Source organism: Saccopteryx leptura, chromosome 2, assembly GCF_036850995.1.
Source record: "Saccopteryx leptura isolate mSacLep1 chromosome 2, mSacLep1_pri_phased_curated, whole genome shotgun sequence".
NCBI lineage: Eukaryota > Metazoa > Chordata > Mammalia > Chiroptera > Emballonuridae > Saccopteryx > Saccopteryx leptura.
In genome coordinates, this window is record NC_089504.1 from 252,257,216 (window position 1) to 252,375,317 (window position 118,102).

The 118,102-nt window shown below is 47.3% G+C and overlaps 2 protein-coding genes across 3 annotated transcripts; both read left to right on the top strand.

The window, feature by feature from the left end:
• The first annotated feature begins 279 nt into the window (after nucleotides 1–279).
• On the top strand, nucleotides 280–4,794 carry DUSP12 (dual specificity phosphatase 12). Its single transcript, XM_066366002.1, has 6 exons — nucleotides 280–587; nucleotides 2,321–2,434; nucleotides 2,524–2,642; nucleotides 3,036–3,132; nucleotides 3,504–3,690; nucleotides 4,397–4,794. The coding sequence occupies exons 1-6, from the start codon at nucleotides 334–336 to the stop codon at nucleotides 4,559–4,561; spliced, it is 936 nt and encodes a 311-aa protein (XP_066222099.1). The 5' UTR covers nucleotides 280–333; the 3' UTR covers nucleotides 4,562–4,794.
• Nucleotides 4,795–8,120: 3,326 nt separating this feature from the next.
• Nucleotides 8,121–116,927, top strand: ATF6 (activating transcription factor 6). Of its 2 annotated transcripts, XM_066371351.1 has the most exons (17): nucleotides 8,121–8,245; nucleotides 9,100–9,377; nucleotides 12,742–12,818; nucleotides 14,017–14,104; nucleotides 15,267–15,370; nucleotides 19,132–19,261; nucleotides 20,430–20,633; nucleotides 26,491–26,711; nucleotides 37,998–38,183; nucleotides 38,796–38,887; nucleotides 46,505–46,627; nucleotides 51,595–51,708; nucleotides 53,254–53,353; nucleotides 56,835–56,902; nucleotides 58,758–58,872; nucleotides 87,858–87,942; nucleotides 112,928–116,927. In XM_066371351.1, the coding sequence occupies exons 2-17, from the start codon at nucleotides 9,326–9,328 to the stop codon at nucleotides 113,134–113,136; spliced, it is 1,968 nt and encodes a 655-aa protein (XP_066227448.1). In that variant the 5' UTR covers nucleotides 8,121–8,245; nucleotides 9,100–9,325; the 3' UTR covers nucleotides 113,137–116,927. The 2 variants fall into 2 exon arrangements, with proteins under 2 accessions (XP_066227448.1, XP_066227447.1); XM_066371350.1 differs by lacking the exon at nucleotides 8,121–8,245 and having other exon boundaries at nucleotides 9,197–9,377; nucleotides 58,761–58,872.
• The last annotated feature ends 1,175 nt before the right edge of the window (nucleotides 116,928–118,102 follow it).

A 118,102-nucleotide genomic window follows, 5' to 3' on the forward strand; every position in this document is an offset into this window, starting at 1 on the left:
TTCGGCTTCGGCTGCTCGTGCAGAAAGCCTAGTAAATGCCAGTGCTAAAAGGCTGAGAAACTTTGTGTTTAGGGAGGGTCATTCTCCAGCAGAACTTAGGGGACCGGGGGCGGGACACGGGTGGAATGGGGCTCCGCGGCCGAAACGACCTTTTCCCAGGGAGCGCACCTTCCGCGGTCGCCCGGGTCCTTCGAGGGCGCTGCTGCCCAGCTCGGACGGCGGATCTGGGGGAGGCCGCTCTAGCCAACCCACTCGGTGGCAGACGCGGCTGGAGCGCCCTGGGCGCCGCCATGTTGGACGTTGGCGCTGTGCGCGCGGAAGCCGCGGCTGGAGATGCTGCAGGTGCGGCCCGGGCTGTACCTGGGCGGAGCCGAGGCCGTGGCGGAGCTGGGCCGCCTGAGGGAGGCGGGCATCACGGCTTTGCTGACGGTGGACACCGAGGAGCCCGACTTCCAGGTGGAGGGCGTTTGGAAGCTCTTCGTGCGCGCGCTCGACAAGCCCGAGACCGACCTACTGAGCCACCTGGGCCGTTGCGTGGACTTCATCGGCCAGGCTCGCGCGGAGGGCCGCGCAGTGCTGGTGCACTGGTGAGTGGCCCCGCCCGGCGAGGAGCACGGAGGGGACTGACCCAGCCTCACTCCATTCATTCATTCATTCATTCATTCATTCATTCATTCATGCATGCATGCATGCATGCATGCATGCATGCATACACGCACGGTTGGGTGGGTTCGTTTTGCAGCTTTTATTGGGCATGATGGGGCGTGGGAGTCAGATAAGTGCCTGGTGACTGTAACGCAGGCGAGGGGTGCACTTGGTAAGGGTCCCACATCCCAAGGAGGAGATTGTGTTCGGTGTGTTTGTCGGGGACGCGGTGGTTGGTGAGGCGTAATTGGGGAGAGAAATATCGATTAGGACGTCTGGGATCCCCAAGCCTGGCCCAGAGAAAAGACCAGGCTGTAGCGATCAATGGCAGGCAGACTGGAAAACCGTAATGGGTATTTGGGAATTCCTAAGTGGTCCTGGTTGGCTGGATTGCAGTGTAGTCACCACAGTTTAAATTCATTGAGTCAGTACAGCGGGTAGGGATGGGAAAAAAAAGTCTGAGACTAGACCAATACGGCCCTTTATGCTAAGAGCAAAGGAGTTTGGAGTTGTTCCGAATTCCACTTTAAAATGATAGCGTTTAAAAGATTACTGTAGGCCCTGGCCGGTTGGCTCAGTGGTAGAGCGTTGGCCTGGCGTGCAGAAGTCCCGGGTTCGATTCCCGGCCAGGGCACACAGGAGAAGCGCCCATCTGCTTCTCCACCCCTCCCCCTCTCCTTCCTCTCTTTCTTCCCCTCCCGCAGCAAGGCTCCATTGGAGCAAGGATGGCCCGGGCACTGGGGATGGCTCCTTGGCCTCTGCCCCAGGCGCTAGAGTGGCTCTTGTCGCAACAGAGCGACGCCCCCCGGAGGAGCAGTGCATCGCCCCCTGGTGGGCACAGCGTCGCCCCCTGGTGGGCGTGCCGGGTGGATCCCGGTCGGGCGCATGCGGGAGTCTGTCTGACTGTCTCTCCCCGTTTCCAGCTTCAGAAAAATACAAAAAAAAAAAAAAAAAAAAGATTACTGTAATCATGTTTGGATATGTAATACCTTCATATGGGTCAGACTTCAAAAGAAATAAGAAATGGATAATTCTTTTGCATATGAGCCGTATATCAGAGTCATAGAGTTTGCAGCAGAAGAGTTGACCTGAGCTTTACCATTCATAGGGGACTGGGGTTTTTGTTTGTGTGTGAGGTTTTTGTTTTTTTTTTCTGTTGTTATGAGTCGGGGGTGCAGAGAGAGAGATCAGCAGACGAAATCATCAAGGACTAGCAAAGGACCACTGCTCGCTCAGGCAAATGGCCACGAGTTCGCGCTGTGTCCTATTTTTATTCACAAGACTTCAAAAAGCTTATTTACTGAGAAATTGGCATAACATCAAGCATAACTTTTACTTAAAGATACATGGAGTACACCTGCATGATAGGTTAATAACAATATAATATCCAAAGGCACTAATTGCTATTGCTTCTAAGGTTCCCACATCATTCCTCTCTTTATCTCAAGGGATAACCTTGGAAGGTACAGAAATCTTATGAGAATGTTTTACTGAGAAAAAAGCCCAGCAACTGCCTTCAGTCACATAGACCTGTTTCAGTGACCCGCCTTCAAGTCACAAAACAATTCTCTTGGCAAAACATTCTTTTCTTGTTGGCTGTGTTCCCATCCAAGGCCATGCAATGGGTTATTCCACTACATTTTTCATTGTTGCTATTTGCTGTTTTATTTTTAAGTCATGCAGGAGTCAGTCGAAGTGTAGCTGTCCTGACTGCTTTTCTGATGAAGACCGACCAACTTACCTTTGACAAAGCCTATGAAAACCTCCAGACTATGAAACCAGAGGCTAAGTGAGTGCTTTGTTAGAGTAATCACTGTGCTTTTGTGGTGTGATTTTTATTTATTTAAAGAAAACTTAACTTTGTATTTGTCTTGACAGGATGAATGAGGGGTTTGAGTGGCAACTGAAATTATACCAGGCCATGGGATGCGAAGTAGATACCTCGAGTGCAATTTATAAGCAGTATCGTTTACAAAAGGTCACAGAGAAGTATCCCGGTAAATAATAATTGCTACTGTGTATTGGAACATTTCTAGATGCTGTTGACTCTGACACTAAACAGTTAAGGTACACAATCTCATTTTTCCAGCAATCCCTTGAGACATCTCCTATTATTTCCTTTCGAAACTGTGGTGTAGCCAGAAATACCTTGTTCAAGGTCACATGGCTTTTGAGTGGTGGGCTGAGATTTGAACTCGGGCAGTCTGTGACCAGAACCTAAGGGCTCCACTGCCTCATCCTGCTTTCTCAATACTGGAGGCTTTTCTGTTTGTTTGTTTGTTTGTTTTAATTTCTGAAGTTAGCACTAGCCTCAATTTGACATTAACTGTATTTTGTCTGAAAATGCAGAATTGATTTCAACCAATGGATACATTTTCATTGTCATATAGAACTGCAGAACTTACCTCAAGAACTCTTTGCTGTTGACCCAACCACAGTTTTACAAGGATTGAAAGATGAGGTTCTCTACAAATGTAGAAAGTGCAGGTAAAATACTTGGTATTTCCTGGAGATTTTGTCTTGTCTCAGCAGCTGAAACGTCGTGAAAGTTTCAGTTTCTTCAATCTCTGTGGAAAGAATCTGTTTAGTTGAATACTACAGAAATTTTGGGTTCAATTAAAATCTGCTTACAAGAATGTAAATTCTGAGCAGAAAATTTGAATTTAATTGAAATCTGCTTACAAGAATGTAAATTCTGAACAGTAAAAGTTATCAATTACTTGTAGAGAGTATGGAAAATTCAAGCAGCACAATCAAGGTTATATTGTTTTGTCCTGTAAGAAATATTGCACATTTCATCTATTTAAAAAAATTCTTTTGGAGGTCATTAATATTCTTGTTTATTTGGGGGATTGCAGGCGGTCTTTATTTAGAAGTTCTAGCATTTTGGATCATAATGAAGGAAGTGGTCCTGTAGCCTTTGCCCACAAGAGACTGGCACCATCTCTCATGCCTGTCACAGGGAGTCGGGCTCAGTGCACATCGTATTTCATTGAACCTGTGCAGTGGATGGAGCCCGCCTTGCTGGGAGTGATGGATGGGCAGGTGAGGACACATCATAGTTTCCAGTTTCATTAAATCACCTATGTTTTGTTCCTTTTTGTACTTTAAACCCTGTTTCAACTAGTGTTTTACTCCATCTTTACCAATTTTCTGAAAATTGTATCTTTCTAGTGTATGTAGACAAGTATCTCAAAAATTAAACAAAAAACTACTGATCTAAAATTGTGAATCCCTTTTAGTTGAGAGGTTTTGGTCTAAGTTAATTCTTTTTAGTGCTATAAATAGATTAGAAGACTATACAATAGACTTGGATTTATCTATTTTACTAGCATATCAGTGTTTTTATTTGTTTTTAAATAGGCAGGAATCTGAAGCCTCACTTATAGGCTGTTAATATCAGTTAGTAATAGAACATGAGAATCCTAACATGCTTTCCTACCCTTTCACCATGGTGATTTTAGTTTGAAATCTTAAATTGCCAACTGGTTTTAAAGCCAACATCTAGGCCACATTCATGAGACGTCTGTTTCATGTCTCATCTCCCCTCATGCTGGAACTAGTTTGTTTCTCCTCCAACCTCCGAGGGCACAACGTTCCTCTTAAACAGCTATTGTAGTAAATTTCCGTCCCATTTAATCTCATTGACTAGAAGGTAGGGGAGCATGTCTTGTTTTACATCCTATGTTGTTCAAGATAATTGTTTTGTACAGAAGCAAACGAATGAAGTAACATGTTTGCTTTATTTCAGCTTCTGTGCCCCAAATGCAGTGCCAAGTTGGGTTCCTTCAATTGGTATGGTGAACAGTGCTCCTGTGGTAGATGGATAACGCCTGCTTTTCAAATCCATAAGAATAGGGTGGACGAAATGAAAATGCTGCCGGTTCTGGGATCACAAACAATAAAACTGACCTAGTGACGTTTGATAGCTGGGGAAGAAACTGGCCGGTTGATTTGTCCAACTTGCTTCTTGTCATTCACATGGTGTCTGGGGTTTAGACCTACAGCATTTCATTTGAAATGTGAGAAGAGGAAGTCACTTAATGTGACTTAAACACTGTGTTTGAGTAGCATATTTCATATGGAAATTAAAGCTTTAAAATTATGTAAATTATACTTTATTTGATATTAAAATTTCTTTAACCCAGATACTGTCTTTGTTTCATGTATTTTAAAGAGTTCTAATTTTTGGAATGTTAGTTATGTGATCTTAAAAGGTCTGAATGAACAAAAATATGTACAAAAATTGGAAACATAGCTATTTTTTTATTTCTAGAAATGTAAAGCAGATTTGTTGGGACATATTTTGACATTTGTTTTTTTCTTTAAAGAGACATTAGTAAATCTACATATGTCTGGATTTTTCTTGGAAATGTAGATGGAAAGACCATGAGGAAAACACTTGACAACAGTGTGGTTTTTCTGTTGCTTCAGAAAACCTAGTTATCGAAAGTTTTTAGAAAAGTGTGTTTAAGACACCTTTTAAAATAATCTACTTAAAGAAATGTCTTGATGTTAGGTGTGTTTCTAATGATAGAAAATAAATGTGAAATAACTACAAATCAATTAACTTTTCAGGAAGAGAGAGAGAGGAAGGGAGAGAGTTGAGAAGCATCAAGTGGTAGTTTCATCACTTTAGTTCATTGATTGCTTCTCATACATGCCTTGCCCAGGGGGCTCCAGTCAAGCCAGTGACCTCTTGCTCAAACCAGTGACTGGGCTCAAGCCATTAACCGTGGGATCCTGTTGATCCCATGCTCAAGCTGGCTAGCCTGCGCTGAAACCATTGACCTTGGAGGTTTTGAACCTGGGACAACTCTCTTTCCACTGCACCACTTCAGGCTATGAATCAACTAACTTAAGCTTGATATATTAGCAGGGGTAGTCAACCTTTTTATACCTACCGCCCACTTTTGTACCTTTGTTAGTAGTAAAATTTTCTAACTGCCCACTGGTTCCACAGTAATGGTGATTTATAAAGTAGGGAAGTAACTTTATTAAATTTATAAAGCAGAGTTACAGCAAGTTAAAGCATATAATAATAATTACTTATCAAGTACTTTATGTTGGATTTTTGCTAAGTTTGGCAGAATAAATCTTTATAAAACAACTGACTATAGTTAAATCTATCTTTTTATTTATACAGTGTGTCCGTAAAGTCATGGTGCACTTTTGACCGGTCATAGGAAAGCAACAAAAGACGATAGAAATGTGAAATCTGCACCAAATAAAAGGAAAACTCTCCCAGTTTCATACCTATTCAGTGCAGTTCGATGTGGGCTCACGCACAGATTTTTTAGGGCTCCTTAGGTAGCTATCCCGTATAGCCTCTACAGACTCGTCACTGACTGATGGCCTACCAGAACGGGGTTTCTCCACCAAACTGTCGGTTTCCTTCAACTGCTTATCCCACCGAGTAATGTTATTCCTATGTGGTGGCGCTTCGTTATAAACGCGGTGATATTCATGTTGCACTTTGGTCACGGATTCGAATTTAGCGAGCCACAGAACACACTGAACTTTCCTCTGTACCATCCACATCTCGACTGGCATGGCCATGGGCTGCTCCACTGTATACACGGTGTTACGTCATCATCTGTGCAAGCGCACATGCTGCCACATCATCCTACAGAAACTGGGAGGGCTTTCCTTTTATTTGGTGCAGATTTCACATTTCTATCGTCTTTTGTTGCTTTCCTGTGACCGGTCAAAAGTGCACCATGACTTTACAGACACACTGTACTTTGGTTGCTCCGCTACCGCCCACCATGAAAGCTGGAACGCCCACTAGTGGGCGGTAGGGACCAGGTTGACTACCACTGTGTTAGAGTATTAGAAGGTAATGTGTCCAGATTAGCTTGTTAACATGATCTTTGGAAAATGGAATTCATTTTACTCATTACAAACAGAATTGGACCTAATTAGATATTTGAACACTAGATGAAATTAGAATTAGGCAATAAAGACAAATAGAGTCCATGTTCTTAAGGCGTTGTGCATATTTACACGTGTGTTTATGTATATAAACATCAAAATAGGCATTATTTTAAATGCAAAAAAAATTTTGTAAAACGATCCTGAGTTTAATTTTTGAAATGTGTTTGGAGTGTTATAGATGATTGATGAGAATATCTCAACATATGACCTGAAGCCTTTGACAATTCTCATATAATTTTTCTTACAAGAAAAAAAGGTCTCCATTTCTGTCTTAGTTTTTACACTATCTGTTTACTTTGTTTCATAATATTGCACTCTGGAAAGTTTTTTCATTTTTTTTTTTTTTTCAATTGGATTGAACCATATGAAATTGCCACCTTTGTAGGTAAAGTTGTAGTTGAATTGCAGCTGTTTCATATGGCTCAAGTTCATACTTGTCACACACTAGCATCCCCACAGAGAAAATTACATAGATTTTATTTGAATTTATAATTGTCAATTCAGTAAATACAGGATGGGGCAAAAGGAGATTTACAGCTGTTCATATGGAAAATAATACAATAATTAATAAACAATATAAGAATAAACTGTTTCACATACTCACAACTGTAAACCTGCTTTTGCCCCATCCTGTATTTACTAAGCACCTATTATGTGCACAATTCTAGATGACATAATGAGCAAACCAAATAAAGCCCCTGCCTTCTTGTAATTTATAATCTAGCCAGCAAAAATAGACAAAATAATACAGTTCTTGAAAGATATTTTGTATTTGCTAGTGAGGAATGATTTTGTGAAACCATAGAAATTTTGTGAAACGTTTGCTAAACAAAATTTTTAAGATTTCAAGTCTTTGGAGGGGGTAGATAGAAAAAGCCTCTGTTCTAAAAAACAATCAGAACCGTTTCTTTCTGAATATTTAACAAGTTCACTTAGAATATGGAGGCTTACACATTGGTCCAAAGGTACGTAGCAACATGAACCACTTCAGAGGAACACTTGCCATGAAAACAAGACATCAGACAACGGGCTCTAAGAATTCTGGCTCCGCTGATGAACCTCTTTCTAGACGTGAGCAGTTCTTTTGAATAAAAGATAAATATTTTGAAAATTAAAAAAAAACAACCCCAAATAGAAACTGGCTGGTGATTAACCAAAACAAAACTGAAGTGCCTGGTGGTGACAGAAGAGAGAATTCGTGCTGGTTTTACTTTAGTTTTTATGTCAATTTTTGAATTCGCAGTTGGGTGACAGTGAACGTGTTCATGAACGTCACCCTAAAGAAGGCGGGTCGCTTGACCGAGGACAGCAGGCACCTATCTGGTTGCGGGCGAGGGGACCCCGGAGCGCGTCTGCTGCGCGGTGCCCAGCGTCGTTTCCAGGCTGCGGGTGATGTAACGCGCGGTAACCACGCCGCTGGGCGCGCGGAGGCTTCTGGGAAGCGGTGTTTTTCGGGGCCGTGGGAACCAACTGCGCTTGGCCAGCCGTAAGGGATACGTGTTCTTACGGGTGTTTTAAGGATTCCCCGCTGAGCCGGCGTGAGAAGCACACTCTCTTCAGGCGCGTTCTCGAAACTGTTTTTATGGAACTCAGTTCAGTGCTGGGTTAGGCAGTCGGTGACTTTTTTTCCTGCACGGAACCGAGTTTCTTCTGTCCTGGAAAGGTAGGTTTGGAATGCCCCTCGTCCTGGTGGCGCGCAGGGGATTCGCCCTTCCGTCCTGGGCCTGGGGGCTGTCCCGTGCGCTCGTTCGCCCCGTGTCACCGAGCTCCCTCCCCGCGGTCGGCGCGGGCTCCGTGCGGGGGGCGTTTCTTTCACGCGCGCCTGCGGGGAGCTCGCACTGGTACCGCGAGTTGCTGGGAAACCCCGCACCAGCCCCGGGCGTGGTCCTGAGGTCTTAGGAAGAGGGTGTGCGGAGAACCAGCCAGTGTGTTCAGAAGGGGGTGTGCCTTTTTCTTTTCGACTAAAAAAAAAAAAAAAAATTAATTAAAAAAATTCAACCTGACCAGGCGGTGGCGCAGTGTATAGAGCGTCGGATGGGAATGCAGAGGACCGAGGTTCGAGACCCCAAGGATGCCAGCTTGAGCGCGGGCTTATGTAGTTTAAGCAAAGCTCACCAGCTAGGACCCAAGGTCGCTGGCTCGAGCAAGGGGTTACTTGGTCTGCTGTAGCCCTGGGGTCAAGGCACATATGAGAAAGCAATCAATGAACAACTAAGTGCCATAACGAAAAACTGATGATTGATACTTCTCATCTCTCTCCGTTCCGGTCTGTCTGTCCCTATCTATTACTCTCTCTGACTCTCGTTCTGCCTCTGAAAAAAAAAAATTTCAGGTGTGCTGCATAGTGATCAGACAATTATTTAATTTACGAAGTTGGTCCTCGGGTCATTCTAGCACCCACCTGGCACCGTACTTAGCTATTACAACAGGGGCTTTACTTTTCAGTCTTAACGTCAGCAATACCTTCTTTTTCACGGACGCACTATTTACGTGTCATGTTTTTTTCCCTCTCCTTAGACACAGTGGGATCGAAAATCTGTCCAGCTCAGAAAGGGAGCCACCAAGAATCGCCTCGGTCTGGGACGCGCGGGACCCACGCGCACTGAGCGGTTTGTCCGCCTGCGGCCACCGTAGCGACCTCGTTGCGCAGTATTTTGTCCGCTCGCTGCCGCCGTCCCGGCGTCAGTCACCGAGTTCAGGGCCGAAGCGTGTGTTTGGGAGCGCGGGTGGCGCTGCCGGCACCATGGAGTCGCCCTTTAGCCCTGGGCTCCCTCCGCGGCTGGACGAGGACTGGGGTGAGTGGGACCCAAGGAAGGACTGGTTTCTTACCCCCCCACCCCCGCCCGCGGCGGGGACAGGTGGGGGCCGTCTGCCGGAGCGAGGGCCGCGCGGGCTCCGTCCGTGGTGCTGAGGGTCTGGCCGCGCTGTCGCTCGCTGCCTGGCTTCTGAGGGCACTGGCTGTCGGTTGTCACTGTCCTGGGGGCGTGCCGGGCGCAGATTTTGTGGGGCGAGGACTACTTCGTTCGGCGGCATAGGGCAGGAGGGCGGTGGCGGAGCGTGGGATGGGTGACGGCCGCGGAGTGTGCGCGCACCTGTGGTGTACTACGTGTGTGCCCGTGTACGCATGTGCGTGTCTGTACGTGTGCTCATCGCGTGTGCACGTGAGTGCTCACCTGTGTATGTGCGTGTCTTGTGTATGTGTGTGCGTGTATGTACCTGTGTGCGCGCGTACGCATGTGTGTGTCTGTACACATCTGTGTACATACGTGTTTACCTGAGTACGTGTGTATACGTGTTTGTGTGTGGTGTCCATACCTGTGTGTGTGCGCGTGCGTGTACGTGAATGTGTGCCTATGTATACACACATACGTGTGTGTATGTGTATGTGAGTGCGTGTCTGTACGAGTGTGTATGTGTGCTGGTGCACCTGTGTTTACGTGTTTGTGTGTGGTGTCTATTCCTGTGTGTGCGCGTGTACGTGTGTGTGTGCCCGTGTATACACACATACGTGTGTATATGTATATGTGGGTGCGTGTCTGTACGAGTGTGTATCTGTGCTGGTGTATGTGAGTGTGTAGGTGTGTGTGCACATCTGTATGTGTGCGTGCGCACCTGTGTATGTACATGTGGGTATGAGAATGAGCGTGCAACAGATGCTAGTCTCGCTGTGTACATTGTTGCTCTGGACTGATGTCTGTCTGTTCTAGCAGAGAAGCAGGGCACCAGGCACTTGCCCTCTGGTCCATCACGGGGATAGACCTAGGAGCCTCCCTAGTTCTAACTGCTCTGCAGATGGGGCTCTGGGTTTCCTTGCGATCAGATAGTTCATTAAGTTTTGTTGTCAGGAGGGTGGGAATGAGAGTGGAGAAGTGTTGTCATCTGTGTGTTCAGAGGGACTGTATCTTGCTGGGGATTGCCAGGCCAAATGCTGATTCTCTTCTTGGGTTTCACTGGGAATTTGGGATTGTGTAGGTCTGGAGTAGCCCTGTGCTGTGCCTACACCATTCACCACCAGCTTTGGAATGTGGAGGGAACCCAGACTGGTCTTCTTTCCCCTTGGACCATCATTTTCAGGAGGAGCACAGTGTGATCATAATTCATTTGTTCAACTGAAGTCCTCACTTGATTTTCCAAAGGCAGAACTTTTAAATTATGTATTGTTAGAAACTAATTTCAGGCCTTCGGTAGATTTTTTATGAGTGCTGGAAGAACTTTAGACTATTCCAACAGGAGTTTCCCAAGCCAAAGATAGTAAAAATAGGAACAATGGCCACTTATTTGGCATTTCGTGTCAGGCGCCCTGCTGAATTCTTGCATGCATTATCTTATTTAACCTTCCAACAGTCCAGTGAGGTCCTGTTATTTTACAGATGAGTAAACTGAGGCTGAGAGAGAATGAATGCTTGGTCTTAGAGCTAGTGAGTGGCAGAAGCTGGATCAGAACTAGGTTTGTCTACCTCCAAAGCCTGTGCTGTCATCACTTCTGCACTACTTCCCTAAATTACTTGTACAGATTCTTACCAAGCCCCTCCCCCACCCCCAGTTATATTAGGTAGTTAGGATTGTTTTCTCAGGTAGTAAACTATACATTATTCATGATACTCTTAAGCTAGAACTATGGACACTTCCTGATAGCATTATATTACATTTTATCTACTGATACGCAGTCTGCATTTTCCTGACTAATCTGAATAGTTGACTCTTGCTCTTACTGTTCTTTAACAGAGTATTCAGATCATGTAGTCAGTCTGCCTCTCCCTGAATGTGCCCATTCCCAGGCTTTCTTTTCATACTGTTAACGATCTTCTCTTAGTTGAACATTTTAATTCTGATTCCTTAGGTGTTCAGTAAATCAGGTAGATTTTGTAGGTATTAGAGTGAAACATTTCTGTCCGCTAGTGTTTCTCAGTAGAATATGTCTTTTTTTATTTCTGGGAAGTACTTCACTGATTTGATTTGATTTTTTTTTTTTTTAATTAGAAGCTAACCAGTGAAATTTAGAGTCAGATTATGTATTTAGTGACCACAACAACTGAGTAAGTCAACTAAATTGATTAGTTCAGAACAGCTTGTGATGAAGAGTCCTTTCCCTATTTAACTTCAGTAATGGAATTTAGAGCAGGATTTCGCAAATTTTCTGTGAAGATCCGGATAGTAAATATTTTAGGCCATGTGGTCTCTGTTGCAGTTTCTGGACTCCACCATTACAACTTCCTTGTGGACAGTGGAATTGGAATTTCACATACTTAATAGACTCTTTTTAGTACAGTTTTAGATTTACAGAATAATGGAGCAGATAGTACCTCTTTAGATGTTACTTCCCTTCTGGCTGCCGCCACACTTCTTTATTTTACAGCAGAATTCTTTTTTTCTTTCTTCTTCTTTTCCAAGTGAGAGGAAGGGAGATGGAGAGACAGGCTCCCGCATGTGCCTCGACCGGGATCCCACCCAGCAACCTCCATCTGGGGCCGAACTCACACAGAGCTAGCAGAGGCTCCAAGGAGCCATCCTCAGTGCCTGGGGCTGATGCGCTGGAACCAGTCAAGCCATGGCTGTAGAAGGAGGGGCGGGGAGGCAGTGGAGAGAGAGAGAAGGGGGAGAGGAAGAAGTGGATAAGCAGATAGTTGCTTCTCCTGTGTGCCCTGACTGGGAATTGAACCTGGGACATTCACATGACATGCCTGGCCAACGCTCCACCACTGAGCCAACCGGTCAGGGCCAAGAATCCTTTAAAAAAAAAAAGCCCGTGTTCGCTGACTCTAATGTTTCCTCTCATTGTCTCTTGAACCCACTCTAGTCAGGCTCTGCCACTCCACCCAGACTGTTCTTTCTAAAGTCACCGCTGACTTCCAGTGGCTGTTTCTCATATTATCAGAAGTAAGTGAGTGAATTAAGTGAATGGTTAAGGTGGAGGTCAGGCGGGAAAGCTTTCTGAGCAAACTAAAAATAATTGCTACCCCAGCTGACTACTGTTAAGGGAAGTCTAGATAGTCATAGGGCGGGACCAGCATAGACATGCAGGGTGCTGGTGAGGTAACCAGGGCCACCACTTTCTGTGGATCCTCGTGAGATCTTCTGACAGAGCTGGCGTCGGAATGTAGTGCTGATTCTTGTGCCAGACACTGAAGTGACAGCTCATCTCTACTCCTCTGTCCTCAGACTCTGCTCTGTTTGCTGAACTTGGTTACCTCACAGACCCGGAGGACCTGCGCTTGGATGCGGCAAATGAAACTTATGTAAGTATTTACTAGAGGAGAAATACTGAATCGTGTGATATGTCCCTGTTACTCTAAGGTTTCAGGATAACTGGTTTAGGCTAGTTATTGAAGTTTAAAAACTGAGTATGGAAGTTAGTAACCATTTTGTAGCTAGTAAATTAAAGATTGTAGAAATTGCATTGGTTGGGCCCTGGCCGGTTGGCTCAGCAGTAGAGCGTCGGCCTGGCGTGCGGGGGACCCGGGTTCGATTCCCGGCCAGGGCACATAGGAGAAGCGCCCATTTGCTTCTCCACCCCCCCCTCCTTCCTCTCTGTCTCTCTCTTCCCCTCCCGCAGCCAAGGCTCCATTGGAGCAAAGATGGCCCGGGCGCTGGGGATGGCTCCTTGGCCTCTGCCCCAGGCTCTAGAGTGGCTCTGCTCGCGGCAGAGCAACGCCCCAGAGGGGCAGAGCATCGCCCCCTGGTGGGCAGAGCATCGCCCCTGGTGGGCGTGCCGGGTGGATCCCGGTCGGGCGCATGCGGGAGTCTGTCTGACTGTCTCTCCCCGTTTCCAGCTTCAGAAAAATAAAAATAAAAAAAATAAATAAATAAAATAAAGAAATTGCATTGGTTGTATTCTAAGTCCACCTTTGCTTGGAGGGAGGGGGGACCTTGGAAAAGTCACTTAACTGCCTATTTCTTCGTTTTTGTGGATATTGCTGCATAAGAGAAACAGTGATGTTAAGGGGTTTATATGAGCCACAGATCCACTCAAGTGGAACTTACGGACCTTTTAAAAGTTACGATCTATAGTGTAGAATGCTCTGAAACTTAGCTATGTTCTTACTCGGTCTTTCCTCTGTCTCTAGGGCTGGTGTAAGTGGGAATTTGCTTTGAGTCGTTTTCTTTCATGGCAGTGGAAAACTTATTTTTATTTTGCTGCAGCTCCCTTACGACTGACATATTTTGTGACCGTTATAATGGTCCATTCCCACTGATAAGAATGGGACCAGCGGCTCTCCCCTAGCTGTTGCCACTGTGCTTCCGTAACCACATTGGTCTCTCAATGGGCTCTCCAAGGTCAGGACTCGCTCAGGGTGAACCGATTGACTCAGGAAATTATTTTTACTAAGTTGGGTAATAGCAGTTATGTTATTTATGGCAAATTGCATCTGAGAGTTTGACTTCTAGATATATATTTTTTATTCTCATCTTCTTTTGCTGGTTTGAAACCTACAGGAAAGCAATTTTGATAACCTTGATTTTGATTTGGACTTGATGGCATGGGAGACAGGCCTTTGGGACATCAACAACCAGTTCTGTACAGGTAACGATGTATTTCATTGGTAAAAACTTTAAGTGGATCCACTTCATTTTGTAGTTTGGTAATAGTCACATAGATGGGTTATTGGGCTGCTTTGATGGGTTAAAGACCCTAGGGACTGTGTATTTTACCTCTGGTATGGCACTGCATATGTGAAATTCTTCCATAACAGAGATAAGAATTTCATAGTTTTGTTTTGGTCATGTACATGAGTAAAGAATTCATATCAGAAATACTGATTTTGACTGACATGTAAAATCTCTACAAGAGTTTACCCCAAGAACCAGACAGACCTAGGGAACCAAAGGGAAAAGCCTGGGGTTACCGGAATGCAGGAACTTGGTGTAGGGCCTGTGCCTGTGGTTCCGTCACCTGAGGAGGTGCTCTCCTTGCCTGTGGAGAGGGGCCCGGTGTGCAGACAGGAGCTGGGACCTGTGGCAAGCTGTCACTTGCAGTAAAGTTGATGGAGGATGGAAAATCTTTCTCCCCTTCTCCTACCTGTCAGCGTCCTTCTAGGGTCCTATCAAGAGGCCCTAATGGTACCTAATGGTAGCCAGCTCAGCTGGGCCTGCACTGATGATTGTATGTCACACAACAGGGTACATAAGCCACTTGGCATCTTGGGGGCTAGATGTCTCTTCAGGTGTCTTTACTCACATGTCAGTGCCAGGTCTGGGGTGACTTGGGGGCGAGAACTGCCCACTGGGGAACCTGCATATGGCCTTTCCCTACGGCCTGGCTTCCCCACAGCATGGTGTCCATGGTCATTTCACTTCAGAGGCTCAAGTGGGGGTGTTCCGGGACACAAACAGTAATTCACACAGCATTGTAGATGAAGGAGTCATAAGCCCACCTAGATTCAGATGGAGGGGGACAACACTCCCCTCCTGGGTGGGAGGAGGTAGGTTTCTCGTGTGTCTCCCAGAGAACTAGAGTGAGTGTGAGTGGGTGCATGAGCATGCTCACGCTCATGCTCACGCACAAGGTGCACACAGACAGAGCACGCAGGTGGACTGCTTTCTCATCTTGAGTTTTCACTTGATGACAAACTGGTGACCTTAGCTTCCCCATGATTGTATTTTACGAGTGGATTTTGCCTTCTTTCTTGTTCACTTGACTCAATGTAAACTGTCCAGTGGGAAGACTTTTCCTCTGTGTTTTTCAGTTAAAGGTATCAAGGCAGAACCTCAGCCACTTTCTCCAGCCTCCCCCAGCTGCTCAGTGTCGTCTCCACAGTCAGTGGACTCCTCTTCAACTCAGCACGTCCCTGTAAGTAGCCAGCTTCTGTGGCGGCTTCGGCTGTGGTGCTGCTGGATAGTACGTGCACGGGGAGGCCGTCCGCGTTTACCAAGCATGCTCTGAGCCTCACTTGTTCTTCTGACCCTGAGGACTCCGAGTCTCGAGTAAGGGCCCTGGGGGTCTAGAAGGCCGTGTACCCCTGGTTTCGTCCTCTCTCTGTTCATTTGTGCATTGCACTTTCCCAGGATTCAGGGCACTCTGTTTATAGCTTGTCTTCTCTCCCTGCCCCCTCTCTCCTCCCTGTTGGAATAGACATTGTTTAAGGGCACAGAAGGCTGTGAGACGGTTGTTTGTGTGAGCCCTCAACCGTGAACCTGGAACAGTCTTGCCTAGCCCGCGTTTCGAATGGCCAAGATTTTTACACAAGTCTGGTAGCTCCATAAAATGATTCTGCTCTCCATCCAGATAAAAGCTCTGAGGCCAGGAAAAGACGTATCAAAGGACTTAGGTTCTTTCTGGAATGAAGAAAGGGAAAACATAAGAAGAAAAATTCAAATTAGTGTTTCCATACATGCTCTCTGGCAGACTCTATATCTTGTCATTTTCAGAACCCTGACGATGCCACGGACTTAATGTCTCTGGGGCCCATCTTCTCGGCCCTCCAGGTCATCGTCTCTCCTGTGTTAGGCAATAGGATTGGAACTGCTCTCTGTCTCCCACTCCTCAAACCTTTTTTATTAGCAGAGGAATCTTCAAAATCTTCACATTTTTTAAAAATTTGATTATGTCAATCCTTTGCTTAAAACCTTTGAGTGACTTCCCAACCCTCCCGTGGGTGAAATACACACCCCCAGGGTGCTGGGCTCTCAGTGCCGGGCCCTCCATGCCGGGTCCTTCTTCCTTCCAGCCATGTGTCTCACTGTTTCTTCCTAGCCACAAGCCCTGTGCTCTGACCCTGCGAGAGTTCCTGCCCGACAGTGAGCTCCTTCATCCACCAGGTGCTGGTTCTGCCGGCCTCCCTCTGCAGGGTCCTGCCGTCTGGCCTTCTGAGCAGCGTCTGCAAGAGCCGGTTTCCCGGCATCACCACACAGAATGTCTGGTTGTTTCTGCTGCAGAGTGCTTGGGCATCTTCTACCTGTGTCATAGGCACTCCTTATGGTTCCTTAATGAACTGTCGTTCCCATGTTTGTCTTCTTCCCATCGGATTGTGTTGGTCTTTTTCTCCTCAGTTTTTAAAGTGTTTAATTACATATTAGGATTATTAGGTTTTGGTTTCGTGAAGTAAGTTACAGGTATTTGTTCTCCAACTTGTCATTTGTCTTTAAACTTTATTTTTTGTGTTTGTTTTCTCCAGACATACTTTTTTTTTATTGCTTTCTTTTTCACTCATAGGAGAGTTTTTTCACCAGTCAGGGGCTGTAATGGTTTTATTCTTGTATTGCTTCTATTTTATTTTTATTTTAGAGAGAGGCAGGGAGAGAGAGACAAGAATATCGAGCTGTTCCTGTATGTGCCCTGACCAGGAATTGAACTGGCAACCTCAGTGCTTCCAGATGACACTCTAGCCAATTGAATTCTCCAGTCAGGGCTTGATTTTTTTTATTGATTTATTTTTAATTTTTTATTTTTCTGAAGTGAGAAGCGGGGAGGCAGAAAGACAGACTCCCACATGCACCTGGCTGGGATCCACCCGGCATGCCCACCAGGGGGTGATGCTCTGTCCATCTGGGGTGTTGCACTGTTGCAACCGGAGCCATTCTAGCACCTGAATCGGAGGCCATGGAGCTGTCCTCAGCACCAAGGCCAACTTTGCTCCAATGGAGCCTTGGCTGCGGGAGGGGAAGAGAGAGATAGAGAGGAAGGAGAGCGGGAAGGTTGGAGAAGCAAATGGGCACTTTTCCTGTGTGCCCTGGCCAGGAATTGAACCCGGGACTTCTACACGCTGGGCCGACGCTCTACCGCTGAGCCAGCTGGCCAGGGCCTGATTTTTTAGAGAGACAGAGGACGGGGAAGAGAAACATTTATTTGTTGTTCCACTCAGTTGTGCATTCATTTGTTGCTCCCTTTGTCTGCCCTGACCAGGAATCGAACCCACAACCTTGTTGTTTCAGGATGATGCTCTCGGCTAACTGGTCAGGGCCATGTTTTTTCTTTTGAAACAATCTCAGATTTACAGAAATGGTACAAATACATTAAAGAGCTTATTTTTCTGGAACCATTTGGCACTAAGTTGCCAGCCGGGTGTCCTGCCACGCCCAAATACTTCAGTGTCTGCTTCCTGCAAGCAAGGACATGTCTTATGTAGCCACAGTCTAGTCTGGCTATCAAAATCAGGAAACAAGTATTAATAGATTACTGTCATCTAACCCTCAGCTCCACCTCATTGTGCCGGTGGTCCAGAGATGTCCCCAGACAGCGAAGGGGTACAGTGTGGAGTCATACAGGGCATGTGCTGGTCTTGTCCCTTAACCTCCTTTATCTGAAATGGTTCATTCTTCCTCGACTTACATGACCTGGAGATTATAGACGAGTTATTGTCGGAATGGCCCTCAGCTGGATTTGTCAGATGTTTCTCAGGATTCGAGTCAGGGTTTGTGTTTGCGGCAGGGACATCACAGATGAGATGCTTTGTCATTTGCTTTGGTGAGGTGGCGCACCGTGTCAGTCTGTCCTGTTACTGAAGGTGTCGCTTTGTCCACTGGGCTCCGTTGGGATCTGCCAGGCTCTTCCCACCATGAAGTTCTCTTTCTCCCTTTGCCATAAAGAAGTGTTTTGTGAGCAGGTATTTTTTAGGACTATGTAAAAATGTCCTGTTCTCATCAGATTTTATTCATTTCTTTGTTTATATCAGTATGAACTGGAGTCATGGTTTCCTATTTAATAACAGGTTGTAATCCATCTAAGGACTTAACTCTGTATCTTTTAACTATTTATGCTCTATATTTTATTATAAAGTATTTTAATTGTTGCTTGTTCGAATCTGTTTCTTCCCTTTATGGCTTCTGGGTATTTTTTATTTTTTTAATTTTTTTTACTTGAGAGGACCTGTGTCCTGCTGAGAGTAAACAAGAATTCTCTTAAACTCTCTTTTCATAATCTTACAGATTATTTTGAAGATGTAAGATGTAGGGTTATTTTTATTCCATGATTATACATAGCATTTTTTTTTTCTCTGAATAGAAATGCTACTTGTATTCTATGTTAACTTTCTTTATTGTATCAGAATGAGACAAGTCCACTGAAGATTAAAAGTCTCTTGGGAACTATTAATATCTTTACACTCTCTTTTTGTCTGTTCACTCACTAAAGGAAAGAGAATAGCCCTGCACCCTTCAGTGTTCAGCCTTCTTTCAAACCATTTGGGACAAAGCTGTTGATGGACAGAAAAGGATAAAAATAGTAAAAATTATTGCATTTTAGAGTCTTGTATGACTGAATGAGAGATTGGGGGAAAGGGTAGTGGTGTTGTACTGTTGTAGCCTCACAAGGTACCAAATGTCTTTATGATGGGGACCAAGTGAAGTAGAAAGTTTGTGGGGGGGGATGTAGGAGCAGAGCAGCGATTCATGGATAGATTCTGCATGTTGAGTTATTTTTCTTTCAGGATTGATGGGCAATGTTGGTATATCTGCAGTGTCTTAGTACCTACTGTGTAAAGTTTCTGATACATCACACCTTCGCCATGGTGCTGTCTCGCAGTGTTTCTCTGTGCATCTTGCCTCTCTTTCTGAGAGATTTCCTGCTCAGGGATTGTGCTCTTCTGTGTAAGTTTGTGTTTGATTTTGCTGCAGGAGGAACTGGATTTGTCTTCTGCCTCCCAGATGTCTCCCCTTTCTCTCTATGGAGAAAGTGCCAGCGGTCCCTGCGCAGCTGAACCACCGAAGGAGGACAAGCCTGTCGCCAGTCCCAGGAGCAAAGCTGGTATTATTCCCTGTCTGACGGGGTCACCTGTGCCGTAGCTGAGCTCAGGCTGCATTCCCAGGAGAAGGCTGGGTTGCGTGCACGTGCCTTATCTGGCGTGCTGTTTGTCCTGGAGGGCTGGCGTGCAGAGGAGGAGGAGGAGGAGGAGGAGGAGGAGGCCCTTTTCTGGTCCCCTCCGTCTTTAGAGATGAAAGAGGCTTTATAGTAGATTCAGGCCCTCGTCTTCAAGGTGCAGTGCTGGATGTGAGAGGGCTGTGACGCTTGTCACTCATCGTCTCCAGGCTGTAGTCAGTGGTGTCACTGTGCTCCACAGTTCACATCCCTTTGCCAGAGCTGCAGCTCAGCCAGGTGAGCCAGAGCTGGGTGTCATGGACAGCAGGGCGACTGCCCTTCATGACATTGTCCTGCATAATTGAAAGGTGCTAGGAGAGGAGGTTTTAAAAGTTCTCATTGCGCCTGACCAGGCGGTGGCGCAGTGGATAGAGCGTTGGACTGGGATGCAGAGGACCCAGGTTCGAGACCCTGAGGTCGCCAACTTGAGTGCGGGCTCATCTGGTTTGAGCAAAATTCCACCAACTTGACCCCAGGGTTGCTGGCTCCAGCAAAGGGTTACTCGGTCTGCTGAAGGCCCGCAGTCAAGGCACATATGAGAAAGCAATCAATGAACAACTAAGGTGTTGCAATGTGCAATGAAAAACTAATGATCGATGCTTCTCATCTCTCTCCGTTCCTGTCTGTCTGTCCCTGTCTATCCCTCTCTCTGACTCACTCTCTGTCTCTGTAAAAAAAAATAAATTAAAAAAAAAGTTCTCATTGCAAGAAAAAGTAATTTTGTAATCGTATGTTGAGAGATGTTAACTAGCCGTATTGTGGTAATCATTTTGAGATACAGATTCTGAATTGTGGCATTGTACACTTAAAACCAATATAATGCTATATGTTGATTATACCTCACTAAAAAGAAAGGAAGTCCTCAGATTAAGGACTTTTCTTCACACCATTTAAGGTATGGAGTAGCTATGCTTAAACTTCAGTTAAAGATAGTTACTCAGAGGTCAGGATAGCCTACTTCTTAGGTCAGAGTGTGGAGAAAGGTGCATAATAGAATCTGTTTTCTATGATTACCTTCATCATCTTCAGATTGATTTATGGTTTGGCTTTTCTTCAGAAAATGGGCTGACTCCAAAGAAAAAACTTCAGATGAACTCAAAGCCTTCACTGCAGCCCAAGCCCTTACTGCTTCCGGCAGCGCCCAAGACTCAGACGAGCTCCAGTGTTCCCGCCAAAACCATCATTATTCAGGCTCTGCCAACCCTCGTGCCACTGGCCAAGCAGCAGCCGGTTATCAGCATACACCCGGCCCCCATGAAAGGTACCTGAGTGGCAGGCTGGGTGGGGTAGCGGGGTCCGCCCAGGCTGTGCTGACAAGGTGTGTTAGTTCCGCTTGCACTCTCTGGGCTCATGCTGTGTGTCACGACTCATCCTGGGTTCTGGAGGTTGCGGGGGACTGATCTGTGGCTCCTGTCCCAATAGGGAGGCCGCTGTCCAGGTCACTTATGCCCGACACGTCTTTTTCCTAACAGCTTTAGTGATGAAAGGCTTGTAACTACAACCGCTTGCAGTGAAGAAGAAAATCTGGGGAGCTTCCTGGGTGATGTTTCATCCTGCGGGTGTTGTGTCTGTGGACTTTTGGTGTATGAGGATATGAGGGGAGGCAGTCTTTCAGCAGCCCGGCCTGTCCTAGGTCTAGTAGGTGTGTTTGGCAGTAGGGCCAGGATGTCACTCGTGAGGCGTGAGCATGGCTGCTTTGGGAGGCATAACTGTTTGTGCATTTCTGCCTTTTGTCCACCAGATGGCCGCACAGACCTGACTCTGCAAGAGTCCATGGGGGTCAGCATTGATGCTGTTGAGACTGAGGGACTGACTGGCACGTGTGCTGATGTGCCTTCACGAGCACAGGCCTGTGCGGCGTCTCTACCTGGGCTCTGCTGCTGGCCCAGGAGGATGCAGTGTTTGTGGGTCCGGGCTGCCAGGCTGTCAGTCAGCAGAAGGCTGCATTTGCTTTATGGCTCTTTCTAGCTACGACTGTGAGCTCGTTTTTGTGGACTGGTTTCAATGAGCACAAGGTCCTAGGTCTGATTTCCAGGTAGCTTTGTTCTATTCCTCGGTCATAGACAATATGACACGAATAAAAAGAACTAGGAGACAGACTGGATGGATGCAGACAGACCCAAATCCCTGCCCTCTCAGTGTGGGGCCGGCACTGCTGCCTCTTTCCTGTGGACAGTGGCACTCCTGTGGGACGGGAGCCTGTGGTCTCTACACAGAGGTGAAGTGTTCGTGAACTCCTGACACAGGATGCAAGATCTGGTATATGTCTATGTGTGGTTTTTTCCTAGGGATGGTCTCCAGAACCATCATTAGGGTCTCAAAAGGATCTGTGTTTTCCCCAAAAGCTAAGAGTTTAAACTTAGGAAGAACCTCATTCTACTTCCCATAAGCTACTAAAAACACATACAAAAAGTGGAATCTAGCCGGTTAGCTCAGTTGGTTAAAGTACTGTCCTGATACACAAAGGTTGCAGGTTTGATCTGCAGTCAGGGCACATGCAGGAATGAATTGGTATTTGTCTCTCTCCCTTCCTCTCTCTAAAATCGATAAATAAAAAATTTTTTAAAATAGTAAATGTCTAACATTAGCGTGACTTGTATACTAAGCAAGGGGTATTCTGAGGGTTTGCTCTTAGCAGCCCATTGACTGTTAGAGTGTTTGGAGGTCTCACTGGTGTTGAAAAGATCAACTGTTCTTTTCTGAGCAGTTTTGGTGTCAGAAGCCGGAACCCTGCGTCACTAAGGACTGGAGTGCTTCTGCATCTGTCCAGCATCTGCACACAGTGCTTGTTTTAGGGAACCTGTGCTAATCACACCTGCTCTCACAGTCCAGTCTAGAGAGGTGATGTGACCACAGTGACAGATGGACATGTGTCTCTGTTTGAGAACGGGACGAGGGAGGAGAGGCATTTTATGGTTGCAATGTCAGCTTTCGCAGTCAGCATTTCACCCCTGGAAACGAGAAGCAGCTCTCAGAGGGGCAAGTCGGAACCCCTGCCCAGAGTGTAAGCCGTCCTGGTGTGGCCCCAGTTCAGTTCCCTCACTTTGCAGTGTAGCATCACCCTTTTCTGCATGCCCTCTTTCTAGCACCAGTGGTCCAGCCGAGGTCCCTAAATTGTCTCGTGTTTCCTGGTTTCTTGGTTTATGCTGTTCTCTGCCTGGAGCAGCTTCTGCCCTTTCCACACTTGAGTCCTGTGCAGGCGGTTCAGGGGAGAGGCGGGGCGCCCTGCCATGATCGTGGGAATGGCGAGCTGAGGCTCGGGAATTGGATGGCGTGGGAGGGGACGGGGACAGAGAGGACGATATCCTGTCACAGGTTTCTGGGTGGAAGACAGTGCACCTCACTGGAACGGAGGGTGGAGGTAGCTATGTGCTCAGGTCTCTGTGGTGACACACAGGCAGAACTGAGCCCAGTGGTCTGGCTCTGAGTCTGGCACTGTATTGTCTCTGGAAGAATGCTGAGCTGTGTCACTGAGTGCAGGGGAGGGTTGGGGGTCAGCAAGTCTGTAAACAGTTAAGTAACAGCTGTGAGAACTAACAAATTAGTGATACACAGTTATTGATTATGTATTAACAACACATATCATATAGTACCCTTACGGAAGCTCTTATTAGGTGGGTAATAATAATGATAGCAATAATAATGGCTAATATTTACATTCCTGCTCTGTGCCGACCCTGAAGTGTGCAGCTTATTTACTCCTTCCACCAGCTCTGAGGGGAGGTGCTGCTGTCATCTCCATGTTGTGAAAAGTCAAAACACAGAGAGATTACTTCCCCAAGTCACACAGCTGTCCTGGGCCTTCTGTAGATGGTCCTACATCATCTGAGAGCTTTGAAGACAGTGGGAAGGAAGACCTGTCACCGTGCTGAGTCATCCTTAGTCAGCTGCGTCCGGCAGGCGTCCAACTGCGTCCATCGGGGGTTTGTGTGTAATGCCCGAGAGGATGTTGAGCTGCCAAAACGGATGCACAGCCTGTGCTGTGTCCCTTATGACTGTTTCCACATTAGGGACAGTAGTGACTAAGTGTAGCTGCTAACTGGTAGGGCCCCAGCAGCCCTTTGCTTTGCAGTTTGGGATCTAGTGAGCAGGTCTGTGAATAGCCAGTCACTGTGAGAGTTTGTAGGTTTTTTTCATAGAAATTCAGCTTTTCTCCCTGTTCTGTATTGACCCTTGATCTAGGGGTCTCAAACTCGTGGCCCGCGGGCCGCATGCGGCCCGCCAAACAATTTTGTGCAGCCCACAGACTAATCCACGAAGTTCAAAATATTTTGGATAAAATTAAGTAAGCCCGTGGATTACTCAAAACTCAGAGAACAGCTTTTCATTTTTTTGGAGATCTTTTCATCACAGTTTTTTAAATCAGAAGATGTGGAACACTGCTTCTGATACGCCCTTGCCGAAGTCCTGGTGGCAGTCTACGGGTCTCTCTGCAGACCAGGACCCTGGGATGGGTGGTGGGGGAGAGGTCACGGCGCCTGCACCTGCGTGTGCAGCCTATGCTGGAGACGCCTCAGTACTCATTTCCTGAGTCTGTTCTGCTGGCTTCAGACTTCGTGGTTACACTGTTGGTTAATGGACTACGGATTTATTTAAAACCCTTACTAAGTTCTTCCATAGCCTTTTCTCACCATGTATTTCCCAATCCAAAAAACTGAAAGGACAGTCACGGTCATTGGATGACGTGGTGTTTGTGGTTTGAAAATAGAGCGCCAGACTTCAGGGCGAAATCCTGGGTGTGAGTTTTGCATCCTGATGAGTGTGTCCTTTTGTAGTGCCAGATTGACTGTAATTTCATAGTGTTATTAAAAGACCTAACATTTTGTCATTTGCTGTTTATTTTATTTGCTTATGATTTTTATTTGCATATTTGGCCTGTGTATTTGTATCAGTTTGTGAGTCATTTTCTCATTTTATGTTTTTATTTCATAAAACATATTTCAAGGGAAAATGAGAAGATAAAAATGTTCAGTGATTATTTATGCCCAAGTAAATATTACAAATCTATCAAATTATGCTTATCTCTTTCTCACTAATTTACTAATTTATCTGAGACAAAATACTATTGTGCTAGGTTTAGCATGATTTTGGGGGCCATCTGAAACTATACTTTGATTTTGTAGACGTGATTTTCTTCTTTTTTAAGCTAAGACAGATGGTTTTAACAAACAGGTGTCCTGAGGCATTTTGATTTTTAGTTTTCCTTGATCCTTTGAAATACAGAGCTGAGCGTCGGCCTAGCGTGCGGAGGACCAGGGTTCGATTCCCGGCCAGGGCACATAGGAGAAGCGCCCATTTGCTTCTCCACCCCTCTGCCGCGCCTTCCTTTCTGTCTCTCTCTTCCCCTCCCGCAGCCAAGGCTCCATTGGAGCAAAGATGGCCCGGGCGCTGGGGATGGCTCTGTGGCCTCTGCCCCAGGCACTAGAGTGGCTCTGGTCGCAACATGGCGACGCCCAGGATGGGCAGAGCATCGCCCCCTGGTGGGCAGAGCTTCGCCCCATGGTGGGCGTGCCGGGTGGATCCCGGTCGGGCGCATGCGGGAGTCTGTCTGACTGTCTCTCCCTGTTTCCAGCTTCAGAAAAATGCAAAATAAATAAATAAATAAAATAAAAAAAATAAAAAATAAAAAAAAGAAATACAGAGCTGAGTTTTACATGGCCCACGTTACACCGTCTGAAACTCTAAGCCTTTCCCCGTGAAGACAAGTTATGCATATGTGTGATGTCCAAGTGTGGTCACGGCAGTGCCTGCCTGCCCTTTGCTCTGGGGGCTCCAGCACCTGTGCTGGTCGGCGAGGCTCTCAGCGCCCGATGGGATGGGCGTGGGCTGAGAATGGGCTCAACAGGCCAGTATGGTCTCTAATGGACCAGGGTTATGAGTTATATGAGTCTTTTGTAGGTTTTGATGCTAGTTCTGTTCAGATTAGCATAATTTTTAAATCATGTTAAATGTGGAGATTAAGAAAAGACTTGTAGCCTGATCAGGCGGTGGCGCAGTGGATAGAGCGTTGGACTGGGATGCAGAGGACCCAGGTTCGAGACCCCGAGGTCGTCAACTTGAGCATGGGCTCATCTGGTTTGAGCAAAAAGCCCACCAGCTTGAACCCAAGGTCGCTGGCTCTAGCAAGGGGTTACTCAGTCTGCTGAAGGCCCGCGGTCAAGGCACATATGAGGGGCAATCAATGAACAACTAAGGTCTTGCAACACGCAACGAAAAACTAATGATTGCCTGACACCAGGTGGTGGTGCAGGTTCAAGACCCCAAGGTTGCCAGCTTGAGTGTGGGCTCATCTGGTTTGAGCAAAAATTCACTAGCTTGGACCCAAGGTCGCTGGCTCGAGCAAGGGGTTGTTTGGTCTGCTGAAGGCCCATGGTCAAGGCACATATGAGAAAGCAATCAATGAACAACTAAGGTGTCGCAATGCGCAACGAAAAATGAATGATTGATGCTTCTCATCTCTCCGTTCCTGTCTATCTGTCCCTGTCTATCCCTCACTCTGACTCTCTCTCTCTGTCTCTGTAAAAAAAAAAAAAAAAAAAAAAAAAGACTTGTAGGTTGATTTTTGGGGTAAGGGAATTGTTATTATCTACAGACCATTCTAGATTACAGGTTTATGTTTCCTGTGCATGATAGCTGAGAATTCATCTCAGAGTTTTAACACTTGATATTTGTAGCCCTCTGTTTTTCCAAGCATTGAATTAGTGAAGCTGTGTTTTTGGTGATGTGTTTCTAAATCCCATTTATTTGAAATATATGGTTCTCTGTGTCACTGTAAAATGTTATTTGTAATATGAAAAGTTCTTTTAGCACTAATACATTTCAGAGGTTAATACTTAGAGAAATCTATGTATAACTTAGCAAATTTGATGTGTGTGTAGTTGAGAAAAAATATATGGAAATATACTGCTAATAACTTGAAAAGGAACGAACTGGGTTTGTTAAAGCAGGACAAGGAAGGTCACCATGGGCGTGTGCTGCTGCTGACTGCGCTGAGGCGGTGGGTACATCCCTCCATGGGATCTAACCCGCACCCCAGCTGCAGACCAGCCCGCCGTGTGGGACAGCTCTTCCTGTCCAGAGCTGTGCACCCTCTGACCCCTGTCTCTTCTCTCCACCAGGTCAGACCATGGTGCTGTCTCAGCCGGCCGTGGTACAACTGCAGGCGCCCGGGGTCCTGCCCTCTGTCCAGCCCATCTTGGCGGTTGCTGGGGGAGCCGCACAGCTCCCTAATCATGTGCTCAGTTTGGTACCAGCCCCTGTGGCCAGCAGCCCAGTGAATGGGAAATTTTCTGTGACTAAGCCTGTCCTCCAAAGTACCGTGAGGAGTGTGGGTTCAGATGTAAGTTTCGATAGTGCTTTTTAATGCCTGACTTAAAAACAAGAACAAAACACACTTCTGTTTTAGTTGCCGTGTGTGTGTGTGTGTGTGTGTGTGTGTGTGTGTGTGTGTGTTTTAAGTTTGTTTCAGTGTGTCGAATGTGCTGAAATTGCGTATCCAATCTTTGGTGGGAAATAGGGTAGGGGTTATGTTGTTAGAATCTACTGAAAGGTTTCCTCAGGTTGGTAGTGGTCTGATAAGAAGTGTGCCTCCCTCCCTCCCCTTAGCTCCTAAACCAGTGGTTCTCAAACTTTTTGAAGTCAGGGCGCATTTAAAATCCTACAGATAATTGTAGGAGCACTATATCCAAATTTCTGAGAAATATGTTGTAATAATTAAGTCAAATATTAAAGAAAAAAATATAAAGTCCAGGCATGCTTTTATGGTAATTAAATGAAATAAATATGATAAAATTAAATTTATTTTGACATTAAAAAACATTTTATGTTACTTTTTTTAGTTATGCTTTTTAGAATTCGTAAAAAAGGGGTTAAAAAATAAAAAGACAACAAAAAAGTTATCTTTTTGTATATATAGATACAGTCTCAGTAAGATTTAGTAAATTCGGCAGGTCCTGGTGTGAATGTGTTAAGTTTTTTCATTCTTATGTTTATAAGAAACATGAGCCTGATGTGTCCTAGTGATTTCTTCAATGTTTGGGCATATATTTGAAAGGCAAACTCTCATTTCCTCATCAATACATTAAGAATTCCTCTCTTTTTACTCTTAATTGTGTTGAGTGCAGAAAACCCCCACCATACATATCATCTTAACTTGACACCAAACAAAGGATAGAAGAAACTTGCCTCCAGTCTTTCTGGGGAACATGGGGGGTAGTGTAAACAATCCAGCACCACAGCTGAATAGCCTTTTGCAACCTATATAGGCAAGTGAGGTGGGGGCTTGGGCAGACTGTCAGCTTACAGCCAATTCCCCACACCTCTGTCCCCCAAAAATCTAGGCTCCAAAAACCCTGTGGTTCTTTGGTCCCCAGCAGGCACATATTTCTCTGGAATACCATAGGGCACACCTGGAAATCTTCTAGGGCGCACCAGTGTGTCCTGGCACACACTTTGAGAACCACTGTCCTAAACCTTTGGGCACATTCCCGTAGTCCTTCACTAGTGTTTACACAGTTCTCTGATATTCCGTGACTGACGTGTTTCAGCACCTCACCAGATACAAGTCTGTAGACTACTTCTTAGGGTTTACATTTAGTATAGCTCTTGACTTACAGAAGGGCTTTTGGTACTGCCTGAAGATGGCTTGTTGCTCTGGGGATAGTCACTTAATGATTATTTGGTACTTTCCTATCTTTGCAAACCTTCAAATTCCTAGTATATTGTAGGGATTTTTTTAGAGTTTATAAATCACAGAAAGTTTCCCAAGATCTGCCACTCCCTAAAACCAGTTACAGCACTTGCCAGCTAATTCTTTTATTTTTTATTTTTTTTATTCAATGAGAGGAGGGGAGGCAGAGAGATAGACTCCCACATGCGCCCGACCAGGATCAACCCGGCATGTCCACCAGGAGGCGATGCTCTGCCCATCTGGGGCGTTGCTTCGTTGCGGCCAGAGCCATTCTAGCGCCTGAGGCAGAGGCCATGGAACCATCCTCAGCATCCAGGCCAACTTGGCTCCAATGGAGCCTTGACTGTGGGAGGGGAAGAGAGAGGCAGAGAGAAAGGAGAGGGGGAAGGGTGGAGAAGCAGATGAGCGCTTCTCCTGTGTGCCCTGACTGAGAATTGAACCTGGGATGTCCACACAGAGGGCCAACACTCTACCTCTGAGCCATCTGGCCAGGGTTGCTAATTCTTGCTTTCTTTAAATGTAAATAAAATACTTCCTGTTATGTATTAAACAGTAGTTGGACACCAGGGGCCTAAAGTTTAATGACAGTTAAGGTCAAATGATCAGTCTAATGGTGGATTCTCTAAATTTGGGATTAGTAAAGCAAACCCATATGTTTTTCAAAATAAAAGTGGGTGTCACTGGTAGCTAATATTGCCACTCCACCTTTCTTAGGTGTTGCAAAGATATTTAAAATCCTGTGTGTTATGTAAGGTTGTTTATCAGACTACTGGTGATCTGTGTACCAGAATTTAGCTAATGTGTCAGTGGCCCATTTAGCTGTGAGTTGCTCACTGTTGCAAAGACCAGCGTAATCGTGGTCAGCAGTGTTGTGCAGACCCACTGAAAGACAGGAACGTACAGAAGGGGAGGTCCAAGTCATCCAGCCATTCCCACCCTCCATCTGGGCGCTGTGATGTGCATGCCTCAGGGAGCAGCGTTGTCGTTTGGAGCAGACACGGGTGGTACAGAGTTGGGCTTGATCTATGTTAGTTCATTGTGAGGAGAGGAGCAGGCACAGTGCAGTGTTGCGGCACAGTGGGCAGAAGTGATGCTGTGCATTTTGCTGGAAGATGGAATGATCAGATGCTGGGATTTGCTTTAAGATCTCTATGGGGAGCTGGTGAGCACAGGAGGGAGGAGAGAAGATAGGCACGTGGTGAAGTCATCAAATGTGGGGGTGTGGCCTCTCTTTCCTCTTGTGTTTGGGGAAATTGCTATAATAAGTGAATAAACAGTAATAGAAATCTAAAAATATCTGATGTTTTAATTAAACAGCTGTACAACCAATAAAAAAAACGAATGTGCTTTTCACAGGAGACTGAGGAGGGTGAGAATGATGGAGAAGATTTAGAAAAATGACCTCTTAAAACCTCCTTTCCATTATGAATTTGAACGTTTCCCCTGTGATACTACCAGATAGAACCAGCAACAGGAAATGTCCAAAGTTGTCTTCCTGTACTGTGTTAGGGCATTAAAAATATTTATTATGAAATATTAAAAAAAATAGCCTGTGCATGAAAAAAAAAATCTTAGACATGAGGAAAGGTCATGAGTAATTAGAACTTTAAAAACCACAGGTCAACATTAACGTAATCTTAGTCTGTACTCATAGAAATCTAACAGCCGATCGTGGGGCCATCCAGAGCAGCTCAGCGAGGTGGGGAGCGTGTCTGGAAACCGAGTCACAGGTGGAGGAGTGGTGAGGGTCGGCGTGGCTGGCACACTGAGGAAGAGGTTGCAAGTATGGCCACAGCCTAGGAAGTGAAGGCTGTTGTGTGCAAAGAGGGTTCACTGTGTGACTCCAGCAATGGTTGTGGTTTGGTTCCCCCAACGTTGTCCCTCTGCTCCCGAGAGTCTTTGGTCCAGTCCTTGTGTTGACTGTCTGAACAAGGGACATCTCAAAGTGGGCATTGCTGTGTCTGCGCTGTCCCATCTGTCACCCCCAAACATGTCGGCATTACTGCTGGTCTGTTGGCCCAATGTCCTTTATAGGTTCCTGGCGTGGAGAGCACGTTGGCTCTCCTGTTGTGCTGAGTGACTGTGAACTTGGCAGATGGTTGACTGGTGAGGTCAGCGCAGAGGAGCTGGGGACGTGGCAGATGAGGAAGTGCAGAACCAGCAGGCCTCGTCTCCTCAGCAGGATCAGTGGTTGGCGTTCCCAGTGCTGTTCACAATCCAGAGCTGGCAGCATATGAGATGGACACTTCGTGTGCTGCTTCTAGCGCAGGATCATTCGAGTGAATTTTCTCGTCACCCACGTCGACGAGCCTTTTGTGCTTATTTTTTCTGGCCACCACGTCCGCACATGAGCCAAGCCTCTTCAGGGTGATTTTCTGGTAGAGGTTCTCACTTAATGTTTATTTCAAGCAAAGAAACATCAGTCTGGCCTATCAGCTGGCCAAGCCACTCGGGAACCAGATGCAGTCCACCTGTCCCAGACACAGCTGCAGATACATTGATCTGCTCGGAGGCTCTGTGCCCGGGTGCAGGAGCCTGTGCGTGTCTGTGTCTGCCACACTCAGTCCTGCTCGGTTAGGACAAGCTGGCTCAGTGGACATTCCTGATGCAAATGGCCAAAAATAAAAGAGCTTCATTATGTGCTTTTTAAACAAAAAGTGTGGTGGAAAAGTTGTAATTTAGAAAGAGAGAGAGAGAGAAAGAAAAGAGGACCTGTATCCGTCTGTAGCTTTGTAGTGCTAACTTGGCTCTTTCTCTCCTGCCTCTTTGTTCTCTGTTGGCTGGCTCCGCGTGGGCCGGGCGCGGTGTGTCGTGCTTGGCATTCCACTCCTGCAGGCTGCAGTGACTGCCACATTCTCTTCCGAAGCAGTGTGCCTGGTTCAAATTATAATCCTGCTCTTCTGACTTGTGCTGGGAAATCTGTTCTGTTTAAGTCTTGGAAGCCTCACCTAAATTTTCAAGAAATATGGTTTGCTTTTGGCTCTGGTCCTGATGGAAAAGGGGAGTGTGGCCTCTTGTGTCAGAGTGGAAGCCCTCGTACGTTGCAGTGCATGGTGGAGGTGCTTCACCTGAGCTTGCTCCTCTGGCTTCCAGGGGCTGGTGAATGTTGCCAGACCTCGGACCATGGCTTGCGAACAAGCGTCTGCACCTGCATGGCACCTGCTACTCCCCCCACCCCCTCCTGTCCCTCAGAACTCCTGGTTTATGGTCATAGAGTTACATTGTCCTGTTTATTGGGGCAAAAGACCATGAAAAAGGCAATGATATTATACTGTACATTTTCCACAGTGGGCCAGGCTGGAGCAAAGACCCTTCATGGGAATCAGTAGGTGGGAACGATGGAAAGAAAATGATAAGTAACCTCAGTGGGTCAGGGATGGAGGGTCACGGCTACACTGACAGGAGCCCAGGTCTTCCTCTCAGCCCATCTTCCAGACCTTTACTTACCTTGTGCCTCTTTTTAATTCTTTACTCTGTGACCTTGACCCTTGCCACCCCAGCCCCTACCTTGGTAGTCCCTGTGCCAGGTCCCCATGGCGGGGGTCCTAGTCATCATGGGAAGCAGAGTGCCTGCGGGTATTGGAAATGGTGAGGAGGACTCCCCTGGCATATCAGATTGGAGCTCTGTTTTTTTTCCTGGAGACGCTGTTGTGCTGTGAGGTTCTCACGCACATTGGTGTTGTGCGTGTGGAGGGCCAGCAGACGGTGCTCACTGTTCTTAACTGTGGGGGGAGTGCTGAGCTCAGGAATCGCTGCCTTCACGGGAAGCAGGAACCAGCCTCCTCATTGTCCGCAGGGAGACGTTACCTCATCTCCCAAGGTTCTCGCTGGAAACACGACCCTGAGAAATGGCCTGAGTGGGGGGGCCAGGGCCTGTCTTCTTTGTTTACCCAGGGAGACCTATCGTAGCGTGGCTCGCCAGAGACCCACAGGAGTATCTTTCAAGAAAAATGCAGATGTAAAATAATCTGCTTACAGTGCAGAGCAATGCAGAGAAGCGCCTAGAAACACGGAGAGTGCTGTGTTCTGTTTCAGAAACAAAGCCTGACTCTGCTGATACTTAAGCTGTAGGACCTAGAATAGGCCTTTGTGAGGTCAGCCTGTAGGGCGGAGTACCCTTGGATCCTGTAGCTAGTTTAGATCTGAGGAGATAAATAATGAATGCTACTTCTTAGTAAGTAAATTTTTTTAACAGAAAGACATTGAAGTCATGATATTTCTTTAGGCTGTAAGGTAGAGGAATCCATCAGAACAAATTCAGCAGGAAGTGTAGAGGGATCTGAAAAGCCATCCAGGTTTTAGCAAAAAGCTACGTCTAAGCCCATGACTTTTTTGGCTCTCCTGCTACCACGGACTCTTTGCAAATAAAAGAAAAACAAGCTGCCTGACCAGGCAGTGGCGCAGTGGATAGAGCGTCGGACTGGAACGCGGAGGACCCAGGTTCGAAATCCTGAGGTCGCCGCTTGAGCGCGGGGTCATCTGGTTTGAGCAAGGCTCACCAGCTTGAGCCCAAGTTCGCTGGCTTGAGCAAGGGGTGACTCGCTCTGCTGTAGTCACCCCCCCCCCCAACGCACATATGAGAAAGCAATCAATGAACAATTAAGGAGCCACAACGAAGAACTGATGCTTATATATCTCCCTTCCTGTCTGTCCCTCTCTGTTGTGAAAAAAATAACATGCTTTGTTAAAATGTTTGCAGTTTCTCTTTAGGTGGAAGTTTGGGGGCTTCTGAAAATTTATCTTGAGTAAACATTTTGGCAAGCAGTTTCATTTGTGGCTATAGTCGCTTTGAAACAGGAAGGGGATAGAGGTATCTTTTCCCCACACAGTGCAGTCAGGTTAGATTTAGGTTGTGGCAACTTCATTCTGTAGATTTCAGTCTGACATCTTGATAAGGTTAAAAAATAACTTTTTAAGAGACATGCTGATTAATATCTTAATAAGTAAACACCTCTCTCTCTGGTCTCTGATTCTCTTCTGTAGCCAGCCCTGCAGACTCACTCTCGGGACACAGGCCCGGGTGCTTTCCAGCTACGTGGCCCTCTCAGGGGCCGCCTGTGTCCTGTGTGCGTCCCTCCTGAGGCCGTTCTGCAGCTGGAGTGCATTGGGCTTTACCTGCGCACCTGCTGCTCCTCTGCCTGCCCAGGCCTTTCTCATGGAATGTCCCCTAGTGAGCATTCTGTGTCAATACATAGAACGTTCTGATTCCTTTGTTTGCTGGATTGTCACCGTCGTGTAGGATGCCACAATTATGTAAGACGTTTGCAGTCTTTTTCATTATAAACATTCCTCCCTTGAATGACTTACTGCTTGTTTTATTCTCATACAAGGACGTTTGCAGGAACTCCTAGGGTTGGAGTAGGAGTTCTTGGGTTTTGGTAGACATTCATGGTGGCTCTCCACAGGGTGGTGCTAGCTAGCCTCTTCCGTGTTGAGCTTCAGTCCCTGGGTTGCTGGGTGGAGTCCTCGTGGGTCTTAGTGTTTCCACAAGCAGCCCTCTCCTGCTGTACCCCTTTCCTCACGTGACGCTTGATTGGCTGTTGTGCTCTGTGTGCATGTGTGTGGGGGGCTGAAATTCTCTAAGTCTTCTTATTTTTTAATGTTTCCATTGATATGAGGGGAGGGTAAAGGGGGGAGAGAGAAACATCAGCTTGCAACTTGCTGTTCCACTTAGTTCCATTTTACTTGTGCAGTCACTACCTGCTTCTCGTATGTGCCGACTGGGGATTGAACCCCTGACCTTGGCGCCCCCAGATGACGCTATATTCACTGAGCCACCCAGCCAGGGCTGCTTCCCCTAAGTCTCTTGTTGTTTTTAACAGGTTCATTGAGATAAAGTTTGCACACCGCAGAGCTCCCCCTTTGGAAGTGTGCCGTTGAGTAGTGGTTTTGGTGTATTCAGAGTTGTGTTCCCTCAAATCACTTCAGTCAGTTCCAGAATGTATTCATCACCCTAAAGGAAAGCCCTACCCATCCACAGTGACTCCTCCCCCACCGCCTCCCCATCCCCTGGCAGCCGCGGACCTGCTTTCTGTGCTTGTGGGTCTGCCTCTTCTGGACATTGCTGTCAGGTTACATAGGACAGACTTCTGTGTCTGACTTCTTTCACTCACCGTGTTTTCGTGGTCCATGTGTGTTGTAACATGTATCAGCACTTAGTCCTTGTTATGGCCAAACAACCCTCCAGTGTTTGTTTAGGATGAACCACATTTTGAATTATCCAGTCATCGGTCAGTGGACATTTGGGGGACTTCCACATTTTGGTTATTATGAATAATGCTGCTTTGAGCTTTCATGTACAAGTTTTCATAGTTCAAAACCATTTTTAACATATAAAGAGTTTTTAAAATCATTGAGAGAAATGCAAGTTAATCCAGCAATCAGGTGGACAAACTGTTATATGAATGATAGTTGACATAAGCGAATGGCAGGTTTTTTCTGTTTTATTTATTTATCATTTTTTTAAATTTTTTATTTTTCTGAAGTTGGAAACGGGGAGGCAGTCAGACAGACTCCTGCATGCGCCCGACCGGGATCCACCTGGCATGCCCACCAGGGGGTGATGCTCTGTTGCAACCAGAGCTGTTCTAGCACCTGAGGCAGAGGCCACAGAGCCATCCTCAGCGCCCGGGCCAACTTTGCTCCAATGGAGCCTCGGCTGCTGGAGGGGAAGAGAGAAACAGAGAGGAAGGAGAGGGGGAGGGGTGGAGAAGCAGATGGGCGTTTCTCCTGTGTGCCCTGGCTGGGAATCGAACCCGAACTCCTGCACACCAGGCCAACGCTCTACCACTGAGCCAACCGGCCAGGGCCATGGCAGGTTTTTTCAATGAGAGTCAATGACTAAGTCCCAGAAGGGCAAACCCCTGAAAGAGGAGTGTTGTACAAGTGTGTGGGAAAACACTGATTGTTACAGAAGAGACATTTGATTGGTTACAGCAGGTTAGAGTGGTATTCAAGGAGTACTGCTCTTACGCTTGGAGTTTCTGTGGCTCAAGAGACTAGTCTTTGTGCCTTTTTACAGCTCCTGGGGTCACGTGTACCTGTGGCTGACCATGAGTGTTTGTTCAGTCTGAACATTTTTTTTTTTGTCCTAGAAAACAATAATTTAAATATTATATATTCTGATAGCTAAAGGTAGCTTGCTGAGAGTCAGGCTGGAGCTCTGTGTTTCAGATTCCTGTGGGCTTCATTTATTTTTACTGTCTCCGTCCTTTGTATTTATTGATAGCTTTGAGCATTGACTTTTTTTTATGGTGCCAGAATGTGTACATTTTTTATGGGAGGAAGTGTCTGTTAGGCCACAGATGGTTTCCAGTTTTTAGCATGAGGCGTGTGCTCCAGCAGCCTCTGAATCTTGAATGGTGCATGATACGCAGGTGCTTCCATTGTTTATAGAAATCTCCTATCCTTGTTTGAAATCATGAAGTGGTATGGAAGCCTCCCCAAATTCCATACATTAATTAGCTGGTAAAGGAAGGTTCCCTTTTACCCAACTTGTAGTGTAAACTCTTCCACCGGGGAACCGCCTGTGTGTCCTGTCCAGTGTGCTGTCATGGGAGCTCCAGATCAGGTGCTAATGCTGCACATTCTCATGGCTGAGAAGGTCACAGCAGATGGAGCAGAATGGCCCCGTCCAGAGAAGAGTGTGGCCTCGGGAGCTGTCGTGTATCCTGGCTTTGCCCCGCAGGGCCTATTGTGGGCAGCATTGCTGAGGAGAGTGGGTGGGTTAGTACTGCACAGGGAAACCTTAGCAATGATGGCTACATATGGCAGTGTTCTTGTGACCTTTCTGTTAGAAACGGAGAAAATATGGGAAAGCACCCTTTCTGATGCCTCCTATAGTGATACCTCTCCTTTGGACGCTGGCTGAGCAGCGTTGGCAGTGTGTGGTACCAGGTCCTCGGTGGCTTCGGGGTTGCTCTGTTTCTAGGAAACGTGGTGTGGGGCAGGGATTTTTAAAAATAATCAATATTAAATTGTTTAATTTTATTTACTGGTCTGAAGAGTTATTGAACACCCCATAGGAGTCCTGGCCAGTTTGCTCAGCGGTAGAGTGTCGGCCCAGTGTTGAGGGGTCCCAGGTTCGATTCTCGGACAGGGCACACAGGAGAAGCGCCCATCTGCTTCTCCACTGCTCTCCTTCTCCTTTCTATCTCTCTCCTCCCCTCAAGGCTCCATTGGAGCAAAGTTGGCTCAGGTGCTGAGGACGGCTCCATGGCCTCCGCCTCAGGTGCTAGAATGGTTCCGGTCGCAATGGAGCAACGCCCCAGATGGGCAGAGCATCACCTTCTGGTGGGCATGTTGGGTGGATCCTGGTCGGGCGCATGCAGGAGTCTGTCTCTCTGCCTCCCCGCTTCTCACTTTAGAAAAATACAAAAAAAAAAAAAAAAAAAGGTTATTTAATACTCCATAGTAGAATGTTTATTTTATTTTTTAAATTTTTTAAAAAATTTACTCATTTTAGAGAGGAGAGAGGGAGAATGAGAGAGAAGGGAGATAGATGAGGGGAGGAGCAGGAAGCATTAACTTTTACCTGTTCTTTGACCAGGCAAGCCCAGGGTTTCAAACTGGCGACCTCAGCGTTCTAGTTCATCTCTTTATCCACTGCATCACCACAGGCCAGGCAGAATGTTTATTTTTTAAAGTTATTACATATAAAAGCTAGTATTTCAGTTATCTGTGTACTTATAATAATCAGTATTATTTAGTGCTTTTATGGGATTAATTTTACTGCCTCACTCTCTCCTCCAGATAAATTAGACTAATACTACGACAAATAGGTTCCTTAGTTTAGAAGACATGACAAAACAAATTTTGCTCAGTAAGTTTTTATAGTGGTAGGTGTTGTGAATAAAGGAAAAAGTAGTACAAAATCTAGGTGGAGAGAGAGTTAACCTTTCATGAAACAGTTGAGACCATGAGAACGTTCGGGAGTACCTCCCAGATTACACGGGCACAAGAAATTCAGACACCCGGTGATTTTAGCAGCTGGTGTTGGAGAGTCCTTAGATTAGATGAGTGAAGGAGACAGCATTCAAAATTTAAATAAATGGTGTGGACAATGGAATGAGTGAGCGTGTGTGCAGATCATGGGGTGGCCTTGTGGTACGATAGAGGGTGTGGGGTTAGGGTGAAAGGTTTCAGTACGTGAGAGGTGGTCACATTCCGGAAGGCCGTGAGAGCTAAGGAGGTAGCTGGGATGCACGGCTAGCTTTTTTTTTTCCAATACAGTAGCAACATAGAAATGATTTTTTGGTGGGGAGTGTCTTAGCGGTGGTGGACAGGAATAGACTCCCAATAATTAAAATGGTTAGGAGGCTGCTGCAGGAGTTTAGGGTGGGCTCATGAGCCTGCTGTGGGGGGGGGGGGGGCAGCAGCAGTGGACAGGGAAGAGCTTACCCCCAGTTCCTGATTTATTAGTGGGGAGGTGGAGGGCATCAGTACAGAGAGCAACGAGGGGTAGGTCAGTGCTGGCTGCCCTTCTACCCGGGAGGCCTTGTCTCTGACAAGATGGAGAGAGAACCATCCAGGAAGGGGACGCAAGTGTGGTTTTCACACCGTGGATCTGAAGTGGCGGTGACTCCACAGTAGAGTGGCCTTATGCGTGGTTGGGTGTATGGTTCTGGGAAAGTCAGCTGATTCAGGGCCTGCTGTGTGCGACATGCAGGTTGCATCAGACCCTTTATGAGAGAGCGCCCTACTGGGACATTGGAGGGTAGTGAAGAACCCTAGAAAACAGGAGAGAAGGTCAGGTGACAGGTTTTAGAAACCTGTTTAATCATTCGACTTCAATTTGAGTAATACTTTTAAAAACCTATCTTGGAACAACCAGTAACATCCTTTGCACAGTTGTTTAACGACAGTTGTAGAAGCTGGTGTGCTCTGGCCTGATTGGGCTCCGGAACCGGCCAGTCTGATGCGTTGTCCTTCTCGTAGATTGCTGTGCTGAGGAGGCAGCAGCGCATGATCAAGAACCGGGAGTCGGCATGCCAGTCCCGGAGGAAGAAGAAGGAGTACCTGCAGGGGCTGGAGGCCCGGCTGCGGGCAGCTCTGTCCGAGAACGAGAAGCTGCGGAAGGAGAACGGGTCGCTGAAGCGGCAGCTAGACCAGGTTGTGTCTGAGGTGAGTGCTGGTGGCAGAGTGGCTCCGGGTCAGGTGCCCTTTCTTCCTGAAAATCAGTGAAGAATGGTGCATTTCAGAAGAACTGGTGGGAGATACTCGTGTTGGGAGGGGCACGGTGAGCCCTGGCCTGCCTGGGGAGGTACAGAGCTCCGGGAGGAGGACTCGGAATGTCTCTGTCCTTGTCACAGGCTGTATGTAGCTTTCCCTCTTCCCTGGGGTTTAGCAGTCCACCGGGACCTCCTCCTTGAAAAAGAAAACAATACAGATAAAAGTGCTTGCTCTCCTCTCAGCCCACCTGAGCCCTGTGGTGTTTGCCTGTGGCTGTGCTGGTCCCAGCCGGTGGGTCTCAGTTCCGTCCATGCATGTGCTCTCAGGACCCCATAGAACTGTCCTGGAGGGGGGCTGTAGGGACGGGACAGCCAGGTCTCCTGACTCCATGGGACGGGACAGGAGGTTCTGCTCTGTTCTGGAAAATACTATTTGCTCACCTTTGAGTTTTGTTGACCTGTTTAAGCATTCAGATAACTGGTGAGGAAGAGTGTTCTTTTCCGAGATGTTGCTTTTTGTAAGGTTGATATAGTTTAATCTTATCTCCTGTGGTCATTTCCGTAGAACCAGAGGCTTAAAGTTCCTAGTCCGAAGCGGAGAGCCATCTGCGTGATGATACTGGTGGCCTTTGTGATCCTGAACTATGGCCCCTTCAGGTGAGTGTCTAGATGTTTGTTTTGATACCAATGCTAAACACTTAAATTTTCATCACTTGTTATTTTAGCTCTAGTTGTAAGCTAGAGAAGAACAGATTTGTTTTGGTCTCGGAAACCAGGAGAGGGAAGACTGGTTCCTCGTCCCGTTCGTCACCCCGGTCTGCGGAAAGTTCACGTCTGTTAATAAAGGAACGTTGTTGTCAAACAGATCACGGGTGAAGCAGGAAGATGAACTAAGATCCAGGGCCTTGAAATCAGACTGCCTGAGTTCACATCCTAGCTCCTCTTTCACTTTGTGACTTTGTCGTCTTAGGCAAATAACGTAACGTCTCTGCCTCAGTTCCTTAGCTTTTAAATGGGTGCTATCATAGTGTCCCCACTGACCTCAGTGCTGTACTTGAGCCGAGGGACATGAGGCCCTTGGCTGGCTCCCTAGCTAGAAAACCAGCAGCCAGGCCAGCGATGCCGTTGCTGATAGCCAGGTGTGGAAGGGGCCCAAGCATCTGTGTGCTGTGACCGTGGCCGCTGGTTGTGCTTCAGGTTTGTAGCTCATCCCATGAGAAGCACTGTTTTTAGGTCAGAGTCCCAGAAGTCTTCAGTTCAAAGGGATCCCAGAGATCATCTTTTTAGATTCCTACTTGCTGTGATACATTGGACACAATCACGGTCAGCACCCTGGACATTGGGGTCCAAGAGAAGTCAAGCAGAGGTCATACCTTCCTTCTGAGATTCACGACTCCCTGGGAGAAGAGCCGTGTACAATGTGCTTGCAGTCTGGTGTGATGTCCGTGGTCCTGCCAGCATAGACAGAGTGTCTGTGTGCATGCGTGTGCATGGACCCCTGGAGGAGGCCCACGTGTGATGGTAGGTGCCTGTGGTTGCATGCAGGGGTAAGGGAAACCCCCTGGAGGAAGCTGCATCTGAAGTGTGGTAGCAGTTTGCCAGGCCAAGGGATGAAGTGGCCGCATACTTTCAGCAAAAAGGGACAGATATGCTTGCTGTGCCAGGGAAATCCAGCTGCTGGGAGCAGGGGTGGGCAGTAATGAAGGCCTTGGCCACTACTGTGCAGGGCGAGGCTGGCACGGTCAGCATGTGCAGTGAGGACTGGGCCACACTGAGAGAGACTGCACGGAGCAGAGCAGTGCTATCTCCATGCCTGCATGCCTGCAGTGCTGGCCCAAGGCTCAGCACGCTGAGTCCTGGGCCTCATCTTCGATGCCACTGCCACCTCTGTCCACAGTGCCCTCCCATCCCCCAGGCTGCAGGCGGCGCCCATGCCCTCCTCTGCTCAGACCTGGCCTGCCAGGCCTGCCTGGGGACTGGGACGGGGGCGGGGAGGTGCATTGCACAGGACCAGCACAGGGAGGGTGGGGGATCGCGCCGAAGTCAAGTAAAGGGTGGGCGTGTCTGTGAAGGAACCCGGGAGTGGCCGGTGACTGACAGTAGCCATTCAGCGGCTGTGTCCGCGCAGCTGATGAGCAAATGTGTTGTGTCAGGAGTCTTCCTGAGTCCTAACGCCGATGCAAAAGGAAAGGCAGGAACAGAGGTCGTTCAGTGAATTAACGGTCTTCTCAGCTGCTGAGTGCAGGTCTACTTTTTTTGAGAGGTGGCCCAGTCCACTGCAGAGGAAGGAGGTGGTGGTTCTGCTTTGCCTGTGGAGGCTGTGGTCAGAAACTCAGACGACAGCACACATGGGAGGTGAGGTTGGGGAAGTGTGAACACACAGATCCTGAGGGACAGCCAGAGAGGGTGGGTGGAGCTGCAGCCCAGGAGAACCGGGAGTTTTAGGAACTGTCAACTCTAAAAAACATGTTAAAAGGCATAGATTGAAGAAAAGCAACAACGAGAAGAGCCAGAAGGAATGAAGAAGTTTCTGAGGATTTTAACAAGTTGGAATTCCTCCAGACACTGAGTGGGAAGCAGGAGAGAAGCTGGTCCTGAGCCTCCTGCAGCCAGGGATGGTTCTCCCAGAAGAGGCGGCAGGGACAGTGAGGGGGCGGGGGCCAGGGAACCACAGCCAGATTGAAAACCCTGAGCCTGCCCCTGCACCTGATGTCGGGCTGGTTGGCCCACCCGTCTGCTGTTCAGAAGTCTTCTTTGATGGACTTCATCGCCGGCGGCCTCTACCCTACCAGGCTGAGGGTCTTCTCAGGGCCCTGCCAGCCAGGGGTGCAAACTCCCCACTGCACCTGGTTTGTGCCACTTGGAAGTTTATTGCAAACCTTCCTTACCTGTGGTCTTGTGTAGGCAAGCGTTACCATGTTTAATTGGTGCAGAAACTGTTTAGGCTTTTAAAAAATAGGTTGTGAGTTCTAACTGAGCATTTTCTCAGGTACCACAAAATTAAGTCTGGCTGAACAGAATTTAAATCAGAGGTTTCCAAAGCATTTTACATTGGGAACCTAAACTCTCAGAAGAGATCACATTACCATGTAAAGTTGGTTTTGTTGTTTCAGATGTTCAGTGTAGAATTGAACTTTTGTGCTTTATTGGTATGGCTCCAAGGGAGAAAATATATAACCCACAAGTTTGGCAAATATGGGTATGCCTTAAGAAATATTTCCTGAAGGCATCTGGTGGTGAAATGTTGAAAGTAAGAGAGCTTTGTCAAAGTAACATGCAGCAAAATGGACTTTTGAAGAGTTTTGGGTTACTGAATAGTTATCACAGAGAGAGAAAATAAACTAACCAGACTTAAAAGGGTTAACTTTTTCTAACCCCTTGATGTGTGGATGGTGAAGGAGGCAGCCGGCTGTTTTTGGTGCAGGAGTCAAGGCCCTGGCCGCTCTGGGCGGCCTGGAGACTTAGTGACTGTACCTGTACGGCAGGTGTAGCTACAGGGCAGATACGAAGGACCCTGTTCTTACATGCTGCTCACGGGGGTGGGTTCTGCGATTCTTAACCCCGTCTCATCATTAAAGAAACTAAAATTGGATACAGGTCTCTTTTTAAAAACTCTCAATAAAAACTCTGCCTTCTCTACAATACCACAAAGTGTTTTTCTTCTGCCATGCTCAGGATACCTTCTCGTGTGGCTGCAGAGCTGCGGCCCCTCCCCAGGTCAGACTCCAGTGTGAGACCTCAGGCTGGGCCAGGCGGCAGCCCCCGTGGGTCTGAGGCGCCCACAGAGGGTGAGGGTGTGGCACAGAGCTGGCGTCGTCTGGAACTGGTTAGGAGCAGTCCTTCCCAGCATCCTCTGCGTGTGTCAGCCTGTCATTACTTTATGGGAAGCATTCTGGCTTCTCATCCCGAGATGAGCCTGTCCCCAAACCTGGCTCCAGGGCTTTTCTTCTTCTCTGTTGCTGAGCACGTTTGCTGGATGATGTCACTGTTGGCTGTGGCTTAAAAGTTACTGTGGAACTTCAATGTCAGAACCCAAACCACCAACTATACATGGCTCTGTTCAGCCAGATTTTTAGATGAAATCTAATTCCGACTCTTGGCGAGCAGCACCTTCCACATTTATCAAAGTAACACACGAGCTGGGGAAGCTCAGTGCGTCTGAGCACCAGGTGCCGCGATCCAGGACTGCAGAGGCCCATACCACTAGGCCGTCCTCTCCCCAAATGGCCATCTGTTCACTGTCTTCCAGAAAGTGCGCGAAGGAACTGGTTCTCTTTTTAGCCTCCATTAACTTCATCCTTTGTTTTAAAAAATGGCGTAGAGTCCACGAAGGGCAGAGCTGGTTGGTTTTCTGCGGTGTTGCCTCTATGTGCGGGCGGGTGGGCGGCTGCACCAGGAGTGTGCGTGGCTTGTCACATGCTGCTTGGTTGCCTTTGTGCAGACTCGTGTTGTCAGGACGAAGGAGAGGCAGTTCAGTGAGAAGCCCATGTCCTTTACCAACTGCCCTCTTTACCTTGAGAAGTCGCTGGTCACTTTCAAAGACTACAGGAGGCCTTGTGGGAACTTCTGCGTCCTGTCTTATGAGGGGATTAGAAAACTTGGAGTGTACATTGGGTCCTTGGATGCTTCCTTGTGACCACAAATCTTAGTTAACACAGAACAGGGTCAGTGGACATCTCAGCCAGGGCGTGGCCATGCTGGGATTCCCCGTCGGCCTGGGAGCCCTCACCTGGGTGCAGACAGAGCACAGCTGCGCTGCCAGGAAGAAGTTGTATTTACAGAGAGAGGGAGTTAGAATGAAGATCCAGTGATGCTGCCCCCGCCCCTAAAGCTCAGAACTGACTGTGAAGGGAGAAAGTGTTTGCTGTAGGAAGTGACTGCAGTGACGTGCAGGCTGACCTCGGAGATACTACCGTACTGGGAGTTCACGTCCAGACCACCGCGAGAAATCACCTATTGCAGCACGGCGAGTCACATGATGTTTCCGGTTTCCCAGTGCATTACTAAGGTCGTGTTTACACTGCACTGTCTGTAAAGTGTGCGCTAATGGTATGACGTCTGAAAAAGCAGTGCATGTACCGTAAATAAAAATACATCACTGCTGAAAGGTGCTGCCCAGTGTCAGAGCTGCTGCTGAGTCACTGGTGGAGGGTCTCGCCCTGGCGGCGATGGCTGCTGACTGATGGGGGTCCTGCTAAAGGCCACAGCAGCTGCAGCCGTTCCGTCAAGTAGGACAGCAGTGGAGTTTGCTGCCTTGCCGACTCCTTTCACGAGCGTGTTCCCTGAAGCCTGTGGTGCTGTGTGGTAGTGTGGTGTCCACAGTGGCACCGTTCTCAGTACGAGGGCCAGTCCTCTCAAAGCCTGCCCTGCTTTTTGTCGGCAGAGTGTATGTACTATTCCTCCTTACTCGCTGTCATGTCGGCAGTCTTCGCAGCACCTTCACAGGGCCAGCTTCCGTCCAGGAACCTTTTTCTCTGCTCATCCGCAAGAGGCACCTCCGCCTCCGTTTAGGTTTCATCATAGGAGTGAGGCGGCTTCGTCCTGTCCTTAGGCTCCACTTCCTGTGCTGGCCCTCTTGCTGTTTCCACCGTGTCTGCCATTACTTCCTCCTCTGAGGTCTGGAACCTCTCAAAGAGGTTCCTCACCCATGAGGGTTGGAATCAGCTTCTTCCAGGCTCCTGTTCATGCGGATATTTTGACTTGACCTCTTCACGAATCACGGATGTTCTCAGTGGCCTCTGGAATGGGGAGACCTCTCCAGAAGGTGTTCAGTGTGCTTTGCCCCAATCCTCAGCGGAGTCACTGGCTGTGGCAGCCATAGTCTGAAAAATGTATTTCTCAAGGAATAAAACTGGAAAGTCAAAATTATCCTTGATCTGTGGGCTGCAGAATGGACTCTGTGTTTACAGACATGAAAAGAGCATCAGTCTCGTCCATCTCCACCAGAGCTCATGGGTGAACAGGTGCGCTGTCAGGGGCTGTAATATTTTGAAAGGAATCTCCTGCGCAGTACTTCTCAACAGTGGGATGAAAATACTCAGTAAACCATATTACAACAGGCATGCTATCTTCCAGGCTTGGTGGTTTTATAGAGCCCAGGCAGATAAAGCCAGCATATTCTTAAGGGCTCCATGATTTTTTTTAAAAAAAATTATTGATTGATGTTAGGGAGACAGAGAAAGAGGCATCCTTTTGTTGTTTCACTTAGTTGTAGGTTCATTGGTTGCTTCCTCTATGTACCCTGACTGGGGATCAAACCCGCAACCTTAGTGTTTTAGGATGACGCTCTAACCAACAGAGCTCACTGGCCAGGGTGGGCCCTAGGATTTTGGATGCTAAGTGAGCACTGGCTTCAACTTAAAGTCACAGCTACATGAGCCCCTAACAAGAGAGTCAGCCTGTCCTATGAAGCTTTGAATTGAGGCACCGACTTCTCTCTCAGTATAAAGTCCTAGATGGTGTCTTCTTCCAATACAAGGCTGTTTTGTCTACACTGGTGCTACATTGTTTAGTGCAGCCACTGTCATAGATTATCAGAGCCCGACCTTGTAGTAACTCACAGCAGCATCTGCACCAGCACTTGCTGCTTCTCTCTGCGTTGTTATGTTGTGGAGGCAGCTTTTCTCCTCGAACCTTATGAACCACCCTCTGCTGCTTCACATGTTTCTTCTGCAATCTCCTCATGTCACTGAGCCTTCACAGAAGTGAGAGTCAGGGCCTTGCTCTGAGTTAGGCTTGGGCTGGTTTGGTTGTCTGTCCAGACCACGCAAACTTTCTCCACATCAGCAGTGAGGCTGTTCCACTTTCTTATCATTCGTGTGGTCACTGAGTAACACTTTTTAACTTCCTTCGAGAACTTTTCCTTTGTATTCACAACTTGGCTGTTTGGCACAAGAGGCCTCAGCTTTCAGACTGTCTTGGCTTTTGACCTGCCTTCCTCACTAACCTTAGTCATGTCTAGCTTTTGCTTTAAGGTAAGAGACACATGACTCTTCCTCTCGCTTGAACACTTGGAAGCCATTGTAGATTATTCATTGGCATGATTTCAACATTGTTGTGTCTCAGGGGCCAGGGAGGCCTGAGGATAGGGGGTGATTTGGGGGGACGCCAGTGTGAAGGAATCAGGACACACACAACACTTATCCTTTAAGTTCACCATCTTATATGAGCAGGGTTTGTGTTGCCCCAGACAATGACAACAGTGATTGCAAAGATCACTGGTCACAGACCACCATTACAAATACAATAATCATGTAAGACTTTCAAGTATTGTGAGAATTACCAAAATGTGACACAGAGGCACTGGAGAGCAAATACTGTTGAAAGAATGGTGCTGACAGCCATACTTGATGCAGGGTTGCCACAGACCCTCAACGTGTAAAAAGTGCAGTGTCTGTAAGGCCAGTCTTGATTGTACCTTTCCTCAAATTTGAAGGTAAGCTACTGTGCCCAGAGGAACGTTTCTTCCAGAACCACGGGTCCTGCACTGCCCTCTCCATCCCTCAGAGCGGAACCTGGTGTCCCTTCTCTGGTGCTTCCCGAGGACTGTAACTAGTATAGATTACGTGTGTGTGTGCCGCCCTGGAGGAAAGCACACAGAGTGTGACACTGGTGAGCCGAGTTCCTAAGCCCAGGGTTAGCAGGTTCATGCCTTGGAAGTGTTAAATGACTACTGCAGCGTATGATGTATAAGCGTGTGTGCGTGTGTGTGTCTGAGACCCACCAAGAGAACGTGCATTGATGAGTGAGGGTATTAGGGGGAGAGTGGAGAGAAAAAAGTAAGTAGGAGATTTTTATGTATAAATAAAAAAAGAAATAGTTGATAAAATAATTCCTGTTGGCTTTGATAGCCTGCTTTCTGGGATTTATGTAAAGGCTAATGAATTTGGCTGATGGTAGAGTAATTCCCATTTCATTTGAAGCATTTCCTTGTTGGAGAATTTCTTATTTCGGTTATTTTCTGAGTTTAAAGTTTGTTTATGTGAATGCTATACTCATTTCTACTTTATATTTATACTAATATAGAGTTTTTAAAGGATGTAGAGTACTGGCTTTGTTTAAACAGCTTATAATGAGGTATTTTTATACTTACACATTTCTTTTTGGAGCTGTGCTCGTGCATTCAGCATGCAGGCAGTGGTCCAGGCACACCAGGCCCTGTTTCTTGTGCTGTGCCTGAGGACCTGCTGTGGCGCTCTGGTGTGTGCAGAGCTACAGGTAGCACGTGTGACACAGTTTTATTTCACTTCTTGTTTTGCATTTTTAAATGTTTAGCATGTTGGATCAGGATTCCAGGAGGATGAGCCCTAGCGTGAACCCTGCAAATCAGAGGAGGCATCTTCTCGAATTTTCTGCTAAGGACGCAGCCGACAGCATCGTCCAGAGAGACAGCCACAGGTGAGATGCGTGTGTGCTGAGTGGCTTCAGGGGCGCGGATGCAGGTGGTGCAGCATGGCCCCATCCGCACCGGGACACGCGGTGTAGCTGGGGAGCAGACCAGCACTGAGGCCAGGAGTACATTTTTTTGGGAAGATGGGATCTTGGAATACATTTACTTTCTGAGACCTTTCCCTGTTTCAGAGTTCTTGTAGAGTTGTGGTCTTTCTGCACTAATATATGTCTTGAAACATGCACAGTATGTGCACAAGATACTGTGTATGATACCTTTAATGTAGCTGTTTTGTTGATCATGTGGTCACACATAGGTTGCACCTGACACGTGTTGCTGTGTCCTCTGCTGGGCACGAGTTTAGAGTGGTGTGGTCAAACCTTTCTGCCGTCACAGATAAAAGCATGCGAGCTGTTTGTTATGATCTCTGCTGAATCTTCTTCCCTCATTATTGTTTAATGCTGTCTTGGTAAATTTTTATATAGCTTGTCAACTAGAAAGGACATAATTTTGGGGAGATAGAATTTTTTTATTATATTACCTAGAAGTTAACCAGTTTAATGGATCAGGTAGACGTTTTCAGAGCTGTATAATTTTTGGTAAGCACTTCCCTGTGTTATCTGGAATTTTAATTAGAGCCAGATGGAGCTGGTCAGTGACTGACAGGCAGAGGGAGGCCCCGTGGTACCCATGGCACAGTGCAAGCTTGAAATCTGTGAAGGTTTGCCTCCTCTGAACCCCAGGTGTCACGGACCGCAGGCCACGTTCTGCCGACTTCACCGTCACACCATCTCCCTGAGTGAGATTAGTGCCAGTCCTTCAGGCTTGCCTCCCTGTAGCCTTCTTGGAGAAGACACTGGAGTTCTTTTTTTCTGGGGTTGTAGTGTGCCAAGTGTTGTGCCGCATGTGGCGGAGGGTTCGAGGGGTTGTGTGGTGGTCACTGTGCTGCCGCACAGATCGTGGCGGCTGCCATGGTGTGGGAAACAGCATTATGTCACACTTCCCGACTTCTGAAGCCCTGACCCCAGTGATCCCCTAGCAGTGCCCCAGGATGTGGCTGCAGCTTCATGGTGTCTTTAATTTCACTATGTCATTTGTCCAGGCTTGCCACGGCCGTCTGTGATTTTGAGTTCTCTTGTCCACATGAGAGCCATCAAAAGTTACACTTTAAATTTAGCAGTCTTTGGGTTTATGAGAGTTGAGAGTTGCCCCTTAGATATGTATAGCTTATTGATCAGAACTTGACGTTACAGTTCAGTAACACAAACAAGACTGTTCTTTGTTTTGTACCTACCTGTTTGTCCACCTGTTCTAGCAGGTGGCTCCCAGAAAGCGTGTGCTGTGGCTCCCCTAGTTCAGCCTGCTGGTCTGGATGAAGTCCAGGCTGTAACTGACCAGCTTTCAAAGTAAGACGGGAAATGTAAGCCATCCCTCTGTCCCCACCTGAAGTCACCATTGCCTGTGCGTAATGTGGGTTACAGGTCTTGCTAAAAATGGAGATTATAGATTCTTGGCTACATGCATGTCTCTTGAACTATCTAAGATGATTGTTCAGCAGCTCAGGAGGTTTAAATAGCTTATCAGTTCAGTAAGTTCATGTTCTTACTTTTGTCATTATAAATACTAAGTAAGGAACACCAAAAGTTTGCACAACATTTGGAATAGGGATTTGTATTTAAAAGAATTTTAGGTGAATTATTTGTACTGTGCCATGACATTTGTATTTATTTTTTAATGCAACTTGTATTATGGTTTGTCTTTTAAGAGATAAGAATTGGTTCAAATAAAATAATAGATGCCAGTTCTATAATTTATAGTAAATATTGTATTGGCTTATCTTTTAATAGTTAATGACATGTTTTTGAAGTCTTAGAAATGTGTGATATATGACCCTGGCCAGTAGAACATTGTCCTGGTGTGTAGATGTCCTGGGTTCAATTCCCAGTCAGGGCACACAGGAGAAGTGCCCATCTGCTTCTCCATGTGCTTCTCTACCCTTCCCTCTCTTATTTCTCTCCCCCCCCACGCCGTTGTGCTTCTCTACCCTTCCCTCTCTTGTTTCTCTCCCCCCCCCCCCATAGCCATGGCTCGATTGGAGTGAGTTGGCCCTGGATGCTGAGGATGGCTCCATGGCCTCACCTCAGGTGCTAAGATGAGCTTGGTTGCTGAGCAACAGAGCAGTTCCCCAGATGGGCAGAGCATCGCCCCCTAGTGGGCTTGCCAGGTGGATCTTGGCCAGGGTACATGTGGAAGTCTGTCTCTGCCTCCCCTCCTCTCAATTAAAAAAAGAAATGTGTGATATAGAATAAGGTGACCATATAATTCATCACCCAGATTGGGTCACTCCTGAGAGAGAAAGGCAGTGCTAGTGGTAATTGTGTCAGGATAGTGGGCTCCACTCAGGACTGTCCTGGGTAGACGAGAAGTTTAGGTCCCTCCTTCCCACATCGAAGGCATCAACAGCACCTGCTCTGGTTCCAGGACCTCTCACCAGCACAGTCCTGGACTCTCTTCTGCTGAGATTCTTACCACTGAGTGGTTGGTGTGCGGTCAGCCTTGGAGCTCTGGCCGTGGCAGGGTGATGTGGACTTGTGTCCAGATGGACGCTGGCTGAGACAGTCCCGTCTTCCCCTTCAGCCCCACCCAGTCTCTTTTCTGGTATTTCTTCTGTTGAATTTTCCTTTCTTTTCCAAAGACTACATTTGGCTGATAGAACAAAGCCAGTCAGCACAGATGTGCAGAAATCATTAGTAGACTTTATCACATGGAAATAAAATTATACGTCAGAAATGTGTGTTCCGAGCAGTTTCGGACTTTTCTGATGGACAACAGCGCTTGTGTTTCTGTTGGCACGCAGACCTTGCTTCTAGGGTGACGTGTGTGTGACAGGTGTCTGCTCCTGGTCTCAGTGGGCAGATAGCCTCTCTGGCAAGCAGAGTCTACCAAGTACGGGGCCCATTCTGCTCTCTCAGCACTTAAACGTAGGCTGCTCACCCACTGCATGTGCCGCCATCCCGTGTAGACCATCTGTTTATTCCAATCGACTCCACACTGACAGGGATGATGTGTGTTTCCCGCCGTCTCTTCTCGGCCTTGTGTGTGGCATGTGTACAAGTCTCTTACCTTAAATTACTTTTCTACTCCACCCAGTCGTTTCTGTCACGGGGGCCAGTGGTTTCAGCGCAGCCAAATCCAGTGGAAACTTGTCTTCATCTTCTTTGATCTTTTCTCAGCACTTGGCTGTGGGTGCAGCCTTCCTTGACACGTTCCGCTTTTGCTGCAGATTTGAGTTACAGTCTTCCCTGTGGACGCTTCCTGTGTCCAGATCCCAAGGTCTGGACAGTGACCTCGTTTTCCTTCTGCCCAGTGCCTCTCCATGCAGCACACGGTCCACATCTGTCTGTCCAGCAACTCTCAGATTTTCCCGTCCCGATTTGCGAGTCTCCAGGCTCATCCATGCAATAGTTTCCATGACATTTCTATTTTAACATTGTGAAGTGGACATGTGCCCAGTGGAGGGCTCGGTCCCTCTCCACGTTCTGCCGCCAGCCACTTCCTACAGCAAAAGCTCTGATTCCTCCCTTTCAGCGAGCACTATTGGTCTGGATTCCAACGCTGACCTTGAGTCTGCACTGGTTTCTCTCCACTGCCCCCACCATGTTCGTGTGTCCTCAGCCCTTGCCGCCCCCTGCACTCTCTCCCAGCTGGTCTCCTGACCCCCCTCAACCCCACCCTCGACAATGGCGAGGTGTAGACATAAACTGAAATAAGTGCTTCTGTGCATTCTCATTACATTGCAGTTCCTTATCGCAGCGTGCCTCCCACACCTGCTCACAGCCCTCGGCTGGTGGGTGGTCTTCCTCACGGTTCTCACCCCCATCCCTCCAGCTGTGAACACGCCTTCCCGCGCTCTTCTAGTCAGGCCTGGACAGCACGCCGAGTTCTCCTCAGACCGGCTCCTCCCTAGCCGCTGTGTCTTCTGTAGCTATCACCACAGGGTGGATCGATGTGTTTGTTTTCATGTGTTTGGTCCGTCTTGCACACGAAGGTCTTGATGACAGAGATTCCACTCTTGTGTTCCCTGTTGGGTTCCTGGCTCTCAGCACTGTGCGAACACAGTTTGTTTTTCAGTGAATATTTGTTGAATGAATTAATGGAAAGTGTGGGTCTGTGTTCCAAATCTGTGTGTTAACCTATCGAATTTTCTAAATCCAGAACTTCACATGTAGAGAAGTTCAGGACAGATCTAAGGTTTCTAAGTGAGAAAGGTTTACTGGAAGAGTGAAGGGAAGGACTAGCAGTTACGTCCCCAGTTCCAATTCTGATTTCAGCTCTGGTCTACTCACTACAACACACCTGGGTGTGGGGTCATGGAAGGAAGACCAGAGCGGGACTTAGGGAAGTCTGTGCTCTTAAGCCGATGGTGTAACTGGGTAACGTCACCTGGTGCTCATGAGTGAGTCAGATTCCTCCACGGTTCCAGGTTCAATATTCAGCTTTTCCACACTTTTGTTTTCCTCCTGCCAAGTATGAGTGCCACCCCTTCCCCACCTCACACAGTATTTGAAGGAGACTGTTCAGTGTTGTCACCACAGAGCTGTGAATGACCACGGATTGTGTCCTGGTCACCCAGTGCTGTCAGTCAGTGGTGCTCCCCCAGCTCCGCTGTCTTGGCAGCACTATGTGCCTGATGCTCAGGAAGACATAGCCATGAGCTGTCACCTGTGCCCAGCTCTGCACACAGTGATGGCTTGGTCAGAAGTGGTGGGAGAGGAGTCGCCACGCTGTCTCTGCAGAGCACCAGAGCACGACATGCATGCTGTGTGCCCCACGCCGCCTCCTTCCTGCGGTGTCGGCTTCTGCCTTACGCTGTGCTATGTGCTGCGCTTTTGTTCCCATGAAGAATTCACGGCAGTGAGGGTCTTCTTATAGTCGAGCGGTCGGGATTGAGAGCGTTTGTGCGTGTCTGTTTCAGGTTTGATCATTCCGTCTCGGATGACAAGGCCCTGATGGTGTTGAGTGAGGAGCCGGTGCTTTACCTCCCGCCCCCTCCGTGCCAGCCTCTCATCAACACCACGGAGTCCCTCAGGTCAGTGTGTCCGCCGCGTGGGCCTGTGCTGGCTGGGAGCCTGGGAGCATGTGGGTGCAGGGTGACAGGAGCTGGGAGAGTCTGTGTGCGGTAACCAGGCATGTCAGTTGTCCGGTTCCCCAGCCGGACGGAGACAACAGCTTATTCCACATGGTGGTGTGGGGCAGACTTACATGTCTCATCGAAAACCACAGGATGAGATTAATATAAAAATTCAGAGCCTGACCTGTGGTGGTGCAGTGGATAAAGTGTCGACCTAGAAATGCTGAGGTCGCTGGTTCAAAACCCTGGGCTTGCCTGGTCAAGGCACATATGGGAGTTGATGCTTCCTGCTCCTCCCTCCCCCTTATTTCTCTCTCTCTCTCACTCTCTAAAAATTAAAAAAAAAAAAAATTCAGGGTGACTGTCAGCCTGGCGGGTGGCAGCAGTCACAGCGAGGGCACGTCCCCTTCACTAGGAAGGCGGTGATTTGAGCACAGGTGATCCGATACCCTTTCCCCGTGCACCTTTTCTTATCTGCTTCTCCCCTGGGCTTTTTCTGTGATTTTTTCATGATTTTTGGATCCTATACCTGAACCTTAAAACTGCTTTTAGTTTTTTTTGTTGTATATATAACAGTCAACTAGAGTTAAGCAGACATGGTCATAGCCACTTCACGGCTGCTCTAGAAAGTAAGGGAAATAAAGGGAAGGTGTACTAGAACTAGGCTTTTTAAACTTCTGGTTACAAAATTTGCATTATAGTGCCTTGAAATGTCTTTTTTTTTTTCCTGTGTATTTGAGTTCACAAAAGAGGATGATTTTCAAAGACTGTGACGCACCGTTGTTAGGAGCCCGGTGACTGTCCTCACTGTTGTCTGTATGTCTCCCAAGGGCAGAAACAGGAGACACATTCTTGTGGAAAGACCTGCGTGTCCTGTATTTGGATTTGGCTATGTTTTTCTTTGAAAAAAAATTTTTAAATTTATTCTTGGAGAGAGACAAGGGAGAGAGGAGGGAGGAGAGAGATGAGAAGCATCAACTCCTAGTTGCTTCACTTTAGTTGTTCATTGATTGCTTTCTCATATGTGCCCTGACCGGGGGTGGAGGAACGGCTCCAGCAGAGCCAGTGACCCCTTACTCAAGTCAGCGACCTATAGGCTCGACCCTGGGATCATGTTGGTGATCCCACACTCAAGCCGGTGACCTCCTGCTCAAGCTGGCACGACTGTGCTCAAGCCAGTGAGCCTGTGCTCTAGCCCCTGATCTCTGGGTTTTGAGCCGGGGCCTCACCATCCCGGGCCGATGCTCCATCCACTGTGCCACCTCTGGTCAGGTGGTTTTCTTTGCATTTTGAACTCATGATTGAGGATGTTACCATATAAAAATACATTATTAAAAAACGATTTTAAGTATCGTAGCTTTTCCAAATCAAAAAGCAATGTTGAATCCTCAGGTACTTGAAATGCTCTTTGGAACCTATAGAACGTGGTTAGATTTATTTTTTTTACCAGGGGGAGCTCTTTACTTCTGTGTAGTGTATGTAATTAATGAAGCTGTTTTGTAGGTTGAATCATGAACTTCGAGGGTGGGTTCACAGACACGAGGTTGAAAGGACCAAGTTGAGAAGAGTGACGAACAGTCAGCAGAGAACCCGCATTCTTCAGGTGGGTTCCTGCCCGTCTCCGCGTGAGGGGGCCATCTTAGCTGGAACCCTGACTGTGGGCCGCCTACCCCCATCCCCGGGGTCACCAGCCCTGGGTTAGGCTGCACGCCCTCAGACTTCCTGAGCAGCCCGCTGTTGTTTCCTGCTGTCTCCCCCAAACTTGCTTTCAGAACATCCATATGAAACACTTTGGCACAAGTGGCATAATAAGTCATACTGTTTATGTCCTTTGTTCTTAGAGCTTTTCAAAAAGTGGGTATTGAAACCAGGGGCAGCTAGCTAGGCAGGGCAGGCCCTTCTCCATGAAGGGCATTCTTGAACTTGGACAGGGTGCCCTGCAGATGAACACCAGCTCGTAGTTAGGACCTGTGTCGCTGGGTGTTGTTCACCACAGAGCACCATTCACTGTCATTTCATCATTTGTGAGAGGCTTACCACTGCTTGGGGCACGCAGAAGTTCCCAGCAAACATCACCTGAGGGAGCGGTAACAAGCTGGTGAGAGCGCAGGGCACATCATCACCTTCACAGAGCGTCTGTGCTAGGGGGAGAAAGAAACAGCAAACAGGCATGTGAACGTGTAAGCATGCTCAGAGTTAGAGATGCATGGTCGGAAGGAAAAGCAGGGTTGGAGGTTGGAGTTTGGAGTTTGAATTGAGAGATGGTGGTGGGTTTAGATTGGGTGGTTAGAGAAGGCTTCTCTAGAGAGAGCCCACTTGAGTACGGTGTGGTCCAGGTAATTAACGCTAGCAGTGATAACACATAGCCTCAAGTTCTCAGTAGCTTAATAGAATAAAACTCGGTTCTCTCACCTACACAAAGTCTGGTGTATGTCCCCAGATGACTTTCCTCTGAGCAGTGACTAAGGAATTCAGGTCTAGATAAGCTCCAGTTCCGACATCCCGAGAGTCTGTGATTATCTAGTATGTGCCTCCCTTGACCTCTCCAACACCCTCCGTTCATGTGTCTTGGCATCTTTATTGGCGTCAGTACTTCTGGAGGCTCCAGGCAGTCACCACCCGTGTCCCAGGCAGGGCAATGTCCCACAGCTGTTCCTGACGTTGGCACGCAGTGGACAGCCCTCCACAGCCTGCACGTCAGCCACTGTGGTCGGAGGAGCGGCGCACTCCTCCTTCCGCTTTCCAAATCAGTACGAGCAAGCCTGGTGTACTGGCTGGACCTAAGTGTTATCCAGAACCCTGCCAACTGAAAGTTTGGTAACATGTTGTGGGGCTTGCGTCCCTTGCTGGTGGGGGAGGAGTGGAATAGGGCAGAGCAGAGGGTCCCACAGCTGGTAAATGGGCTCATGAACTTAGAGTACAACCCTTGACCTCAATAGGTCGCTTTGCCTGTTCATTAGATAAATAAATGGTTTACTGTGGAAGGGGTGGAGGAGCCTTGGAACATTTGGAGGAGATTTGTAGTTTAAAGTCTTGTCCCTTTCTCTGCATCTTGGGTGCGTATCTTTTCTGTAGTGAGTGTGGATAGTGGTCAGAAATGTGGGACAAGAAGCTGTTAGAGGGATCGGAAGGACGGGAAGAACTTCTGCTCAGTCAGAAAGGAGAAGGGTCTTCTGCTTGTCTGCTGTCCACACAGAGCTTGTCACCGCTTCTCATCTCTCTCCCTTCCTGTCTTTCTGTCTCTCGCTAAAAAAAAAAGGGGGAAGGATTGTCAAACTAGGTTTTTTAAAAGGGTAAGACCCAACTCTATGCTGTTTACAGGAAATAATTTAAATGTAAAGACACACAGATGAATAATTAATGGATGAAAAAGTGTGATACTATGCAAACATTAAGCGTTAGAAAGCTGGTATGGCTACGTTAGACAGAGTAGACCAGACAGAGAATATTATAAGAGATGAGGATGGAAATTTCATAGTGATGGAAGTGCTTTAATTAAGAAGACAGAATTCTAAATACCTAGGCTCCCTAATAACAAAGCTTTGAAATACCTAAAGCAAAAAAAGCGGCAAAACTTTGTCAAAGGAAAAGTGGACAAATCTACAGCACAATGGGAGATTTTATGTAAAATCTTATTTTCATGTTACTAACTTACATTTTTTATTGTGACCTTTTGCTAAATCCCTAAAGCTACAGATGCCAAAGCTCATTGCCATTGTTTCAGAGGTTTCCTTGTTAACTGGTATAAATCTTAGCTGAGTAAATGGCATGTCCAATTTCTGTTTCCGTATGTCTCTCTAAGACAGTTTTTATTTTATTTTTTTTTTTTTTTTCATTTTTCTGAAGCTGGAAACAGGGAGAAACAGTCAGACAGACTCCCGCATGCGCCCGACCGGGATCCACCCGGCACGCCCACCAGGGGCGGTGCTCTGCCCTCCAGGGGGCGATGCTCTGCCCATCCTGGGCGTCGCCATGTTGCGACCAGAGCCACTCTAGCGCCTGAGGCAGAGGCCACAGAGCCATGCCCAGCGCCCGGGCCATCTTTGCTCCAATGGAGCCTTGGCTGCGGGAGGGGAAGAGAGAGACAGAGAGGAAAGCGCGGCGGAGGGGTGGAGAAGCAAATGGGCGCTTCTCCTATGTGCCCTGGCCGGGAATCGAACCCGGGTCCTCCGCACGCTAGGCCGACGCTCTACCGCTGAGCCAACCGGCCAGGGCTCTAAGACAGTTTTTTATAGCCTTGTCATTTCTGAGTCTAGGGATGGAAGTCTTGCTTGTTTAGGAGCGCTCTCTTTAATGATGGCTTAGTCCACAGGTGTGTTTAGGCATGAAGGTTTTTGTGTTTAACTCAGTAAAAGCTATGGGGTCTGGCTTCATGATGGACCTTTCACACTTCAGGAACTTTTCATTGGGAAAATAGTTATTTTAGACAAACATAAATTGTTATATTTTTAATAATGTGACAGTCGTGAAACTTGTGATACATGAACTAAAGCTTTTGGGCTATTTTTTTTTTTTTAGAAAACTTTATGAGAAGAGTCTTAAGTGTCATAATCTCCATAAGATACATCTCTCAGCCTGGAAAGTGACCAAAGGAGTTCTAACTTCTGTGTTGTTGTTAAATAAACTTAGTATGTCAGACTACTCAGGGAAAAAAGTGTGACTACTACCTGACCAGGCGGTGGCGCAGTGGATAGAGCGTCGGACTGGGATGTGGAGGATCCAGGTTCGAGACCCCGAGGTCGCCAACTTGAGCACAGGCTCGTTTGGTTTGAGCAGGGCTCATCAGCTTAAGCCCAAGGTAGCTGGCTCGAGCAAGGGCTCACTCGGTCTGCTGTAGCCCCCTGGTCAAGGCACATATGAGAAATCAATCAATGAACAACTAAGGAGCCGCAACAAAGAATTGATGTTTTTCATCTCTCTTCCTTACTGTCTGTCCCTCTCTTTGACTCTGTCTCTGCCACACACACAAAAAAAGTATGACTACTTTAATGAGAGTTTAGTAAATGTAAATATAGAATGAATCGGTGTAAGAAAATCTCCATATAATTCCCTCATATGGCATTAAATCACTTGTGTTTTTGCAGGGTGCTCTGGAGCAGGGCTCCAGTTCCCAGCTCATGGCTGTCCAGTACACAGAGACCACCAGTATCAGGTGAGATGGTGCAGCCATGCCCGGCCCAGGAATTCAGAATGAGTTACCTTGCCTTTACCATTCATGAATTCTGCATTTGTGAATCCACCCACTTGCTAACATGTATTTGTAATGCCAAAATACTCAAAAGTGCTGTCACGGTCCCTTGAAACGTGCATAGCTGTTCCCAGACAAGGTTTACTTAGGCCATGCCCTGCCGTCCTGCTGCACGTCCCTTCCTGGTGTGTTTAGTGCCAGGTTTTCCACATTTCTGTGCTTTTTGTTGGTGATTACACTATTAGAATGGCCCCAGCGTCGTGCTGGAGTGCTGGTGCTCCCCAGCCTAGGATGGCGGGCTGCGTGGCCATGTGGAGAGCGCACTTGTCAGGTGAACCTCCATCAGGCCGAGTCACTGTGAGTTCAGGGCCAGTGAATGACCAGAACACATTCAGTAAGGTGTGTCTGGACAGAACCCAGAGAATAAGGCTGCCTGTTGACCAGTTGGTGGAAACGCTACAGCCGTAGGAGAATGGCGCTGCGTGCTCGCACAGTGCGCACAAACCAGAGTGCCGTGACTAATAGCCACTTGTACATTCAGACCCTCTCGGCAGAAGTGGCCTGGCAGCGAGTGGGATCACTTCAGAGGAAGTTCCTGTGCCTCACTTATAATTTCCTTTTTGGTCACTTTTTCCTCCTTTTAAGTTAATAAAGATTAATTGGGGAAAACATTCATTGAAAACATAAAAGAACATACAAGAAAATAACCATCTAAGCTTTTTTTTTTTTTTGAGAAAAATAAGCATTACTTCTTTAACTTTTACCTGTGGGTGTTGGCTTACTGTGCTAATCAGTGAAAGACCCTTATTAAGAACTATGTTGGCCCTGGCTGGTTGGCTCAGCGGTAGAGCGTCGGCCTGGCGTGCGGGGGACCCAGGTTCGATTTCTGGCCAGGGCACATAGGAGAGGCGCCCATTTGCTTCTCCACCCCCCCTCCTTCCTCTCTGTCTCTCTCTTCCCCTCCCGCAGCCAAGGCTCCATTGGAGCAAAGATGGCCCAGGCGCTGGGGATGGCTCCTTGGCCTCTGCCCCAGGCGCTAGAGTGGCTCTGGTCGCGGCAGAGCGACACCCCAGAGAGGCAGAGCATCGCCCCCTGGTTGGCAGAGCATCGCCCCCTGGTGGGCGTGCCGGGTGGATCCCAGTCGGGCACATGCGGGAGTCTGTCTGACTATCTCTCCCCGTTTCCAGCTTCAGAAAAATACAAAAAAAAAAAAAAAAAAAAAAAAAAAAGAACTATGTTGATGTCATTTGAGTGACTCTTGGGAGAAGCTGTGGTGTGAGGTACTCTCAAGGCTCTGTCATGGCACTTGTAACATCTGTGGCCAGCCGCTGTGGAACAGGACCCTGCGGTGCTTCACGTGCCGTGTCACACTGCTGACCCCAGTCGCGCAGTCCCCTTGTTGGCGAGGAACCTGGGGTTGCTCACAGGCAGTTGCCCCGAGGACACCGAGGCCTCAGCCCTCCCTCTGGCAGCTGTGAGGTGGGACTCGCCCTGGCAGGGCTGGCTGTTCTCCTGGAAGAGAGACCATGCAGCGCAGTGCAGACGTTTGCTCTCTGATGCTCCTCTTATGTCCTGTGCTCTACAATGCACTTGACTACCTGGAATGCTTTCTGTCTCGATTCAGATGTGAGAGGTTGAGCTTCAGTGAATTGAATTCTACAAATTGCCCGACCTTGGGCTTTTCAAAGTGTTATAAAAACTACTAGAATGCTACTAGTATTTCCGTTGAGATTCCTAAGCAGACACAGGCTTAGAATGGAAGTGTGCCTGAAAGGGTGTGACGTTCTCTACTGAAAGAACTCTGCTTCTTCCTACTCAGCAGGAACTCAGGGAGTGAGCTGCAAGTGTACTACCCTTCCCCCCGGAGTTACCAGGACTTCTTCAACGCCATCCGCAGACGGGGAGACACGTTTTACGTCGTGTCGTTTCGAAGGGTGAGTGCATTTTGAAAGAATAAAGGACACAGTTCTGAGCACCTGCTTGTGGAAGGCACTGGCTGAACTCTGGAACAGGAGAGGGTGTGGAGAGGCGCGGGGGTTGGGATGGGGTAAGGCGCTGTCTTGGGCTGCAGCACCTGCAGACCTGGCTGCAGCCTGTGAATGAGAACCTGGGGTCGATCCAGGCAGGGACTTAGAATTTAGACAACACGAGCTCTTTACTGGTGTTTGCCAGCCCTGTAGCCACACTGTGTTTGCCACCAAGAAGAAAGGAAACAAAGTTTTCTGTTGAGGCTTGTGGCAGGGACCCATCGGTGAATGAGACGTTGATGTGGCACATGCAGGTTTCGGATGAGCCGTGGGCCTGTCAGTGTCGGGGTCACGGGATGTTTAGGTCTGTGGTCTGAAGTTCTGGCCTTCTCTCTCCTTCAGCAAACATGTGTTCCTGCTGGTGCAGAGCATGTGAGATACTAGGTTCTGCACAAGTCAGGGTTCATACGAGCACTTCTGAGTATTATACGTTAGACAAATGGAAAAAGTACATCGCTGTTTATTTCATCTGTTTTTCCTGTAAAATGAAAATACATCTTCATGGTTATATGTTAAACCAGGGACAAATCAATGAGCTAGAATTTCTTGGTGTTTTGTATCCTAGGTTTTTCTTTTTTTTAAAGAATGTAGAGGGGTGTGGTTATAAATAAGCATATTCCAGCAGTAGAGTAAACAGTGCCTTCTCTGCTTATTGTCATTGCTGACAACCACTGAAATTCTCAGAAACTCAGTTCTCATCCTCAGGCTTAAATACCTAAGAGCTCAGAACTTTCAGAACAGAGAAATGGCCCTTGAAGGTGAGGGTGGTCAGACACTTCATATATTTTTGGTTCTGTCAGATAAGCTGGGACGTTTGGAGTTCTTGAGGGATGGCATCTCCCTCAAGAACAGGGTGCAGCCTTTTTTTTAAAAAATATTTTATTCATTGATTTTTAGAGAGAGGGGAGAGAGAGAGAGAAGGGGGAGGAGCTGGAAGCATCAACTCCCATATGTGCCTTGACCAGGCAAGCCCAAGGTCTCGAACCGGCAACCTCAGTGTTCCAGGTCGACGCTCCATCCCACTGTGCCACCACAGGTCAGGCAGGGTGCAGCCTTTGTAAATCCCTGAGCTGGGCCTCGGGCTGCAGCCTCCATCCTCTGGCAGCAGGGGGCAGCCGAGAGCCGGTTTGCCGCTCCAGGCAGGCGAGAATCAGCATTCTGTTCAGTAGGGAGAGAAAGAGTCAATTTAAGAAATGGGACCTGGCGCCATGAAAGCCTCGCTGCATGGAGGACGAATGTGTGAAGTGTGTACATGGGATTTACCCCAGGAGGATGTTTCTGACACTCAGGGAGCCGACTGCTTGGGCACAGGACCATCTGCCTGCCCTTTCAGCAGAGCAGGACAGTCTGTTAGAGGAGCCAGTCCTGCGGCCATGGCTGAGGTCAGTCTGGTCGTGTTTTTCTAGGGAAGAGAACGTGTATTTGTAAAGGGGCTGTTCTTACAAAGGACGGGGCAGGGTACTCTTTTTTGATATATACCATACGCTTCTTGCCTTTGTAAAAGCTATTTCTCATTAGTTGGCTGTGAAAAGTGCTGTTGGAGAATTATTGACCCACCTCTGACTTTCATGGTCTGGTAGAAACAGCCTTTTTCTTGCTGGGGGAACTGTTGGCACTCTGTCCTCTCTCATTCCTGATTACTGTTGATCACATCTTGGTGTTTTACATTAAGGATGAACCTGGACTTCGTTAGATAACAGTTGTCAGCGACAACATCTTTTTCTCTTTCTTGTTTCAACAGTTGGGATAAGGAGTTAATTTTATCACAATGACCATAAACTGTGTCATGGGAAAGGAATTTGGTTCTTCAACGCGGGATTGTTCCTTTTGTTCTTGTTAGAATGAAAATGAAAGGAGTAATGTTTCTTGAAGTAGCTGTCATGGACTGCTTAGTGTTAATTGTTATATTTAATGGACCTAATAAACTGCACCCAGACACTTGCCCCTCACACCCCATCCTGCACCCTGACCCCATTTCAGGGCTCTGCTGAGCGCTATCCCAGAGGAGACTTGCCCAGCAGGAGGGCAGGAGTCCTCACGCCCCCAGGGGCCTACAAGGCTTGCCCCACTTCCTTTGACTCTCCCTGAAGTTTCACACCCTCCCCCCCATGTAACTTACTCAACTCCTTTTCTACAGTTCCAGGGACTCATACCTTGTCTCCCTGTTGTAGCTTCTCTTCCCTCCTCTTTTTGGGGCAGTGGTGGTAGAAAATAACCTCTCTTCCAAGCCACTTTGAGTGTGGTGTAACTGGTCCATTAATAAGAAAAGACCTAGTTCAGTTTTGTGTTTGTGTTTGGCGGGGAGCAGGTGGTTAAAGGCCACAGCACAGTGTGTTCAGGACGTGAGGCCTGTGAAGCAGGATCAGAGCGGGTAGCGGAGGATGAGAGCGAGTGTGGAGAAGGAAGCAGGAGAGCGGCTCCTGGTTCAGAATGCCAGTGCACACTGAGGTGTCCCCTGAGAGCTGGAGGGGCAGTGGGCATCTCCTGGGCAGCTTCCCTGAGAGCAGGTTCTCTTGGTTCAGGTGGTGACCAAGGTCAGTGCACCATTATCTCCATTCTTTTGGGTTCTTTTTTTTTCAAATAAGATAGATGCCTTCTTGGGGAACACTTTTTTTTCTTTTCTATCCTAATTTTAGTACCTGTCCCTCAGATCAAAAGCAGACAATTAAGACTGTCACCTCATCTGCCTCAAATCCACACACAACACCACACACAATGCCACACATGACGTCACACACTAGACCTGAGCTGCAGCGATGTGCCTGCCGAGGGATGCTTCTCTCCGTTTCTGGGCTCTGGGTTCTAGAGAAGTTGCTGTATTTGGGTATCATGCCCCTTCCTGGTCTTTTAGGAAAGACTCATTAACGGTACCATCTGTGTGGATTGTAAGGGTAACCTCAGGTAATTGGGTCTTTTTTTTTTTTTTCTGAAGCTGGAACGGGGAGGCAGTCAGACAGACTCCCGCATGCGCCTGACCGGGATCCACCCGGCACGCCCACCAGGGGGCGATGCTCTGCCCATCCGGGGCATCGCTCTGTCATGACCAGAGCCACTCTAGCTCCTGGGGCAGAGGCCAAGGAGCCATCCCCAGCGCCTGGGCCATCTTTGCTCCAGTGGAGCCTCGGCTGAGGGAGGGGAAGAGAGAGACAGAGAGGAAGGAGAGGGGGAGGGGTGGAGAAGCAGATGGGCGCCTCTCCTATGTGCCCTGGCCGGGAATCGAACCCAGGACTCCTGCACGCCAGGCCGACGCTCTACCACTGAGCCAACCGGCCAGGGCCAGGTAATCGGGTCTTGTGTGATTGCAGAAGGACAGGAAGTGTCCCTGTCTCCTACTTCATGGTGGCACGAGCCGTGGTCCTTGTAACTGTTCGTGGTCAGTAGCAGCCCCAGGGGCTCTACTTCCTTCTTTTCCACACACAGCCATTCAGACTCCCCGACAGCAGGAGCATCTGAGTGGTGTGCAGTCATGACGTCACATGGAGAATGGCTGTCGGCCCCATGGACCATGCGACTGTGAGCAGGGAGACAGGGCCAGTCTTAGGAAGTGCGTTCTGCTCTGTGAGCCTGGGGCTGTCTTCTGGGAAGTGGTGTGCTGTGCCCGTGGCCTTCCTGAACTGTGGGTTACACTACACAGCTGGGCTTGAACAGAATCTTCCTTGTGTGGTCCCTAGTTGATCTCAAAGGCTTGTCTTCTCATTTATATCACAGGCCTCTTAAGAGCAGGAAGTGTCACTTGCTTTTGTATTTCCACCCGACGCTCAGCCCGGTGCGGCCTCTCGGAGCCACTTGAGCTGTGCTTCCGCAGGAGAAGTCACAGTGAGGAAAGGTCAGCGTTGTCCATCATCATTTAAAGGGTATTTGGACCTCGGCTTTGTTTCAAGAAATTTGAACCTATTTTGCTGATCGAGGTATGCCCGACACAGTGCTGGATTCCAGCTGCAGGTCCCTCAGAGGTGACCTGTCCGTGCCCGGACGCATCAGTTCATTTTGTCTCTGAGTCGAAGCTTCAGGGCTGAAGACATCACCTGATGTCTACACACCTGAGAAGTGTGTAGTCAGTTTCTATACCTGTGAGGTGCTGGCAGCCTCAGTTTTTCATATTTGGGAAAGTGTGCGGAGTGGCTTGTTAGGCCTCACTGCTTTCTTTCTTGAACACAGGCTTCAAGCACCACGAGCCAGAAACTTGAAACTTTGGACAAAGTATAGGAAAGGCTCCACTCAGTGCAGAAAGGTTGATGGTGATGTTACTGGTTCAAAGAGTTTATTCCCATGAGAGGCCACCTAATGTCACACAATAGCAATAGTATTTCCTGAATAAATGCTTACATGAATACTAATACATGCTTAGAAGAATGGCCTATTTTCGTAATCATTTATTTCTTGAAAATTTCTGCCTATTGTGTATAATTTTTTATAAAATCTTCAGAGGAAGAGGAATTTCCTCAGTAATCAAAGGAAATAAGTTGGAAAGTCTCCCTCAAAAGGGACACAGACCCTCCACAACTGGGGAGTACACATGGGTCTTGGAGTTTGGCCATTTTCTTATCTACACTTCCACAGCCTTTGAGCCAGATTCTTTCTCTCACTTGAGAAAAAAATGTGACTATATGACTTTGGAAAGATACTTGCTTTAAAAAATGTCTTATCTCAGACAAGAGACTTTATTAAAAACCTTCTTTTAGAAGGCTTTTTCTAATTAAATTTTTTGACTCTTGACATGTATTTTAATATTGTCCCTCATTTACCAATTTTGCATATGAAGCTACCCATCTTACTTAAATCCACAAACTGTAGGTATTGTGATAAAAAGACTTCCCAGTTTGATAGGTAAAAAATGCTACCAAATTATTTCTTTGATTTGTACTTCCTTTCTGACTTGTGAGTTTGAGTATTTTTCATTTATTAAATCTTTATTGACTTTATTGGGGTGACATTGGTTAATAAAATACCAGTGTCAGGTGCACAATTCTATGATACATCATCTGTGTATTGTGTGTTCATCACCCCACGTCACGTCTCCTTCCTCACCATTTCTCCCCCCCTTCCCTCTGCTAACCCCTTCACCTGTTTCATTCACTTCCCCAACACCTCACCCCTCGGACAGCTGTTAATTCATTTTAACTTAGTTTGAAATACACTCTTATTCAGGTCTAAAGCAAGTTATCAACAATAGAGCAGCGTTGTCTGAGTCTCCACGTAACCTTAACTGATCACATCAGCGGCTCCCTGTGTCCTTTACCTGTCCCACTTTAATTACCGTCAGAGGCCGGCACCTCCAGTGTAACGCTCACCTACGTGATCCTGTTAGGCCCTTACACCAGTAAAGTGAGTGTTCCTAGTGCTGTTTGTAGACAAAAGCTGAGGCAAGGAGAGGTTAAATGGCTGGTGAGGACACGAATGGTGAGAGGCTGACCCCAGCAGTGACAGGTGCTCTGATCAGTGCAGGGACCTCTTTACCATCTGCTGCTTCATGTTAGAGGACTGTACACAGAACGCTCTTCCTCCCAAGCCCGCCCTGCTGCCGCTGTATGGGCGCCTGTGGAGCTCCCACAGGACGGTCACACGTGCTCTGTCTGTCGTGTGAGCGTAGGTCAAGCCCTTCATTAGGTTCCACTTCCGTTAACAGCAAAGAGTAACTTCATGGTCTGCGAGATCATAATATAGCTTCAGATTTCAAACCAGGGAATCAGATTAATAGGAATGTGAGAGTTTCTGGTTTCTTTTTAAAACAATTAGAAAAAAAACAACTTTGCCGTGTCTTAATCAGGAAGGAGTTTAGTCAGAATGGTCATAGGGTGAGCGAGCCGCGCTCCAGAACGCCCCGCAGTGAAGCATGTGCGTGTTTGAGTGCTGCACAGTGGTCTGTGGGTGGCTGGCCAGTCCCACAAGCCGAGCGCTGTTTGATCTGAGGCTCCTCGTTAATGTGAGTTACTGCTGAGGTTTTAGGGGATTTAGTCATTTGTTCCTTGGCTCTGGGACAGACTGCTAGTAACAACAAAAAATAAGTCTATTATTTGGACTTTTCAATTGCAAAGTCTAAAATGACTTGTGTGTTTGAAAATGCTTTTCAGTGTTCTAACTAAACTGGTGTAGAGAATGCCTGTGGCACAAAGGATGGACAGCTGGCAAGTGGCATGAGATCCAGGTTTCTCAGGAAGGTCCCATCCGCCTGAGTCAGGATGGTTGTGCAGGTCCCTGTCCCCGTGCTCCTGTGATGTGGTCTTCATCTGCATGTCTGGCAGTCCTCCTTCAAGTTGCTTGCTTTCGGGGTGAGTCTGTCTGTTCCCTTTGGTCTTCCTGCGGGGTCTGGTGCAGGTTGCTGCCGACTACTGAGTCATCCTAGGAGACACTGGTGTATCAGTTCCGTTTATTTGTGCCCTTTCACTGTATTTTTGTGTCCTGGGACTGAAAAGGTTATGAAAGCTGGGGTTTGCAGAAACAAAGAAAGAAATTTTCCTTGGTGGATGTTTAAAATTACTTTGTAATTTGAGTAACAATGAACTAGCTACAAAGTGCGGTCATTCCTGATAGACTCCGAATCCCTGGAGAAAGGTCAAGTGTTGATCATTTCCTGATCAAATCTTTTTTTTTTTTTTTTTGTATTTTTCTGAAGCTGGAAACGGGGAGAGACAGTCAGACAGACTCCCGCATGCGCCCGACCAGGATCCACCCGGCACGCCCACCAGGGGGCGATGCTCTGCCCACCAGGGGGCGATGCTCTGCCCCTCCGGGGCGTCACTCTGTTGCGACCAGAGCCACTCTAGTGCCTGGGGCAGAGGCCAAGGAGCCATCCCCAGCGCCCGGGCCATCTTTGCTCCAATGGAGCCTCACTGCGGGAGGGGAAGAGAGAGACAGAGAGGAAGGAGAGGGGGAGGGGTGGAGAAGCAGATGGGCACTTCTCCTGTGTGCCCTGGCCAGGAATCGAACCCGGGACCCCTTGCACGCCAGGCCAACGCTCTACCACTGAGCCAACCGGCCAGGGCCTCCTGATCAAATCTTGGGTCTGGTGTCACGAAGAAGGAAACCTGTCCTGAAAGCAGAGCTGCGTGCTGAGAAAGACACTTCCTCACGTCTGGAACATGAGGGAACAGTGCTTTTTAAATAGTTCATCTGTGCAGACGTTGGAGACCTGCATTCTGGCCCCAGCTCAGCCCCTTTCTCTGTGCTCTGTGACTTTGGAACTCATGGTCTCTCCCGACTTTAGGGTTCTCATCTGTAAAATTATGAAGTTGCAATAGACTTTGTGCTTCATTCCACCTCCAGAAATCTGTGGTATTTCTCTATGTGTGTGTATGTGTGAACACCATCCTTGTAGAAATCTGTAATGTTGCCCCGGCCAGGTAGCTCAGATGGTTAGAGCATTGTCCCCATATGCCAGGGTTGTCGGTTCGATTCCCTCGTCAGGGCACATACAGGAATCAACCAATAAATGCATGAATAAGTGGAACAACAAATCCAATTTTCTCTCTACAATCAATAAATAAAAACATTAAAAAAATCTGCAGTGTTAAAACTCCTTGAATTACTAAAGTGATTCAGTCCAATGGGTTAGTGACTTTTAAGGGTTTTGAAAAAGAACCAGAATAAAACAACAAAATGTCAAGTTACGAGATGGGCCAGCCAGTCAATGAGTTTGATTTTTTTATTAGCTGATGACCTTAAAATTTACTTAATGATCACTTTTATAGTGCTACAATATGTCAGTCTTTAATCCCCATCATGTCCCTCTGAGGCAGGTGCTTTACGGATGAGGCCCCTGAGGACAGAGGCTGACTCACTTCTGCGGCCTGACACTGTTTGGAAGTGAAAGTTTGGCCCCAGGGTCTGTGTGTCTCTGATTACTTTCTGTATTACCCTTCTAGAACTTCTATATCCACACATCTTAGCTTTCCAAGAATTCACCCTGGAATTTAATTCCATTGATTTCTCTGTTCACAACCGACTTGAGTTGCTTTAGGTTCATTTTTTGAAGAGAACGAGATTCCAGACAAAGCCTGTGGAAGTGCAAGCACTTGGGGCCCACAGCCGTGGGGGGAAAGACTTGCCTTCAGGGACATGGGAAGTGATTTAGAGATGGGGCAGAGGGGTGGGACACTGTGCCACGGAGAAGGAAGAAGGCAGCTTGTTTATTTTAAAACATGGAGGTCAAGAGAGAAGAGTTCAGAGGGAGGCGGTCAGCAGCATCAGCTGTCACAGAGCCTGCTAAGAATGAGAAAGGAGAGGACCCGATTCTCTGCGTAGACCGGGCGGTTGGTGGTGACCGGAGACTGCAGTTACGGTCGAGGGATCAGGGCCGTTAGGAGACGACATGGAGGGAGGAACATGGAAGGGTTTGGCAAACCTGGCCTGGCCGGGAGGGTAGCCTGGACACAGCATGTGAGTCTAAGGCTGGGAGGAATAGAGGTGAAGTGCTTGTGTCGTGTAAGTGGAAGAGGAAGAGTGTTGCAGACAGTGCACTTCTGACAGGTGTGTTAAAGGAAAACAAACACATCATGTTTGTTTCTCACCTGAACTAGTGCTTTCTGTGTAAAGTGGAGCCTGGGGAAGGCTGAGAACAAGCTTTGTTTGTTTGTTTGCAGTAGGACTGCAGAAAAAGTAAGATTATGGAATTAAAACCAGATTTAAAAAAATAAAGTCATATTTAAAATATTGCTTAAGACATCAAAAGTCTTCTAAACCTTACATAAGGGGCTGGTTTTCAGTAATGGTAACGTGTTTTACAAATATAAAAGTCAATAGAACCATTTTTAATTTAATTTATATGTAGATGGTCTTGGAGTTGTTCCTTATATAAAGTCAGAAAACTAGCAAAGTAGCCTGTGAAATCAACCAAATTTGGTGCCAGCTTTTTGGTGATGTCACAAAACTTAATTAAAGAGGCAGCAATTATGCTCCTTAGGAAAAGTTGATGATTTATGATCTGACTGGGGATGAAGGTCTGAACACTGTGTCATTTCCTCCCCTCCCCCACATGTGGCGACTTGTTCGTTTTGGACTCTGATGTGTTTAACTTTGACACCATCAGCCAGTCTGAACACTGACACTTACTTGGTGTTTAGTTGTGTGACATTTATTTCCAAGCATTGATGCTAAGCTATAAAGAGCTTGTTGCGGGTGGGCTCCGAGTTCACAGCACGGGAATCACACTGGAGCCGGCGTGATGACGCTCAGGTTAGCTAAGCCTGGGAGGGTGGTGTCTGTCTAACTAATAATCGCAGGAGTGCTGCTTAATTTCCTCTGCTGGGCCTTACGTACCCTGAGGGCTTCACCACCCTGTCCCCAATACCCAGCGTGGAGCCAGGCTGAGAGCAGGTGTTCAGCAAGCACCAAGGGAAGGAACCACAAATGAATCTATACCATCGCCATAGCATCAGGGCCATCCACGTCTAATGGCAAACCTAGGAATCGGCCTTTGAAAAACCGTGCTTTCAATTCACCTGCATTTTTCTAAAGGCTGGGTGCTATCTGCGTGAAGTGGTGCACCCAGTAAGGGCTCTCTCTGTACACGGACAGAGACGGCTGTCTTTCAGTGAGGATGCTGAACAGACTACGGCATCCTCCTAAGCTCTAGAATGAATCGGCACAGCAGAACCTGCTCCGTGTTTACAGTGGCCCTTCTGGAATGTGTCTGTGGTGTCCTGGGTGGACGGGGCTGGGCCAGCACCTCATCTTCCACACACTGTTTATTTTGATCATGGAAGGTGTTCAGGAAAAGCTGTCAGCATAAACGGTTAAATCTTCATAGTCCTCTATGCCGGGTTATAATATGCCTAGAAATAAAACTAAAATATATCATTCAGAATAACCAGGCCTCTGTTATTGAGTTGAAGGTTAAAGGTATTTCTCTTCTGATTCCATTTATTTTTGAAAGAAATTCAGTGACTGATTCTGTTAAGAGTGAGTCTGTCTTGGAGTTGGTGTCAGATGTTTACTTTTAAGTTCCTAAAGGAGACTGGTTGCGTTTCTAAAATGTGGTTCGAGATAGTGATTTCATTTCCGTCACGTGTATTCCCCCCAGAAGTGGGGTTACTTGATTACATGGTAGCTCTACTTTAAATTTTTTGAGTTGCCTCTCTACTGTTTGAATTGTTTTTTTTAATATAATTTTTCCATTGTGTACTCCTTGGTCACTTCTCATGTGTGCCCTGACCTGGGATCGGACCCACAGTGTGGCGCACTGTGATGATGCTTTATCCACTGAGCCACCTGACTGGGGCCAGGTTAGTTGTTTTTTTTTGGTGTTTTTTTTTAACAGTTTTATTGAGGTATTATTGACATATAGGAAACTGCACATACTTAACTGTCCATTGATCAGTTTGGACCTGTATCTGAATCGGTGAGGTCACCACCATAGTCAGGATAATCAGCTTGCCGTCCTTCCCAGCTCTCTCCTGTCACCTGGTGACCACTGATCTTTCTGTTACTCTAAATTGTTTACATTTTTAAAAATACTTTTGTACGAAGGAATCATACATTATTTATTTTTTTGTTGTAGCACAATTGTGAGATTCACTCCGTTGCTATTATCAGGGGCTCGTTCCTCAGCTGCGTGGTGTCCGAGGGGGACGTGGATTACTCACCTTCCACTTGGGCTGCTGCAGATAAAAGCTGCTGTGAATGTCTGTGTGGGGGGCTTCATAGAACACATGCCCCTTGCTCTTGTGTAAATGCCCGGGGTAGATCAGCGTGGTTACAGCGTAGATGTGTGCTCAGCATTTAAGAAGCTGCCAGTTTTCCAATGTGGCCACGCTATTTCACACCCCAGATCCCCTTCGTCCTCACTAGCGCCGGACAGGCCGATCTTATCCACGTCAGCCTTTCTCAGAGGAGTGTAATGCTGTCTCAGGGCTTTCATTCACACTTTCGGGGTGACTAACAGTTTTAACCATCTTTTCACGGGCTTATTGACTGTCAATATCTCTTCTTTGGTGAAATGTCTGTTCACATCTTCTGCCCATTTTAACTGGGTTGTTTGTTTTCTCATAATTGACTTGAGAGTTCTTCATATACCCTGGATAGGAGTCCTTTGTCACATCCGTGGTATGGAGAGATTTTATCGTACTCTGTTGCTTGTTTTTTCAGTTTCTTATCTTGTGTTTTTCAAAGAGTAGAAATTCTTAGTGTTTTTTTTTGTTTGTTTGTTTGTTGTATTTTTCTGAAGCTGGAAACGGGGAGAGATAGTCAGACTCCCGAATGCGCCCGACCGGGATCCACCCGGCACGCCCACCAGGGGCGACGCTCTGCCCACCAGGGGGCGTCGCTCTGCCGCGACCAGAGCCACTCTAGCGCCTGAGGAAGAGGCCAAGGAGCCATCCCCAGCGCCCGGGCCATCTTTGCTCCAGTGGAGCCTTGGCTGCGGGAGGGGAAGAGAGAGACAGAGAGGAAGGAAGGGGGGGGGTGGAGAAGCAAATGAGTGCTTCTCCTATGTGCCCTGGCCGGGAATCGAACCCGGGTCCCCCGCATGCCAGGCCGACGCTCTACCGCTGAGCCAACCGGCCAGGGCCAGAAATTCTTAGTTTTGATGAAGTCCAATTTATCAGCTTTTTCTTTTATGGATTGTGTTTTTGTTGTCTAAGAAATCTTTGTCTAACCCAAGATCACAAAGATTTTCTCACTTCTGAAATTTTTTTAGTTTTAGGTTTAACATGTCAGTCTGAGATTTGTATTGAGTTAATTTTTGTATATGTAGCAGGGATGGATCAAAGTTCATTTTTTTGCATATGGGTATCCAGTATTGTATGACATTTAACACTGTGTTTGCATCCAATAGTTTTTGCTGGAAGATTTAGAGTAAAGTGAAGTATAAGAGGTATACTAGGCTGTCAGGTTTTGGTGCCTTACCTTTTTTGTTAGGTTGTATATTTTGCTGGAACTTCTTAAAACAGTATCTTGTGGTTGAACTTCTTCAACCTCAAATTTTCTAGTCTTTCTACTTAACCAGTGAAATGATATTTATACACTCTTTGGAAACATAACATATACTGTAGATAATTATAGCAAAAATGTAATGGGTAGTGAAGATATTGCCAAACCAAGATTCTGGAGCCCAGATGAAATAAACACACAACATGTGCCTCCATCGATCACGCTGTGGTGACAGGAGAGGCAGGAAATCAGGTTCTATTAGAACTCTCTGCTACTCTTTGTCTAATCTGCTGGCGTTTTGTTTGTTTGTTTGCTTATTTGTTTTTTTATTATTTAGTGAAAGAGAATTAGACCCTAGAATTAATCTCTTAAAAATATATGTATCATGTATGTATGTGTACTTATATGCATGTATGCACGAGCGCGCACACACACAGTATAGGCGTTAGCTTAAAGAGCAGACACAGCCGGGGTAGAGAGAGTTTACCCTGTGGAATTGTGTAGCCTTATTCAGAATGAGGAAAAACGTTTTCCCACTCAGCTGTGAGTCACTGCTTTCTGGTTTAGTTGAGAAAATAGCATTAGGGGCTGATACAGCTTTTTCTGTAGGGAGTCATGTAGGCAACGGCTGTGGACCTGATGAGTCTGGTTTTCAAGCAGCATTCTCTGCTGCTTACAGATTTGGAGACGGCAGGGAAACTTTTCAGAATACAGTAGTTTCAGTAGCCACCTCTTTCTCCATAGGATAAGAAGTTTTAATGATCAAACTTTAGCACAGTATTTAGCACAGTAGGTGTTCAATACATACGAGCCTATTTCTGGGCTGGCCGGGGGTGGCCCTCTACACCCTGTGGCTACAGTTTCAAGCAACCGCAGACGGATGGGACAAGGGACAGTGCTTGTTTTTCATCAGATGTGGCAGAGTCATCCTGGATGCTTCCCCTAACTCGCCATCAAGACTCATCTTCATGTCATTGTTTTCCTTATCCATCAACAGACAGAAAATTAGCACTTTTGGAAGGAGTGTGAAATCTGCAAGATTTTACAGCGGTGGCTTTTACATTAGTACCTATTACTGAACTAGGTTTATGAAGGCTTAGTATAGGTAACTTAGGCCTACCCATCTTTCCCTTTAGGAGAAATGGAATCATAAATTTGAAAGGAGGGGCTCTTTCAAACAAAAAAATAGCCAGAGTCTCTCAGTGATCTATCATCTCATGTTACTTCTAAGTATTTCCTGTATTGATTCTAATTCAGTGTGCATTGAACATGATGTCTGTAGAGACTGAGATGACACCCAGAACACAGAGCAGCAGCCAGGTCTCTTGCAGTTTTCAGGGTCTGTTCACATTGGTTTGGACCAGCGTCAGTGCTGTCCGCTGTCATCTTCAACCTGACTTTCCTGTAGTGATAGCAGAGGGGCCATGTGACTAACGTGCTTGCGTTCATCCATAAAATGTCGTAAATGTTATTTTACTGGTAGCATAAAGCCGGTCTTGTTTTCTGTAAGTGTTAATACCATGTACACCTAATCATGTACAGATTTAAAAACAATTACATCAGCTTGAGTTTAGTCATTGTCGGTGTACTTTAACAAGCTTGTGTTCCTTGTTTCTTGTTTTTAAATAAAGCCTAGTACCTGACATTTTTATATATCAGAGTCCATAGGTTATTATTATTATTTATTAATTTAAAAATTTTTTTACTTAAGTGAGAGGAGGGGAGATAGACAGACTCCTGCATGTACTCCAACCAGGATCCGCCCAGCAACCCGTCTCTAGGGCTGATGCTCTTCCCATCTGTGGCCCAGAGTCCATAGGTTATTAAGATAAAAAATTAATGATAAAATAATGTGAATTTGGATTATAAAGTAACCTCTGTTTTGATGAAACAACTTCACTAAATTTTGAGGCTTTGGGGTCAACTTTTTAGTTACAAAGTTTATATTGCTTATTTTTTAGTACTTTCTCATATAGAAAAAATGATCAGTGTAATTTATGCATACATGATTGCTGATTATTTTAAAGCTATTATCCTCCTAGGATATTTTTGCCAGTTTTGTGTTCCACTTAGATTAAGGAGAATATAGTGTCTTCTTTTTTTTTTTTTTTTCTTTTTCATTTTTCTGAAGCTGGAAACAGGGAGAGACAGTCAGACTCCCGCATGCGCCCGACCGGGATCCACCCGGCACGCCCACCAGGGGCGACGCTCTGCCCACCAGGGGGCGATGCTCTGCCCATCCTGGGCGTCGCCATGTTGTGACCAGAGCCACTCTAGCACCTGGGGCAGAGGCCAAGGAGCCATCCCCAGCGCCCGGGCCATCTTTGCTCCAATGGAGCCTTGGCTGCGGGAGGGGAAGAGACAGAGAGGAAGGCGCGGCGGAGGGGTGGAGAAGCAAATGGGCGCTTCTCCTGTGTGCCCTGGCCGGGAATCGAACCCTGGTCCTCCGCACGCTAGGCCGACGCTCTACCGCTGAGCCAACCGGCCAGGGCTAATATAGTGTCTTCTTAATCAAAATAGTTATTAGAATCCAAACAAGTTCAGGCTCAATTGGTTTTATTAGTAGTTTTTGTATTTTATTTTTATGTAGTTGATGTGAGTTTAAAATTAAAATATTAATCTAAAAAGGCATATTTTCCATATTTTCCATCTTCCAAAATGTGAATCTTAATTTTACCTTGAAACAGTTCTACATTGAGAAGGTACGTGGTAGTAATTAATACCAAAGTCCAGAGTTTTAAAACAAGTAATGCCTCTATTGTTGCTCTTTAAGAGAAAATACAAATATGAGATATCTTCAGAGCATAAAAGATTTCTTTCTTTAGACCTTTTAAGAATTATCCAAAAACTGTGTTCATGCTGTTATTTTTAATAATTGCTTTACTTTTATATTACAAAAAGTTCTTCTAAATGCAGCTATCATCAGAGATTTTTGTTCTATCAAGAGATTTAATCAATTCTACTGTCAGTTATCCAACAAAATAATTTGAGTTTTATATTCCAGGCTGTTGTCACTGAAAAAAAAATCATCTATTGCTAAACAAACAAAGCCCTGTATGTTCTAGAGGCAGATACAGCTGAGACACAGATAAATATGGAAGAGAAATTCAGTTTGTGGTATGTGTTCAGAAGAAAATCAAAGAGGACAGTCGTTTTACACAGCTATTGAGAAAGGGTATTTTTTCAGGGTGAAGCATAAATTCTTCTTTTTTTCCTCTTTTGACTATTACTGTTGCTGGTGAACTTATTTAGAGGAATTAGAAACTCATCATACATATTTTGTATATGGATCTAAAAATTGAGCCCTGACTAGGGAATTTAACATTTATAAGTGGAAGTGACTACGGTGGAGTAAAATTTTCAGTTAACCACTACTTTACTTGTAGCAGTCAAGTCTGTTTCTCATGAAATCTGTAATTCTGAAGTGGTTTGCAGCTTGCACCAGCCCCTGGGGAGCTGGTCGATGCAGCACAAGATTATTATTCAGCTTGTAGAGTTTTGAGCTTAGGCATTTTTTTACATCTTCCTCTCTCAGTCCGTTGGAAATCTCGTATTTTTGCCAAATAAAATAAATCCCATACTAACAAGAAGCTATCAGTAAACAGTAGGGGCATGAGTTGGGGTAGTATCACCCTCATTCCTTGTGTGGACCCCTCTGGTATACTCCCTGCTCTGTTCATTTTGCATAGACACACAGCACTGCGTAACTCATGTTCTGTCGGCCAACTCCAGTTAGTTAGGTTGTTATGGCTGTTTTTAGAACCAAGCAGCACTATGACTAGTAGAACGCTGGCGTGTTACCACAGTCAAAAGCAGAATGTGAAACTCTGCGTGCTGTTGGTGGGAGAAAAAAGAACTGCATTCCCTACCTCTCTTGTATAAATCTCAAGAGTTCAGCCCAGAAGACTGCTGTTAGATCTTCAAAATGGATTTTTGTAGGATATAGCACAGTTCAGCAACTTTTTAGGGAAAGAAAGAAAAAGTTGCTCTGAGAGTCCTGTCTCTTTGGGTAGTAAGGGCCTGATAAATTTTATCTGATTTTCCTTCATTATTCATTGATTCACTCAGTATGTGTTCACTCAACATTTATTATTACTAGGCACTGCACTACCACAGAATACTATATATAAAAATGAATAAGCTGAAATCCTTGTCCTCAAAGGAATTTATTATAGTGGAGAAAAGTGATTTGTAAATAAAAAAAAAATTACAACCCCGTGATAGGAACTATAAAAGAAACATGCTCTGAGATTACCAACAAAATGACTACTATTTATGAAGCACTTACCATCCTAGGCGTTTTATGTAAGTACCTTATTTAACCCCATGACAGCTTTATGAGGTAGATATTGTCCTCTAATTTCTGCTGAGCACTAACTTCATCTGGGAAAGAGAGGGTGTTATCGGGGAGGTTTTCCTGAGTTGATCGTAGAGGGTGGAGAGTGGGAGGAAGATGAGGCCCACACATTGCATAGAGAGGTGGGCACCTGCCAGCGGAACAGAGCAGGACCCCATCGGGAGCAACTGTGGACCAGTCCATCGCTGGCAGAAGACAGAAGTATGAGCAGACCTGCCTTCCAGGAAGAAAACGTTGTCACTCTTTGCACAAGACATTGAAAAAGGACTTTGAAAGGAGAAAATTCTCTGGCATTGATTTATGTTTAAGTACATATAAATGTCAAACTTGAAACATCTTATCTTCCAAGTTTTACAACTACAAAAGTAAATAATTGTACAAGTTAAATAGAAATAATATTACCCAGATGAAATTCAAATCAGCAGCATGAAGTTGTGAGACATCACGTTTCTGTGAGAGTCACAGCTGTGATACTGGGGTGCCGGCCTGCTCTGAACCCCGAAGGAAAGCTTTGTTTTCTGATGAACGGTTGTTTGGGAGGAGGGCAAGGACAACGTGCCTGTCAGGCCCCCGTCTCACCCTTCCAGTAGTGGTGCTTGGTGCCACCGCGTCATCCAAGGTGCGACTGCTGCCCTGAGGTTGCACGGTTGGTACAGTGTGACCCCAGGTGCGCTCACGTCTGTTGTTTCGGCATTGAAATGAAGATGCATACATCATTCCAGGGAACCCATGGACTCCACGTGGAGAAGTGCGGTTGAGAGGTCTGACCCAAAAGAGTGTTTGTCCAGGAATTCTGTGAATGAGGGGGCTTTATGCTGGAAAAGCCCAGCATCTAGGACCTGGTGGGTCACCTGTAACATGAACTCGTGAAGACGTGGCCGCTGCCAGCGGGGTTCTGCTCAGAATGCCCATCTCTGCCAGGGTGGCCGTGCCCTTGTTTCCCCTGCGCTCTGGGACGTGGCCCTTGGCCCTGGGGTCCTGGAACGCCCCTTTCAGCACCTGCCTGCGGTGCTTGTCCCGGCTGCCAGGCAAGGTCTGCGTGGAAAACTGCTGACGGTTGGTTTGTGTTGAATCCTCTGCTTGCCCTCTGACGGCGGCGCCGTGAGCCGGCGCTCAGGGCCCCTTGCAACCTCGCGTGGCCACGGGATTGCCCAGGGGGTGGTGCCGTCCCCCTGCAGGGTCCGCGATTCCTGGGGCCGCAGGCCATCTCAGACCCCTGCTACCTGGGGGCCATCCAGGTTCAGGCTCAGCCACTAGGTTTCTCCCAACCTCATAGAAACCTATGTAAACAAGTATTTCCAAGCATTAGGCTCTGCCCCTGTCAGGTGACACACATGCCCAGCAGCGTGGGCCCCCCGGGGCGACTTCACTTTCGTCACTTTCGGTGACTGTGGCTGTTGTCGGCGGAAGCGGCCTGTTGGCCATAGCTGGTGGACAGGGGTCTGCATCGTGGCGACACTGTGCGGGCGTGGTGGCCCCCCCGCTGCCGCTGGCGCAGGACATGCAGGGGAAGATGGACTTGTTCTGCGCCTGCATCGCCTAGGTGACTGAGGACCTGGTATGCACCTCCTTCCCGCAGAAGCTGTCAGAGCTCAATGGCCGGTGTAATTCTACCTTTTCCCCCTTTTTGCCATATCTTTGTAAGCATATAGTCTTTCCTGTAAATGAAATGATGTCTATAGATGTTGCTGTTGGTAGCATCATAACATGGTTGTTTTATTCCTTCTTTTACTTGAGCCTGACCTTCCTCCCCCCATTGGCCCATTTGATAAGTGAAGTCACTTGAATGAGACTCTTTAGGGTTGCGCTTCAACAGCGCTGAGGGTGCAATTCAGCAAACCTTGATCGACAGGCTTGACTGTAAATGCTGCAATAAGAACATTTTCTATTCATAGCAAAGACTGTTTAAATTTCGCCTGACCAGTCGGTGGCGCAGTGGATAGAGCATTAGACTGGGATGCAGAGGACCCAGGTTCGAGACCCTGAGGTCGCCAGCTTGAATGTGGGCTCATCTGGTTTGAGGAAAAGCCCACCAGCTTGAACCTAAGGTTACTGGCTCCAGCAAGGGGTTACTTGGTCTGCTGAAGGCCCGCAGTCAAAGCACATATGAGAAAGCAATCAATGAACAACTAAGGTGTTGCAACGTACAATGAAAAACTAATAATGACTGATGCTTCTCATCTCTCTCCATTCTTGTCTGTCTGTCCCTGTCTATCCCTCTCTCTGACTCACTCTCTGTCTCTGTAAAAAAGAAATGAATAAAGACTGTTTAAATTTGAAGCAGAGGTGTTTTCTCCTGCATGTTTTTAAAAAAGAAATATTTCTGAGTTTGAACTGCACCCCATCACTGGTGAGTGGCTGGTTTTTCTGAGGTGGTGTCTGTGTATGCCAGATGTGCCCAGTGATTCCTGACATTTCATTTCCTTTTTTATTTTTCTTGTCTCACTTGAAGCAGTGGAGAGACTATTAAGATGAATTGACTGCAGACCTAAAATTCTGTGTCAATCACCTTTGTTTTTGTCTTTTATCTATAGTTATATCTAGAAAATGTACCGCATACTTATTAAAATGGAGGTGAATATTTGTCTATTCAAATCTATAGAGATTAGAAAGATTTGTAAACTGGTTTAGTAGAAACTTTATTTTCAAAGTAAAGTCCTACAAAATGATACCATGGTAAAACAAGTTTATTCTTCTGTTAAACTTTTTTTTCTTTCTAATTAAGTGAGAGCAGGGGAGGCAGAGAGACAGACTCCTGCATATGCCCCAGCTGGGGATCCATCTGGCAAACCCCCTATGGAGTGATGCTCTGCCCTTCTGGGGCCGATGCTCCATTGCTTGGCAACCAAGCTATTTTAGCGCCTGAGGGGAGGCCATGGAGTCATCCTCATCCCCCAGGGCCAAGTTTCTTTAACCAATAGAGCTATGGCTTCAGGAGGGGAGAAGAGAGAGAGAGAAAGAGAGAAAGAGGGGTGGGGTGGAAAAGCAGATGGTCACTCCTCCTGTGTGCCCTGACCAGGAATTGAACTGGAGACAGTCTTTTGTTAAAGTTCTTAAAAAGCCTGAGTCTTTCAAATCTTCCCTTAAAAACCAAGAAGACATATAACCTGATAGAAAGAGCTCTGTTTGCATTTGATACCCTCCTCAGGAGCGGTCTCCACGTCCCTCGTTATCTGTCATTCAGATGAGAGACACTGCAGCCACCTGGCAGCTGCCTTAACTGCACACAGTGGATGGTGGACACCATGAGGGACGCCCCTGCGTGCTTAGTTTTCAACCACAGTTAATTCTCTGAGATTTAAAGTATCTTCCATTCCTAATTTAACCGTCATCATTTGCTTGTTCCTTTTACCCTTAAGATGTCAAATCCTATGCCAGATTGAAATAAATTGTTTCTCATACCCTGGCATGCCTTTGACTAAGAAAAATATGCATGTCCTTTGTAGTTAGATATTTGGCATTTGTGTTTTTCTCTCTGTTGTAACACTATATCATGCTAAATTGTGCTGGCATACAGCACAATTTATAAAGTCTTTATTTCTGAAAAATCTAAGCCATTGTGATTCTCCCTTTCTTGCAAACGGTTACAAAAGCTTTTATAATAAACCTACCTTACGAACTGGTATCAGACATGGGATCTATTTGCCTGTTCTTAGTACTTGAATACCCATTTCTGTTCCTTTAAAAAAGAGGTGAATACACAATCACAAGTGTATGTTTTTATATTTGCTCTTACATAGTTTTAAAAACTCATTTTGGAATTAAAGAAATTTAGTTTAAATTCTTTTTGTAATTCATGAAAGTTACTATCAGATTTGATTGGAAACTGAAATTGGTAGAGCTGGCTTTCGAACTGAGTGAAATACCTTAAGCATTTGAATGATGTAAAAGAGGCTCAATTTTAAACTTCAAGTTTTTAAAAATGACTGAATTGTTTATAAGTTCTTTGGTTGTTCAAGGGAACATTTTTAAAATAGTCTTTATGAGGTTTTCATGTTTATACAGAATTCTTACCAAATGGTCTCAACCACTAAGAGGTAACTGTGATAAATATTAAATATTTTTTAATTTCAAAAGAACTATTTTAGTACTCAGAAATTTGAAAAATAAACAGGGACAAATCACCCATAATCCACTAGTTCAGTGAAATTATTAAAATGTACATGTGGATCCTGGCCGGTTGCTCAGTGGGCTAGAGCGCTGTCCTGAAACAAGGTGGTAGGTTCAATCCCTGATCAGGGCACACATGGGAAGCACCCAATAAATGCATGTCTGCGTGGAACAACGAATGCTTCCCTTTCCCTTCCCTCTCTCTCCCTTCATCTCTCTCTCTAAAATTCAATCAATCAATAAAAAAAATATTAGGCCCTGGCCAGATAGCTCGGTTGGTTGGAGTGTCCTCCCAGAACTCGGAGGTTGCCAGTTCGATTCCCCAGTCAGGGCACACGCAGGAACAGCTGGATGTTCCTGCCTCTCTCTCCCTGCCTCACTCTTGAGAAAAAAAGGAAGAAAAAAAATAAATGTACATGTGGGTTTCAATTGTTTAAAAGATACAGGCCCTGGCCGGTTGGCTCAGTGGTAGAGCGTCGGCCTGGCGTGCAGAAGTCCCGGGTTCGGTTCCTGGCCAGGGCACACAGGAGAAGCGCCCATCTACTTCTCCACCCCTCCCCCTCTCCTTCTTCTCTGTCTCTCTCTTCCTCTCCCGCAGCCGAGGCTCCGTTGGAGCAAAGATGGCCCAATTGCTGGGGATGGCTCCTTGGCCTCTGCCCCAGGCGCTAGAGTGGCTCTGGTCGCGGTAGAGCGACGCCCCCGGAGGGGCAGATCATCGCCCCATGGTGGGCAGAGCATCGCCCCCTGGTGGGCGTGCCGGGTGGATCCCGGTGGGGCGCATGCGGGAGTCTGACTGTCTCTCCCTGTTTCTAGCTTTGGGAAAATAAAAAAAAAAATAAAAAAGTACAAAAATGTTTTTACATCATTGCACCATAGATTATGAATCTTTGTGTAGGGGATAAACACATTTAAGTCTAGTCTTACCAATATTATATTATTTGATATTTCCAGATTTAGATGGCAATAAAGCCCCCCTTTTTTCTTGACTTCCAAAGATTCTTAAGGCTCCATACATAACTCTGAGAGGCAGGGTTAGAGGCAGGGATTTGGACAAAATGTGGAAAGAGAGCACATAGCCAGGAGGACATATGTCTGGATGACAGAATGGGTACTTAGGATTTTACTCTGCCTTTTTTAAAAAATTTTATTATTATTATTATTATTATTTATTCTGCTTTTGAGTTGGGATTAGCAATGTATCTGATAATTTTATTATTTAGTACTTATCCACCCCCACCCCCCAAATTAACCTGGGACGTCCGCACGCCAAAATAAGTGGCCAAGTTGTGAAAAGAGCCTAATTCTGATTACAGGTTCCGTCCCTGTTCATCAGCTCCTGCTAGCTTTCCTCCAACAAGCAAAAATAACATGCATTCTCTATGTGGGAGAATTCCTTAAATTCATTATTAGTGAAACATTAATTGCTCATGTAAAATATATACTAGAAAACAATTCCTGCTTAGATGGTTTGAGGTGAGTAGGAGGGAGCCAGCCCTACTTCCTCTGTCAACGTTTAAACATTTCTGGAAGGTTGTGCACTAATATTCAGGCATTTTTTAGAAATTACCGATCTCTTTGAAAAAACAAAGGACTCAGTTACAGAAACAGGTGCAGGACCACCCTTGCTCTCTGCAGTGTAAGTATCTGCCCACACTGAGCTGACAAGTTCCCTGGGGGACGCAGAGTTTCTGAACAGAGTCACGAGTTATCTTCTCACCAGCAGCGACTGGACATGGACATGGTGTGTCTGTGCTTTGCTTTCTTTATCGTGATAAGTCTTCAGGTTGCTAGAGGTCAATTAGCAGACTTGCATCAGCGAAGCTCAGTGATTCCAGTAACTCAGAATGTTTCACTAATAATGAATTCTCCCACATAGAGAATACATGTTATTTTTGTTTGTCGGAGGAAAGCTAGCAGGAGCTGATGAACAGGGACGGAACCTGTAATCAGAATTAGGCTCCTTTCCTAATTTGGCCACTTATTTTGGCGTGTTGACATCCCAGGTTTGATCTTCGGTCAGGGCACACATGAGAAGCGGCCATCTGCTTCTCTTCCCCTCTCCCTACCCCTTCTCTCTCTCTTCCCCTCCCGCAGCCAGTGGCTTGATTGGTTCAAAAGAAATGTTATATTGCTCATTCCTTTTAGCTTTTCTATTCCTACTTCAGAAATCATTTAAGTTTATTGAAAAAAGTTTAATTTAAAAGCTCCACCTAGAAAATGAGTTTGAGATTTTTAGCCTTATTTCTCAGTAGTACTGTTTGGTGTTTCCTTTAATGAGTTAGTGCAGAATATAGTTATTCTTTTATTTTATTTTGTCTTTTTTAAATTACACTTCTAAACGGCTTCATTCTAAAATTTTAACCAGGGCATTACAAGAAATCTAAGGGATATTCTTTTTCCCCCGCTTTGTAGTTTATCTTGTCAAGGTCAACCTTTCCTAAAATGTACTTTAGGGATATTTTTCAACCCTCCCTGTTTCTTTGTGTGAAACAAAAAGATCAAATGTGCCTTGAAAAGAAAAGGATCACGATCTCTAGTGAAGACTAGAGGTGTCCAGACACTGAGAGTCAGGCACGGACGGAGAGGGGACTTGAGAAATTTAAATTAAGTAGGGCCTGTCTTCCCATCTCCAGAAATTGTAGAAGTTGATATGATGGAGTCAGCTAGAATAGCACCTCCCTGTGCTCCCTTCGCACCCTGCCGTGCTGCTCGCACACAGACACACACAGTTCATACACACGTGCATGCACAGATGTGCACAGTCACATGTATACGTATGCATGTACATACATATACACTACATGCATACACACGACATCTGAGGCTAGTTTTGCACAAGTTTACCCCACTCCTATAGCATCTGCCTAGAACTTAAAAATTTTTTTGTCACAGCCCAGCATTTTCCCCATTTTTCCAACAAAAGGTAAAATAATTCTCTAAGATACCCGATATTTAACTTTTTCCGTGAACTGTTTCCTAATAATCTCTCCCAGAAACCTTGCTGACTGCATCCACTGCAGCCTCGCCCTCCCCGTCCGCCTGCGCTGCGCTTGGGGAGCTCCCGTAGGCTGCAGTTAATCTTGAGAATCTTCAGGAACTTTACTTCCTGCCCAGTAGTCCTGAATCAAGTGAATCTCTGAAATGAAACATCTTGTAAACATTATGTCTGACATACCCACATGTGGTTAAACTTTATGAATTTAGTGTTTGATGCTTTGCTTTAATAAGACATTTCTCGGATTACCACACTGTTGGCATGCAACTCATGATGACCGATAGCAGTTTTGGGGGTCCTCACTCCCGCAAGTCACACACTGCCCGGCCTTTGAAAAGCTCTGTATTATAGCTGACAACATTTGGGACTTGGATTAGCTCAGATTATTGAACGAAATAATGGGAAGTCTAAGGTCAAAGACTCTTCCTGGCCCTCCTCCTGTCCAGAGCTGGTCTCTGTGTTGACTCTATTTCATGTAATTACACAAATGGGCCTTCATTTGCCATGACGTTTTGGTGTCAGGCCAGTACCTTCCCACCAGCGTTTCATGTTGCCTTTTTGTAGAAATGACACTTAATGCATTAACTCTAATTTCTGGGATCAGTTTCTTTCAGTTAGAGCGAGAATAAGACTACACTTTCAGAGATTTCTGTAGCTTGTTATTAGAGCGAGGACTTGGATGCTTGTTCCGCACTCCTCATGCGCACGTATGGTTTATTCCCAATCTTTTATGGTTGTCCTGCAATCAGAGAAAAAAAATCTTAACCTATTCACACTGTGGTTTAACAGCTTATGTAATATTTTTGGGAATCACACAATTACACTAACAAATACAAATAGCAAAAGTAGCTTTGGAAAAACATCACAGGTCAACTGGTCATGAATTTTCTGTGTGCTGTGTGTGTCGGTCAGTAAGTTTTTTGGGGGGAGGAGGGTCATTTAATCTACCAGCTCATCCTAAACTGAGGTCATTTCTACTGGACTCAACATGTAGAATCCACATCTTTATTCTATGCGGTTTAAGTGTCTGTTTGTCACCGATAGCTTATTGGTTGCTTGTGTAACTGTACTAGCCAATGGGGTGAAGTTGCCACGGCTGAACGCAAATTGAGCGGGTCAGGGGGAAGGTGAACATTTGTTTGCATTGGCAATCATCTGCTTTTGAAACAATTTAAGGCTGAACGCAAATTGAGCGTGTCAGGGGGAAGGTGAACATTTGTTTGCATTGGCAATCATCTGTTTTACATAAAAACTACGTCTTAATGTAATTTCTTTTAAGAATGCCTCCTAGAAAATACAGCACTGAAGAGGAGAGAAAAGGAACTAAAGCTGCACAAAAATGGCTTTCTCGACAAAAAGAAACCACTGAGCAGAGAAAGACAAGGCTTGCTTCCATCGCAGAGCAAATGCGCCTTACTCGGCAAAATGAGACTGATGAGCATAGAGAAACAAGGCTTGCCTCAGATGCAAGACAAAAAAGCCTGTCTCGACAAAATGAGTGCCTTGAACAAAGGCAAGAGAGAAATGCAAAAAAAAAACGACAGAGTAATGCTGACCGAAATGCAAAAAGGATTAAAACAGTTTCAAACGGAGAAACTTTCATTTTTGAGCATTCCTCTGGTGACATGAATATTAAATGTGAACACTGTTAGTCCTTAAACTTCAAGTTAGAAACTAATCGATTTGACTGTGGCAAGAAAGGATTTTCTCAATGTTGCAAGTACGGAAACATTGTAAAAAATGATGGAAAGATCTACACAAGAAATGTTGTGTACAAAGAGATCTTTGACATGTGAATTAACATTTTATTATTTAAATCACCTTTATTTATTGAGCTAGCGGTGGCTCTTAAGAAATGTACCGCCAGTGGTTTCCTTCATTGCACTCTACTTTAAGCAATTAAGCAAGTAGAAGGGGGAAACCCCGTGGGGCACTAAGCAAAGGGGCGTCCTCGCCGCCTGCCCTGGGTAATTCAGTTTGAATTAGCAGACACCTTTGCACAAATCATTTTAATTACAATTTATAATATCTAGAACAGCGGTCATTTCGTATGACCGCCAGGCTTTCTAGTTTTACAATACTTAGTAGGACTTAGTTTAATTGTGAATTACCATCATAACTTCCCGCTGGGCAAGATGTGGTTCTACTCTTTCGATAAGTTAGTCTCCAAAACCAGAGAACGCGTAACCCTGCATGCCGTGCTGGATGCTGGGATTTTCTCTCTTCCTAACAAAATGCCTGGAAGAAGGAACCGGGAGAAGAGGTTTGAAAGGAGCAGAGTTCCCCCCATGCACTCGTCGCGTAGCACCGGAAACCTGTCGCTCTGCTCTCGCGGTGAAGCGGTCCTCCTACTTGGTGGTGAGTGACACTGCACGGTTTGTGCCCGCACATCCCCTGATGAGGTCCCACGGCCCCGCCGTCCTGTGACAGCTGCAGGAGTCCCGGTGGAGACAAATCAGGGACTGAGTTCTGAGGCCAGTGCCACAGTGTCCTGTGTGTACCCTATGGCAGCATCTTTTCTCTGCTTTTCCTTTTTATTTTTAAGGACCTTTCCTCTACAAGTTCTTTAATAAATAAGTAAACATGGGCAGGGGGAGGGGAATAGATCAAGAAGGCTAAATAATATATGTTTTTTATGCTGTTAAAAACGAGTGTCTCTGATTAATCCTTGTTGAGATCCCTCTTGACAAATTACTACCTGGCTGTGGGAGAAAAAAAAGAAAAGAAAATCTTACCTTTTGCAACAGTAGGATGGACCTGCTGGGGAGCATTCTACTCAGTGACACAAGCCCGTCAGAGAAAGACAAGTACCACATGCTCTCACTTATATGTGCAATCCAAGGAACATTTAATTTGAGGAGATAAAAGTGGATGTTAAATAAAGCCGCTGCACTGTCCAGATGCGTGTGTGCACGTGTGTGTGTGTGCACAGACTGCTTTTGACGTGAGCTGAGCATGGTGCATATCTGCAGTACACTAGCTCTGTGTCTCTATAGTTCTAGTCTTTAGGCCTCTTGATGAATGAGCACTTGAAATTGCAGCTCCCCCCACCCCACCCCAGTTTGCAAACCTCTAATAATTAGAGGTAAGGCAGGTTAAGTGTAGTAACTTATACATTCAATATGTAATCTTCCTTTTTTGTAAATAATGTGGTTTTTTGTCTCTCTGCTGCAAAAGTAACTGCTTTGTTTGCAATTTAATGAGGAGAGCCTGACCAGGCAGGCGGTGGTGCAGTGGATAGAGCGTCAGACTAGGATGTGGAGGACCCAGGATCGAGACCTCAAGGTCGCCAGCTTGAGCGCAGGCTCATCTGGTTTGAGCAAGGCTCACCAGCTTGAGCCCAGGGTTGCTGGCTCGAGCAAGGTGTCACTCGGTCTGCTGTAGCCCCATGGTCAAGGCACATATGAGAGATCAATCAATGAACAACTAAGGAGCTGCAACGAAGAATTGATGTTTCTCATCTCGCTTCCTGTTTGTCTGTCCCTCTCTTTGACTCTGTCTCTGCCACAAAAAAAAAAAAAAAAAAAAAAAAATTAAAATTTATTGAAGAGAAAAAGTAGAAGATATTATGTTCAGAAAATCATGTTTATAAACAAAGTTAGCCTGACTGGTGGTGGCACAGTGGATAGAGCATCGATCTGGGATGCTGAGGTCCAAGGTCGCTGGCTTGAGCACATGCTTATCAGCTTGAGTGCAGGGTCACTGACTTGAGGGTGGGATCATCAGCATGATCCTGTGGTCACTGGCTTGAGCCCAGGGTTGCTGGCTTGAGCAAATGGTCACTGGCTTGGCTGGAGCCCCCCCCCCACTGTCAAGGTGCATATGAAAACAACTAAAGTGATGCAACTACGAGTTGATGCTTCTCGTCTCTCTCCCTTCTCTCTCTGTCTCTTGCTAAAAGCAAAATAAAAACAAAACCAAACCAAGGTTAGTATGGCATCCTGATCTTAGCAGGAAATTCAGATTTAAGTCTGAGCCTAATCCTAACCCATGATCAGTGGCCTCTAAAATGTAAAGGGTTTATTTTCACAGTAGCCTTAATTTGGGGCTTGCAGGTTTGTTGGTTTGTTTTCTCATTCAATTTTGCAGACCCTGAAGCAATATTTTAATTATAGGATTTGTAAGTTTTATGGCTTAAAGATCAGCAAACTTTGTTTCTTCTTGGTTGTAACACATTATCTTACTGTCAAAAATTTGTGATCTTGTGTTTGATAATGCACTACCCCCCCTTTCTGCGGTGCTGGAATTCTCAGAATGGCTTCACTTGTCTTTCCCCCTTTTAAAAACATGTGTTCTCCGAGAAATGTTGCCTTTACTTAGACAAAGCACGCGGTCACTGGGAATGTGTTTTCTACGGTTCTGTTCACGTACATGAATTTCCATTTGCTGTTCACATTCTAGACTTTTTCTTAGTTTTGCCGGCTTGAGGTGTTTCTTCATCACGTTGACTTCGAACTAAGCTGCATCGGCTTTTCTCACTCGGCTCTGTCAAATCCTACTTTTTGACGAGTCCTCCCTTACAGCGAGCGTGTGGAATGAGTGATGAGACAGATGCACAAAGGGACAGGAGAGCAAGAGGGTTAAGCTCAAGAGTCCGTGTTTCCTCAGGTCAGCCCACCCTCAGATGGCAACACTGATAGGCACTTCTTGTCCTTTCACTGTGACAAGTCCTATTTTTACTAGAAAAAATAAGTTATTGAAAACAGTACTATCCAAGTCAGAAGTCATAGCAACCTTGAGATACCTGCAGAGGCACACACCTTTTCCAAAACACTCCGGCCTCCTTTTGAAGCCACATGCCTTTAGCTTGTTCTTCCTTCTCGTGTTTGTGTGGTTGGGAACAAGAAACCTCACACGTGCTGGTTGTGTTGCATAGAATTGCTCTTGTGCATTTGTAATGCTTTAAACTCTCCCACTAAACTCTGTGCTCTTTAAGAGCAAGAACTGTACGTGTCCTTCAGTCCACATGGACCTGCTGCTTACGGAGAATGTGTAATGTGTGGCTACTTCAGAGGGACGGGGGCTGGGGGCTGAGCAGTGGGGCCAGGCCTGGCCCTGCTGCCATCTCTCCTGTGTGTAGTGGTGACTTGGGACTCGAAATTTTTTTTGGGGGGGTAACATGTTTCTCTTTTTTAAAAAGAGTTTGAAAATGACTCTATTGGATAGATGACTTCAGTGTCTTGTGATATTGTATAGTCTAGCCCCTCATTTCTCAGGAGACAGACCCAGATCCAAAACTGTTTTGTGGCAGAACTATAACTTAAACACTCTGTTCTAGCCACACGGCCGGCACTTTCCCCAGTATCCCACCCGGTACACGTCACCAGAGCCTGCTGTACTGCAGGACATTGTGTTGTCCTTGGAATATTGGACACTCCTTACTTGATTGCATAATGAATGAAGCCATCGTGGGACAGGTTGTAGTTTATTATCTGTAGACCAAGTTCAAGTAAAAACTGTCATTCTTTAGGATCTCATTGAATGTGGGTATCTTAGACACCTGAATTCACCTGTTGTAGAAGTAAACCGATTGTCACATCTGACAGTGTTCTTTGTCAATCTTAGGATCACCTGCTCTTACCTGCGACCACCCATAACAAGACGACAAGACCAAAGATGTCGATTGTACTACCAGCAATAAACATCAACGGTAAGCTGAAGCTGTGGTTCACGAGCAACATGAGATTTAACCAAGAGCTTTGTGTAACTAAGATTCTCTGGGTTAACTAAAACAAATCTAAACTATTCGGTTGGCCAGGGATAATAGATTCATGCATTAAATCTGAAACACTTCCCACTCTTTTCACAAAATATTATTTAAAAATTTTTATACTATTCTTAAGAATTAAAAAGTTTAAAGTGGTTTTTTTTTTTTTAAAGATTTTTATTGATTTGAAAGAGAGAAAGGCAGGGTGAGGAAGGAGCAGGAAGCATTAACTCGTGGTTGCTTCTTGTTATGTGCCTTGACACGGCAAGCCCGGGGTTCGGAACCAGTGACCTCAGCATTCCAGGTCAACACTTTATCCACTGCACCACCACAGGTCAGACAAATTACTATATTTTTAAAAGAAAAAATTATTCTCTTTTATTTGTCAAATTGGAAAAATTAGCAGTTTGACACATGTTGCCCGAGACCTTACTGGTTTACACACTGAATAAAGACGCCCGTGAGAGTGAATTTGTGAGTGAGGGTTTGGAACTTACAGCAGTTTCCTGTGTTAGTAAATGGTGAGATCATTCCCAGATCAAACCTCAGAAGCCTGTTTATATTTAACCCATGATACTGATGAATTTGATATTGATAATATTATATTGCATTTTGTTCTCTAGTGTTGGGTATTAAATAAACCACAAGTCAGACAGTACCACTTTTAGACTGTCCAAAGAAGTTGAGGCAGAGTGTACTTGCTTATTATACTGGAGAAGGAAAAATATGACACACAGAAACCTCTATTCCAAAAAGGAAGTCCCGTAGGAATATACAAAGTTCTAAAGAAATGTAGTGAAGGAAAGATGATGTCAAGCTGGGTTTGCGCCCAATGCCAGCGTGTTGTGAGGAGCACATAGTGCTTCTCTGACACGTTGAGCTGGGTGCTACCGAGAACAGGAGGGTGGCCAGCACCTCGGCCCACGCATCAGCCTAACAGGACCCACCAGTGGACTCTGCCCAGTGTCAGGGGCTCCTGGCATCTGAGATGAAAGTGAAAGTCCTTGAACTAGCCACAGTTGGCCCAGTCCACATGCTTATTAATGATCATGATTAAACCATCAAATACAATGATAGAGCCAAACACTGGGGTTCTAGATAAATTCCAGTAAAGTGTAGCCTTAGAGAACACATATTAGATATTCACTGTCCACTTAAGATTAGAGAGGACTATAGAATTTCAGTGCTCTGTAACTAGAGAGCTTATTAGAAAATGCTTAGGAGGCAACTGTATACGTAAAAGAAATATAATTTTGTTTGTTAAAGCGTCAAAGAATTGCCATAATTTCTTCATCTTGCAAAGACATTTACAGCAATCGGAAAAGCCTGTATCATGGAGGAGCTTCCGGGAAGGTGTCCAGGACAGTGTGTCTGGGTGAACTCAGTTTAGGAAATGGCGTTATTCTGCCCCATGGGTGCGGAGGACCCGGCCTGCAGATGCTCAGAGAGGCTACTGTCAACAAGGCAGAGCCTGGCAGCTGTGCCGCTGCGAGTGGGGCCCTTTGGCCAGGAGCTGGTTCAGAGCTAGCTCTCCATCCCTGTAAAGCCCCGCGCAGTGACAGGCTGTGTGACGCTGTTGATCTCGGCCAGCACTCGTTTTTGAAAATGAGACTTTTGTGGATTGGAAAAATACAATCATTGGGTAATTGTTTCCTTTTTAATCTGGTTTGGATTTCTTTGTAAATAGTTTTGTTTTCTCATTAGGATATAGTATGCTATTAGGACAAGTTAAGATTCAGGTTCAGGAATTATTGGTTGTGTGCATAGCATGCGTCCACCCTCGAGCCTTCTGGACACCTGTCACCTCGCTCTCACTCAAGGTACTTCTCAAGGTAGAGCCTGACTCCTCTTCTGACCCAGGCTCTTGGGGTCGGGGGGGGGGGGAGGACAGTGTCCCTGCCCCGCCCCGCCACGGCCTCCAGGTGACTGCTCTCCCCTGCAGTCTCTCTCATGTCCCTCTGGTGTGTGACTGCCCTGTACCTTTCCGGCTGTGGTTTGGCCCCTCCCCATGGCTGCCCCCACATGCTTGCCTTTTGCTCTGCACCCTGCCTCCATCCCCACTGCCTACAGGAATGCGTGGCCTCTGGCGCCCCTCGCTGCTCCTCTCTGTCAGCCACACTTCAGCCTCCTGACCGCACGGCGTCCGTCCTTTGACTCTTCGGCTTCCGTGTCCCTCGCACCTCAGTGGTCATGCTGCCTCCCTGCCCAGCTAGGTCTCCTGTCCCTCTTGCACTTCCCCCAGGTGGCTCCTTTTCTCTTGGGCCCCACTTGTCTCAATTCCCACCATCCCCTTGCTGCAGCTGGGAGAGGCATCCTCAGCACAGGAAAGTCACTTCTGGTTCATGACCATTGACCCCAAGGGGCACTGAGTACTGCCCGTCAGCCCGCTTCCTTCTCTCCTCAGATCTCCAGCCAGTGACCACTCTGTAGGCCACACTGCGAGACTGGCCAGAGAGGCCTGGGCCCTCGGTCCTGCAGGGTCTTCATGGGGCCGAGCTTGCTCGTCCACGGAGGGAGATGTTAGTGCACCTTCCTCTCATGGGTGCTGGGGCTGCGTGACTGCAGGTGTTCTGCACGGCACTGGCCGTGGTCAGGTTTCCACTGGGGTCCTCAGTCCTCATCCCTCTGTTGTCCCCATCCTGTCCTCCATGGCGGCTCCTCCCTCATAGACCCGGCGTGTGGCCCCTCCCAGGTTGTCTCTGCCCCCGCATCTGTCCTTTCTGTCCTCAACTGTTCCTTCTCTGCGGGGTCATCCTGTCAGCGCCCCCTCACTGTTACCTCGCCGTGGGGACCCCTGATGCCACGTCCCTTGGCACTGCGCGTCACAGCGGGATCTGGCGAGTCAAGTCACAGCGGGATCTGGCACAGGAGCTGCTTGTCTCCCTCGTCCTGTTTACGTCCCTCGTCCCTGGTTGTCCCGCCTCAGTCTGCCCAAACGCTCTTGCAAAAGGGTCAGTCTCTGGCAAAGCCACAGGCCATGTCCTGTTCCCTTCACCTGGTCTCTCAACAGGTTGACATGGTTGACTCTTCCCTTTGTCTTGGTTCTCCAGTTTTTACTTTTAAAAATTTCAAATCAGCAGAACAATTGAAAGGCAAGTATTAGAATCTTGAGAACCTTTATCAGTTTTTTACATTTCCCCACATTTTCTTTGTCTTTATCTGGTTATCTATCTACACTCATATTTTTTTGAGCCATTTGAGAGTAAGTTGCAGACATCTGACACTAGACCCCCTGAATATGCATCTCCTAAAAAAGGAATATTCTCCTGCATATGCATAATCACGTGACCACACTCTCAAAAGTTTAACATTGATACAATGCAGCTTGCTGTGTAGCCATGTTCCAATTTTCACGTCTGCCCCCCAGACACCCTGTATGGGCATTGGGAAGGGATTCAGAGTCCAGCAGCTCCTGTGTTACCTCCGCAGGGGCCCTTTACCTGAGCAGCTCCCGCCCCGTATCTGGTGACAAGTATGTGCTGAGAAACCGCTCAGTGAGCTACATGCACACATAATACAGGCATCAGCATTGTGTGTACAGTTTAAGAGTTGTGGCCCTGGCCAGTGGCTCAGTGGTTAGAGCATTTGCCTGGCATATGAACATCTGGTTTGATTCCTGGGTTAGGGCACACAGGAGAAGCGACCACTGCTTCTCTCCCCCTCTCTCTCCCCCTTCTCTCCCCCTTCCTCTCCTGCAGCCAGTGGCTCAGGTGGTTCAAGCATGGTCCCAGGCCTTGAGAATAGCTGGGTTGGTCGAGCACATCAGCCTCAGGTGCTAAAAATATCTGGGGTACTCCAGCATCAGCACCAGATGGGGTTGCTGGGTGGATCCCAGTACGGGCGCATGTGGGAGTGTGCCTATCTCCCCTCCTCTCACTTAAAAAAAAACAAAGAAGAGCTGTGACAGTGTAAGCCAGTGTTTCCCAACCTTTTTTGTGCCATGTCCCACCTTAAACTTTCTAAAATTTTTATGTCCCCCCCTATGTAACATACATAATTTTTAACATTAAAAAATTGATTTGTTCACTTAATAAACATAAATGATAGGTTCTAGGAAGAAATCACTATGAAATTGTTAACAAAACACAGTAAGTAAAATTTCAAAACATATAATGAAAAACAGAAATTTAAATTCCAAATAATTTTAATACAGATTTTTCTATATTAATTTATTATTTTAATTTAGTGTGATCCTTGCGCTTGGTGCTTGCTGCACAGAGATTTTATATTAGGTTCCAATTTGGTTAGCTTTAGTCTCAAGTCTCCACGTTGTGTTATATCCAGCCAATTTCTTTTTTTTACCAGTAAATCATTTACAGCACTAAATCCACATTCAGCTAAAAATGAAGATGGAAACGGTAGCAATAGTTTTCTTGCACATTTGGTTGAATTTGGGTATTTGATTTCTGTTTCCTCACAAAGCCATGCCATCGCTCCTTTGATATTAAATAAAGCTTTAACTGACCCATCGTTTTGCAATTCTGCGAGTTCTTCTTGATACTGCATATTTGATATATCAGACAAATCCACTAACATTGGCTGCATCATCCATGTTGGGAAATCAATTTGTTTTAAATCAGAAAATCTTTCTTTTAAATCAGCCGATAGAATATTGAAATGATTGACAATAACAAGTAAAGCGGTATCAGTTACTTCACATTTTTGGAGCCAGTGAAACTGTTTAAAGTTTTTGTTGTTAATATGTTTCTGACATAACTCAATATTGGTAATGAAACCAAATATCTTTGCTTTTGCATTGACAAGAGTTTTATTTGTTCCTTGAAGTTGCTTATTTAATATATTTAGTTTTTCAAAGATATCGGCTAAATAACTCACAAATGCTTTACCATGTATTGTTAATAGATACTTCATTTCAGGTTTGTCACTTAAAAAATCACTAAGAGTATCAAACAGTTCCATAAATCTTTTCAAACAGTTTCCTTTAGATAGCCATCTTACTTCAGTATGAAGTAAAAGTCTCACATGGTCTTCATTTTGTTCTTCACAAAATAGCTTGAAAAGATGCTCACATTTAGCACTAGCTTTGATAGCATTAACACACTTTATTACTGTATGTAATACTTCATTCAGAACAGGCGAGATGTTTTTAGCTACCAAGTTTTCCCTATGAATAACACAATGCACAAGAATCATTTCTGGATTCGCATCTTTCATCAATTTTAAGCAGCCATTTTTCTTGCCCATCGTATTGGGAGCACCATCTGCAGCACAAGATGTTATATTTTTCATTGGTATATCATTGACATCTAAGTAGTTTTTTAGCTTATTATATATATCTTTGGAGGTAGTGGTGCTTTCTAATCTTTTACAGAACAACATTTCTTCAGCAAAATGTCCTTTATCAATATATCTTACGTAAGTTATCAATACTGTCTCACTGTCTCTCAAAGTTGATTCATCCATTTGCAAGGAGAATTTTGTTTTCAGCTTTTCAATAAGTTGTTTTTCCATAATCTCACTCATTTCGTCTATTCTTCTGCTAACAGTATTGTCACTGAGTGGCATAGCTTTTACATCTTTGTCATCTTTTTCAAGAACCGTTTTAAGAAATGCTGATATTGACGGTTTTATTAAATTCTTTCCTATAGTGTGATTTTCTCCAGTTTTAGCAATGAATAAAGAAATTTGATAACTAGCCTCAAGAACACGATTATTAGTTGAAGTATGAGCAGTAAATAGAGACTTTAATGTTGTTCTTTTTTCAAAATTTTTCTTTAAAGTTTTAAAGTAACTCAAATCTGAATTAATATGAGCACTATGTTTCGCCTTCAAATGCGCCTCAAGACGACCTCGTTTCATTGATTCGTTGGTCAAGCATTGCTGGCATAAAAGACAAAAAGAAATCCGCTCATCGTGAACAGTGGGTATGAACCCAAATTTTAAATATTCCTCCGAATATTGATGAGTTTTTTTCTTGCTTGCACCACTCATTTTACTATGGGCTATAAGAAATAAAAATAAGATCAATTAAAAACTAATACTAAAATATGTGTTAAAATATATTCAATGTGACATAGAGTAAACGTATACTAAAAATTCATATTTATTTAAATGTATATAACACATTTACTACACTACCACCGCAAATCAAAAGGTATCTATATTTTTTCCACTTGACAAAATTTTCTGGAAAGTTATGCTTCTAAAATTAAAATTGTCGTGCATGCACTATTATAGCCCCAGTAATATTTATAAAATATTAGTGCTTTCTAGCCCCGATGCAAGAAGTACTTAATAAAGAGTTTAATATTGATAAAAATAAAATCAAATACCAATTATATCTATACAATATATATATGTATATTTATTAAATCAACGAGCTTTTACAACAGTTTTGACTGACACTTATTTCAAATTAACACCAACTGAATGATGTGAAACACTGCAGAAGTTGCAATGGGCCAATTAGGTGAGAATAACTGTGTTGTTTAGCGAGTTTTTAAAACGTCCGGGGTTCCCTGCGGCAGACGGCACGCTCCGCGGTGAACCCAGGATGAAGTTTACTTGACGACACCAATCACTCAGTTGATATTTTGGTCTCGTCAAACGAAATTATACTTAATAATTATTTACCGCAATTATTTAAGAATTGCATTTTTTGTTAAATTTGGCACCAATATCTAGCATTGCATTTAAATGGCCCGGGGCGAAAGAGTTAAAGTCGTGTCGAGTCCATTTTCAAATTGCCCCCCTTAACTATCGAATTGCCCCCCTGTGGGGCGTGGGTCCCACATTGGGAAACACTGGTGTAAGCAGTTGTGAAACCACCACTGTCACCATGACACGAACGTTTTGTCAGTTCAGAGTTTTGCTGATTCCCCTTGAGGCTGGCTCTGATGCCCTCCCTTGAGATACTGTGTAGGCTTTTGTGACATGCTTCTGTCTTCCCTCCCATGTCCCTGCTCAGGTAGTGGCTCTGCGAGGACACGTAGGATCAGCACATGCCCGTCAGAACGCTGTAGGGTGAGCACGGGCGCCCCTGGTCCTTCATGTAATTCTTGTCCTCACTTGACAGATGGCACACTGAGTTCCGCGTGACTGGACACTGCACAGCGCCATGTGACAGGCCAGGCGGGACTTGCACACGCTGTGCACAGGGTGTTCTGATCAGTCATGCTGTTATTTCTGCATTAAAGACACTGGTATAAATGGTGCAGATTCTGAAGGAGGATTTCTCTACTATTGCCTCCTGCAGCACAAGGCTAGTTCCATTCATTGCCAGCTCTATGATACAGTGTAGCACAGTGTTTGAATGTGACAGGCACATGTTTGTTGAATGAAAGAATGAGTAAGGTAGATGTTACTTGGTTATTATTTTGAGGTCATTTGAAAGTTTTATTTAATTTTTTATATGATTAAAAACAGTTGTCAAGCACACAATCTTTTCAAATGTAAAGTAATTAAAATGTGTGCTAGGCTACCTTTCACCACATTGTTGAGATTTGGAATTCACAGTAAAGAATGAATTGAAATTATTAACATCCTTTTCAACAATTGCTCTTCAAGGAAAACATACGTTAAAAATTGACTTACAGACCCTCCAAGATCCATAGATTTCTTTGGCTTATTAGGCATATAAGTTTGATAAGCTGTGCTATAATTATACCATTTATAATCTGAACAGTAAAAGTTATATGGACACAGAAAAGTTTGGGCAGCCGTTCATGGAAAGTGCACATATATTGTGAGGACATCTCTAATATCAAAGTTTTTTATCCTGAGCAATATCAGGATTTGAGAAAGTAGAGTAAAATATATTTTCTGCCATTTCTGAGTTAAAGAGCTCTATTTGACTTGGCAGAAAAAGTGATTTGTCGGTCTGATTCCCCTTCTGATGTGGGGGAGCCTGTAGAATTTTGGAGAAGGTGGCAGAGGATGTAAAATAAGATTTTATTGTGCAACTGATGTATGTAGGACCTGGAGAAGGGTATTTGGGAAGAGGAATTTGATCTCCCAGTTTTAGTAAACTAAACTAGATTCCCAGGTCAATGTCTGGTCTTAAACAGTAGTGTATAATTATTCTACTTTGTGGTTTTGAGCTGGAAAAATGTCTATATGAGAAATAGCTAAAGAGGGTAGACATGGTTGTGAAATTAATGCCATTTAGAAAAGACTGGTTATATTGCTCTCTGCTCTCCAATCCAATTTTTGTAATTTATTGTTCTTCATTTCACATTCCCTTTGTTATTTCATTTCTTCTGTGCCATAAGAGGATTGAGAGAAGGCCAGTGCAGCTGCAGGAACGTCTTCCTTTGTCTGGGGGGTCATCACTCCAGAGAGGGGTGCAAATGAAAGAAAACACTACTTACGCTTGAACAAAGCTGAAGACATGATTGCAGTCGGTTGGCTGGTTGGCAGAACCAGGGGATCATGAATTAAAAGTGCTATTTTAGAAAAAGGATTCTGGATGTTTTTGCACTAACATCAGCATTTCCTACTTTTAGATTATTTCTACTTATGTTCTGGTGAAACTGCTCATTTCCTTTCAGTCCTGGTAAATAATTCAGCAAAATAGAACATGGAGATTTTTTTAAATGGTAGCTACTTTGTGGACATCCTCCATCATAGAGAACACCGTTAGCAGGTGCATTCTGTCATCTGACCTGCGCAGTGATTGTCCCCCCTCCTCCAGGGGCCACGTGCATAGTCAGCACCGTATGTACCCCGTGAGTGCTGCACGTACACAGTGCCGCTTGTATGTGCGCAGTCAGTGACGTACATATGTGCACCGACAGTGCCGCATGTATGTGCGCAGTCAGTGATGTACATGCTCCATCAGTGGCATGTGTACGTACGCTGTCAGTGCCGCAGGTACCCCGTCAGTGATGTACATACGTGCACAGTCAGTGCCGTACATTTGGCACTGATGGTATATGTATGTCACTAACGGAGCACGTAGGGCACTGAATGAGCACGTAAGTACGGCACTGATAGAGCATGTGCGGCACTGACGGTGCATGTCCGTCCGTCCATCTGTCCATCACTGACGGAGCACATGCACTGATGGCGCACTTACATGCATCACTGATGGTCAGTGCCAAATGTACGGCACTGACTGGGTAGGTACATACTTACACCGTCAGTGAGGCAGGTGCACTGTCAGTGCCAAACCTAAGAGTTGAAACGAAAACTAGCAAATTCTTTCCTGTCACTGTTAGGGGTGCAAGTAGGTGAACAAATGAGTTGAAGGACATGGGGTTATTGTATGTAATCTCCAAGTCACTTCCACCTAGGATAGGCGTGGCCAACAGTTTTTGCCTGGGGCCAGATTAGAAAGAAATCTTTTTTCACTGGCTGGACGAAACATTAAAATAAAAAAATGTTAAATACAAAAACGACTCATGTAAGTAAACAAAATTTTATTATGTAATTTGTTTATGAATAAATGTGAGTGAAAATTTTTTTAATATATATTATTTTAATAAAAATATAATTACATACCATATAAATATCCAAACTGTATCGCAGTCAATCAAAACAATATTTAATTAATAGAATGAGCTTGAAGAGGTTATATTGCAAATAAAACAATTATTTCGTTTTACAAACAGCCTGGATATGTTTTCAGTTATCAACTGCAGCTATTGTCTATGCTACAATGCCATTTGATTCAGCACACTTGACCACAAAAATAACGAATTGTTTGACCTTGGGTGTGCACTGGCAAACTCCACCTAAAAGAATTGGGTTTCACATCGCCGCTAAACGTCAAACAGTTCATATCGAGTACAGACAAATACAAAAGTTGTAAATCTTTATAATGGAATTTTTAAAAAAATAAGTATTGTGAATCCATTCAATCAATTATTGGAAGTTAACCCTAGATGAGTCACATGTGGAATTCTTTTTCGCGTATCACTATCTTCTTAAATATTGTATATTGATCTCTAGTAATCAAAGACGCTTCCGCTTCTGAGTAGCTGAGATTTTAAAGTAGCAGAGAATATTAAAAATTTAATCGCGCCTGACCTGTGGTGGCGCGGTGGATAAAGCGTCGACCTAGAAATGCTGAAGTCGCAGGTTCAAAACCCTGGGCTTGCCTGGTTAAGGCACATATGGGAGTTGATGCTTCCAGCTCCTCCCTCCTTCTCTCTCTCTCTCTCTTCTCTCTCTCTCTCTTTCTCTCCCTCTCTATCTCATCTCTAAAAATGAATAAATAAATTAAAAAAAAAACTTTAAAAAAAAGAATACAAAAAAAAATTTAATCGCGGGCCGCATAAACTATTACGTGGGCCATATGTTGGCCATGCCTGACCTAGGACCTAACTGATGTCTGTTTTATAACTTAAAGTCAAGAAGAACTTGCTAGCAATGAGACTTCTTTTCACTGTATTTACAACGTAACTTTTGTTGCAGTTCATTCCATTTCATTGTTGTATAATTGCATCCAGATAGTTGATGAATGGAGTCTTCTCTCGAAACCACGTTTTAATTCTTTTAATGCAAAATGAAGTAGTGGTGTGAGTTTTGATTCACTGCTAAAAGCAATTGTAAAATTCCTTACACAGACCATCTGTGCTGTGAAAAGGGGAAAAGTCATACTACTGTAGTCATCTGAGAAAAAAAAAAGAATATTTTTCTCTCGAAAAGACACATGTATCTTTTTTTTTTTTTTTTTTTTTTTTCTGAAGTTGGAAACGGGGAGGCAGTCAGACAGACTCCCGCATGCACCCGACCGGGATCCGCCCTGCATGCCCACCAGGGGGCAATGCTCCGCCCATCTGGGGCATTGCTCTGTTGCAACCAGGGCCATTCTAGCGCCTGAGGCAGAGGCCATGGAGCCATATTCAGCACCCGGGGCCAACTTTGCTCCAATGGAGCCTTGGCTGTGGGAGGGGAAGAGAGAGAGAGGAAGGAGAGGGGGAGGGGTGGAGAAGCAGATGGGCGCTTCTCCTGTGTGCCCTGGCCGGGAATCGAACCCGGACTCCTGCACGCCAGGCCGACACTCTACCACTGAGCCAACCGGCCAGGGCTAAGACACATGTATCTTTTAATTAGTATAACTAGCCACTGTGGTATTGTTAACATTACGACCATGACACGCAAGACCTTCATAAAGACCTAAGTTTGCACATTGAGCCCATAGGTTGTGTTGGCAGTTTTCTGGGAGAAGACTGTCACTCAGGGAGCAGGGTGTGACTCTACTTGTTTTTAGAGTTTGGATAAAACTTGACTTAATTTTTAGTTCCTTTTTGGCTCACAGCTCCACTGACGCTGAGTGACCAGCTGGGCCTAGACCCAGAGGGATGGTTTAGTTCTAACCCAGAGACAACATGCTGATTTTCTTTTTAAAAGAGAGGTCAGTTAGGTCCTGGATGGTTATAAATCCCAATGTGTGTGGTGTTGGATCAAAAGTGAGAAGGCTATGATAGATGATAGAGTCTTGGTGGTGACCTCAGTCGGTACCCTGGGAGGTGAAACTTAACTATGAAGGAAGCTTAGAGGTTAGGATGAGGAGCGACAAGAAATTTACATAGGACTGCATTCAGCTACAAGTAAGGAAAAACCCAACTATTTACTGGCTTAAATAAACTGGATTTTCCCTATGTGCTGAGATGTCCCAGAAATATACCAGTCCTGCTGCAGATGTGGATGTGACAATTTAGGACACCAGGACGAAGGTTGCTTCAGTTCCCTTGGCCTTTCTCGGGTGATCTCAAGGTGGCTGCTGCTGCTCAAGCCATTGTATCTATATTTTAGACAGAAAAGAGAAGGAAAGCATGGCGTCTGCAAGGAAAGCAACATTTTCCAGAAATTTCTAGCTGACTTTTGCCTCATTCGACATTATATGGTTACATGCCTTATCCCTAGCTTCAAGAGAGGCTGAAAACTGGGAGGTCTTACTTAACTGGGCACATTGTGATGTGAGAAAGCATGAAGCATGGAGCCCTCTTAGGGTACCGGCTGGTGATGAGCAGCTGCTGCTTGCCACACTGTGAAGACCCTTGCTGGGAAGATGAGACAAGGCTTGTGGGGTGAAGCTGGGGGCTTAGGTCATTAATGAGCGAAGGAAGTGACTTGAACCGGTAAACATGAAATAATGCTGTGGAAGCTGTGGTAAGGACCTGTTAATCTAGCTGAGGTCTACAGATAGACAAGTTCGGGGGGCGGATGAGTCAGGAGGAAGGTCGGCGGGTGGCAGCTACAGGGGTGAGCTGGGAGCCGCGTGGCACCTGGGTGAGATCGTCACAAGCCGTGGGGAGAGAAGATTCAGGGTATTCTGTGGTGCTGTCAGCTGGACAGGGACGCACGCCGTGTGCCGAGCTCTGAGCTGCTGTCTTTGCTGCGCCTTTACCCCAACCCCCTCCCCCCCACACTCTCCGGCTGGCTTTCTCCCCTTCTTGTTCCTTGAAGTCACCTGGTGTCATTTTTGAACTCCTCCCAGACATTCGGTTGTCCCCATTTCGCGCATCCTCTTCTGAACCCTCGCTACAAAGCAAATCTGAAAACAGATTTCTAATATAAAACAGGAAGAACAGGGTGAGGGTCTTGGACACTGATTGTCACTTAGTTGAGAACGATTACTGCTTCGTGGTTTACTGGCTGTTTACATGGGTAGTTTTTTCCATGAGTAGTTTTTTTTTTTGGTATTTGACTTACTAACAAGCTGCCTAATCTGTAGGGAATTGCACAAGACTTGAGCGGCTTTGCTGGGCTCACACGGCAGGTCCTAGGGTCTGAGTACCTCCTTGACCCAGAGGGACTGATCGCCAGGCCCTCCCCAACCCTGAGCAGCATTGGCTCCGGTGAGGTCACTTCACTTCCTCCCTGTGATAGGAATCTGTTTCCACTCACACAGATGGCTCAGCTTTCAACTCATAAAACTGGAGGTCAGCATCTATTGAGGCCAACAGGGTTGATTTGCACCTCCTGTGAACTGTCCAGAATCTGAGTGTTTCTCTGTTGAATGTGCGTTTTGCTCCAGAATGGATTGTCTGTGTTCTGGAAAACCAGGAACCTGCTTGCATGTCAGAGACAGAGCTGTTACACAGACTCTCGAGTGTCCGTTTTCGAAGAACTGCCGAGCGGGCTCAGAGTCACGTCCTCGGAGCTGTGTGTGGGGATAGCAGCTGGCGCAGTGGGTGTGGTGCTGGGGTGTCACACAGCCTCCACAACACACTTTCATCCTTGCTCACAGCTGAAGTGTGAGAACCAGGGGGCATAACCGCACTTTGGGGCGGCCCTCTTGTCAGCTTTCCGCGGCCCAAGTGCTGGCCCTGACGGTGCCCTCAGCCCAGGTCCGGCCGCGCAGACCAAGGGATGAGTACCCATTTGACAGTGGCTGTGTATACATCCAGGCACCGGTGAGCATTTAACAGCAAGCACATAATTTGACACAGTGGCCAACAAGGAGTGAAAGGTAGACGTGATCACAAGCTGGTGTGGGGTTTCCACGATAAACCGGAAACCATCACCACTGTGTTAAAGCATGAAGAGACACTTCACGGCATCATCTGTTTGCCTAATTAAAGCACTTTTAATAAGTTTATTCCATCCATGTTTAGCAGACACTGATTTCAAAGTTTGCTTGTTTTTTGCAAGGGTTAAAACATACAAAAGTGGGGTTTTTTTGCATTTTCTATGCAATAAACAGTCATTTCCCTAAATTAGTCTGTCCTAGACCCACAGATCAATTCTAATTCAAAATAAAACATACTTAATAGTGAAAATTAACAGGCTGTCTTCTCACTAATGAATTTGCTGTCTGCATGTCTATAGATGTGGCCTTGTACTGTCGCAGGAAAACAGGTCACACTCATGCTCCTTGGGTTTGATTAATTTGCTAGAGCAGCTCAGAGCTTGGGGAAGCGCTGATGCTGGTCAGTTCGTTACAGGACATGATGGGCACAGATGAACAGCCTGAGGAAGTGACCACAGGGTGTAGGCACGTCTGTCCCGTGGAGTTGGGGTGCATCAGCCTCCCGGTATGTGGATGTGTTCACCAGGCTGGGAGCTCTCCAAGGCCTGTCCCTTCAGAGTTCTGCGGAGGCCTCATCACTAGGCCAGACCATTCTCCTTTTTACTCCATTTTCAGCCTTTTCCCTTCCCAGGGAATGAGGGCAAGGCTGAGAATTCCCAGCTCTGATCACAGCCTGGCCTTCCAGCTAACCAGCTCCATCCAAGGGCCCCCAGTCAGAACAAGAGGTGCTCCTGCTGCTCCTGTCACTCAGGAAATGACATGGGCCCTGTGCCAGGAACAGGGGTCCGACCACTGTGTGTTTCTGTTATGTCACGGGCTCTTAAACTCACGTGTGGCCGGGTGCCCTGCTAGAAAGATGGCTAGATACCTCGTGGCCCAGACCTTCCATCAGCAGCATCCTGACTCATCGGAGAAGGTAAAACGCAGGTGTGAGGAGGAGGAAAACACCACCAAAGGGGAAATGGCGACTTTGGCCTCAGTATCACTAAAAGAAGAAAATATCAACCAGCTGTTGCCCTGAAGTGTCTGCTGCCCTCCACCGTGGAGGGCGAGGTGGTGGCTGAGCCTCTCAGGAGTGAGGAACATCCTGGGAATGCAGCTTCTGCTGGAGGTCCCAAGAATGCACCTCTGCACAGGGTCAGTCTCAGCACACTGTCTGGAGAGTGTGACCTGGAGTCCTTGTCCTTACAGTGGGAGGGGTGAGGAGACAGGTGATCTCTAAGTCTCCTGTTGGCCCTAAAATTCTGTGGCGTCTACACAGCAGGCTGACAGCTAATGTCTTAACTTGAATTGGTTGTGTTTTGGAAAACAGATAAATCATGAGCTTAGTTTTTGATGACAGTAAACTTCTATGAACCCAGAGAATTGAACCTCCACCTCCCACATCGTTGTGTGTTTTTTAAACAATGGTATTTTCCCACACGGCGCGGGTCAGGCACCCGCTCGCAGTGGGGAAATGCTCATCGGATTTGTCATTGTTGTTCTTGGCTCCTGGTTTGTGAGAGCCTTTTAGGTCCCTGTTTCAGTCATCTGTTTCCCAAGTAGATTTTAAAGCATAACGTACTTTATTTAACATTTGCAGATTAAGTTGCAGTTATGATAAGGACTTTGAATGTTCTGTTTCTTTCAAAAATAGTTTTATATTCTTCACATTTGTTATCAAGTGGAGAATTTTGGAGATGTTCTATGTCCGCTGGTCAGCTGTTTTCTGGTGTCGATTCCATCGACTCAAGTGACTAAACGTGAAGGCCGCACCTGTGCAGCCCCGCCAGACGTGTGGAAGGTTCCACTTTCTCCACCTCCTCAGCATCGCCGACCATCCGTTGTCTGTCTGGACCGCAGCCATCCTCTGGGCGGGAGGCGGCCTATCAGGCGGTTTCTGATTCTCGCGTCACTGTGGGCTCAGCGTGCTGGGCACCTCGTCGTGGTCATTGGCCATTTGAACACCTTCTCTGGAGAACTGTCTCAGCTCGTTTGCCCGTGTGAAAATTTGGTTACTTGTCTTTCATATTGGGTTGCAGGAGTTCTTCATAGATTGTAGATACAAGTTCCTCATCAGGAATGCGATATATGAATATTTTCACTGTCCGTGATGTCTTTTTACTTTCTTGAGCAAGCCTTAGTCTTAACTCAGGTGAGATTTCAGTTTCCTGAACTTTCTGCCACGTTTTTTAAATGCCTCAAGTTGTGACGTAACCTAGAAGTCTTTGACATCAGGGCTAGGCTCTGAGACATGGCAGGAAACGGGGACCGTTACAGGAGTCATATTGTGGGTTGTTCTCCATGGCCTGCGCTGTGCTGTCTCGTAGCCTCCGTGCAGCATTCCTGCTGCTGCTCTCCCGTGGGGCAGGGGTCTGCAGGGAGGGGCGCAGAGTCAGAAAGTCCCAGTGGGTGCAGGTTGTCTTCTGGCCCAGGGCTCATGCTTCGTGTGTGTCCGTGTCCCATGGTCATGCCTTCATAACACCTTACTGTACCGTCCACCGCTCCTCCACTCCAGGCCCAGCCTTCACTCCAAGGGCTCTGCCTCGACACTGGGCTGTCTTAGTTTCTGACCAGGGCTTTTCATTAATATAACTTTCTGATTTTTTGACTCTCCCTTCCAAATTGGCCCTTCTGAAAGAATTGTGATATTACTCAGACTTTCAGAAATGCTACAATGGCAATCTTCCTTATTACGGAATGATTAAGTGTGGACATCAGGTGTTTTAAATGTCTTCAGGACGAGCCAGGGCTGGGTTACTCGGCCTGCTGCTCCACGGGAACGCTCTGGTAGCTCCGTGCACAAGCATGTGTTGCTGTGACAGGAGCAGCACTCACTGTCTGACAGTGTCCGTGCTCTGAGCTGGGTGGAGCCTCGCTGGGACTCTGGCACGAGGTCCTGCATGAGGCTGCATTTCAGCTGTCAGTGGCTGCGGTCTCATCTGAAGGCTCCGCCCAAGGACACATCCTGGTTCCCTCAACTTCTCTGGGATCCGAGGCCTTGCGAGCGGTTGGACCAAGAGCTGCAGTTTCCCTCTGGCTGTTTGCCAGAGGCCTCCCCTCATCCTGGCCACATGAGCGACGGCAACTAGCTCCCAGGTTAGCCAACCAGAGTGCCCGAGACGGAAGCCTATGTCTCTGTCCCCTGAGATTAGAGTTGTTCCTCATTGCTTCATCATATTCTGCCCTTTAGAAAGACATTTTTCACCACCGCGCACACTCAGCGAGGAGCAGCGTTGTGAGCTCCGGACACAGCTCCAAGTAGTTTCGGCGCTGCCTGTCGCTCAGAGAGTGTGGTGTCTTTGTGGGACCCGAGTCCCGGCATTCTCAGATGGAGCATCAGCACATGGTTCATCTTGCAAACAAGCAAGAACGTCAGTTTCAGCTCTCTCCATTCTAAAATGTATGTGTATGTGCACATCTACATGATACTGTATTTGAAAGCTTCTTAACTGTATTTTCTATTTATTAATCAAATTTTATCAAGGTACAGCATTGATGTTCTGGGACACAATAGGAATTTTTATGTTACTTCATTTTGTCCCTTAACTAAGAAAGATCACCTTTGTTTTAGTTTAGTCATGAAAAACCTTTGCCAAAGTAAAGATGACTTTAGTTTAAACACGTGCAACACACAAAGAATATTTCTTCCTCTTAAATCAGACCATAAACTTCAGTCCTGGTTCCAAATGGACTTGAATAATTCATTTGTCCCACAAGCCTCATCAAGTCACTCTGATAGCTCACAAGTTACACCCGTAACAGCGTCCACGCTCCCAGCTCTGGCCGCCACGGGCTTTACTGATGCGTCCACCTCCCCCTTCATTCCCTGTTCCTTTCCTCCAGGACTCTGTTCCTCCCATCAGTCCTCACCTATCCTCACTGAGCTATTGCATGGTCAGCCCTGCACCCCGTCCCCTTCTCTGCTCCAGCGTTGTGACCAGAGGAGACGCTGGCTCTCCACCCTGCTCACTCGTAGAGGGACATCATAGGCCACACACATGATACAGATGAGGTTGAGTGGCCTGCTGACAGGGCACATGACTTGCTGGCAGACAGGCTGGATGAGCCCAGGGGAGTCAAGGCAACAAGGAGGCCAGGACCCTTGGGGGCATCCACAATCACCTACTTCAGAGGGCTGTTCTTGTCACCTGCCCCCCAGGCTGCAGGAGGCACCCTTCTTGTCCCTGTCACACTTAGATGTCGCAGAGGGAGTACGGTACCTGTTTACATAGCTGCCTCCCTTCCAGACGGCAGACACCCTGGTCGGGGGCCAGGTCTTATTCATCTCTGTCCCCTGCACCCGCGCAGTGCCCAGCACGTGACGGCCGCCGGCACATACTTGTGTGATGGAGTCAGGCTGGTCGTCCGCGCAGACTCCCACTGGGAGAACATCTGCCCGCTCACGCGCTCTGCGGTCGACAGCTGCCGTGCGACCTCCTCGTAAACAGTGTGTGAAGTCCCTGCGCAGGAAGGACGGTGAAGTCGGGCGTACGTGTGGCTCTGTTAGGATCACACAGTGCCTGTCAGCATAGCAGTGTGGAGGTTACCACACTTGACGGGTGGGGACGTGTGAGCCCAGCTGTGGCCGGGGCATCCCTGCTGGTGGCATGTGCCTGGATGAGCTAATGGTGTGAGAGGCCGGGGGGGAGGGGGCTGAGCTGTCTCGCTTCAAAGACTTGCTTTTTAAGAAACCCCAGGAATGGCAGGTTCTTCTCAGCGTGCTGTATGGTCTGTATTTTCTGAGGTGTAGAGCGAGCTATTTTCCATTGTCTGGGTCCCAGAGACATTGATGGTGACCAGGGATACAGTGTGGTGGCTCCCCCGGGCAGACAGGGTTCTTCCCGAGGAGACACCAGTATAGGAAGCCGGTGGGGAGGATCGGCCGTGCCTCCCAGCACTGGCTTGGGCCTCTTTACCTGCCCAGGCATCCCGGTACAGAGCCCACTGCCACCGCCTGTCTTCTTTCTTTCTCTTCACACTGAGTCACGGAACTCGGGTGACCCTGGATTCCGTCCCCAGCCCCTAGTGCAGGCCTGGTCACTGTTCCCAGTGGAGTGGCAGCATGTGCCCACGGATGAGCTCCTGACGTTGCACCCCTCAGGATGATGGCCATCTCTGGACCGTCCCCAAACACGAGGACACGTGCGGGTTCCTGGCTCACCCTGTGGTCTTTGCTCTGACACCAGCCCAGGTGCCCCACACTCTGCACACTGGCTCTCTCGGTTCCGTCTTTTCACCAGAACGCCCCTTCCCGCACCAGCTTGCCCTGGCCCACGTGCTGAGACTGTTCCCCACCCCGGCTTCCTGTCCGTCCCCTACCTGAGCTCAGGCCTTGGACTGCGGCACCACCATGCCCGCTGTCAGACTCTCTGAGGCTACGTCTCTAGCCCGCTGGGACGGAGATGCTGCTGTCTTTGCTGTCCACGCCGTTCCAGCCGTAGAACCAGGCATGGCGCACGGTGGGTGCCTCCTGAGTGAGAGGGAGTGTGCCGGTAGAGACAGGCAGGTTGCATCAGGGCTAGAGCTGCCTGTGCTCTGTGCCCATCTCAGGCCGGCTCCCCCCATGCTCGCGTCCCTGTGGACTCAGGACGCTCCCATCACTGCAGAGGTAGCGCCCGCAGGGCCAAGGCCTTGTTCATGCTGCTGCCCAGCAGACGGATGTCCTGCAGTCTGTGGGTCGCCACCTGGGAGCCCTGGTTTCAGTTCAGCTTCAGGAACCGATGTGTGCAGGGAGCGTCGGGAGCTCTACGGGCCTGACCTGCATCTCTGCCTCCCGCGGCTTTGGAGCCGCTGTGGAGGGAGCCCGATCTCAGTCAGCAGCGCTGCACCCATGGCCACTGACCGCGTCTGTGAGGAAAACTCTGTTGGTTGGTTTTTAGTCTAAAATTGCAGCACCAGTCAAATCTCATGTTAACCTGTGGCCAGTGGTTTCTCACGTTTGAGTGAGTTTCTCTATGCCTGGTACTGTGTGGCCACTGTCCAGAATCATTCAGGATTTTATTTTATGAGTGAGCAGTACGCTGGCCTCCTAGTAGGAACCTTGTGAGGGTCCTTCAGGGTCTGGACTTCCTATTGAGGCTGAGCTGGCTCGGCACGGACAGAGTACCGTGGGGAGGCCGGGCTGGCGCTCTGGGGTGGGACCCCGCGCACGGACATGGAAGGCCGGAGAGCTGCTCTCTGACCGGCCGTGGGAGTTGCAGAGGTTTGGGCCGTGACCTGCCTGCTGGGCAGTTACTCTGCAGCTGGTAGGTAAGGCCTTCTGACCACTGGTCAGTTTTTATGGGTCCTGAATTCCAGATGTGACACCATAGAGAAGTTTCTAGTACTTGGTGTCTGTGGTTCAGTTATTAGAAGCAGGAAAGGTATTGGCTGTCCTTGCTGTGCCCTGGACCCCCGGCCAAAGCCCCAGGCTGAGCCTCAGGGCAGCAGATCAGGTGCTGGGCTGGCTCACTCAGGTTTTGGAGTGAGTCTCATCCCAGCCCCATCTTCCCATGGGCCCCTTGTCACTGCACCTTCCAGGAGCTTACCTGATTTCAGTATCCCAGGTGCTCGTGGAAGTTATGCACTGAGAGGTCATTGTGGTCGTCCAGAAACTTTGAAGGAACGAGTAATGATTTTGTTGGTCATTTTCTGTTTCATGGTCTTTCAGGGACTGTTGGGGATCGATGAAATGTAACCTTTTCTACGATCTAATGAAAAGCCCTCTGCAAGTGTGGGCAGCATTCCCTGGGGAAGAGTCAACAGGCTCAGAGAGAAGCCCATGACACACCTGTAGTTGTTTGCACAAATGTGCGTCAGCCATTTCGTGAAAACATCCAGGAAGTGAAGCCAAGAAGAGCTGAACTTAACCATGTAGCTTTAGACCCGCTGGCACGGGCCCTCAGTTTCCCAGGGGACAGAGTCCATCTGGTCAGCACTGAAAGAGCCATTGTTGTGGGTGATGAATTCAGGATGGAAACGAGGATGAAGACAGTGAGGGTGTTTCAAGGATGGCCCCATGCGGGGGGCGGGGGGGGGGGGGCTGTGCCGCCATGTTTCTGGAGCGCACTTTCAGAGAGCAGACGGCCACATGACAGTGTGAGGGGACGGCCCTCCCACAGGCTGTGTCCTGTGTCTTTATTGTCTGCTGGGACAGGCCTCCGGGGCGCATGTCAGGGGCCAGGGAGCGCATGTGGCGGCCCTTGTGGAGGACAGGCCCGACATGGTCTGGTGACGCTGCCCGAGTCTGGTCCAGGGAGGCCTTTCCGACGCTGACCTGTGTGTCACAGGTCATTGTGCTTGCATCCTGGGCCACACGCCTGCTCTGTTCTTGGTCGGTTGTGTGCAGCCGGGCCCTGACACCTGTGAGCACGTGAGCACTCCTGTGAAATAGGAGTGTGAGAACTGCACACAGTGCGGCAGGTGGTGGCTGGGAGACATGCAGTGTCATCAGAGCTGTTTGTTACGTAAGTCAGTCGTCACTTGGGCTCAGTCCTAGTGAGGACTGTCTGTCAGACCCGAGCACAGGTGCTCTAGGTTTAAGTGTGAGGCCACGAGGTCCTGTCTAGACCCACAGAGCAAGTCAGGGCTTTGTCACCTGCACACTCCAGCATCCCGCGTGCTGGCCCCGCCTGCTGCCTCCTGGCCGCAGCACCCATGGGGCCCGGTCTCTGTGCATGCTGCACTTGGCCCACACACTTCATGTTCGTGGACCTGGCCGCACAAGCTCTTTCTCACCTGACCCCGTCCCCACGTCACAGTGACACATTCTGGCTGGTCTCACAGTCACACGTAGGACACCCGCCTCTCCCCCTGCCCCCCGCCTGGGCCTCTCCCCACCAAACTCCCTCCCCGCCAGGGAAGCTCTGTTTCTCATTTCTTCTGGCAGATGTGGCGTTGCTGGGAGCTCCCATGTCTCCAGGAGGCTCTGTTGCCATGAGCCGTGTGACTCACTTGCTTACTCTCTGCCAGTTGATGAGGGAGGTTCCACCCCCCACCCCACCCCCCACACAAGATGTTGTTTCTTCAAGGAGCCAAAGTTGTATAAATATTTGACACCATTCAGGAACAGGAACAGGGGCACTTACATGTTGGTTATAGAGGAGGAGGTCAACATGGAGTTCTCATGGGAGGCATCTTAGGTGGGATTTGCAGTGGGCCCGAAAGGGTTAACACTGTTGGACTGGCCGTAGAGAATTTTCTGGTGCAGCACAGTGGGGGGTTTCTTCCAGGGAGGGAGGACACCAGCAGAGAGGCCCTGCATGCTGTGTGGGGTGGTCAGAACCAGGACTCGGGTTGGAAACTAGAGGTGACATTGGCCAGGCTGAATGCATCTTCTGCAGAGGGGCAGCCCTGCCTCCGTGCCCTTCTGCTGCTGTGTCCCCTGTTCTTGCCATTCCTGGTCTTCCCTTCTTTTCCCATCTGTGTGTCTTGCGAGCCGTGCCCCGCCTAGCCCCGGACTCTGTCACAGACACCACCACCTGCCTGCCACCACCAGCCTCGCTCACACAGAGACCACCTGGTGTTGGGGTTGGCATCTGATTGTGGGTGGAGATCTGTTTTATCCAACATGCATCTCTGCAGAGCACAGTGAAGCTGTGTCACCTGTTGAGGAAGCTCCCTGTGAGGCCGTGTGCTGACTCTTTGGTCAGGGCCCTGGACCGTGCTGGGCTCTCTGGAAGCTCCCGGACCCTGTCCACCTGGACGGCCTTGAGACCCCACATCCCCCATTTTCTGCCTCAGGGTCCAGCGCCCTGTGAGCCCTCGGAGTCATACCATAGTGCCGCGTTTGAGGCCTGACAACCTGCTTTCCTGCCTGGTGGGTTTTGAATGTGAAGCCTTCCTGTTTGACGGCTTCCTGACTCAATGCTTCCCACTGTCCACTCTGGAGGCCCTGGCATTTGAGCCAGCCATCAGCTCTCCCTTCGCTCTCCTCCTCCTGCTGCCGTTGTTCCCAGACAGCCGCTGTCTTTCCCATCAATTCCACAGAACTGTTTAGCAGTCATTCCTCGGCTGCCACACAAGCCTCGAGCACTTGCATTCTCTGGGGAGAAGGCGCCTGGCCCGCCCCTCACGTTCTACCTGGGCCTCCATAGCCTGCAGCTCCTCACAACCTGGTCAGGAGCAGCTCTGGCGTGTTCTGCTAACACTGAGGCATAGGTTGTAGGCAGCACTCGAAAATGTCACTCTGCCCACAGTGGTGACGCCAACCCTGAAAGAGCCTTCAAGGTTAGGGGGGCTGGAGGGGCATCGTCTGCTTCCCAAGAACCTCCCTGTGAGCTGGTGGTGGTGAGGTACCCCCCGGGCTACCCAGCGGAATGCCCATGCCCTCCACTAGCAGGTCCCGCGGAGCAGGCCAGAGGCCTGCTACTGACCCTGGGATTGTGATTAAGGTGCTGGGTGATGCGGGATTCTTGATGGCACGTCACGTTAAACCCCAAGTGTCAGCTTGACATTCAGAAGGGGCTTCCTGGGTTTACCTCAAGACTCCCCCCCCCCCGCCCCGCTCCATCTTGTTCCGGGTGACCCAGTGGCTTCCCTGGCTTGACAGTCACTGCCTTCAGAAAGGAGCACGCACAGGACCGTCCGGAAGCCAACAGAGGAGGCCTGGCCCGAGCCACCTCCCGCATCGGCATGGGGGGACCTCGGGAGAGCCGCAGCTTGGCGCCCCTGGGCCTGCAGCCAGGTTGCAGCTTTGTTTTCCCTCCCAGCGTCTGAATTTGTCCCAGGTTCCCACCTCTTCTCGGTACTTAAGGTGCCAGAGAGCTCTGGCCACCAGTTAAACCGCAGCAAGCCCACGACTCTGATGACTTCTGCAGGTGGGCGGCCTGCACGGAGACGGTCCTGCTCTAAGACCATCTCTGGTTCCGAATCAGTCCAGGAAAGCAGTGACCATTAGAGATGTGTGTGACCCGCCTCCGCTGCATGTGTTTCCCATCACTGAGTCATCTGTGTTCCAGGGCGCACGCACATACACATGCACACATGCACACAAACACAACTTCAGTTTCCTCCAGCGGGAGGGCCTGTGGTCCCATAAGGAAGCGCTGTACTCTGGACGGGTTGGGTGCGTGCGCATCAGCGGTTGTCTTTCTTTCATCTCCTCTGTTTTGGAAAAGAAGATGCTTCGTGGGGAAATGTCAGCTAGTTCACAGGCGTCCAGAGTTAATCCTCTGAGGGCAGGGAAGGCTCAGTGGCCACTGTGGGAAGGCGGGACTGTGAACTTGGGTCAGTGTCCACAGCGAGGGGTCAGCTACCATGCAGCCGTGGTAGCAGGCTGGGGGAGGGCAGCTCCACTTTAACAGGAGGGCTTCATGAGACCTGCAGTCGGGCGTTCAGCATCCAGAACACGATTGTAAAACTTGGAACAGGTGACAAACCAGCACAGGTGGAGGAACGAGGTCCTGTGTTGGCTTTAGAATAGAACACCTTCTTGAGACAGAGGTGACGGTTCCTCCTGAGGGGACAGCCTCTCCGTGCAGCTGAACCTGCGGTTTCGGGGGCAGTGGCCCCCGCGCCTGTGCATAAGACCCTCGCTGAGGACCCTGGGCCAGAGACACGCACAGTCTCTCTGGCCCCAAAAGTGACCGGGTCCATGGCTGCAGTTCCCCAAATGTCCCAGAATTTGAAGATCAGATGTCGCACTTTGGAATTTCTCCCCTCTGATTTATGATACTGGGCACACACAGCATCAGAGTGAAATAAGAGAATGGAATAGAGAAATCTTTACTTTTCAACTCAATTCTTTGTCCTGGAGAAGCCACATGTTTGGTATTTAAGCCCTGGTTGGCCCTGTGTTGTCTCCCTGAGAGGCCGGCAGGACGAGGCTGGCCTACAACCTCTCCGTCTTCCCGCTGCGCTGCTCTGAACACCCAGCTGGGCCTGCGCCCTCCTCAGCCTCAGCCTGCAGGCTCACCTACTGGAAGTGAGAGTGGGGGGTCCATGTCTGCGCACAGAACTCTTGGGTGTTGGTCCCCACATGCGTCAGGCACGGCTGTACATGGACCTCCGGTCCACCCCCCCACACACGTGTCCCCACAGGTCACACAGCAGCCCCTTTGGTCCCGATTGGAGTCCAGTGGCCTTCCTGTGGGAGGGTAGTGGCTCTGTGCAGAGTAGAGCCTTCAGTTGTCTGTAATTCCTCCATCTTTGGGTACTTGACGTTCGTTCCCAAGGCGTCTCAGTGAGGTTAGAGCATCACCAACAGGCCAGAGCTGAGCTGTGCTGGCCCAGGCTCCTCACCACCCTGAGATGTCATCCCTTCATAGTTGCTCCTCCCTGTTGTTGGGGGTCCTCCCTTCACCCACTGCATCCCCTGGGTTCCAGGGCTCCGTCTGTGGTGTCCACTCGGAAAGCACAGCAGGTTGTTGAGAACTGGAAGGGAGGCAAGGTCAGAGGTCAGGCCATGCAGGCACCCAGCCCAGCGGAGGTTGCTTAGTGACTGACGCACTAGACCTGTGGGGGCGTGTCTCAGGACCCCTGCTCATGGCAGAACTGCATGCTGATAACTGTCCTGTGTCCCTGCAGAGAACGTCATTGATGGGCAGGACTATGAGGTGATGATGCAGATCGACTGCCAGGTGATGGATGCCCGTGTCCTGCATGTCCGGAGCGCGTCCGTGCCGCCCCATCTCCGCGACCCGCTGGGGAACCAGACCGGAACCGTCGTCAGCCCCCCGCCCGCGGCCACAGAGGCTGCCCGGGTGGTCAGCGCCCTCCCTGAGTCACCACAATAGCACCCGCTGCTCTGAGATCGAGTGGGACTGCAGGCTGGGGAGGGGACACATGCTTCCTGCTGCCTTCCTGCGTCCTGAGAGCTGCCTCAGGCTCAAGGTTGGGGACAGAGTTGCTCTCTCCCCAAGCCCACCGCCCGCTGGGGAGGCCCTGGGTGCCAAGCGGGTGGCTCCTCTCCTGGCCAGCAGCCCTTGTGTGTGTCCGCGGTAGATTCCACATTTTTCTGGATCGCTCTCCCTCGGCCTGTGTTTGTGTTTCTCACCTTTCCCATCAGAGCCCTGCCCTCCCGCCCCTACTGACCACACGTCCCTGTGCAGCTGCGCGCACACAGCTCACAGCCCCACCGCTCAGGGCTTATGGACTCAGCACAGACCTGCCTTGGACACTGTGCTTATTGGGAGACAGATTTTAAAACCAGACACCGACCGTGGGACCTGAAGGCTACGGTCAGAGCCACAGCTCCCTCCCTTTAGGGGTCGCGAGGCAATGCCGGACCTCTTCCGCTGACCTGGTGCAGGTCCCTGGGACCTTGGGACACACCCTTCCTCCTGCAGTGCATCCACGCCCTGTCATGCAGCTGTGCAGCTGAGGAGCGTGTGGTGACTCCAGACAGGCACACGAGAGCATTGTCTCAGAATTGACTGGAGTCTTGATCCCTCGGAATGACTCTGCAGACGAGCAGGCGTGCGCTCTTGCCCAGGAGGGTCTCCTGCCACATGGCAACAGTTCTGTTTCTCCAGTGAAAACACAGTGCAGGGCCTGTCCCCTGTGCCCCCACAGCAAAGAGAAAAAGCAAAAACTAACACTGTCACTCATTTTCCCCTGGATTTGATGCTCCCTCTTCACCACTGAGTCTGTCCTCGGCTCCTAAGGTGGGTCTTCCTTTCCGTGTCGTGGACTATTCATGGCTCCATGGAGTTCACTCATCAAACACTGCCTCTTAGCCTCATCTCCTTCGTCAGACCCTTCCTTTCTCCACACTCTGTTCCCTCCAGTCCACACTCTGAGAGGATACCAGTGGCCGGTGGGCTTTGCCTGAGGGAGTCGGTGAGTCCCCAACGTGATTTTTGCAGACTGACCGCCAGGCTGGGTGGTCATGCCGAGGGCAGAGCTGCTTCCTGAGGACTTGGTTTAACCCCGTGAGGGGACAGATTGTGCTGCTCCCCCCCCCCGAAGCTGGCATGCGTCATGAGTGGGCCAGTGTTCCCTGTCCAGTCGAGCCAGTGGGGTCTGCGTGGCGCCTTTGACCCAGCGTCCTGGGTGGTGTTCGGTAGGGCCCTTCCCCTGGGGCCACACTGACTCAACCCAGTGCTAGCCCTGCCTCTGGCCGTGCGCTGTGCGGCCGGAGCTCAGACAGCGTGTGCATGGTCCTGGGGCCCCTCGTCCTCTGCACTGAGCCACATGGATGTGTCCTCCTCCTCCTCCCTGTGGCTTTGACGTGACCCTTTCACATCCAGCATGCCCTGTGCTCACGGGCCTGCTCGTCAGGTGACGATTTCAGTCATGTCCTCTGCCTCCTCGCAGGGGCTGGTGGGGTTGGGGCAGCGTGAGGACAAGGAGCGGTGGACAGAGGGCTGCACACTGTCCCCATGCAGGGATGCCAGGCAGGCTGGGAGTCCCCTTCTGAGACGAGGGCAGAGTCTCGGGTGAGTGACAGTGGCTGCCAGGCAGAGCGCTGTGCTGTGACTGCCACCCCTGGGTGTCCTATGTTGCTCATGCACCACGCTCCAGGAAATAGACGCTCTCTGCCTGGCTGGTCAACGCAGCCAGTGCCGTGGCTTCACTTGGGGTGAGACTGCAGCCAGGTAATTCTGGGAGACATTTATGTGTATGTATATATCTGTCTGTCTATCTATCTATATATATATGAAATGTTTTTAATTTATTAAATTCTCAAGTGGGAGGTGGCAGGCTTGTGCAAAGCTGAGATGAGCTCATGAAGGAGGCACATTCACTTGTGACGGACATGGCTGGTGGGGAGGCTGCTGGGGTGTGCAGGTCCCAAGCTTCTGGGCTGGACGGAGCTGGGTGCTCTGTGCTCACCACTAGGTCAGGGTCCCATGTCGGGAGGGTCTTCTGAGGTCAGCTGCAGGAGGAAGTACACAGCAGGAACACCGCCTCCCAGAGTCTCAGTGGCCAGAGGGGGGTTGTGTTTCCACAGGGAGAACATCCCTGGGATGATAGATGCCCAGAGCATCTCCTGGTCTTCCTCTAATAGGCTCAGGCTCCATCCAGCCTGGCATGGGTGCTTCTTTGCCTCTTCTTGTTGGTAAGGAGTCGACCGGAGGTATTTGAGCAGTGGTGGTCTGAGTCACTCCTGGGTGTTCTGAGTAAACACACTCAGAAGCAGACGAGGAAGTTGGGATTCAAACTGTTTTTTCTGTCCTTTATGAAGAGACGCTGTGCAGCCTGACTCCGGGCGTGGTGGTGCCGTGGCGTTGGGAACCCGCTCCGCTCTGTCCTGGTTCTCGCCTTCCTACTGAGTTCAGGTTGTGACACTCAACAGGAAAACATCGCAGGGAAAAACCTGTCGTATTGGACTTTCTAACCTATGTCCATTTTCTAGTACCTCGTAGAAATCACCACTGACCAGCCCGAGTAGGACCTGATGCCACAGCCCATCCAGCCTCAGGGGGCTTCCCGGCCAGGAGAGCCCACTCCCACGGCACTGACTAGAAGGGTTAGCCCTCACACGACACAGCCTCTCGGGGAGTTGCTGACGCCCATGAGCACCTGTGGACACCCCTCCCCTGTTCCTCACTAACAGGATGTCTGTCAGTCTTGAGGAATTTTAATTCACAGAAATTAAGGATGTCTGCTGCTAATATGAACGCTAATTGTAACTTTTACCTTAAAAACAAGAATGAGTCCTAAAGGAAGTAAAATGAAATGTAAGAAATTTTGATTCTTACTCCTATTAAAATTTGGGATGGGGCAATTCCTGTTCCCCCCACACCTAGGCGTGGTGATTGGTTTTCAGTTTTCTAGGGAATGGAAACCTGGAGCTCACCCACAGGATGTTGCCTGAGTCCAAGTGGGACCAGGCACCATTTCCTGCTCCCAAGATGTCAGAGTAGCCTGCAAACTTATTTTCATAATGACTGCGCTCAAAACAAGGTTTATTTCGGATAAGACGAGGACTTCCCACAGTTCTGATAGCTGTGCTCTCTGCAGAGTATCTGTCAGGATTTAGGAAGAGTGAGGAAGGTTCTGGGTGGGGATCTTGGGTCCTGTCAACAACTCTGTCACAGTCTAGCATTTGCCAAGGTTGACAGGCACCCCGCTGCTCGGCTGCTTGTCTCACTGAATGTGTTGTCATTAAATAAACCAGGAGGCGTGGCATGCCCCCACTGTGATAATCCAGACAGATCAGCAGGTGGCCACCTCTGCTAGTGCGTACTGGACACTTCAGCTCACCCTGAGCCCTGACTTCCAGGTCGGCCACCTGGATAAGAGCTGGTGGTTCGAGCTGCAGGCAAGAACCCACGGGCCTCACGGGTACCGTTTTCTTGTTCTTACCACGTTGGGTGTGTGGCGGGGCTGACACCAGAGGACTTCAGCCATGGAGTTCACGCAGCCTGAGGAGAGAGGGACAGAGGGCTCTCTTTCTGGGGCGGTCCGTGCTCAGAAGTGGGTAGAGAGAGGAAGGATGTACTGTGCTCCCTTTAATATTTGTGCTGGTTTATAACACGCAGGAAAGACACATGGCAGACTACTGCATGCTTTCAAGCAGTCGGCACAATGCAATTGTTGTTCTTTGTCTAAAAATTCAAATAAAGAAGTTTTAAACTTGCCTTATTTTGTTCTGTATGAGAAAGGAAAAAAGACTCAAAGTGAGCGTTCAATGTTAAGTGATTAGTAATGAGACAGGAAGCCCCAAACCGCTGTCACTGTTGAGATGAAATTATGGAATTCGTCTCCCCAGCCTGCTGAAGTCAAAGTTTCCTTTATTGTGTCCAGATAGTTGAACTACAATTCTATCAAGGAAAAAAAAAGTATGTCCAAACACTTATACTTGATCCTTCTGTGGAAACTGGATTAGTCAGTCACACCAAAGGCTGCTTCCCGGGAGGGCAGGTCTCGCGTGGAGAGGAAGTTCACGCAGCATCACGGGAGACGTGGCTCACACTCACAAACTGCTATTCATCAGTTCAGTCCTCCCTGCAGCCCGTTTTCCGAGATGGTCAGGGAACCAGTGTGTGGACCCAGCACCCAGTTCTTGACCACACCCCCACACCCCCACCTCCGGAGTTCATGGTTACCCTGAGCCGTATCCATGAACACACAAACTTAATAACTCTTGTGAACCAGACATGTGAATACACAAAATTACAATAACTCACTGTGAGCCAGATACAGGAATTACACAAAAGTAACAACTCAATGAGTGAATACACAATTACAGGAACTCCGGGAGTTTGTTTCCAAAAGCATAGAAGTTTGGATACTTAAATATACAAAATTATAATAATACCAGCCTTCTCTTAGAGGCAAAATTACATTTGTCTCTTAAGATACCATTATTAGAAAGCCAGCCCCCCCCCAATGCTGTCTTCTGCAGAAAAAGCAGAACATCCGGGGTGTGCTGAGCTGCGGAAAGTGGAACCCCGCCGCATGGTCTGGTCTCTGGTGGCAGGAGGGCAAGTCCTCCTCATTGCCCCCAAATCTGCAGTAAGTGCTTTGTCCCAGAGTCGTGGTGGGGAGTGAGGTGGTGGGAGTGGTTCAGTGAGGGTAACTGGGGAAGAAAAAAGACATCAAGACAGAAATGCCAGATGATTCATGAACTGAAGTCAGCGAAGCAACAGCCGTAACCAGGGAGCTGTAACTCCTGCCCCCACCCAGCCACTGGGTCCGGTGGCATTGCCCCTCGGGACGTCCCTCTGTATGTGGGATGTAGTTCTAGCAAATCTGGGGACCTCAGCGGATAACCACAACTGACACTGGTTACACAATCCATGGGGCTGTATG

Excerpts from the sequence above, each read along its gene's own strand:
- DUSP12 (XM_066366002.1), top strand. The coding sequence starts at position 334 with ATGCTGCAGGTGCGGCCCGGGCTGTACCTGGGCGGAGCCGAGGCCGTG. Across the intron at positions 2,643-3,035 it reads GGTCACAGAGAAGTATCCCG|AACTGCAGAACTTACCTCAA; the intron begins GTAAATAATAAT and ends ATTGTCATATAG. Across the intron at positions 3,691-4,396 it reads TGGGAGTGATGGATGGGCAG|CTTCTGTGCCCCAAATGCAG; the intron begins GTGAGGACACAT and ends GCTTTATTTCAG.
- ATF6 (XM_066371351.1), top strand. The coding sequence starts at position 9,326 with ATGGAGTCGCCCTTTAGCCCTGGGCTCCCTCCGCGGCTGGACGAGGAC. Across the intron at positions 20,634-26,490 it reads ACACCCGGCCCCCATGAAAG|GTCAGACCATGGTGCTGTCT; the intron begins GTACCTGAGTGG and ends TCTCTCCACCAG. Across the intron at positions 56,903-58,757 it reads ACAGAGACCACCAGTATCAG|CAGGAACTCAGGGAGTGAGC; the intron begins GTGAGATGGTGC and ends CTTCCTACTCAG.